The sequence below is a fragment of the Liolophura sinensis genome, chromosome 1 (genome assembly GCF_032854445.1).
Source record: "Liolophura sinensis isolate JHLJ2023 chromosome 1, CUHK_Ljap_v2, whole genome shotgun sequence".
Classification (NCBI taxonomy): domain Eukaryota; kingdom Metazoa; phylum Mollusca; class Polyplacophora; order Chitonida; family Chitonidae; genus Liolophura; species Liolophura sinensis.
Genome location: NC_088295.1, coordinates 70,563,538 through 70,672,719, shown reverse-complemented (window position 1 = coordinate 70,672,719; position 109,182 = coordinate 70,563,538). Strand labels below are relative to the sequence as shown.

The 109,182-nt window shown below is 38.6% G+C and overlaps 5 protein-coding genes and 1 long non-coding RNA gene across 8 annotated transcripts in view; 2 read left to right on the top strand and 4 right to left on the bottom strand.

Moving 5' to 3' along the window:
- Positions 1-8,128: 8,128 nt before the first annotated feature.
- Positions 8,129-8,907, bottom strand: LOC135462207 (uncharacterized). Its single transcript, XR_010443445.1, has 3 exons — positions 8,806-8,907; positions 8,365-8,496; positions 8,129-8,244 (listed from the first exon to the last, which is right to left on the bottom strand). It is a non-coding gene; the product is annotated as an uncharacterized LOC135462207 (long non-coding RNA).
- Positions 8,908-36,205: 27,298 nt separating this feature from the next.
- LOC135463659 (G patch domain-containing protein 8-like) lies at positions 36,206-71,784 on the bottom strand. Its single transcript, XM_064741030.1, is given in 11 exon segments — positions 36,206-38,609; positions 38,823-40,733; positions 40,736-41,241; positions 41,301-41,334; positions 41,336-41,708; positions 49,100-49,173; positions 50,980-51,078; positions 52,069-52,145; positions 62,272-62,373; positions 63,464-63,575; positions 71,733-71,784. Coding segments are annotated over 9 exon segments (4,104 nt in total). The 5' UTR covers positions 62,339-62,373; positions 63,464-63,575; positions 71,733-71,784; the 3' UTR covers positions 36,206-37,646.
- A 984-nt stretch (positions 71,785-72,768) lies between these two features.
- LOC135461777 (uncharacterized) lies at positions 72,769-80,155 on the top strand. Its single transcript, XM_064739006.1, has 11 exons — positions 72,769-72,906; positions 73,060-73,340; positions 73,845-74,038; positions 76,146-76,567; positions 76,751-76,984; positions 77,145-77,312; positions 77,583-77,703; positions 78,020-78,100; positions 78,293-78,420; positions 78,709-78,933; positions 79,622-80,155. Exons 5-11 carry the CDS (start codon positions 76,757-76,759, stop codon positions 80,027-80,029), a joined length of 1,359 nt encoding a protein of 452 aa, XP_064595076.1. The 5' UTR covers positions 72,769-72,906; positions 73,060-73,340; positions 73,845-74,038; positions 76,146-76,567; positions 76,751-76,756; the 3' UTR covers positions 80,030-80,155.
- Positions 80,156-83,623: 3,468 nt separating this feature from the next.
- On the bottom strand, positions 83,624-92,568 carry LOC135463650 (asparagine--oxo-acid transaminase-like). Its single transcript, XM_064741018.1, is given in 14 exon segments — positions 83,624-84,297; positions 84,531-84,707; positions 85,148-85,301; positions 85,519-85,601; positions 86,230-86,343; positions 86,975-87,040; positions 88,292-88,382; positions 88,835-88,874; positions 89,145-89,208; positions 89,360-89,487; positions 89,945-90,079; positions 92,234-92,267; positions 92,299-92,369; positions 92,372-92,568. Coding segments are annotated over 14 exon segments (1,278 nt in total). The 5' UTR covers positions 92,454-92,568; the 3' UTR covers positions 83,624-84,258.
- Positions 92,569-93,320: 752 nt separating this feature from the next.
- On the top strand, positions 93,321-102,425 carry LOC135470222 (GTP-binding protein Rheb homolog). The gene is made up of 8 exons (XM_064749041.1): positions 93,321-93,567; positions 95,462-95,533; positions 96,459-96,526; positions 96,946-97,028; positions 97,541-97,597; positions 97,853-97,900; positions 98,177-98,258; positions 98,659-102,425. Exons 1-8 carry the CDS (start codon positions 93,507-93,509, stop codon positions 98,746-98,748), a joined length of 561 nt encoding a protein of 186 aa, XP_064605111.1. The 5' UTR covers positions 93,321-93,506; the 3' UTR covers positions 98,749-102,425.
- A 4,368-nt stretch (positions 102,426-106,793) lies between these two features.
- The window catches only part of LOC135482377 (transcription factor CP2-like), a 21,363-nt gene continuing 18,974 nt past the window's right edge, over positions 106,794-109,182 (bottom strand). For all 3 annotated transcript variants that reach the window (XM_064762329.1, XM_064762328.1, XM_064762330.1), the window contains 2 exons: positions 108,778-108,829; positions 106,794-108,578 (listed from right to left, as the gene is read on the bottom strand). In XM_064762329.1, coding sequence (XP_064618399.1) covers positions 108,532-108,578; positions 108,778-108,829 — 99 coding nt within the window. In that variant the 3' untranslated portion in view covers positions 106,794-108,531. The remainder of the gene's footprint in view (positions 108,579-108,777; positions 108,830-109,182) is intronic.

Genomic DNA, 109,182 nt, shown 5'->3' with positions numbered 1-109,182 from the left:
AATATTTTGCCCAAACTTCAAATTACGTTGGCTAAATGAATGTAGATACAACCATTAAAACTGTTAAACAAAATTGCATCATGCGCACAGAATAGATAATATATATATATATATATATATATATATATATATATATATATATATATATATATATATATATATATATTTATAACATCTGTAATATCTATGTATTTAACACTGCCTTTGAATATTTCAAGAAGGGTTTATTTGTCTTACTTTCTGATATGGAAGGCTATGAGGCTGGCCACTCCTGACAGTATAAGAACGCCGACCAGAACACCCATACTCAAACCAACATAGGCTGCTTCTGTACAAAAAAAGGGTATTGGGATAATGATAGTCCCATTATTTGTTTGTTCATTTAAATCCCTACAAGATCCAAACGAGAACATGTAAATTTTACTACTTCCATGTTACATAAAAGCCACAACAATCCATCGGGAAAGGAATAAACCAGAGATTACAGTCAAAAAAATTAATCTCTCAATTTTAACAGAAAGTCTGTTGTCTGGGTGATGCTAGAATATATTCTGTTATTGCAGCAGATTGTTCTGTTAAATATAACACACATGTTCTCTTAACTCAACATAAAGATCCTATTAATATTCTTGAGTACGGCGTAAAACACCAATCAAATAAAAAAAAATTAATAAATAAATAAATAAATAAAGATTCTATTAGGCTAACAGGATATGTTGAATATGACAGAATATTGTGTTATAATTACAGTATACATTCTAGCATCACTAAAACAACAGATTTTCTGTTAACATTTAAAGATTACTCTTTTGAATGTACTAAGTCTTGCTTTGTTTGCTTTGCATGGGTCTAACAGTGTTTCGCTCATAAACACGACGGTGTTCTCAGCAAAATTGTCCCACTGATGACATACATGTACATATACAGCTTGTCTCAGTGGAACAAGTCAAAATATGCCGAAACCGGTCGGACCAGTACCTGATCTCGTACTAAGTGCCAAAATTGGGGCTGCGCCTAGGCAAATATACTAAGTTTAAAGCCTTCAGTATTTTCTGTCAAAGAATATCTCTATAATTAATGTACAGTCATCTTTGAGAAGGTTATGGGTTGATATAGTTGCTCATTTACAAGAATGGTACATTTTCATCAAGCATGTTAACTGTGAGTAGTATACATCAGATTATGATGAGGACTTACTAATGCCGAGGTCTTCCGCGGACAGTGGATTTCTTTTTTCTGGAAGTGAAGAAATTATTCCTATGTATATCATTGTCTAAAAACCTACAAAATTCAGTATTGCGTCGATTGGTATATTCTCTATGTTGATTTGATAACGACATTATAATTCTGAAAATTTTGCATATGTATGGGTTGATCTATTCACACTTTTTCAGGAGGCCAGAAAATCCTTGATTAAAATTAATCCGCATATGAAGTAATGACGAATTTTGTCTCATTTTCTTTCTGTTTTCAGACAGCCGTTGGATGAAATACTTTTATTTCAATTTCCAACATAATGCTTTGAAATTCTACACATAGGTAGCAGAATACTAACAAAATGGCGCCACTAAAGCTTTATCCCTTTTCTAGTTAAGATATTAGTAAAATAATATTTAATGTTTCAAAATTTTTTAAATATTTGAAAATTTAACTTTAAATGATCTCTCCAAAAATATAAGATATGGGACCTTCTTTTTAGTTTAAATAGTAAATAATACACTTGGACAATAAAACTTAATATAAAGAATATAAAAGAAAGAATATATGTATAGATATGACTATGTGGCCAATAGTATGAGCTACACAAGGTAAAATGTGAAAATTGCTTAAGCAGGGTTATAATATACTCAAGGCTTTCTCCCTAGACACTAAATTACGCATTGATGGGCGTTTTGGTCTTGGGGCCCAGTGTCACTAAACTTCTCCAATTTTTTTGCTTAAGTAACCCAGTACTTCACTTATGTAGTCTTTCGTAAAAAAAAAAAATGTTTGCCAACTAAGCAATTTACTGAACGTCACAAACTTCATGAAACTGGATCCAGATTAATGTAATCTTTTAAAAATATATTTTATACGAAAAGTCTATTAAAATGTTGCAGATTTTAAATCTGGCGAAGGACAAGGCATGGTTCCATTGATGTGATGATCGTATATGACGGGGTACATGCAGCAGATGTGTGATGACCGTATATGGCAGGGTACATGCAGCTGATGTGATGATCGTATATTGCAGATTGCCGCTGATGACTGTACATAGCAGAGTTTGTGCAGATGATGTGTGATGATCATCCATGGCAGGGTATATGCACTTTTTGTGATGATCGTATGTGGCAGGGTACACGCAGCTGATGTAATGATCGTTTATAACAGGGACATGCAACTGTGATGATCGTATATGGCAGGCTGCCGTTGATGTGTGATGACCATATATAGCAGGGTGCGTGCTGCTGATGTTTGATGATCATGTATTGTAGGGTACATGCACCTTGTGTGATGATCGTATATGGCAGAGTGTCGGTAATGGGTGATGATCGTGAATGCCAGAGTGTCAGTGATGTTTCATGATGGTACAACGAGGGCATGCATCTGATGTGTGATGATCATACATGCATATATCATAGCGCAACCGATATGATCGTATATAACGCGGTGCCTGTAATATGAGACGTTTCTTAGGGCATGGTGCAGATAATGTATGATGATTGCTTGGAACCGATGTGTAGCGATCGTGCATGTATACAAAATGTCGGGGATGTTTGATGATCGTACATGAATACAGAATGTTGGTGATTTGTGATGAACGTACATGTATAAACAATGTCGGGGATGTGAGGTGATAGTTTATGTATACAGAATGTCCCGGATGTGTTATGATCGTACATGTATACACAATGTCAGTGATGTGTGATGATAACACATGTATACACAGTGTCGTTGAAGTGTGATAATCTTATATGTATACAGAATGTCGGTGATGTGTGACAATCGTACATGTATACAGAATGTCGGTGATATGTGACGATCGTACATATACAAACAATGTCGAGAATGTGTGATGATCGTACATTTATACAGAATGTCGGTGATATGGGACGATCGTACATGTTGACAGAATGTCGATGATGTGGGGCGATCGTACATGTAGACAAAATGTCGGTGATGTGGGACGATTGTAAGTGTATAAACAATGTCGAGGATGTGTGATGATCGTACATGTACACAGAATGTCAGTGATGTGTGATGATTGTACATGTTTACAGAATGTCAGTGACGTGTGATGATCGTACATGTATAAACAATGTCGATGGTGTAGAGTGATCGTACATGTCTAAACAATGTCGATGATGTGTGATGATGGTACATGTGTACAGGATGTCGTTGATGTATGATGATCGTTTATGTATACAGAATGTCGGTGATGTGTGATGATCATACATGTATACAGAATGTCGGTGATTTCGGGTGATCGTACATGTATGCAGAATGTCGGTGATGTGTGGCGATCGCACATGTATACGGAATGTCCGGGATGTGGGGTGATCGTACATGTGTACAGAATGTCGGTGATGTGTGATGATCGTACATGTATAAACAATGTCGGTGATGTGGAGTGATCGTACATGTATACAAAATGTTGGTGATGTGGGACGATCGTACATGTATACAGAATGTCGGTGATGTGTGATGATCATACATGTACACAGAATGTCGACGATGTGGGACGATCGTACATGTAGACAGAATGTCGGTGATGTGGGACGATCGTACATGTATAGAGAATGTCGGTGATGTGGGACAATTGTAAGTGTATAAACAATGTCGAGGATGTGTGATGATCGTACATGTACACAGAATGTCAGTGACGTGTGATGATCGTACATGTAGAGAGAATGTCGGCGATGTGGGACGATCGTACATGTAGACAGAATGTCGGTGATGTGGGACGATCGTACATATATAGAGAATGTCGGTAATGTGGGACAATTGTAAGTGTATAAACAATGTCGAGGATGTGTGATGATCGTACATGTACACAGAATGTCAGTGACGTGTGATGATCGTACATGTAGAGAGAATGTCGGTGATGTGGGACGATCTTACATGTATACAGAATGTCGGTGATGTGGGAACATCGTACATGCATACAGCGTATCCAAAATAGGCCTACTTGGTATTGTTTTTTTCAATTAGTACATTCTATTGTATTACGAAAACCTAACAGCGTATACCAGCCCATACAGCAAGATCATTTCAACAACGTTTAACATCCGGATACAATTATGTAAATGCCAACAAGACGAATTCTGTTCATGTCTCATCTAACAGTTGACAAGAAGATTCTCCTTACTCTTCAACTTTGGCCGAGTTTCCAGTTCGATGAGAACAATCTCTGAATTATCTGCAACGTGAGACATATATAGCCAAATAATCACTTGTCAGAGGCATACAGCTGTTATTTTCGTAGATGTTGATAATCGACTTTCAAGCTATATTTCACCAAATGTTTATTTCATCTTACTGTAACCACGATGTAAGACATTAGTTGTATCTGAGACCAAAACACAAACACCGGTGCATGCGGGCTCATATGCAAGGCCAAAGCCAAATTCATTCAGTCCAATCTCCCGATGCTGCCGCTTCAAAAAGGTGAAAATATGCCATTTAAAGTCATTTTTGGATAAAATTTGACCTATTTACAGCTCAAAAAGAAAATGTGTACCTTCCTTTTAGATCTCCATTGAGCATGTATATACATATTATTTATTTATTCTAGAATCCTGCTTATATGTGACTTACTGATCTTAAGTGTAGGGAGCTCTGGATATGTGATGTTCAGTGGGGATACTTTACAGTAGTAAGATCCTGGAGTGTTGACACACGCAGCCTTGGACACACAGCCATGTCCACTAGAGCATTCATTCACATCTGAAACATACACGGCTCAATAAAGCTTCTGATTTCTAGATCACAGCTGTCTTGTCCAATGCATATGGTAGATGAATTCCGATATTGTCCTACAGGAAGGACGCAACAAGGATAATGTTATAAACCATAAACATATACATCATTTTTCTGTATGTGAGAGAATAGCTTTCTATATACTACTTCAGTGATATAATGTTATAAAGGGGAATTTTGCAAGGTGAAGTCACGCGTGATATAATAATATATTTATAAACCTTACCTATGATGATAGCCTGCCTATAATTAACAGGGCCTACAGAGCGATTTGGTTATGCAGGAACTTCTCATTATCCACGATGTCCTATCTTTAAGCACAATGTATCTGTTTTATTTTTGTCAAGTAACTTTTCAAACACAGGCTCTCACCTTGACATTCCATGCCATTACCATGGTAACCATTTTGACATGTGCAATTGAAACCACCGTTGAAATTAGAACACATGGCGTTTTGGTGACAAAGACCAGAGACGCTGCATTCGTCCATATCTGTTGGAAATGATAATGAAAAATGACGCAACCAGAATTAAACTCTAAATCTACATGGGAGAATGCATCACAATGTAAATGCTACTAGACGGAGGACACGCAAGCACATTTCTCACCGAAGAATCAAAATGTGAAATAAATTCTTCTCTTAGGGGTTCTAATATCCTTAACATGCACAACCAGGCTCATTCGCACAAATGTTCATGAATCTATTGCAGAGGAAAATATCTTGTACATTGACTCCCGTGACCACAAACTAATAAAAAGAATTACGCCTTTCTGCTTTAGCAGTGAGAAAGGTTTTTTTTTACTTGGAAGCATCCCTTTAAGGCTTAGCTAGTGGTTTGGAGATAGCTGTGGTATTTGTGGACCACTGCAACACTGTAAGTATGTCCATAGCGTTAAACGCTTACCTTCACACACATCGGTGTCCGCTGTATCCAGGTATCCCGGCTTGCACTGGCACTCATAAGAGCCAGGCTTGTTAAAACAGATGGCTCTCTCTCCACATACATCAGGGGTGGTGCTACACTCGTTTATGTCTGATAAAAAAAAAATAAACGTTAGTAATGATTCAGTATGGAACAGCAACCGTATTAGAAATGCGTTCATGTACAGTTAGACTCTAAAGAAACGCATCCGGGAAATTTTATACATACCTGTGCAGTTTCCGCCGTCTGTGGCGTTCCCCTGATATCCGTGTTGACAGCGACAATCATAACTCCCAGGTCGGTTAACACACACGGTATTCTCTCCACATATGGTTTGATTATTTGTGCATTCATCTATATCTGTGTTAATAAAAACAGTATTGAGAATTACTGGACCCATTAATCACACTGGTTCGTATATAAAAAGAGGGTTAACAGCCAAGTAACAGTTTGCACATCTCCAGTAGATTTGCGAGTTATTCTTTAAGAAATTATTTCCACCGCCAAATGAACAAAGCCTACTGGCTGAATGAAGTTCATCTGGCACTGAAGCCTTATACCCAATAGGCTGCTTATGTAATAATTGCAGAGTATAATTGCACGCGGTCAACCGCTCGGGTATTCAATATTTCCGGAGGGTGGAGACAATTTCCTGCAAAAGATTGTATAGAGTGTGACTAATTTTTCACTTTTTTACCTGTGCAATTGCCTCCATCTGTAGCGTTTCCAAGGTAGCCCTCCTGACATCGACACTCGTGACCTTCAGGTAAGGTCACACACGCTGTGTTCTCTCCGCACAATGGATGGAAGCTGACACAATTGTCCGTTTCTATGAAAACTGAAATAATATTTTCATAAATATAAACACAAAGATACTCCGGGCGACTTAAATTTCCGAATATTTGAAATTTTGGGAGTTTCTTTCTAATTTATTTATTTATTTATTTGATTGGTGTTTTACGCTGTACTCAAGAATATTTCACTTATACGACGGCGGTCAGCATAATGGTGGGTGGAAACCGGGCACAGCCCGGGGGAAGCCCACGACCATCCGCAGGTTGCTGCAAGACCTTCCCACGTACGGCTGGAGAGAAAGCCAGTATGAGCTGGACTTGAACTCACAGCGACCGCATTACTTTTCTTTCAGAGTATAACTGTGTCATAATTCCACGTATATTAAGCACAGTTAATAACACATCATATCTGGGAGACATAATATTCAACCTGTGCAGTTCCCACCGTCGGTAACATTCCCCTGGTATCCCTCGGGACATCGACACTCGTAACCCCCAGGGAAGTTGACACATTCAGTATTATTACCACAAACAAAGGGCACCATTGCGCATTCATCGACATCTGAAAGAAAAGACACTTCCAGATTTTGCATATATATATATATATATATATATATATATATATATATATATATATATATATATATATATATATATATATATATATATATATATATATATATATATATATATGTACGCATTACGTGCCTACGCTGAAGAAAACAGCAAATACTAGTATAGCTTTTCTTACATCTGATCAGATGAGGAACACAGAGCTTTTAAAACAAGTCAGTCCAAGCGGTTTACCCATTTTCTTTTCTGTAACACGTCATTGTTAGTTGTTACTATATGGTTGTGGTAAAGAAGTAGTTCAAAAGCACTGGTACGTGGGAAGGTCTGACAGCAGCCTGCGGATGGTCGTGGGGTTCCCCGGGCTCTGCCCGGTTTCCTCGCACCATAATGCTGACCGCCGTCGTATAAGTGAAATATTCTTGAGTACGTCGTAAAACACCAATCAAATAAATAAATAAATCAAAAGCACTGTAGAGATTACAGCAGAGAATGAATATGCTTGCTTGTATGGGCGAGAAATGTCTGACGACCACGACTACTGCTCCTTAGAGACAGGACCCATGCATATGCACATATCTGCTTTCACTGAGGTATATAGCAGTGGAACGCAACTGTAATGTTATACCTAGGTTATGCGAACGTGAAAGAATTTCTTACATTTGCTTGCTTTTGTTCAGGTTCAATTACCGGGTGTGCTCAGAGCACAATCGGAATAAACCTCTGAAGGTTCCGAAACGTTTAACATGTCCTACTTCGCGAACCCTGTATGGCACAGTACATAACAGTACTTTGCTTCATCTATCACTGTTCGTCTTTGTGTTACACGGAAACATATTAAGTCAAAGGTTAATTTCGTAAAGTACCTGTGCAGTTATTATTGTTGGTAAGGTTTCCATGGTATCCCTCTCGACACCGACATTCGTATCCCCCCAGCAAGTTGACACACTCCGTGTTATCACCACATGTCGTCCGACCCGTTGTACATTCGTCAGTATCTGCAAAAGTTTGAATTCTCTCTCGTTTGACATACAAAATGAATATTTTTCATCACTAATAACAACGACTAGGAAAAAATATTTTGACGGTCTTAAAGGTAATTAGGAAAAATTTCCTACCTATACAGTCTCCACGCTCGGAATTGTTTCGCTGGTATCCTTCCTGACAACGACAGTCGTAACTACCCGGTAAGTTGAAACAAACTGTGTTGTTAGCACAAACTGACTTCCCATCAGTACACTCGTCTATGTCTGCATAACAAGAATTGAAATGCATCATTGTTTTGAGAAAACCACGAAACAATATGTGCAAATACCATGGCGATATTGCAAAGTATGAAGCACACCCGAGTGAGTAGCTGGAGGCGGATACTATGATGCTCGCCAAACAACAGCCGTGTGACACGTTGGCTTCATATGAATAACTTTAGTGCCTGTTACTATATTGTATTTTAAATCGCTTCATCATCGGTGAGACCGCCATTTTGACAAGTCACAGGCTTGGGTTCGGGTTAACGTGACATAAGCCAGACAAAACGCCCGTGTATCCACTACACGCACCTGAGCAATTCCCACCATCCGTGGCGTTCCCTTGATATCCCTCCTCACATCGACACTGATAACCTCCAGAAATGTTGAAACACAGCGTATTTTCACCACACACAGAAGGATTGTTGGCACATGTGTCCATTTCTGTGTGAATCAAAATACATTTCCTTACAACAACGTTTTGGATTTTCGTATAGAATTAGGGCATATACAATCCCAGATCGATAAAACAATCAGAAATGTTGATAGGAAAGTCTATAGTATATTTAATTTGTTTCCAGAGCCGAAAGCTCAGTAGGGGATCTCTTCAACAATAAAACCAACATAAATACACAGATTAATACCGAAAATGAATGAAATATATTATTACATATTATTAAACGAGGTGCAGTTTTTCCGCAAATTGATCCTAAGAATTAGTCACTCATACCACAGAGGTGAGGAAATGTGTGTCAGACAGGCACAGTGCAATCGACATTCTATTTCTCATGGTATCTACTTAAGTCTACATATATTAGTGGAATTCAGGTGACTTACTGATCTTTGGTGTAAGAACTTCTGGGTGTGTGATGTTACAGTAATATGATCCTTGGGTGTTGACACACGCAGCGTCGGACGCACAATCATGTCCACCAGAACATTCATTCACATCTGAAACATAAACAGCTGAATCATGGCTCTGACCCACAAGTGTTTTGTCTCATGGCAGGTGATTTCAGACATTGTCCCAGAAAAGTTAAGGTACCACCCAGAGACAACAAAGATTACTCTGTAAACTATAAATAGATATTATATAATAATAGTACTGATGTACGCAATATTTGGTGCTTTTGTATATTGCTTCATCCTTATTATGGTGCTTATTAGGCCTTTGTTTGGTGAAAGTGATATACATTTACATACCTGTGATAATATACACAGTGTTTCCTTACGCTGGGATCGCTGATTATCCAGATTTTCTTGTTTTCTAAATATAGTCTGGTTACTTTTCGCACACAAATTCTCATCCTGAATATCTTTGCCAACTACGCGTCTCAGTTTTAGTATATATTCAAGAAAATATCACTTGTAAATATCATAAGATTTATTCTAGGATTGCTAAAGAATGTGCCGGAACTGTAATGGTTTTCTGTACCTGTACAGTTCCCACCCCCGGTGGCGTTCCCTTGGTACCCCTCCAGACATCGGCACTCGTGACTTCCTGGTAAGTTGAAACACATGGTTTTCTCTCCACACAACAAAGGATTTTCTGCACACTCGTCAATGTCTGAAAACATAATGTATACAAAAACGTAATGCTATTATGCCTCACACGCGATTTGTATGCATGCATGCATGTATGTATGTATGTATGTATGTATGTATGTATGTATGTATGTATGTATGTATGTATGTATGTATGTATGTATGTATGTATGTATGTATGTATGTATGTATGTATGTATGTATGTATGTATGTATGTATGTATGTATGTATGTATGTATGTATGTGTGTATGTTTTTATGTATGTGTGTATGTTTGTATGTGTTTGGTGTTTTACGTCGTACGCAACAATTTTTCATCCATAGGGCAACGAGGAACAATTAGATGTGTGTACATATAGGCCTACTGTGTCTCCTTGTAGCTGAGCGATCCAATGCCGCCAAAGTGCTGCCAGACTTTATTTATTTATTAATAAAACACGGTTGAACTCTTCTTGTTTATATTGACAGTCCCAGGGTTACCTAGGTTTCTCCCCTGACGCCGACACTTGTAATATCCGGATAAATTGACCCAAGGTAATCTTACCACACAATGGTGAGTTTGTTGAACATTTGCAGTATTAATAGACATGATTAAACCAAAACAAACAAAAAATGGCAGACGGCAGGTTGTAGATTTTCAATTTGACCTCTACATGTTTGTCATGATAACCTAATTATATGAGGTGCATGTGTCTCATATGTCTTACATTTCATATGTCTATAAAATGGTGATAACACCAACAGCATATAGGTACATCATTAATTTGTGGAAATTCAATACACATGCTACATTTTGATGATGCCATACATATGTTTATACCGTTCACTCCAAACATTTCCTTCACTGAAGAATTTCACCCCATCATATATTGTTCTCTTGATAGCAGATCTAATCTGTACCTGTACAATTTCCCCCGTCCGTTACGTTCTCCTTGTATCCACCTGGACATTGACAGGTGTAACCACCAGGTAAATTGATACAAACCCTATTCTCTCCACACTGGGACAGTCCAGCATTACATTCGTCAATATCTGATAAAAAAAAGTCGTTAAGCAAAAGCTCTATAACATTCTGACCTCATTCTAAAACACGGATTAATTTCAAGAGTTGTGAAAAGTGGTCTCAGTAGTAGGATAACGGTCAGCAACATGCATTTCAGATGCTTGAATGTAAATGCCTATAGAGGTATTTATGCTCTAAACACCGGCTGCTGTATAGAGACAAATAATTTAATATTTATAATTTTACCAGTTCATATTTTAAAGTAATATACGTTTAATACATAAGTATGTCTACCTGTACAGTTCCCGCTGTTGTTGACGTTCTGGTATCCATCCAAACACCGACATTCGTGACCTCCAGGTAAGTTGACACACACCATGTCCACTCCACATTCAGCTATTCTCAAAGAGCACTCATCAATATCTGCGTGTGGAATAAAAACTATTTTTAAGCCAAGCTTTACCCCTTTGTATCCCAACAGTAAAAACTTTTTTTCATCAAGATTTTAGATTTTTTACGGTATTTAATTAATGTGATTGATGTAAATATCTTTCTTTTTTTGTACCTGTACAACTTCCGCCATCTGTAACGTTTCCCTGGTATCCCTCCTGGCACTGACACTGGTGACCTCCCAGCAAGTTGACACATATTGTATTTTCGTTACACAGGGAGAGTGTTGATGTGCACTCATTAATATCTGTCAACACAATTTTAAAAAAGTCTTTCTATATACTTAATAAACTATATATACGATGAGCTGAAATAAGGCTATAAGCTCATTGTGATAAATAGAATATATATTTAGTTTGCAAGTACCTGTACAATTCCCACCATCTGTAGCGTTCCTTTGGTATCCCTCTCTACACAGACATTCGGGACCTCCAATGAAGTTGACACACACTTCGTTCTCACCACACAACGGTGGATGCGATGTGCAGTGGTTTATCTCTGGAGAGAAAACCCCACAAATACACACTCGTGAAAACAACGCTTCCTTCAGAAATGAAACAAGTGAATGTAAAAAGAAGTAATTTTAAACACTTGGTTCATTATTAAAGCCAAATTATAAATTCTTTTCATCTGTACAGTTCTCTTGGTATCTCTTGGCTCCTTCCACTTTTATAATGTAATATTTATTTATAGCAAATTGTCACACGTAACCGTTGAAGTTCGACCCGTGTCAGTTTACCTCAGTTACGGTTTTATTCTAACTGTTCATGTCATTGCTTAAACAGTACCAACTTACACGCACTCTACCCCCCTCCCCGCCCCTACTCCAATACATGGGTTAAGCAGCATAAGGTAAAACAACATACACTGATTAATAACAGTTTATTCTATTTCTGGTCTACAATTACTCAATATGCTGTGCTCTCGTCGCATTTAATAAACAATCAAATGAAGGCAATGCCAGCGTCAAAATACTACACGATAAAGATAAGAGAAATGAATAAGATTTCGACGGCCGACGATAATTTACCGATGACTGCGTGTCATTTAATATGTAGGGTATCAAAATGTTTCTACCTGTACAGTTAACACCTGCTGTTATATTCCTCTCGTATCCCTTGTGACATCGACACTCGAACATTCCTGGCAAGTTGATACACTCCTGGTTCTCACCGCACGCCATCGGGATATCAGCACATTCATCAAAATCTATGTTTCATGACAATAATGGATGACACGAAACGCTTCATGAAACATTCAGTTCTACACGAATACTGTACGTAAATAAGACATTTTAGTATTTCTTTTGCAACTTATTATCGTATTTATCTCAACACATAACATCCTTGAGTAAAACTGTAAATGTATAACAGACGAGAACATAACATTACAGTGTTTAAATATACGTAAGGAAAATACAGTTTATCGTTTATAGATTTAATGACATATCAATGTTTCGGAATATATGCATTTTATTTAGTTCCGGGTTCTGGAATAAAAAAAATTTTCTTGATGTTTCTACATCACACATTGTTTTCTTAGTTAGCTGATCTAATTTCTACCTGTACAGTTCCCTCCGTCGGTGACGTTCCACTTGTATCCCTCCAAACATCGACACTCATAACCTCCGGGTAAGTTGACACAAACTGAGTTCTCCCCACAGAATGGAACTCCAACTGCACACTCGTCAATGTCTGTAGTGAATGATTATTTTATTTTTAAAATACAAATATACTCCCGCGAATCTGTTACTTTCACGCTCAGCACTGAGAGGTTAGAGCAAGGAAACATGATTGGTTGGCTCGCTGTGAGTATAACGTGACTGGGTGGGGTGTCATGTTAAATCCCCAGTATACATACATACATACCCGTATTTTCAGTGTCTTTGCAATTTAACATGAGTCTGTTATATTCTCTTTATCCAATACTTCATTTACTGCACGATTTCCCCATATCATATATTGCTTTCTTGATATTAACTGAAGTAATTAGTACCTGTACAGTTCCCACCGTCGGTAGTGTTCCCCTCGTATCCCACGAGACATCGACACTCGTGACTGCCAGGTAAATTGACACAAACAGAGTTCTCCCCACAGAATGGCACGCCGACTGCACACTCGTCAATGTCTGCAGCAAATGGTTATATCAGTGCGAGAATGGATGTAGAAACTCATTTATATACACTTTCTTGACAACGCCAAAAGTAGTAATGATAAGGTTATTTACCTGTACAGTTCCACCCGTTCGTGACGTTTCCCTGGTATCCCTTCAGACATCGACAAGCGTGACTTCCAGGTAAGTTGACACAAACTGAGTTCTCGCCACACAACGGTACTCCATCGACACACTCGTCAATATCTGAACCGAATATTTTTTTAATGAGAGAATGGAAACAAATACTTTTAAATCCATTTGAATACACTGACTTCAAAATTTGACATGAAAACAATGATAAACATATTTTGAACCTTGGCATCTCTATTTTCTTATCATAAAAAAATTTTTCAACACCACACATTGTTTTCGTTCTAATTGAGCTATTCCTACCTGTACAGTTCCCACTACCGGTAGCGTTCCCCTGGTATCCCTCCTGACATCGACACTCGTGACCTCCAGGTAGGTTGACACAAACCGAGTTATCACCACACAATGAAATTTCACTTGCACACTCGTCAATGTCTGCAGAGAATGATTATATCAGTGTGAGGGTGGAAATAAAAAACGTCTATTAACCCGGACTTGACAATTTGCTAACGCCAAAAGCAGTGATGAAAATGTTATATACCTGTACAATTTCCACTGTCGGTGACGTTTCCCTGGTAGCCCCCTTGACATCGACACTCATGACTACCTGGTAAGTTGACACACTCAGCGTTTTCACCACACACGGACGGTTCACTGGAACATTCGTCTATGTCTAAAAGAAATAGAAAGAAAGTATAAATATTTACATCGATTGTTTGGTTATGTCAATAATAAAAACTGTCTGAAAAGGAATCTAGTTCTTAAATTATTTCCCGACCTAGGATATACACTAATTCGTACCTGTACAGTTCCCACCGTCGGTGGCATTCCCCTCATATCCCGCCTGACATCGACACTCGTGACCACCAGGTACGTTGACACAAATGGTGTTCAGACCACATGGGAACAGTTCTCGGTCGCATTCATTAATGTCTATAATAAATAAAAAATACTATATGAGTGTCCTGTTGGTGGGGGATTACACATTTAGCTGATGTAATTCTAAACGAAAGCAGCAACGCTTTACCTGTGCAGTTTCCACCATCGGTTGCGTTCCCTTGGTAACCGTCCTGACAACGACACTCGTAACCTCCAGGTAAGTTAACACAAATGGTGTTCTCTCGACACGGAAACAGTTCTTGGCTGCACTCATTGATGTCTACAATCAATAAAAAAAAATTCATTGTCCACTGTATAAATGAAAGTCCTGTCGATACAGAAATAACACTTTTTGTTAATGTAATTCGAAACGAAAAACAACAACATTTTACCAGTACAGTTCTCCACGCCCGTGACATTCGCTTGATAACCGTCTCTACATCGACATTCGTGCCCTCCAGGTAAGTTTATGCACACTGTGTTCTCACCACACGGTGAAGGTAACTGTCCACACTCGTCTATGTCTGAAAATAATGAACGAAGTTAAAGGACGTTAAAACGAACTGGCATTAATCTATTATTGCGTGATCAGAAGAAGTTTTACTGAGAATTTTATATGCCGAAAATATTCGTTTATTAGAAGTAAAGATTTGTAAGGCTGTAAAATTTTCAGCACCTGTGCAGTCGCCATCATCTGTAGCATTCCCACAGTATCCCTGGCATCGACAATCATGACCTCCAGGTGAGTTGACACAAATTGTGTTCCCGCCAAATACAGAATTTCTCCCCATACACTCGTCAATGTCTACATGTAATGCATACACATACGGGCAGTAGAATATATTCCAGTACTATTTATAAATGGTATGAGGAATAGCGATCACCATCTATTTTACTATTCGATCGAAGTTGTGTGATGATCTTGTCCTATTCTTCACTTTAAGAAAAAGGATAAACAGTATTACAAATTCCGTACACAGGAAGAAAACTTGGCCTTACTATTTCAATTATGTCTGATGAAGCCTCCAACCATCACCAGAGATTGCTTTATTTCACACTTCTGCTACGTGGTATATACATGCCGAGAGAAATTTACAGGAAAACACCGTTGGATGAACTATATAGCGTAAAGAAGATCATTAGTGTTTGAGATGGCCTTCAGTATAATAAAGCATTTGGCGTACAAATGACAGATCACGAATATGACAAATGACATTATTACTTTGTAGATGAAAAAGCTATTATTTCTGTACCACAAAGAACACACGCAAAGTAAAATGTGTCCAGTATACAAATCAAAATATGACTGGGAAGGGCCGATATATCAAGACAACAAACCTGGACATCTAATAAACACGCGCAATTGATAACAGCTACACCGATTAAGTGGAGACATAAGCTCACCGTGCGCTCGGAATGTAAGGAATGTTAGCGCGGTGCAGACGTGAAGTGGCCGTGGCGACATGTTCAATCCAACAATCTACATGGACCAAGCGAGTTTAATTACATATAATTATAAATATCTCAGCAGCCGTCGTAAACCATTTTTTTCGTCGCAGAAATATAATCTCATGAAGTCAACGATTTATTTATTCTAAGTTAATGTGTTTTGAATAGTTCAGTATAGGATGAGGACGTCTGTCAGCGTTGACAGCTTAATCTAATGAGGCTTTGAAAAACCAAAATCGCACGACACATGCCCTGCTTGTCATATGGCTGAATTTGCCTACAGAGCATTTATATCAGTAAAATCCAGATATAAACCAGCCTTGCGTTCTTGTCGTAAATACAATACAATTTAAAGTGATGTCGAATAATACTTTATGGAAATTGAAAACGAACAGATACAAATTGTCCTAAAGTTTGAAGTCTACCTACCTGAACAGGTGTACAAGTCATTAATCAGACGTATAGAGTGATAGCCCATCTGACAGGAGCAGTTATAACTGCCAGATACATTGTGACACTCGGTGCCTGTTCCACACTGAGTGCTCATGCTATCCACACATTCATCGATGTCTGCAACAAATGCTATAGCATGTCAGAAAAGTATCTCACATATCAGACAAGACTTTCCACGAGGTCACTAGTTCGTATATAAAAATAGGCATGTATTTGTTTACTTGATGAGTGTAAACTGATGAAGCTTTGCACTAAAGAATTGCTCACAATATACGAAAGCGGTTAGATTTATCGATGAAGTGCAAGCCTTACTCAGCAAAAACATATGAACTTCCATATACCGTAATAATGAAAATAATATCCATAACACTTATACTTTCCGCGGTGGCGTTACGAGATGCTGCCACGACCTCGTGCCATCGCTGCCTAATCTCGTGCCATAGCCGCATAACCTCGTGCCATCGCTGCCTAATCTCGTGCCATAGCCGCATAACCTCGTGCCAATCTGCTACCTATTGTATGATTACAGACATCGCCACTTTCCCATGCATTGTGCAACTGGGCTGAAAATGGCAGCGTATTAAATCAAGTATTCTACTGGGAACTAAAGAAGATTTATCAGGTGAAAATTCTTTCTTGTCATCCTATATATATATATATCTGTCCCTACTATCCCTTTTTGTATATACAATTGTAATGGAGACACACGCATACTTACGATGCACATGAAGTAAAATGTACCGAAGCAACTGTGTCAAAGTTACAAGGTATACATTGCCTTACGTTGTGTTAGATGAACTAAGAAGTATTACATTTATTTATTTGATAGGTGTTTTACGCCGTACTCAAGAACATTTCACTTATACGACGGCGGCCACCACTATGGTGGGTGGAAACCGGGCACAGCCCGGGGGGAAACCCACAACCATCCGCAGGTTGCTAGAAGACCTTCCCACTTACGGCCGGAGAGGAAGCCAGCGTGAGCTGGACTTGAACTCACAGTGACCGCATCGGTGAGAGACTTCCTGGGTCATTACGCTGCGCTAGCGCGTTAACCAACTGAGCCACGGAGGGCCCTAAGAAGCATTACAACTACAACATAAATGATGTCTATCGAGAACTAAGTAAAAAAAGAACACAAGATCACAACAACAGAGCAGACGATATGATTGGGTGAATGGTGCTCATGGATCTGATTTACTAGCATGATCGAATACATCTCAGATCGTCTTGTTGGGTATTGTGGGTTATGACCGATTTCTTTCGTCTTTTCATCCTGACGTTTGGAAAATCTTTGGATGCCTATTACTGTTACGGCGAAAAACAAAAATCTGGAGGAAATTATTGAAATTTAAACTTTCCCTACAACAGGCAGCAATAAAAGTGAAACACCAGAGAGATAATGCGTAAGTAAAATATATAGGTTAGTTCAATGAATAATTACCAGTGCAGACATATTTCCCCGTCAACGGATGTTTATACAGGCTGCTAAAACCAGGACGACACTGACACATGCGCACCCCGGCCCGCCACACACAGAGGGTTCCCACCCCACATAGGGACGACTGACAACCTGAGGAAACACAACTCATATCTGTCCTCATAGATGTCATTTAAGACGTAACAATTCTTGAGATCGACTACAGAAAGCCTGTTTTGGCCGAAGTAATAATATAAAACATCGATGTAGGCGTACTGTGAGGTCCCAGAAGTTCGATAATTGTGACAGATTTGTCTTAACATTAATGATGCTTTTTCAGTCTTAACTCCTAGAGACAGAAGATAAGTGTAATAAATTCAATTTCAAATTTTCAAAAGTCTCAGACTTGACGAGATTCATAGTGGTTCAAGTATGTTAAAGCCAGTGTTATATGGGATGTTGTAAACTAAGCCCTCAACTCCGTTTTTATTTATGTCATTTTGTTTTTCGATTTACCTTCATGGGATATGTCTCTCCTTTGAGGGCGCTGAAGTATACAAATCTATCACATGGGAAATCGGAGGAAACCAGGATGAAGCTACCACACATTGTCAAGTATAATATCAGTCAAAGGTCCTGGAAAGCCAGAGTTGGATTTGAAAGCCCACTAGTTTAGAAGAAATGGCCTGCACTGGCATTTAAATTAGGTCCATGATAAGGCGATTGTCTTTCATTCGTTAGGACACAAGAATTATGTGTTCAACACCAGCCTTGGACAGGTTTGTAGACTTTTTGCTGTCGCTGTCGGCGGGGGCGTTCATGACAATAAACGGTCAACGTCTCTCATGCGGCCGTTTTCGAAGTCTAATGCTCGTGTGATACTTCTTTTCGCATATCTATACGTCACAATTGGGGAAAGTTCGTCAATAACATGCCAACGGTCGGTGATTTGCACTGTGCACGTTAGTCACCTCCGCTCATATCACTGACTGACATCGTATTAGCAAAATATTCTTGTGTATGCTGGTAAATAACAATCTAATAAATAAACAAATAAATAAGTAAATAAATATTACCGATGGTTACTCTTCCAGGAGTGAAGCTTACATATCACTATTTGTACTATAGAACTGAAGGTACTGTTGTAATACAACCTGCAAGGTTGAGCTTACGGAGAATAGTGCGTATGTACCTGTGCAAACATGTTTCTTAGCAACAGAATCCCAGTTGTGGTTCAGAAACCCACGTCTACATAGACAGGCGTATGTCTTGGTGAAGGTGTCCCATAAACATTTTGTCCCGAATCCGCACAAGTTGTTACAGTCTGTAAGTCAGAAATGGAGAGGTATGTAAACAAAGAACTTTTCAAAATCATTTTCAAAGAACTGTGTCTTTATTCTGAAGTATAATAGAGAGTCAACTATTTTATTTTGGGAATCATAAGTATTAACTTGTGTTGTGATGAAAAGAAATCTAGACCAGTGAGACGAGACTGGTGACAAGATTTTGACGTATTATACTTAGGCCTGCTGTCAAAATGCATGAGTGAATGAAACACGGGGATACCTGAGTTGGGCATGCAATTTAAACCTAGACATTAGACTGGCAGAAGATGTCAAGTTCATATTAGCCACGGCCAACACTTTACTTATTCCTCCTATAAAGCTAAAATAAATTAAATCTTAAGTCAAGTTCCTTCATGTATTATACTGATTTTTATAATCAAGATATAAATATTATAAAATCTGCTAAAATGAACATGTAAACAGAGGCTTGTGGTTTAATAGCACAGCATCAATAACATAATTGGCGTTAAGCCATAATCATTCATTCATTCAATAACATATTAATAACGATAACCCGCTATAACAATAAATCAGGAGGGGGGGGGGGACCCTGACAATACACTGTAGTCAGTGAAGCGAGGAGACCTGACGTATCAAAGTCGCAGTTGAACATGGTGTTGTCACGGTTGACTGAACTCACTATTTCCCAGCCTTCAAACGGCAGTGAGGAATGAGTGCACATCTAATGGTCAGACGTCTTCAATCGCAAATCATAGCCTTTATTGTTTACTGATTTTATGGTCTATGAACTGCGGTATTCTGACTTCACCTCAGACAAAACGGGTTGTGAGCATACCACATGACACAACACAAAACATGGAAAAACAAGCCTTTTCCCCTCTTAGTTTAACACTACAAAGTATATTTCTCCATATGATTTACCTGAGATATGTTTCTATGGGTCGAAACAGACATTCGCAAACCAGCCGTCAACCAAAAAGGACGTTCCAGGTCAATAATGGCAAGGGCAATTCCCAAACCGACGTATAACACAAACCACCAAAGAATTAAGAAAGTATATAAAGTAAGAAAATTGGACGGAATCATGCAAAGAGAAGCAGTCACCAATTTTCAATGATGTTGGAAAGACGCATGTACTTTCCAGGCGACTGAGTGAAATCAGTGTTCAAAGCGTGTACCATGCGAGAATATCAGTTGTCTATAACAAAATATAGATCTCAGTTGCACTTTGATAGCCAAAGTTCAGATATCCAAGGTGGCCGTCGAATTTAACACGATGAATATACAGCCCCTAGCCCCAGGTTAAGTGGAATTAGACACAACCATTAAGCAGAGCGATCGTGATTTATTTATTGATTTGCTGTTTTGCGAAATAATCAAGAATATTTCACTTCTGCGACAGAGGTGAGCGTTATAGTGAGAGAAAACCAGGTCCACATCCATATGCTAGAGCCTAACAAATAGCAAGGGTAAATGTTGTTCCAAAGCATGTGGTCCAGGAGCTATATATAAAGTATTCAATGTAAAGATAGAATTGCCTTTGTTAACCGTTCTCGCGGATGAAATGACTTGGTTAGGTAAAGAATGGCTGAGTCAACTGTTACACATTAGAGAGTCATGAGTATATTGTCCATATCAGTTGATCAGATTGTTGTACGTGTCTTAAGTGTTGTTGCTTTAATTGTGTGACAGTTGACCATGTTGTCAAAGGTATTGTACTATACGGGTAACCGTATTGGTATGTTCTGACCAACATGTTACTGTTGTGAAAAATAAATGTCCACGTACTACTTATGGTCAAGGTGTCGAAGATCAGTGCATAAAGGTTTTTTTGTTTGAGAAGTATTGCTACAAAAATTGCCGATACGTTACGTACAAGTACCCATCTCAAAAGTTACTATTATAAATTTCGTTACGGCGCGAAACGCGCATATCCGAAGCCTGAGGTGGTAAATATGTGAAGGGAGAGAAATGTTCTCAGAAGTAAAGGTTAGAACGGTACATCAAGCATATCTATAGCTATTGCGGAATATGGCTAGTGTTAAACAGTACTTATTTGCCATGGCTTTGTTGTTAGTATATTATATCTGTAAGTTTCTAAGTTGCTCGTTTACAGTTTACCTACGGAAGCTATATATATATATATATATATATATATATATATATATATATATATATATATATATAGCACAAGCAACATAAAAAAAGATGTTTTCGGACTTCAGGTGGAAAACAACCCCATCTTAGTCATTGTCACAAAGTGACGTAACTCGTTTTTCAAGGTTGCTTCTACATTTGCTAACTTACACAGACAAGTTGTAGTCTATACGTAATGGGCTTTGATATGAAGTTATCTTTATGCTTGGACGGAGATCATCTTGTCGCACACAATCAGCCCCATACAAGCCGATTACTAAATTGGTGTACATACTTTTGCGTGTTGTGCAAAACAGAAAATGGTGTAGGTTATACAACAAGAAAGGTTTTTTAAACTTACCGGATATCTGTATCAGAAATACAGAATGTACATAAAATTACATACTTTAGGTACGGCAACTATGTGTTTTGAGGATTTTAATCTCAAAAGCTGACAAGCATGTCTGCATCCTATAGCCTCCGTTGTTACTGACTGATATACCCTTTAACTATAATATATAAGTTATTTTATGATAAACTTCAAAATAAGTTTGCTACATCTGTGTACGGTACTTACACTGTGCCGTGACACCCCCGGTAAGCCCCAGGGTGAGGATAATGGCGGCTTGGAGGTAGAGCTTCTCTGACATAACTCCTCACAATCTCACGCAGTCTCCACAACCATGTGAGTTACATAGGCTTAGATGATCAGGTCGTGATTTCTGATAGGTTCGTTTCCGAAAATAGCCGAAGTTAAGTGGCATGTCGAATTGGGCTGACTTGCTCATCAACATCAGGGCTGTGCTGACTGCATGGGAACAAGCGCCTGGACAAGCCGGACAGGAGCTCGGAGTTATTTTAGTCGATCCGCAGAGAAAAGAATTAATTACAAGTCAGATAAAAAATACAAGAACAATAGAATGATGTTTGACTATATCAGCACAAGACGAGTGGAATTAAGAGTTAAATTGTGACCTGTCACCCAGACTGACTTTTGGGCAGAGAACAAGAGAGCGGTGGATATTTAAACCCTGCACAGAATCTACCCGGCATCGACACAGATTGATTCTTTATATGTTTATTATTAATTAGAACGATTTATTTGGAAGAGTTAATTTAACCAAAGCTCTAAACTAATGCGTTCATATTTTTGCCGAGAAGGCATAGATCTACATATAATAACAATAATAATAATAATAATAATGAAAAAACAAACACAAGTCTATCTCACATAATTAAAAGGATATCGGAAAATACTCCGAACTGATTTACACCTATCTACCTATCTATCTATCCATCTATCTATCTATCTATCTATCTATCTATCTATCTATCTATCTATCTATCTATCTATCTATCTATCTATCTATCTATCTATCTATCTACCTACCTATCTATCTATCTATCTATCTATCTATCTATCTATCTATCTTTTTTTTTTTTTTTTTTTTTTTTTTTTTTTTGTACGCCACAGCAATCTAGGCTGTGGGAAAACAGAACCAAATCTGTCCGCAGTATGTAAAACATACCTACATCCTTACTGACAGGACCAGCCCATCATTATATGACTAAAACGTCACAACCGGCAGACAGATAGAGCCAGGACAGACACAAGAAACAAATATCCATTAAAATTTACAGTAAAACTTCCGCCTCAGAATAGGCGGAATTGCTGAAAACCTGAAGTTACGACACCAGGTCACGAACAATTGCCAGATTAAAATTGGACAACGGGCCTGTCGTTCCGCAGAACGCAAAGAATAGAATTTCGACACCAGGTCGTATTGAATGTCGCCAACTTTCCCAGCCTGCGATGCCGTTCAAAAACAGTCAGCAAGTGGTACTGCAGGTCTCTGTGGAAAAGGCTGGGCACCACCTTAAGATGGTCGATCACGTGATTGTGTGCTACCACGTAGCACCGATGCCTCCAGATTGACCAGATACAAAGAAACACCTGATCTCTGACGACCGGTTTCAATGAAGAAGGCACTTGTCTCAAGTCGCCCCACAACACATCTTCCAGGCTGAACGAGAACCCTCGTCCGAGGAGGCGCCCAATTGTCCGTTCCAATATCTGCCACATGCTGGACGCAACCGGGCAATGCAACACAAGGTGTTCTACGGTCTCGTCTTGAGACGAGCACAAAGGACAGTCGGCAGATGCAGACAGTCCTGCTCGGACTAACTTATGCCCGACCCACCACTGTCTGTGCCACAGCAGCCAAACAGCCTCCTTAGCTCGGTTGTCTACCCCAGACTTCCAGAGCGATAAAAACAAGTTCCTCCAGGACGATGGCACCCAACCCAACTGTTGCCACTTCTGGACTCCGGCAGGGGTTACGTCGTTGTCCACCAGAAGGATCTGATACCATCTCCTGGAGGAGAGCTGAGAAAGGTCCTGTTGGTTAACCTGATACCTCGTCCGGCTGGGATTCGTGACAGTATCCGGCAGACTGAACCATGCCTTCGGTATTGCCCTTCGCACAGCTGCTAGGTGACGCCAATTGGCCGACTCTAAGACCAGCCACACTCTGGTGCCTCCATCCACAATATCCGACAATCGCCGGAAACTGGGCGTGGCCGTCTTACCAGGCATCAAGGGTCTTCCACCCTCTCCCAAAATTAGGGGATTTCCATACAAAGGCTGATCCAGAGCTTCCTGCCACGAAACCGGATCAGCCTCAGTCCGTTTCAGCTTAAAGAAGGTCTTCAGATGGTCGAAGTACCACCGAGGAAGAGAACTGAAACGCGTTGGAGCTTTAAGCAACCGGAAAAAATCAACCACAGCGTGGGGTTCACTTTTCGACGCCACAAGCCTCCGGCCTACCTGAGCCCACCGAGACGAACTCAACATAAGCCGCTCCAAAAAAGCCAGCTTTAAGGACTGAACCTTCTTGGGGATATCTACGAGGCCTAGACCTCCACTTGCCTTGGGGAGTGTACAAACTTTGGAAGAGACCAGAGGCTTTTTACTCTTCCACAAAAAATCCCGACACATCCCAACTAATGTGTGCTCCTTATCCGCCGGCAAGTCAAAAACTGAGGCAACATACCACAATTTCGACATCGCCAGCAAGTTTAACACAAGGACTCGCCCAACAATACTTAGGCCTCTCTTGCTCCACCCCTTGAGGGTGCTGCCGACCTTCTGGATGCGGTCATTCCAGTTAACAGAAGCCGCGTTTTTTGCACCTTGTTTTACCCCCAAGAGTTTGACGTGATCCTGTGACCATTCAATACCCAAAGGAGTATCAGCACGACCCTTCCAAGCACCCAAGAATAACCCTTTTGACTTGGATCTGTTGACTTTGCAGCCAGACGCTTTCTGGTACTTATTCAAGATTGTTTCAGCAATGTGGAAGTCTTCATCATCTCCCACGAAGAGAGATGCGTCGTCGGCATATTGGGAGATTTTGATCGGTTCTTCGACATCAGGGACTCTCACTCCCTTCATGTCAGAAGACCTCACAACCACCCCAAGAACCTCTGCGGCCAGAACGTAAAGCAGAGGAGACAGAGGACAGCCCTGGCGAACTCCACGCTCGAGGAGAACAGGGTCACCAATAAAACCATTCACCATTACACGACTTACAGGAGACTTGTAAAGAAGCCGGATCCATTTACAAAAAACAGGCCCGAACCCCATCCGCTCCAACACTTTGTGCATAAAAGCCCATTCCAAACGATCAAAAGCCTTCTCGTTATCAAGGCTTATGATTGCCGCCTCGATATCCTCGTCTTCGACCAGCTCTATAAGGTCCCGAACAAGGAAGCTATTGGTGAGGATTGACCTCCCTGGCACAGAACAGGTCTGATCACTGTGAACAACATGGCCCATCACGGATCCAAGTCTGCGGGTTAGCGCCTTCGTAATGATCTTATAATCGGCACACAAGAGTGAAATCGGCCTCCAATTCCGCAGGTCCTCTTTTGGCCCCCGCTTGTGAACGAGCCTGACAAGAGCCTGCTGCATTGAATTGGTTAACTCACCCTGCTCAAAAGCCTCGTTGGCAACGTCCAGCAGGATAGGGCCTAGCACATCCCAGAAAGCCAAATACAGTTCGACAGGAAGACCATCGATACCGGGGGACTTGTTCAGCGTCATGGATTTTGCTGCAGAGTGCAGCTCATCCAAATTGAACGGCTGTTCACAGATCGCGGCCTCCTGAGGAGGCAAGATCTGGGAGATCTGGGAGATCATCTCCTCCATGCAATTTCTCTCAACTCCCTCTGAGGTGAAGAGGCTCTGGTAGAAATCGCATGTGGCCTGCAATAACTCCTCGTTGGACCGGACTGAACGGCCATCAGGAGTTGCTACTTCGCGGATAAGCTTTTCAGTAGCACGCGACTTCTCTAAAGAACAGAAATAGCGAGTGGGGTTCTCGCCTTCCACCTGCCACTTGACTCTGGCACGAACGGCGGCTGCTTTATAAGCCTGTTGCTCACCAGACCGCACTTTACGTTTCAGACCTTCCAACAAGTCAACTAGATGGGTCTCCCCATCACTAACTCTTTTAGAGACCTTGTTGTAATCTTTTAGCAATTTACGTTGAGCCCGTTTACGGCGACGTGCCCTAGCCCTACTGTAGGACAGTGCTACCCGCTTAAGCCCAGATTTGCCCTCCTCCCAGAATTCAGCAGCAGACCTAAAAAAAATCCCTCTCTGACATCCAAGCGGCAAAATAATCTCGCATGTTCTTGTGAAACTCTTCGTCATTCAACAGGCTGACGTTGAGCTTCCAGAACCCCGGACCTTTCTCTACCCAGTCCCCTGAATCAAATTTGGCTGTGACCATAGTATGATCAGACATGGCAGTGGGTTCATGACCCGCATGAACCAGATGTCCAAGGAGATCCTTGCTACAATACACTCTATCCAGACGCGAAGAGTGCGCACCAGTTGGCGAGGTCCAAGTGTATTCATGGGCATCAGGATGAAGGAACCTGAAAGTATCCGACAGAGAATATGCTTTTATCAAAGTTGCCAAAGGAGCAGTAGACGAATCAGAAGCTACCGCGGCCGTGCTTCGCCTATCTATTAGGGGATCTAAGACGCAATTGAAATCGCCTGCCAGGAAGACGTTGGTGTTTGAATCACCCAGAACACTTTCTAGACCTTGGAAAAACCGACGACGGTCAGGAACATATGTTGGTGCATGTACGGCGACAAACGTAAAATCAAAGCCTGAATACTCCGCCTCAACCTTGACCCAACGACCACCGGGATCAGTGACAGATGACACTATGGTCCCCGAGGCGAGGAAAGAAGCAAGAAACACAATAGCCGTGCCCGCTCTATGATTCGAGCCGGAAGAGGAAAAGACTTTCCCTTTCACAGCTGTTTCAAACCGGGTTACGTCATTGACGTCAGTAAAATGCGTCTCTTGTAGAAATGCAACATCTGCTTTTAATAACCTGAAGGTATGGCCAAGGGAAAATTGCTTCCAGTCCGAAAGCAAACCCTGACAATTTAGTGAGACAACTTTCAGAGCCATTATGGATCTATTTAAGTTTTGTTTTTCTCGACTTCTTGTACAGGGCAGCCTTGCGTGCAGCAAAGTCCTCCTGGGACAGGTAAATGACTTTCCTCTGTTTCCTGACTTTCTCGATTTTTGAGTCGCGGCGCATGGTGCGATAATGGACTCCTAAAGAAGTGGAAACAGGGACTAAAACCTCGCCTTGATCGTTAGCGTATGCCGGCATTGACTCGTCTAGGTCTTCTCCCGGAACGGAATCCTCCATTTCCGACGTCGTGTCGTCCATGGGGATAACCGATCCAGAGGCTTCAATGCCGCTAACTTGGTCTTTTGGGGTGTCTACAAAAATGGCCTCTGAAGCGGTGCTCCATAAGGACTCATTTATATCTTGTTTTGCAATTGGCTGGGAAAAGGTAAATGATTGACTCCACAAGTCTTGTGAAGAGTCTTGCTCGGGAGACTGACCGGTCGAGCTGTACGGAACCAACGGTTCAGTGAAACGCAACGATACTTCCTCCTCTTTGACCTGGCTAGAAACTGATGAAATACCATCATCTGCATTTTTGTTCACATCATTTTCCTCCTCTTTACCCTCTTCATTGCTACCACCCTCCAGCCCATCCTTACCATTATCCATAGCATCTTCATCATTCCCGTCCTCTGCCTCATTCACCTCATTTTTATCATCATTACCCACTACATCATTGCTACTCTCCTGTCCACCATTCGTATCCCCATTCACCATTTCACAATCATCCTCAGCCTCATTACTATCATCCATGTCATTATCATTGTCATCCTTTCTGTCATTATCTCCCTGCTCATTGTCATGATCATCATTATTCATATCCTCGTCGTCCTTATTACCACTATTATCCATCGCAAATGCGATGTCATCTTCATCTCCACTACTTGTCCCATTGTCGCTACTCTCAGTGTCCAGATCTTGAGGACAATTCTTTTGAAAATGACCTTCCTGCTTGCAAATCAAACATTTGTTTTTCAGCGGGCAGTCATTTTTGAGGTGGTCTGTCGCCTGGCACAGGTGACAAGCTCGCACCTGCCCTCTGTACCAGACTGGTAACCGAAAAGATGCTCCCACCCATATGGCTTCAGGAATGGTGGACGAAATGTTGCTCATCCATATTCTCCTAACCCCATTTTGCAAGGTTCTGTCGAACAGGTAGCATTCTCGTTCGACAGAATGCACCGTTCCAAACTGTTTGAGCGCAGCCCCTATCCGTTCATCCGGAATCTCATAGGGGCTCTTCACCTTAACCAAAGTTCTGGATTGCTCAACTTCATAAACCGGACAGTTTACCCCATTAAGCACCAGATCTTCATTAAGCAGTTTTTGCTTGACCTCCTCATTGGCAACAGTGACATTCCACAGATCGCCAGTAACGTGGACCAAACCCCTCAACACTTTGGGTCCGCTGCCGATGCGTTCCTGCAACCCATGGAAAACTTCAATGGCTTTTATATTGCCTTTAATCCGCAATTTAAGGCTAAGAGGCCTTTTAATCCGGAAAGCCATTCTGGTGGTGGTTGAAAAAAAAAAAAAAAAAAAAAAAAAAAAAAAACCCGCCCAAAGGCGCTACCCGGCTGACACGTCCAACTGTGTGGACGGCCAGTCAGGTACTGCACTGTGTGCTCAACCCCTTCACTGATCAATGAACAGTGGCCAATGAACTTCGTGCAAGGGTGCACGAATTTGCTGCCTGTTATTCACAAAAGCCTTTGTGTGCCCTGCTAGCCCGAGATGAATGGAGCTCTACCGGGCAAGCTGACCTTGTTCACTGTCCTATGCTGTACCTGTATAGGCCTCCAACACAGGCCACGACAACTGGTGCCTGAGCCAAGCCGCGCGGGCTGGCCCACCGGCCACGCTGGCCAAACACCAAAACGTCAAAAAATTAGTCAAAAATATAGAATTTCTGACTACAAACTATATCAATGGATAGCTCTTGACAAGAGAAATCTGTGAGTATCAGAAACACACAAGAAATCACTGGAAATCCAGAGAAATGAAGTCTGACAGATGGAGCGATCTGACAACACGTCCGACCTCTAAAGCTCTATCTATCTATCTATCCATCTATCTATCTATCTATCTATCTATCTATCTATCTACCTATCTATCTATCTATCTATCTATCTATCTATCTATCTATCTATGTCTGCATGAGTTTCCCATTTACCGTCAAGAAACAAACAGCCATTAATGTGTCACGACGTTTATTACCTTGTTAGAAAGAGAGTTGTGGAAACACTGGCTGATTTTCACACATGAAGACTTTTTTTTCATTCTTCATGAAAGTGTAAATTCTTTTCGTCTTTTTTCTCAACCTGTAAGCCATTCTGTGTTATCCAGATCTGTTAAACTGCATACACCGGTGGTTATATGTCGGTACTTAAATAGTTTTCTCTTCGCATTTCACTTTTCCCACAGTGTTACCAATTAAATGAAATAAATCAAGTTCAGGGGATATAGTCAGCATATCAGAATAAATAGTACCTTTAATCTCATCAAGGAAAGCGTGTCTTGAAAACATACCCTTTATACCATAAGAATAACAACATCAACAACAACAACAACAATAATAATAAAGGTGTTTTATTCTCCTAACCCTAATCAATACGATCTCTTCGGTAGTTTCTTTAACCAAGGTGTCACTCTCGCCGCAGCCTATAACCATTGACCAGCAAGGTCGCGTGCTCGAATCTTGCTTCCAATCGTTCAGACGGGCTGTTATAGGTACGTGACGAAGAGGAATATTTAAGAGTACGGTGTATAAATCTAACCACATATTCACTCACCCAACCAATCAGTCATGTTTGAAGTCATGTGAAGGAAGAATTGCCATGTGAGGTCGAAGACAATACAGAAGTACTAACAGCAACTGTGCTGTATTCATTCGGAGATTCCACATGCACCAAGCACCCTTGCTTGTTTGCACTACTATCACTTAATTTGTGTCTAATATTGAGAATTAAAGGTTTCTCCTTCATACAATAAATATAATCCTTCGATCTGAAGGCGTCGGTTGAGATACATGTATTGCATGTCCCACCGACCTTTACACCCACAGCTCTCTTTCCTAGTATATTTGTTTGCACACTAACTTATTATATAACGATGTGAAGCGGAACACAGGTGAAAAAAAAAAACGAAATCCACAGATAAAAGTGTATTCATTCATGATACAAGTTAAAAATAGAAGACATGGTTTTGATCGTTTGAAAGACATAGCACAACAATTCGAGCGCACAATGTCGCAACAAAGACCACTGTTATAGCACTGATCACGACGTGGTAAAAAAGATAGACCGACAGAGTACGTAATGGAAAAACAGAAAGGAAGAGGGCTACAAACATCGAGAAAAAAATTCTTTCAAAACGTGAAAAGAGTGTATATTGGGAGATTATAGAGGCTGATTCTTTGACACGTGGATAAACTAGGGCTATATGAAAAGGTTATTGTGGATATATTTTGCAACAGGTCTTAAAACGCAATGTTAAATTGTCAGCATTTTCGAATCCAGAAAATGTTAAATGCTAAGTAAACGTTACGCCGCGCATGCAATTACTGTTTGCAAGTTGTAACAGGATTTATTTATTTGGTTGGGTGTTTTACTCCGTACTCAAGAATATTTCACTTATACGATGGCGGCCAGCAGTATGGTGGGAGGAAACCAGGCAGAGTCCGGCTGAAGCCCACGACCACGTGGGTTGTAACGATGTTACATAACAACATGTATCATGCCAAACACACCACCTCATAGTGTTAACTCGAGATGTGTTAGGTAAGCATTTTGTAAAGTGTAAAGAATTTCATCCACTTTAGGAAGTGCTAACCTACCAATAAGAGCCATCACTGCCAAAGTGTTAGATTTAACATTATTATATATAACATTTAGGAAACATATGTTTTGACGGCGTTTTGAATACTTTGCTGTACTAGAGAGCACTAAGGTATGCAGGTGGGTGGATCCTATGCACAGACCAATAACATGACAGCATGATGCATAAAAATAAGGACTAACGTGTCAGTGAAATCCACCCGACAACTCAACCCGTAAGTTCTTTAACCTTTGAATTAAAATATACGCCACCTCTCACCCACCTCTGATAATATACGCCACCTCTCACCCACCTCTTATAATATACGCCACCTCTCACCCACCTCTAATAATATAAGTCAATTGTTTTCTAAAACAACCTAAACGCTGCAAAGGTTGGTTTTGGCACAATCTATTCCCACTGGTCATATGTTATGCGTACAAGAAGAGGTTGACCATTTTCTTAGGTCGAAGTAAAGGGTACAAACCGACAGTCCAGTATCAGTAAACTCCTGAAAATCCGGTTACAATAAGTCTCAGACAGTTAACTTTCTGCTATAATTCACCCTTTGAATTATGGGTTGTTGTGGTTTGCTATAAGCACATTTGTCATGGGCGACGGGTGTTTTTGGCGCTTCAAGCAGACACGTATTAAATAAAACTAGTCCGTTTTGGCTGCTTATCTTGCTAAGATGCAGAGTTACGTCCTCCAGGAGTATACGGTAGTCTGCAACGACAGCTCAAAGAACTCTATTTCATTTTAAACCACCAGTAAAATCTGACTTTGTTTATTTATTTATTTGCTTTCTTGTTGTTTGACGAGCTCAATATTTTTTCTTGTCATATAAAGACTTGAGGAATTGGAGTGTCCGGACTGCGGTCAGCATTATGGTCCCGCGGTCATCCGCAGGTTTATGACAGCCCTTCCATCGTAGTTGTGTACCAGTCGACATGATCACAGATCTGCTCACCAGTCGACTTGATCACAGATCTGGTCACCAGTCGGCTTGATCACAGATCTGGTCACCAGTCGGCTTGATCACAGATCCGGTCACCAGTCGACCTGATCACATATCTGGTCATCAGTTGACCTGATCACAGATCTGGTTCCCAGTCGACCTGATCACAGATCTGGTCACAAGTAGGCCTGATCATAGATCTGGTCACTGATCCACCTGATCACAGGCCTGTCCACCAATCGATCTGATCACAGACTTATCCACCAGACGACAGGCCAAAGTATCAAACACAACACAGATATTTCCAGCAATCAAACATATTACAGATCTGTTCACAAATCGAACTGTTCACAAATCTATGCACGAACAAACCTGATCACTGAGTTATCCACCAAATAATTCTTTAACCTGATCAGATTTGTCCACCAAACGACCTGATTACAGATTTGCCAATCAATCGGCCAAACTTCATATCTCTCCCCCCCCCCCCGCACCAGTCACCAATCAGCGACAACAGGAATACAGATCTGTCCACCAATAAACCACAACAGGCATGTAGATCTGTCCACCAATCAACCACAAGCGTACAGATCTGTCCACCAATTATCTTGTCTACCAATTGACCAGACCTTAGATCTTCCCACTGATTACAGATATATCCACGAATCGACCTGCTCACAGATCTGTCCACAAATCGACTTGATCACGCATTTGTCCATCAATCCACCACATCAATCTAACCATCGTGGACAACTGTATATCAATCAACCATAGTGAACACCTGTCAATCAATCAACCACATCTGCCCATCATTCCAGCATAGTACATACATGTACCTGTCCACCAACCGACCTGATCACTAATCTGTAAATCAATCGTTTACAGTACACATCTGTGAACCAATCGACCACAGTACACTTCCGTGAACCAGTTAAACACAGTACCGGTTCACATATATCCACCATAGTTCAAAACCGTTCACCAGTCGACCTGTTCACTGATCTGTGAACCAATCGACCACAGTACACATATGTCCACCAGTCTACCATTGCACACATCTGTCCACCAATGGACCAGGGTACACATTGCTCTCCTGTCCGCCTATCCATAATAGTACACTAGTCAACTTGTTAACCATTCAGCCCGGCCACACCAGAAGTGTTCGATAGTTTGTGGAAGTGCTCCCCATTGCAGGTCAGTATGGAGACAGGACCATGTGGTAAATCGGACACGGGCCAAGCCTTAAATGTACGCTTTGGAAATTTGCACATATCATATAAAAATGCACCATCATTGTGGTTGAAGCACTTGTAATCTAGCGGGTTGTTAAAGGGAAAAAATCAATGTTCTCATTGTTTTAGAATGAGTCACTTTATGGGTATGAAATTGTCAGAAAACGTCAACAAGATCTTAAGGCCTTCATTGTCAGTTGGGACACTTGAAATACTTCTCCGTGGTTATTCACATTAAATTGGTGTTCATTTCTTTATATCGCGTGTATATAAATTGTGTGCAGCGGATATCACATGGTTAAATGCTTTTTTTGTTCGTCGTGAGTGCATGTATTTTTAACATAATAATACGTTTCTTCTATACGGTGCTATTACTTGTGTGTTGAACATAAAACAAAAAGTAAATCTGGGCAAATAATTAAGGCTCAAAGTAGCCAATAAAAACACTTCTTTAACAGAGACTAAAGAAATGAAAGGTTTATCGTCATATACTTTATAATTGTAAGAATCAGTGATGCCAATCTAATACAGATTACGTAATTCTATAGATGAATACAGTTAACACACTTAAAACAGGGGTCTATACTTCACCACACGGTCACCCAATCTATCTGCCGATAAATATTAAAATGGAAGTAATTTCACTCCCTTAAGATAAAAATAAAAAAATTTCCTTTCGACCCAACAAACTCCAATCCCTTCGATAATCCAACTTCCATAGGACTTTCTTCACTTTTGTCTTCTTTTAGGCCTAGTTTTTGCAATGTATATTAAATTTCAGTTCAGTTTGGCCTTCCATATTTTAACATTTTATAGACATTTAAAACTCATTGTTCCCTACAGCCGTCTACCCTAGCCTTACATGTGCCACCGGTAGATACATGACTGGTTAACACAAGGGGCAGAATTTCTTTACTTGGAGCATGTATAAGCTTACCGGTAGATACATGACTGGTGGTTGACACAGGAGGCAGAATTTCGTTACTTGGAGCCCATATAAGCTTACCGGTAGATTCATGACTGGTGGTTGACACAGGAGGCAGAATTTCTTTACTTGGAGCCATATAAGCTTACCGGTAGATACATGACTGGTGGTTGACACAGGAGGCAGAATTTCGTTACTTGGAGCCATATAAGCTTACCGGTAGATACATGACTGGTGGTTGACACAGGAGGCAGAATTTCTTTACTTGGAGCCATATAAGCTTACCGGTAGATACATGACTGGTGGTTGACACAGGAGGCAGAATTACGTTACTTGGAGCATGTATAAGCTTACCGGTAGATACATGACTGGTGGTTGACACAGGAGGCAGAATTTCTTTACTTGGAGCCATATAAGCTTACCGGTAGATACATGACTGGTGGTTGACACAGGAGGCAGAATTACGTTACTTGGAGCATGTATAAGCTTACCGGTAGATACATGACTGGTGGTTGACACAGGAGGCAGAATTACGTTACTTGGAGCATGTATAAGCTTACCGGTAGATACATGACTGGTGGTTGACACAGGAGGCAGAATTACGTTACTTGGAGCCATATAAGCTTACCGGTAGATTCCTGACTGGTGGTTGACACAGGAGGCAGAATTTCGTTACTTGGAGCTTTGGGATCGGTGGGCCATGTTCCTATAGTTCATCTTCCAGATTAATTGCTCTAATTCGCTGCATTCACTAACCTGTCCTCAAAGCGCCAAAGTCGTACACGGCGAATACTGGTTTCTCGTGACCAAGTAATTCTGAATTCATATCACTTTAACAGACGGAAATAATAAATAACATTATGTCGCAATTAAAAAAATGTAACCGACACACGTACTACACAACTATGCAAACTGTCATTTTCAATCACGTGAGTCTCTAGGGTAGACATGGGTTGATGATAGTAGTAATTATTTATACATTGTAGTTCCTTATCTTCAGTATTAAAATACTGTAGAAATTATACAATGAGTGAATGCTTGAGGTTTAACGTCGTACTTAACAACTTTTCAGTCATATGACAAAGAGGAGTTATTAGGTGTGTGTACATACATTGTCTTCTTGTGGCAGGGTAAGTCCATGCCGCCAAAGTGGTGCCTTCACTGAAGTATCATGCCGTAGACACCAGACATGACACCCCACCCAGTCACGTTAAACTGACACAAGGCCAACCAGTCTTGTTTTCTTGCTCTAATCTCTCTGTGCTGAGTGCCAAGCGAGGCAGCGGCAAGTGCCATTTTCAAAGTCTTTGGTGTAACCTGATCAGGGTCTCCCGATACGAGGCAGACGCTCTCACCACTGGTCACCCAAGAGATCGTAGAAATTAGGAGTTCAGACTCCCAAACTAATTGCCATTAGCATTTTAAATGGTGTACGTCTTTGATGTCGATGCGTCAGGTACATCGGAGATCTCTTGTATTCTTTCCATCTTGGCATTCAGAAATACTACCTGTACTCTTCCATCCACTAACCTTGAACTAGGTCTCGGAGTGTGCTGTCCCAAACAGGTCAAAGTTGTACGCTACAAGAACAGCTGTCCTTTAATCCTACAGTAATTCAGAGTGCATATCACTTAGTCTAGTCAGCTGTGAATAATAAATACCATATCGCCACAGTTAACACAACTATAGACCTACCGGGCGTGCTTGAAATTCTCTCCTATAATGAAGAGGCGAAAACCTGCTTTTCGGAGATGTTGTCATGGTTGTGTTGCCCTCCGTGTTTACGTTACATCTGTCAACTCTAGAAGGGATTCCCTCACGTTAAAACGAGTTGCATTCACAATTTTGAATTTATTGCCTGTCTCGAGAATAATTCTGCCAATGAAGCAGCGGCAAATTGAGCAATGGCTGTAACTTGCACTGGGGCTTCTTCTACAAAGCGATCGTAGTTTAAGTTGACTGCAACTATCAAGGCAACATGTCGCCAAGGTAGTTACAATCAGCTAACGCTTTGTGCAAGCTGCCACGGGATCCCATGTGGTAAGAGCAGTCGAGGCACATTTCCTGGAGTAGATGTAACGATATGTCAAAATGAACGTAAGCCAAACATGGCGGTGAAAGGAAAACGTCGAGCCGAGCTTTGATGTTCCTTCCGAACAAGGTAGGACAAGGACCAAACAATTTGTGGGTTTTAGGAAGAATACATCCGGGCACAGTGAAATCAAGTGTTTCAAATTATAAAGAATAAACTATGATTTAGTATGGTCACGCTGTGATGGATAGCCGCAGAATTATGCTAACACAAACCAGTACCAACCTCCTGGAGAGGTAGAATAAACCTATGATGTGAAATACAGCCTGTGCTGCCCAAGAAGAAATGAACACAAGTGTTTCGTTTCACAATGTTTTAATGAACAGGCTGGAAAGTCATAGGGTTATTACAAAGTACGATATGGTATCACAGACGAAAACCGTCAATGTTTTTTTTTTCTTTTCTTTTCTGTGGGACTACAAGCATACATTTACTCTACCAGAGCCCATGAGACCATCCTTCCCAATATGAACATACGGAGGTATCGGTTACGTCTGAAAAGCTTATCATATTAAAACTGAACTTGAAAGCACTTTTAATGTTGTCTGGTAAGGTTTCAGCAACAGTAAGGCAACAAATCAAAGAGCACGAAAGCGAATACCAAACTTCTTGCATCTAATGAATTATCACACAGGCACATAAGCTAATTTTTCGAAGAAAATAAACATATCTTGAACTATTGTACATGGCCCCCATTTACAGCCCAAGTAATATACATGTATCATTAAAACCGACGGCAGAAAAAAAACCTTGGTTTTATCAGAGCATATACACATATTACACATTCCTGCAAATGTGGCATAAAGGACATGTTTACACAATGACAATATCACAATGGATAATCCATGTTCATCGGAGATCTTTTTCTATCAGAAAATTAGGTAAAATGGCATACTTAAAAACACCAAGTTCACATTTCGGAGGAGTCTTATATTTTCAAAATAAAAATACAAAAAATGGCACTATCATTTATACAAGTCTATACAACTAAGAGGAACTGTTACAGTCTGGCTAAAATAAGTCTTCCACAAAGGACTTCATCACATAGCGATATTGAAAAACTCTCCTGGAAGTTGTATTCCGATGTTTTCTACATATATAAATAAATGAAATCCGTTGCATAAAAATGGTACATTCCAGGAATTGTCAGAGGAGCGTGTATCATTTGATCAAAGCAAAATACTAATCAATGATTTACATAAACAAGAGTCAAAGAACAATGTAGATATTTACAATTTATCAGTAACAGATTTAAAAACACGCCTTAAATTATCGCCTCTTTTAACAATCCATGATTGAAAAAAAATTAAATAAAAGAAAAACGGAACAAAATTCTAATAAATACATTGCATTTACACGCTGGGCAAGAGGAATAGATGAAATAGACTTTTTTAAACATGGTTCCCCCTTTGTACTAGTTAAACAACTTTCAATGATCTTTACAACGAATGGCTAATACATGTACTATAATGCTGGTCGAATGATTCGTGGTATTAGCAATTGATTTCCAATCATAATAGGCTGTGGGTGTCCTGCCTGAGCCAGGAGAGGATGTGTAAATTGTGAGGCTAACTGTAGGCCAGCAGGAGCAATGGCATGATGGCCTCCTGCCCCTGCTATCAACTGACTAGGTATGTGCCCGGGAAGAGCGCCACTCAACCCTGCTATTTGAAGACCAGGGGTAGTTTGCAATCCTGGAATATGTAAACCTGTAGCAGAAACGGGTAAGGCTCCCGTGCTCATACCTGGAATTTGTATACCTGCAGCTGCAGCTGCACTTGCTGAAAATCCGCCTGGAATTGCAATACGAGTGGGCACATGAACCAAGTGTCCCCCGGCATGCCAGGTAGCGCCATGACTGGTGCCCCAGCCTGAAGGGGTACCCCAGACTGAGAATAGAGACTTGATGCTGGAATCAATATCTGCGGCTGACTTGTCAGAATTTGCGGAACAAGCGGACTTGCAGCTGCTTGTCCCTGTGACATTAACAACGCCGGGTGTGGCTGTAGAGTCGGATTCTGGCTATTGGGTATGGCTATCAAAGTCGGTTGTAGTAGGCTTACGGCTTGGGATTGGGCATCTGCATCTTGTTCCATTTCTGCAGCTTCCTCCATTTCCATTGTCTGCGCCTCGCTGTCGTCGCTATCAGTGCTATCAATTGGTTGCCCAGACATCTCTTGCATCTGCTTACGTTGCTGTTTTTTGGCATGTTTTTGTGCTTGCGCTTGTAGCTGACGATATTGCTCCTCTTGTTCTGGGGGAATTATTATTGGAGGTGGCATTGGGGTAGGTTCCGGCTTGGCCTCTTCTTTTTTCGGAGGTGGAGGAGGCTGAGGTGACGGAGATTTGGGTGGAGGCAGGGGTGGAGGGGCATCCTTGTTTGTGTTTTCATCATCTGCCGTGGTTTCAGGATGGTGGTTGAACCAAGGTCTTGGAGCCCTTGGGTCGTTAGGCATCATACCCGAACCATGTTGACCAAACCCAGGTGGCGGCATCCTCGGTGGAGGACCGCGTTGGTTAAAACATGGGGGTGGCATCCTGCACATGTCTGGTCTGAAGTCTCCACGTGGGGGAAATCGCCCTGGAAAAGGTTGTCGATCACCAGGAAATGGTGGTCTACCACCTGGAAATTGTGGCCTGTCACCATGCGGAAAAGGTGGTCGGTCACCACGGTGAAATGGCATTCTATCGGATATGGAGGCCTATCATTCCCAAAAAATGGAGGTCTGTCACCTGGGAATGGAGGTCGTTCATTCCCCTGGAAAGAGCGTCGATCATTTCCCATAAAAGGGCGCATTTCGCCCCTAGGAAAAGGTGGTCGGTCACCCCCAAGGAACCTTGGCCTATCTCCTCCAGGAAATCTAGGTCGATCCATCATAGGATATGGTGGTCTGTCACAAAAAGGCATGCGATCAGCTCCTGGAAATGGGGGGTCTCTGATTTGTTGGAAATGGTGGTCTTTGGTATCCAGCAGGATATCTATGGGCACCGGGTGGGGGAGGTGGTGGCGGTGCTAATAATGGCATTTGTTGGTTTGAGGACGAGTTTGACTGTGAAGCGTTTGGTGTGATTGGGGTGGCGATTTTAGAGAGGTCACCATCAGCAGGTTTTACGGCTGAGGACTCTCCACACTGATCGGCATCAACAGTCTTTTCGGGTAAGGGTATGTCAATTAGAGTCTTATCGCTTGGAGAATCCTTCTGGCCATCAGCTTTATTCTTCTGCTTCGATGCTTCAATCTTGTCCACAACAGTTTCCGCAGCACCTTGGTTCAGTATCTTGGCCTTCTCTGGGTCATTTAACATTTGCTTTTTCTCCTTGAGTTTTTGTAAAACTCTCTGAGTTTGAGGGGTGACATCATCTTTACCGAATATCGGCGCTTCAGGCAATGGGATATCAACGACATCTCCCTTACCTAAATCCTTAGATTTGCTTGTCTCGGATTTTTCATCCTCTGACGAAGAGTCTCTCGCCTTGTGAACAACAGTTTTTTTCTTGCTGTATCGTTTCTTGCCAGACCTGTACCTTGACCGCGATCGTGATGAACTTGAAAACGACGACGACCGCGACCTTCCTCGTCTTGATGACCATGATCTGGATCTTGACCATGAACTTGAGCGAGACCTAGAATATGAGCGAGATCTGCTGGAGTAACTACTGCTGCTATATGAACGACTCCGGCTTCTTGTGTAAGACCTTTTTCTACGAGAACGTCCTCTTGATCGTGTACGACTCCTTGATCTAGAATACGACCTACTACTATGTGAATAACTTCTATGTTTATGCCTCCTTCCTGAGTAGGACCTTGACCGCGTGTACGAGCGTGAACTAGAGCGAGAAAATGATCTTGACCGAGAATCGTAGCTATCTGAAGAATATCTTGAATACGAGGACCTGCTACTCGAGGAGTAACTCCGACGATGGCGGGATCCTTCTGACGCGCTTGGTTTGGGATGCTCCGCGCTAGATAGTTTTCCACCAGTTTCCTTAGAAGTCAATCCATGGGAGGCATTCTGGTTTTTACTTTTTACATTATGCTTGCTTCTTTTAATGGACGCCTTTTCTCTGAGATCAAGAGAATTTTCCAGTTCACTGTCACTTGTGTCCCAAGACGGCTTTACTTCAACCTCGTCACCTTTCTCCTCAATCATGTCTTCTATGTCTTTCCAACTATTTTCAGGCTTCTCCGTAACTTGATGCTCTGATGCAACTTTCCCACTTTCATCGGTTATACTTTTACTATCGTTTGAACAGGTTTCCTTGAAGACAGGCTTTGCTTTCTGGGTCATTTCAATCTTAACTTGATGACGGATATCATGCTGTTTGGCTTGCTTTCCTTTTATTATGTCGCCTAGCTCTTGCTTAACGATTGGACTTTTTCCTTTCTTTACTTTAGCCTCACTACAAACATCAATATCCTTCATATCTGAAGATCCAGAAATCTTCCGTTTTCTTTCACTTGCTTCAATGTTACCTGTTTTACTTTTTACCTGTTTCGCATCTGCATCAGTATCTGGTTTAGCCATTGGTTTGGAGTTGATGTCCACTGTGCTTGGCGCCACAAGAATCTTAGCACCTTCCTCATTTATGACATCGTTGTTGTTCTGTGTATCACATTCAGTAGGGTCAGTTTCCTTCTTCTCTGATTTTTTAGCTTTCTTGACCTTCCTTCTCTTAGAGCGATGTCTGGAATGCTTCTCCCTACCATGGTTTCCTTCAGTAGTTGATTCCTTTTCTCCTGTTTTTACTAGCTCTGCTTCAACATTTTCGACATCAGCTTCCGTGTCACGCTTCCGTTTGCTTGATTTCTTTGACTTCTTGTGTTTAGATTTTACTTTGTCACCTTTAACACCGACATCAATACTGGTAACTCCATCCCCTCCCTCCGCAGACACTTCAACTTTATCTTTACTGCTCTTTTTCTTCTTGCGCTTTTATCCACTTTTTCAGCTGGGTTACCATCAGGATTATTTTCAGCATTATCATGATGCTTGTGCTTATGTCTTTTTTTCTTTTTCTTCTTCTTCACTTCTTTTACATCTTCATCACCAGGCTGTTCGACTTTATCCATCTCTCTCTTAATTTTCCTTTTCTTTCTTTTCTTTTTTGACCTATGCTTTTTTCTATGTTTTGAATGTTTATGAGTAAGTAGTTTATCACTGACAGCCTGATCACCACCAGCCAATATATCTACTCCTTCAGACTTATCTAAAACTTCTTTAGCACATTCAATCTGTTCAGGGACATTATTAGTGCTGGGACCATCACTCCCTTCTGTTAATAATACTGGGGTTTCAGTTTTCACATTGCCTGTGCAATGTCTGTTTTCAAAAGTGAATCATTCTCAGTTGTTTCTCTACTATCACTGATCTTGTCGGTTAATGAATGTTTACCTTTCAAAAGAGTGGCAAAATCAAAGTACAAGGGGATTGCAACAAAATGAAATACTAGGTTCTATTTTTGTATACTGAACCATTTCCATGGGCCAATCCAGTTCAATAGTCTCATCCTTACTCTTGACTTTCATGAAGGAACTTAGGTTCAGATTCTGTTGAGTAGTCCCAAACCCACTTTGCTCATTCTGTGTTTTGTTGATTTCATCTAGCTCTTCACCCTCAGTCTCCTTAGGTACTTCTGAACCAGATGCCTCAGAAGGGTCAACTCCCTCTGGGTCATCCTTCTGAAATGGAGCCAAAGAGACTAGCTTGGACTTCTGTCTCTTGGAGATTGAGAAACTGATGCAAGCCTTTGTCCCTTCTTGGTCCAAGGGACTGTCATCGTTCTCCACCATTACATCTCCCCTAAAACATTAAAGAAAGAACACTATTAGAATTAGACCAAATACACTAGGAGCAAGCAGATGGTCACCTTCATTTAAATGTATCCTATACACAGAACAAAATGTTTAATCTAGGATTACTGAAAAATCACCAAACGAAAAAAGGAATTGACAAAGAATTTCCCCAAAACTATTGGTAAAAAATATACCTTGTGTTATTCCCAAAACTGAATCTTGAAACGACTCTGGTATTTTGCATGCAAACAGTACACAACAGAATAACAGTTAAACAAGACTCACTAAACTATTACATGTAATTTCGGACTTTTACAATAGCCTAACAAGACAGGGAAAGGGAGAATTAACTTTCAGCACTACTAGAACAAGGAAAATGTTAAACATCACTAGAGAGCCAGATTCAGTCAAAAACAAAACATACACTGATGAATTATTAAATGATAATACACAACTGCTAGAAGGAGAAAAGAGTTAGAGCACAGATTGGCACATGACATCAGGTGACCTCAATGATGAAGAATGACAAGGATATTTAAAATGTGGTCTACATCATTTCTTCACTGATCCAACAAAATGACAAAAATATCACTTGTTTTGAATTTGTCAAAACTGTACATCAAGTCATCAAATGACAAATACCAGGACATAAGCAAGTTTACAGTCAGGTTAACAAAGCCTCTTCTCTATCTACTTGAATAATTAATATACAAACAATCCACACATGCTATGAACCATGCTATTAGCAGAGATATAGGTGTGAAGGCTACAACACACTGAACTGAATTACAGGTATCCCACATCATTAAAACCAAAGGCCCTCACAGGGTACAGGCAGGCTCTTTAAAAACAGTATACAAGGTGAAAGAAATAAAATATATTCACATACCCCTTAGTCACAGAAGTAATCTAAATGTATATATGTAAGAACAAAATAACAAATATCACTATATTTCACTACCAGAGAGCTAATTCCAAGCAATCAAGAAAATATATCCGTATATAGCAGAAAAATTTCATTATTGGGCCATTATAAAGAAAGCAATACATCTCTTTTTTTGTAATATTCAAATGCTACATGTAGGCTCTGCTGTTAGCTGGGGCTAAACTTAGGGAAGTCAGATATGCAGAATTTCTACAATAAGTAATCTAGATCTATGTAACTGGACCAAATACACCAGAAAGATTTTCAATTACTTGCAAGCTAGAGTAGGCAACTGACTAAATGCTGACATAATAACAAAAACAACCTAAACCAGTCACAACAGTTACAAATTTCTACCCAAATCTTTATGTCAAAACAATGAATTATTGTTGGATTAGCGTTAGTTTATGGTAATTTATAATTGCTAATTTATGGCATATTATATTTCAACTGTATAATTTTGGTCAACAGTATAACACAAAACTGGACACAAGTTTTACAGCAGCCATTGAAATTTCTATACTGTTTTTGATTCTGTAAAAGTCATGGAGGTGAAATAAGATCAAATAACATGACTACTGGAATACTGGGTATTTAGCTTGTTAGTGTATTCTCACATTCAATCTAGCAGATCGCATTCATGTAAACACAGTTACAATAATTAACGTACATATTTGAAAGAGAATATGACTTTATCTTTTCCTTCTGCTCGGCAAATTGTAAATATTAACACCATGACCTCGCCTAGACTGACTAGATGTATAAACGATTCCAACCAGAGCATGCACATCTCAGCAGCCACTACAGCTTATTAGGTGAAGCACACAACCAGAAACAACCAGACATCCCTAATGCAGACAGTTAAGTAATACCTGCATCCCCACAATACTTATGGTACACCAAAAGTGAACATTGTTACCTCTGTGTGCCATTACTTGTAATCCTGACAAGGCAATAAGGTCTCAATGACCTATCATACTTTTTGTGTTTCAAAGCAAACAATAAATACAAAGGTAATGTATTTAAAAAGGGAAAGCAAGTTTGAACAGATGTGTTCCTAAGACTTGCCAGTAAAGAAAAATGGCTTTAAATGAAGCTGTTACTTCTGTAAGGTGACAAATCATGTGCTTTGGCAAGGCAAGGTTAGAGGTGACTGGAATTATAACATGGTGATATGACAAGCTACCAACCAAACACGCAAAGTCACGCAAGATGGTGTTGTTGTACAAGACCATATGTGTAAACCACAACATGATTACATATTGCCCAAAGTGGTGCCAAGCATCATCCATTCACTGGACAATAATATTGAACAGTATTAAACCTTTAACACAACACTCTTTGGAGTTTACTTTTTTAGAAAAACCAAAGATCAAATGCAATGTAAGACTCCCTTAAGGTTTCTATTTGTCTTTTCTACTATCTCTGCATCAAGATATATACTTAGTGCTCATAAGAAATGCTGATTGGCTTATGTGCAAGAAGGGCAAGGTATGCTGTATTTCAGGCACTACAGATTGTTAGCTATCCAGAAGATTAACCTCAGGATCCCCCTCTTCTATCAGCCAATACACATATAATTTGATAAAACTAATGTCAGAATATCATTATTTTTACAATATTTCACACCCATAATTCAGAAGATTGATCTAATGACCTTTAATTAATTTTCTATATTGTATATACCACCAATGCTACAATTGGCAGACTGACCACACCAAACAAAGGCAAGTCATCCTATTGTGGTAACGCCATATCTAAAAACGTATGAATTAATGTTGATTCTATTTGCTTTTTTCCACTGTGAAGTATATAGTTTTGTGCTATTTATTTTCAGTCATAGGACAACACCATATTAGTGACACTAATAATTAATACCATATCAGCCAGATCAATGAAAAGAAAAAAAAAATGAAACAGAAAAAAAAATATGTGTAGATGCATATATAAATACAATTCAACACACTTTAATAACCACTTCATACAAATTATAAGTTCTCAGACACCCTTTCTACCAGACTGCAACAACACATTCAACATAGCTGCAGGAGTTCCAAAAAGCAGCTTGTTGTAATTTTGGATTCCTTTTACATAGAATGACTACAATATTGAAAAGGAAGATGAACTGCAAATCACTTTATGCAGCAAGGCTTTAAACCACTTAGTGTTAAAGCAATATGTGACAAAATATTGAGACATCCCATCAAGAATATTGGAGCAAGCTAATATTCAAAAGAAATGCCACAACCATGAAAATAATTTATCCCAGTAGATCCACTGCAGTGAAGCATATACTATGAGCATGCCAACACTCACCCAGATATCATTGCCCCCGAGAGAATAAGGCAAAATATACTGTAGAAGTTAGCCAGAAAGCAAAAGACTAAACCGTGTGATGTACAATGTACAATGCACGCTTGAAAACCTATATTTACATGTATGTATATAAGAAGCATTGTGAATGGGCACGGGATCAAGGAGTACAAGTGATTATATAGGTAGGGAGGGGTAAGTAGTGCTCTGCCAATTAATACTTCACCACATCCAGAAAACAATACATCAGAAATAACTAACTTGAGAGAGAGAAAGAGGGAGAATAACAACATGTACATCATGAATACCATTTTACTGTGTGTTATGGTCAATTATGTCTCATAAGGCTTAAAATGTCAAACCTCAAAAGAATACAATACAAAGAACAGTTGTCAACATTTAAAACTCAATTTCATAAGTTGATGCTGACATGTTTGCAACAGGAAGCAAATTACTTCAGATGAATTCATAACAAGAATCTCTCAAAGTATGAAATGGTCATTATTACCAAGATACTTATAGGAAAAAAAGTTAATTAGATCTATGGGGTATTGTAATATTCAGATCATTTATCGACTAACACAATCCAAAGATGTACCCGACATAAATAATACCACAGAGTACATGATGAACATCCATTTCCAAACGCCATGCATTGACCCCATTCAGTACTTTGTATCTTCATAAAGAGCTGGCTCATGTAGTGAAGTAATAACTGAAGTTTCCAGAATATTGTAATCTTGCCTGGTCATTCATATATCTCCAGGTTACAGAACCAGTATCTTAGAGACCCTTGCACATGTAACAATGCAACATCCACAATGTAGAAAAAAGGTTGCTTCCAAATGTTTATGGTAACTTTTTGCTTGTTAAACCAATTTAATAAATCAACCAATTTAATCGCATTGAAATCACATTAGGATAGACATGCATACAGTGTATATGCATGGAAGCGTATATTAATTAAACATGGAACACATACATGTGCATGTTAATGTAGGGAACCTATGATGTGGTTTTATAACTGGGCAAATGTTGACTTACAGAAGCATCTTATTTAGGTTACAACTTGTATAAAACATTTAAGTAAAAATCTGGACCAAATTAAAACAATGTCAAAGTGGAGACATTTTCCATGAAAAATACAAATATATTATTTAAATTTTAAATTTTGGGTATTTCAATTAATACTTTTAGATTTCAAATCACAAATACTTTATTTCACAAGCAAGGGGTGGAGTACAAGCTGTTTTTATAATTGGAAATTGGCAGAAAAATGTCAGTACATGCTTCAACAATTATTATAAATTCAAAAAGGTCAAAGTGCAGCAGAATTTGGAGGTCTTTAGGACACGCACGCTTTCAAACGAATACTGTTAATGATAAAAAAAATATAAAAAAATAAATTAAAAAAAAAATGCCTAGAAGGAACATACAAACAAGTAGCTAAAGCAATTTAAATGCTACAAACAACATGCATGCAACTTTAAAGCCTAAACGAGCTGGTGAAGAGGTGCAGACTGTTACATAATGGACTGTTATCATAACTGTAATGCATGTAGACAGGGGTGACAACCTTGTGCAGCCAAGGTAGAAATAGCAGCTGTATTGTGATTCTCATCTGCTGTCCAGATGCACCATGGAAATGATTATTTCTAGGAGCAGCCACGCACCAATTTTGAAAATTTCAAGTACTTATTCTTAGTGTTACTATCCAATATCTTTCCACACTTTCACAATCACATGTGTTTTTTTCTCCAGAACCTACAGTTAGCAATCTGAGCAAATTTTGTAACCCTAGTGTAAGAGAGACAAGCAGCATTCTCACTGGATTGATGGATGTTACATAAATGGGGTTAAAGTAGAAGTCTTATCAATATTGGGGATTTAAACATTCTGGAACATACAGAATAAGAATCACAGTTTTGCTGGTAAGAACAAATGGTCAAATTAATTGTTACAGTTAAAGTAATGCAACTATGTCTAATATTATACACCAGTCACACAGAAGTTTGTAGAAACAAAATTACAATTGATGGTGTAGTGGATATACTGAGGACTGGATGTTGTTCAGATATAATAGATAATAATGTTGATAACGACCACAGACAGCACATATTACACAAGTGCATTGAGAGAATGCAAGAGTTTTAATCCCACCTAAAGTCAACTCAATTTAAATATGGATCTAGAGATGTTTGGAGGGTGTTTTCCTTACTCACTGGTCACTGGGTCAAACATAACAAAGTTACTCACTGTCAAGTATCCAGTTGACTTTCCTACATTTAAACCCACAATAATTTATTAAAATGGTATTCAAAACAATTCAACTCCGATAATAATAAAAAAAAATGCATACAAGACTATTTTCAAATAACACTAATATGACCTGTATGCTTTGAAAATGAAGCTGCTGTTAACTTCAACACAAAGCACATGTGTGTGATATACTAGTAGACAATCATGGTTGTAAGCAGAGGAGTAATAGATATTCACTGATAATGGCTTCCAATGATGGTCATTTTTCAGAATATTTAAATCTGATGTCTTGTCTGGAGAGGTCTGTCCTGGGAATATGTGTGAATCTTGAACATTTCTTTATTTAAATGCGTTTTCTTGTTGAAAAACTTAGCTTTATTACAAGAGTAATTTACAATTTCAATGTTTTCACAGAGATTTTGTGGAATTAGTGCTGGAGGCATGGCTCCAATGTTTCTTCTGGAGAGGTGTTATGTATTTCCATGAAATAATCCCCCCTTCACACAGGCAAAGTTAAGCTGGTATAACTTGCAAAAGTGGCTCTGAGCCAGTTTGACACCGCCTACGTGAATGCAAATTGGGGGCATTTAATCCAGTTTATTTGGCGACGTGGCTTTAAACCGGTTTCAGGGCTTGAGTGGGGTTATCCGTGCTGAGTAAACGGTAACTGGATTAAATGTCCCCGATACATGGAGGTCAGGATGATCTTGTAATTACTAAACCGGCTTACATGTGACTGTCTGAACGGGAAAATCCCTGAACTGGCTTAAAACCGGCTTTGTCACATGTTCGTGTGAACGCTCACATTTTTACAACTGGCTTCAATTTAAACCAGTTCCAATCTGATCAGGTTTAAATTTTGGCTGTGTGAACAGGGTATTATTTACATTCTTACAAGAAGTTTTTCTCTTCATTAAAACAAAAAAATGTTTTGGGATATTAAATTTCACTCTTCAATAAACTAAACCTAAATAAATACTTATAAAATTCAAAAATTTAATCAGGGTAATTACTGTTGACAATATAGGTGAAGTACATAGAAAGTTTGCTTTACCTACATAATCAGGTAATTAAGATGCATGAAATTCTACAAATAAACATGAGCATTGTAACACCCACTTTTTATTTGCCTCAAGACTTAATATTGTGTATATAATAATATGACTTATTGGAAGTGTGTACTTTTGGCAATGTTTTTTTTTGGCCCTCAAACGGCACGCGTCTAGGCATATCACCACCTTGTGATAGTAAAATACTCTTTTTGATGAAATCAATCAGTTGAAAAATAAAACCAGTGCCTTCAGATGCAGAAGTTTCATTAATACTGCCTATTCAATATGATGGTCTCTCAACTAACACAACTTATTATCATAATGTGGGTCATAAATATTGAAGCTCCACGTCATGGATCAACCAATAGCTTATTTTATTAATATAAAAATAAGAAAAAGATCAACACGTCTTCAGGGCATTTCCAGACAAGAACAGATAGATGTGAAGAGTAGAGTCGAAATTTTCAAATGCAATCCAAGCAATGCTCATTTCACACAGAAGGGTTTCTCACCCTATGAGCGAATTCAGCAGTTTTCAAATATCAGACGACGTGCACTCCAACTTGTGTTTAATACTAAGTCAACAGCACACACAAATTCAGTTCCTTAATAAAAAAAAAATCTGATCTAATGTCTAGATCATTGCCTTGAAATCGAAACATTTGCTCGAAAAGAAAACATTTTTCTGGAAAAAAAAGAGCACTTTCATCGCTTGAAATCCAGCAGTTTCTTTCAAACCTGTCCTTGTGCTTTGAAATTAAAAGCAGCCTCTTAGTATCTAAAATGTGTATTGATGATTCAAGTGTAATATCTTGATTGGTTAACTGAAATCTGGACAAAGATACATACTCAGATTTGTGATCTTTCAGTGAAGTAATGGTTTTCTCCTTTCCACCGTCGGTAGGTGTTCGTGGACTGTTTTCCTGTCAATCACAGAAACACTTGAATGACAATCAACACTCTACAGAGTTTATTCTGTTCAACTACATAATTAAAACACATCACCAGAGATTCTCAAAGCTTGCCTAGTCCAAGCCATAAGATAACTGTACATGCAAGCCAAATAGTACTTACTTATGGAACTAAGAAGCCATCAAGTGTTTTATGTAATTCAGCCTTACAGTTGTTCCTCTTTTATTTTGTCTAATGACCATCATTAGATGTATTCTCTTGTGCAGGTGAACAGCCATACATCTGAACTAACTATGCCAGCCCAAAACATTAACAACACAAAAAAAGAACATGTAGCTTCTACAACTAGGGCATTTGTTTTCTGGGCAAATTAAATTCAAATCTATGATCCTTGAGAGTACAATGGTGAACAATGGATTATACATGTATCATGTCTTCCAGCACAGGCCATGAAATTTGGTGCAAATAAAATGATAGTTCCCTGTCGATTACATAGAGTAATTATGCAGACCGATACAACGGTTGCACCAATCTGTAAACCCGAACGTTCCCACAAATGCAGCCCTTGAAATGAATAGCCGGTTATATTAGATTTACCAAGCATGTAGCTGAGCAGACGATACTAGACTAATACATTTTAAAGGAGGGACAGACAATGTATTTCCGATGAATACCGTACATAGGCCAATGTCAGAGATATGGACTTTTGTTGTTTTTGCAATTATTGTAGGTTTGACATACATGCAAGCGTCTTTGACTGAGTATTATATTATTTGTGTATATATATTAAGAGATTGAAACTCAAATGTTAAAATTGCCGTAGCAGCAATTTGCGGATGGTTTCGCTCCAAAATGTTTACCTGACAGGACATGCCCAATGTTTGTGAGACAAAAGGGGAATAACACACAGAAGCGCTATGAGGTGATTGTCCTTAAATAAAGGCATGTTGGTGTGGTCCTTGGATCCAGAAAAAGGATATTGACTGGCAATAATATCCATTCAGTTTGGATAAACCTACCATGGATTGACCTTGGGGGTTTCCTCTCACTATAATTCTAGTCGCAGTTGTTATAAGTGAAATATTCTTGAGTACGGTGCAAACCACCAATAAAATAAATAAATAAACTGGCCTTTGGAAGCACGACTGTTGACTAACATAACATCAGAATGCCACTAGACAAGAGCTTTTTATCTCTAGTTTTGCAGAGAGTTTCCGTTGAATGCTGACGGTTGGCATGTCTTTCACACAGATTATCATCTGACATCGTCATTAATGGTGAGCCCCACTAGCTATTCTTCGTTTGACAGAGTCAATCTGAGCAAATTGATAGCTGACTGTACTGTAGCTGACTTTATTAGCAACAACTTCACGTATCCAATTTGCACAAACAACAGATCTGTTTTCGTGTCATGGCAAAACCGAACAATCAGTCATTCAAGGATTAAACCTGCTCACCAATTTTTGGGTTACATCAACCACCCAAATTTTATGGCCTGCATCACTGGTAATACTTATTTACAGAAACATTAAGCCAATCAAGTAAAAGGTTAAGGTTGCCATCTCAAGAACAGACTGCAGGGTCGATCTTACTTTTGGATGGAACTAAAAATTGAACAGCCAAGGGAAGATAACTACTTGACATCACAACAAATAAAATATCACATTAAAAACATCAACAGCTGATATGTTTCAACCGCCTGTTGTGAAGACAGGGCATTACATAACCATCAATGTTGCTTAGCTGCGTGACAAAGCTGACAAAATAACTATCTGCACTGTCTTAAGAGGTTTATTGAGAAAGTTAAGTAGGTTTACCTTCATCAGGTTATTCCCCTGGGCAGCACTTGACATGGAAATCTTTTGAATTCCTGTTTTACCATTCTTATCTGGAGGGCCAGCTTTCCTGTCTCCTTCCTTCAAAGTGGAAATAAAAACATACAACATACTTTAACAGTATATAGTATAACAAAAACTTGATTTTAAAATCCTGCTGAGTCACCCTTATAACAAACTGCACAGTCGTGTACACACAGACACAATGCAGCAGGTTGACTCTGGTATTCTACATGATCATCATGCTTCCACATAGCAAGTGTTTGAACCCTTGGCAATGGTGAAATACCTTTATTTCAAAAGTGGAACATTGTCGTCACCTTTGTGAGAGACACCATCTAATAAACGTTTTTCATAAGATGATTATATCATGCTAAAAAATATTCGGTAATCACAGTATATTTATACATGTTGTTGCCATAAAACACATTGTAGTACACAATTTTCAAGTAGAAATAAGGAGAATTCCAGAAATACACAAATATATATATATATATATAGAGGCCTACATTTAATTATGAGGGTCATTCAGTGACATAGTAATGAATATAATGAATTAATAGTGAGGGGCTATATGCCTCAAAAAAATTCTTCATCAATATTTAAAAGAGTATCAGACTGGTTTTGAAACACAAGATTGCTTTACAACAGAACTGATTATTTCTTGAAATACTTTGAGACAATAAATTATGTGCTTTCAGTCCCATGTATAACTGTTTACTGGTCTAAATGAGCATTATCAGTGTACACCAACATACTGGCTCAAATTTCCTGTAATACCTGAAATACTGGCGACACACCGATGCTCTCTTGTTAGTGGAGAGGGCTTCCTAACACACGTAACTATGTGTCACAGGGCACTGCTATCATCAGGTAACAATGTGACAGCTCCGTGCCAGTAGGAGATATGTATTTATTTGATTGGTGTTTCATGCTGTACTAAGGCAAGTAGGATATAAGAAGTTTGTTTGCCATGAGCTTCACATACATGTAGGTTATGTACATGTATCAATGACAAGTGGCGAGTTAGAGTTTTATGAGTGGATAGAGTACTGTAAAAAGTGGTCTAACCTGGTCTGTCTTGTCAGGGGTATCGTTTTCCTCACACTTGATACCTCCTCCTGACATAAAGGCCACTTTGCCAGGACCTACAACAACAGAAAGCTCTGATTAACTAAAACCACATAAACCCAAAATCCAGTTCTTAAAGTGCATTGCATCTATTTCTGTAACAAGCAGCATTTCACCTTTCAGTTGTTACACCGCCTAAAGATGAACTGTATACTTGACACCAGTAAGTTAAATGTGACTTATGTATGTTGGGTGTTGATTTGCTGTATACACTTGTGGTATACCAACTAAAGGCGAACTATGTAACAAAATAAGGAATCAAATGAGATTTGTTCTTCTGTAATACAAACAGCAAAACAGGACTCGGCATCAAGTGTATATAGGAACACACACCAAATAAATGGGTCTTGAAAATAAGCAGGGTTAGTTCCAAAAGCAGAGAAACAGATCAAACCCTGCACTCTATTAAAAGTAAACGTGGAATGATCAGATTTTATTCAGTACTAAATTCAGTACACAAAGTAACACTGAAACAAATCATATTTGTATGTTAATGTATGAATATTTTTTGCCTTTTACATTCTGAGGACTTAGCAATCATGCCACAGGTCAGTAGCCTGTCCTACAAAGCAGTCAGAATTTGTTTCCTGCAACTTAACTACAATAAATCCTCACCCTCAGTTTGGAATAAACAGGCTTAGACTGCTTTGTAAGACTGAGGTGGATCTGAACACAGGTTTATGTATTCCAGGGTAACTTGTGCAGGATTTCTATGGATACCAGTACTCCAACAGCCATAACAAATGCCATACTATGTGAATGAGTTGTACCATTTGATGATAGAGAACAAAGATACGCCAAGTTTGACACAGACGGACATGTGTACTAAAACATGCAGTACTCAAACTTCAGGAGGTAAAGCAAGGAGATTAAATAAAGACTGAATGTTAGATGAGCAGGTACTTTGATGAGATAGGAAGAGAATATAGGGAAAGGCTGGCTGCAGCATGCCACAGTATATTGGTTCATTCTTCAACAAGAGCAACAGAACCCGGCAAAACAAACTACAAAACATGTATAGTAACTACAAAGGCATCTCGGTGGACAGGTCAAATTTAAATTTGATTAACACATACAGATTAAAGATTATGGTGTTTACCCGGTGGGACAGCTCCATGGAGGATTTAATCTGCTGATAGGAAAAAGTCGAGTAAAGTAACAAATCAGGATTAGGTTAACACAATAAAATCTAAGAGATTTACAAAAATGCCCTTCTAATACTTCATCTCATGTTGCTAAGGTTGGGGGAAAGGTTACTCATCAAATTCTGATGTCATCAGAAAATTTCTTTTTCTATCTTTTTTTTTTGTTGTGTTTGTTTTTTTCCCCATTGTTTTGGTTTTCTTCTCAATTAGATATTAGACTTTAATATGGAAGTCTGCCATATGTACATGTATATCTTATTTCCTCTAAAGTCATGCCATTAAGGACAATGATTCATATAAGCAGATACTGGTAAGTTAAAGATGTGTGTTACTATCTGTCACCAAGTTAGACAGAAAACCATCCCACTTTACAAGACAAACGTTAAAAAACAAACATTACACAACCCCAAACAAACAGTGCAGAGTTTCTGAAGCTTGAAAACAAACAAAACAGGAATGTCATGCAATAAATATTTTCTTACAGGCCAGAGAATGTTCCTGGCAAAAAACAAAACAAGAAAATATAACAATGAAACAGTGATTTGGCTAGGGGGAAGAACACTGATGAACTGGGTGCCTTACATTTATATGTAAAAAGCCTGGATCTTACTATTTACTTGTTATATATACAGTGTATGTAGAGTTATGCACACAAGGTTGTTAAATAAGAGGACGAATACCCATGGTCTAAAGTCATGGCTGGTTAATGGCCACGCCATGACATACATGTACACTAGGTGCATGTGAACATCTCAATCATGCATCGGATCACTTGAGATACATGAAAACAGAGGGGGATAGGAGTTGTGTTGGGAAGGGGGATAACTTGCTTAACATACAGCCTATACATAAGCCATGTCAGAGTCTCAGGTTGTACTGTGGTACAGCAGAAATAACAATCATTAGTCAGACATGGCAAAGTGTACTTTTTTAAAATTAAGATATAGTTTGTTTTCCAATTGGACATGGAATTCAACTCAGCCAATACATGTACATACTTTGAAACATGTTCAACATAGCTGACATACTCTGACCTGGCTTGCAAGTACTGGCAACACAGCAGAAAACATCATTTCTGTCAAAATATCAATTCAAAGGTTAAAATGAAGAGTAAATCTCCTGCTATACAGAGAACAGTTGAGGCAAATAAAGCAAGCTTTAAAAAAAAGTATCATTTACACGTAGTTCATTTTAATCATATAAACTTTCATATAAACTTAAAATGGTCTGGCCGTCTGAATTTTCAAAATTATTTTTTTTTCTCTTCAAAATAACTACACTGGAAGAGACCTTAACAAGAAGTGCAAACAGCCATATATATATATATATATATATATATATATATATATATATATATATATATATGCACTGTATATTAATGTGAATGGTATATGGTAATTTAATGTTCCATGCAAAACAATGCTAGCATCAGTGTCATTGATAGCTGGGCACATGTGTTACAGAATATATAAATACAGTGTACTAACCACTACCAACACACTTCAGGTAGAGGTGGTTAAGGCACATTCAAAAGTTACCTTTACCAATTAAGTTTGATTAATTTATTTTAATAAGGCAAAGTTCCTGCCAATGTCATATTATGTGTGATACTTATTTCATTATACCATCAGCCAAATTTATCCACATTATGCTTTAAGTTTACACAATATGAAAAACAACCTCAGATCTTGATTTGTGCCATTATTAGAGGATTATATGCATTATCAAATATTTGTCAAACTAACTACACATAAGCATGTGTATGATAGTACATATAAATGTAATAAAACTGAGAGTTTAACATGCATCTAATTTTTTCAACACTATGTAATGAAACTGTTACAAACCACAAATGAACACATGTAAGGCGCTAAAGTAAACCTTAGGCCAAATTTATCGATTATGATGAGCAAAGCTATCAGTCAATTTCTCTGAAAGAAAAACTGAGCACTTGTTAGGACACAAAACATGTGCAGTATTTGTTCAAAATGCCACTTAAGAACAGTCAAAATACCAGAGATCACACATGCAGGCTGCAATTTAAAGTAAGCTTTTGTGAACAAATCTGTCTTATGATAACATATATAGGTACATGTACTACATGCACATATACTTAATACCTTCCAAACATAAACTTTAGTGGCAGACAAAAGTGACGCTTTTTCCCTGCACAAATTCAGCTGGGCTTTGTTCTGCATTAATAAGCTAGAGGTTAACCCTAAAATTTAGCCCAGTTGAACATATGTGGAGAGCTGTTCAGAAAGCTCAATGAATGTTACAAAAAAATACAGATGTTCATGTAAACATTACCGAATGAATCCTCCACATACATGAACAATCCTTCAAAAATAACACCCTGCACACAGAAGTATGAATGGAAGGTAAACAATTAACTTGCATAACTAGGGATGGTGCATTCATTATGGTTACTGTTCAGGTATTCTTACATAGGGGTTCTTGTTACATTTTCAAATACCAAACTGTCATACTGAGGGAATTTATAACATGTTGATACACGTTGACTGTTAGGGGGGAAAGTGTGTATATGATGTGAAATTAGGTGAACAGTGTTCCTTGTATGCACTCACTAGGGATGCGGTGTACCTAAAAGGTAAAATAGAAAACATATGTGCAGTATGTGATACAAAGAACTAGAAATATTATGAAAGTCATGCCGTAAGTTAATGGACATTCATACACACAGTGATTTCTTGAAATGAAACATTCAAATTAGACAAAGAACACAGAAAATCACAACAGAAATGAAAATAGGCACAAGAAAATGCGAAATTACAAAGTTAAATGAAATGCAGTAGACAACAATTACCTATAAGCGATTTCATTAGTTACAAAAGAACATTAACAAACCTTACAACAAGAAATACTTCTGAAATATGCAAAAGACTTACAGCTTGTTTAGCATAAGATGTCTAGAGCTGAGATAGAACTAAAACGAACAGTTTGAACAAGTACAAAAAGTTGACCAAAAAATCAGAACTCAATGCGTTATGTTTGAAAGATACCACCGACCAGTTAGTAAAGCTATGTGAACTAGCTACAATGTACATGACATATGCTGCATGAACTATGTACAGGACATACACATGTACACATCTGCAAGGCTATTAAACAGCTAACTCACCGTGTAAAGATAGGCGGTTATTGCTTTACAGCCTGGACACAACTCTATTAGTAACCCTAATTGTTGACCTAAATGTACACGTATATATACGTATACACACTAGTTTCTCATACTGAAAACAAACCACACCTATTAAGTTTATCAGATCCACTCATAAAATAGATCACACAGGCTATGTATTTACCACACAAAGTGTTGACAGAGACAGTATTGTGGCTACCTGGAACATCTCCTCACCTCTCTCAATAGACATGCATCAGTAATGAAGCTACAGCTGAGGCCTGGTCCCACCTGAGCCAGAGCAGCAGTTTACAGGTTTAGCTGTACAGATATTTATAAGCTGATATCACATCACCATGCTCTGACATCCACACTGGTACATCTGTACAACCCATCTCCCCCACACTCACATACACTATCAGTCTGATGCTGCTATGTTAATCCATGCTGATGCCAGAAAAAAATTTCACCCAAACTACCTACTAAAATAATAGGGGTATAAAATTCAAAAGTATTATACACATGTTAAATATAGCTGTAATGACATAATATGCATAATTTCACTTCCGCACTGCACCTTCACGTACTTGTATGAGCTCTGTTACTTAACGAGAAACACCCCTGCATACAAACTTGTTAATCTGTATGTAAAATATATGGGCAAATAAAACATGAAGTGACACACTGTACCCATTTTGCGTTTACTCTAAAGTGTTATCAAATCGTTTTTATGATCTGGGTGACCCAAAACAAGCTGGTCAGGTCAGATATATGGTTAACATCTGACCATATTTCACATACCTATCCAAAACTTCAGTCCAAGGCGAATGTCTAATGAGCTGACAGCTTACAGTATTACTGACACTATATGTACATGGACAACCACCACCAAGAACTGCATGGAAACATCCCATCTCAGCCTATTCAGATAAAGCTGTGCACTGATCAACAAGCCAGCGAGATGCCACCAAAGCGGGAGGTTAGTCCACTATATAACCACACCACAACACAGCTCGATGTACAGTCGCACAAAACTTGTTGTAACTAAGGCAACACCAAGATCAATTCCCAGACCCTGCCCACGAATCTATTTGCCAGCAGTTCCATGTGGATACAAAGGTCTAGCACACTGGCCAGAAAAGCAATTTCTGGTCAGCGTGCTTGTCAACACAAAAATCCATTCACTTCCTTACAAAGCAATGAATTCCAGATTTAGATCTTCACAGATTTACTGATCAACTCTCAGCTCACACGAACCAATGAAAGTCCATGATTGATTATTAATAAAAAATGCTTTGCAGACATGTAAAATTGATTTAGAGACTTGATATTACTGTCTAGAGATGAACAAAAATCTTTTTGGAATTCCAAGAACATCCAAAACATGAATACATGAACATGTATTGAGTTAAAATTTAACAGCAGTTATGTTATTGGCCTTCTATATTACCACAAGAACATCACTAATATTCCACAGTCCACTCCCACATGCATATCCATCATACATTAACATATCCACTACCAATTACCAGTAATAAAGATCCAAAATTTGATCACCACAATAGCTTGTGCCAAAAAACCAAAAAAAAAACCCTTTTTACTGTCTCATATGCTGGCAAAAATATTTATCATGTTCCTCACCACAGATTTTGAAATCGTTACATTTATGTGTCTCCAAACAACTTCAAACCTCTCAAACTGGCATGGTTTGTACCCACACCTGCATTTGAAACATAGTTTAATATGAACTACATGTACACATTAATCTAAATTTAAGTTGCCATTTGCACATACCATTTAATGGTTTCATGTAGGATAATAAGAGAAAGACAAAATTTATGTTCACATCTGAATTTCTATTTCCATGAAAAAAAAAATGCATCAAGCTTACTTGATAACTATGGATGAAAGAATGGAAGAATTTGGAAAAATTCTACTGAGAAGTATAAAAACAGAAACTGGGCTTAGTTGGCTTAGTTAATTGGTAATCAACAACCTATACATGTTGTAAATGCACATTTATAAATCATATTAGTGTCGCACGACAGATATAGTATGAGAAAGTGAAGTACAATACATACCATATATATGAAAATACATGTAAAAACACTTCACAGGCAATTAACAAGTTAAACAATTTTTTTAAACATCATACTGTACACTGCATTCAAAACAGACAAGATACTTTTTCCCAGCATCTCCTTGGACATTCCTTCATGTACATGTGTGCTTTAACATGCGAGTTGGAGTGGTACGTAAAGATAAAAACTCTTGTTGCCTATTATAAAAGTAAATGAAATTTGGCTTCTAATCTAGTGTCAAGTCTGGTAAAAACCCGCAGTTGAATTGAGATTACCAGGCAAGAAGTTGGACATATTGAATTCATTAAAATCAGACTGGAGGTATCCAGGAAGTAAAAAATAGATGTAAATGTATAGCACCCAGATGTTCCATTTAAAATGCCTATGGAAACCATTACCCCAGGTGGGCCGAAGTATTCACATACTGGTAACAGCTTTAATAGGCTGTGGGTTACAGCTCAGAACAAATCTGTGGACTGAACATGTATACATACATATGCATGTATGTACTTTAATATAGCATTCTGTTTATATGTAGCTCGAATCTTGTTACATTACGCACTAACTATGTGCTCAAAAACCAGCTCACTCAGATGTATTTCTGTAGTCTTAAAATTTGTGTAATCCAGAAAATGTTTTTTTCTTCTGTAAAATGGTCTTTTTCTATATAAAAAAAATCTAAACTTCCTTTGCAGTGTATTGAGGGCTCTTGCTAAAGTATCTATGTGAAAGTAAATACATGTGAGAAGTACACATGTACATAGGCAAAGAAAGAATACCCCATACACCATCCCACATCCACTTCAACAATATCTCATGCACACATACATGAAGCCATCATTTATTTACTCTTCATCATTAAAATTTTACACAGATGTATGAATCAAACCATAAAATGGGTAAATTAAGATCACACAGAGAACTAATTGGTAGTAAAGAGGGCGTAACAACACATATACACAGGCAGAGATGTTTGTATGGGAAGGCAGTTATAATAAAACACATATTGTGGTATATTATTTATACATGTAGGTCAATGATTAACTCATATATATATATATATATATATATATATATATGCTTACAAATGCCTATTCAGATACTGAAGTCTGAGACTATTACACAAGTTTGAAGGTAAAGCAGGGTTAAAGATTTACATCCTTCAGAATTTCCTTTTACTTACTCATACATCACAAAGACTGCAGTCCCATGACTACACTTACAAGGAACTGTTCTGCTTTAATAGTACTCAATAAGTGTGGGAAAAAAACACTCTACTGAATGGTTTATTATGTATGCTTATTTCACTGACAACATAGTGACAGATTTAGCACATGTATGAAAGCAAATGCAATTCACAGGGAAATCCACCATGAAAGACCAAACCACTAATATCAACATACACATACAAATATTGCCTCTTTATTACTTTCCACACTGGGCAATGGCTATCACTTTTACTTAGATTTCTGCTGAAGGTAAAATATATGTGAGACTGATGGTGCTTGTTACTGTCTGCCTCGACCCTCAGGTTAATCAACAAAATACTTACCATTTAGTGAAACTTAAGGTGGCTTTCTGGAAGGAGTATATTGCAAGGAGATGATATGGGGTGAGTAATACAAATAAAATATGTATATGTCTACATATCAAAAGGAGAGAGTGTGGCTTACTAGTTAGCAATGTTAGCAAACTTACAATCACATTAAGAGAATGCCAAATCGTCCACAAAGGAAATGGAATTATATTACTCTAAATAGCCTTTCTATTCAGGGGAATAAAGGGTACTTAAACTTCTCTTCTGACTGGCAAAGATGATGTAGAATGAAAATGTTCACTCTTGGTTACCATACACCATCACATGGCTTCCTGCCAAGTCTAGTTTAAAGGCATACATAGCTGTATCGTGCATGCTTGATTATGGTTGCCAGAAGGCATGTGCCACACAAGGATTTATTTTGTAGATGTTTTATGAACAAAAAAACATATAACAATTTTAGATTGAAGATCATATAGAACTCATCATAAAGAACACCTTACTGCAAACGGAGGAATGTCTCAAACTTTGGTTAGCTTTAGTATAAAGTAATATCTATATATATAGTCTCTTCTTTCAGACAAATAGTGTAAATCTCTGTGATGGAAAGTACCAAAGCCATACTGTAAACCTTAAATGTTTAAGCACGAAAGTTCTCATTGAAACAACAATATTGTAGTGCTTTAACCTGCAAAGTTTCTAACAGAGAAAGCATTATCTCCAGAGAACCACAGAATTCCATCTATGTCAGTTTTTAATACATGCTGGGTATTTTAGAGCTACCATGACTACAGGACAAGTTGACATTGATAAATGTTTGAACACCACTATGGATATCTATGTACAAATATATAATAATAACTGTTCACACTGAAGTCTACAGGAGACAATGGTTAAAACATAACCAGTAGTACACGTCCAGTGTAGTATACAGACTGCCTGTATAACAATGTATGGCTGAATGACTTTCACTGGTACTGGCTGAATTTTAAACAGCAAAGCCCAACTGTACTGCACTCTTGCCAGACAATTCATGAACAAAATGGCAGAAATGGTAGTGCAAAGAGCTTAAACAGCCAGTTCCAAAAGCTGTCAAGTTCCAAGATTAAGAAAGAAGTCAGAATCAATACATCAATTAGCCAGAAGTGGATCAATATATGGAATGTGGTTAGCTGGTCACACAGTATGTACATATGAAGACAGGAACTCAGGCAGTCTGCCACTGGGCCAAATCACTACGCATTGATCATGGAATCTCAGTTCAATCTGGCTCACCCAAGCTATAGAAACTCCCACAGCACAGCCCTCTCAGCTGTAAAGATGCCAATAGCTGAGCAGACCAAGGTTTCAGATATCAGGAATGCTCTCCACATATGCTAACACATATCCACGTACATCTGACAAACTTACTGTTTCACAAAGTTTGTTGGTGACTAGAGTTTCCACATCATTTGATAAGCCAGACAGTACTCACATTACCACCACCACCACACTACTGCACACAAATCCATCACCATCATACCACAGCCCAAACAATCAATCTGCCCAGAACACAACAGCAACACTTGCAACAGTCACTTTCATATGTAAAAATACAGCATAAAGAAATTATGCTGCTCTCAAGCAGCATTATTGAGAAAAAATGACATAAGTTGATAAGTCTATTCCAAGTAATGTAGTCTTACACAGTTTAGTATGACTGTTCCAAATACTTCAGTTCAGGGCAAATATTGGTAGAAATATAAAAGTCAAAACTGTGGCAACATAAAATTCTGACATGCAACTATCAACAAGTATTAAATAAAAAAATATCAACTCTATTATAATAACAAGTTACTTAAATATAACACAAGAAGAAGTAATGAGTATCTTGTCTTTTTCTACTGAAGCAACACTGTAACGTAATACATGTACAATGCACACCCAAAAATGGTTTCTAAACTATGTTTCCTGCAATCCCATATGTGCATGATGAAGAATAACATTTAGATACATGATGTTGTAACCTCTGATCTCCGCTCAGATCACACTTGTGTACAGTTCATACCTGAATACAAAACTATTATGGTGACAATGGAAATTTCACAGTTGACCTAATCTAAAGATAAAAAGAAATTCAATGTGTTCCATTGTTCTTCACACAGAAACATCTCCGTGAGAAAGCATCAAGATGCTTACAAACATTTTTGCATGATGTGCTATGTTGATTTACATGTATGTCTTCCAGGCAGACATTACCTGCGCTTTTTCCTTGGTTTTTTGCCACACTGCTGGCCTGAGGGACACGAGACTTCCCTTTCTCCATCTCCGTTAACCCGTAAAGTGAACTCCAGCTGTCTCCTACAATACCAAATTAATCATATAACCCTGCTAGTCTATGCTAAATGAAACACTAATTGAATGAATTGCACAACCTGAGGCATCTACATGTACGTGGCATAAGTATCATTAATAACACTATCATTTACCCTACATGTAACTATCAGCATTTTTGACATTCAAAAACTTCAGTGGCACACCAATCCGAATACTACCCTACAGAATTCATGGTGTATGAATAGTAGTGGACTACCTACCTGCATAGTTCAAAAAATGGAACTGTATAAAGTTAAAACATGACAGTAAGCAAGGTTAAGACCAGGGCCACTAAGAGCAGAGCCGCAGACTGGCGAAGAACACAGTCTTCCATGGACTGCTATACAGCAGCTGGCCATTAATCAATCACATGTCCCTTGATATAAATGTCGAGTGTACAAAACACATTTCTGTTCCACAGCGACAGAGTGCAGCCTAATTTCACAATGAGTGCCTCATATTACAGATATGGAACACAGCAGATCAATAAAGTTGTTCAGATACATGTTGGGCCACTCATTATGCTTCAAGCTCCATTTATATGAATATGGAAATGTGATTAGGCAGAAATCTATGTAGGTATCTTTGCGACCTGGCAGTGGCAGACAACTCCATCTCAATTCTAGTCTGGATCATTGGTTGGATAACACTCCTAATAAATACTATATGCCACTGCCTTTGGTAAATGTATGGCTGGTTTCACACAATACACCATGCACACGGTCATGTAGGTTGTCCTAATTTTGCACAATAAACATCTATAATAAAGACAGAGTTGCCCAGCATTTGTATACAACCACATGTAGCAGAAATTTACAAGTTAAAGAGAACATGCTGATACCAAACTAAATGAAAAAAACTTTTCTGACAAGGCTTATTCACATACATCAAGTTTTCAATAGCGGCGGATGGCTCTACGTGTACATACTGCAAGGCCCTAATCATGATATGTCTGATGCCATCTGTCGGCAAATTCATCTAGTACAAAATCAGGAAGTCAATAAATACCACACCAACAGGGACATGGGGCCATTAAATGAAGCAGTTTGGAGGGGATCAATATGATAATACTCACAACTGGTTGTCTGGCAGTTGACTCTGAGATGTGCTGTGGTTCTGTCCAGCCTACCATCAGACTGCAGCTCTCACCAAGTACAGGCTGCCTGACAACCTGACTATAAATACACCTGTAACAGAAACAATGACACCACATCACAAATTTCCCTTTCACACATCCCTGCCTTTATCATAAAGCCCTGCCCATCACTATTAAGTTTGTGGTGCAAAAGGGCGAATTCTCAGGATGTTTATCCATCTACGCTCTCCAGATGTACATGTATGTACCTTGACAGATTATGCCGTTACAGCCAAGTCCTATCTTCATCAGAGCAGTCACAGCCGTGATCACCTAGATGTATATGTATGGCTATGCACACATGCCTCGACAGAACTGCCACCACATGATTTCATTCTGACTGCCAGGGGCAACAACTTCCCTGCCAGCAGCAGTAATATTTAACTGCTTAACTAAGAAAACCAACCCGGAATAACAAAAGACAAGTGATCAACTCAAACGCTATTATGCATTCCCTAAACTTCTCTGCAAAACTCAGTTCAAATGTAACTGCCTAAAAACACAGACCTTATCTAAACAAATGAATATTAATGTATGTGTATGGTACACTATCAAAACCTAATGGGTCTTTGGCATATGCATATTTAAAAACTTCCTTCTCACTAAGAGTCACCATGATCCATCACATGATGAGCTTCAGTGCTTAATTATCCACCAGCAGAACACGGTGTTATATCAGGCTATAATCTACCAACATGTACCTTTCCTGGCACAAGAGCTGTAACTTGCCTTTCATTTTTTTGAGAGCAAAATGAAGCAATTTAGGGACCACATGTACTCGTTGAGTAGTAGCTGCAAAGCAGAGTTCAGGGCTGTGTCAGCACTATCAGGGTGGCTATCATCCATTTCCATCGGCTGTATAAATAGTAACTCAATTCACTGAAAAGCACAATGCATTTGGGGCTTGGTGCTCTGCCCAGAATATGTTCATATGGAATGATCCACATACACTTGTACCAGAAGTGCGTGTACAATGTATGCCCTCAAACCCCACCTCCACCACTGCCCAAGTCAGAGTACATTTACTTTCAATGGCAACATATGTACATATGTAGAATTATGTACATGTACTTCTAGTTCTGTTTCCTGTTATATCGAAATTCCTTGCAACACTAAAAGGCCTTCATGCATGTACTTAAAGCGCAAGGCTTAATAGCATGACTGCAAAGTACCAGTCACACCATAGTGAGAATGTATTTGAACCAGGAACCTTTAACCATATTGGATAACTAAAACTTCTACAAACTGGAATATAGGACTTCACATTCTTATTATAAAGAAAAGAATTTATATCTGAAGCACCACATAATGAATCTGCACAACAAATTTAACAAATGAGGACTATCTTTTGAACAGTTAATATACAGAAACCAACAACCAAGGAGAATCATGTAATCTGTTACACACATGTATAGACCTACGCAACATAACTAGATCGGCCTAGTTTTCAAACTTAATTTAAGGTTCCACTAAATGAACTGTTCACAAAATTTTCATCAAAACTGGACAATATTTGGAGGAGTTTTATTGGACACAACATCCAAAACAGACAGATAGGGGAATGCATGAATGGACAGACCCAAATTAAGTTTTTCATTAAAGCTTTGGTTAAAAAAACATTCATTTAGTATATGTACAGTGTATGTGTAAGAGCAAGGGCAAATGTGATTGCGTGGTATTCCCATGCCTTGTGAATGCTGAGTGAATAAAGTTCACCATCACATATAATGTATATGTACCGGGCCTATTACTACATATTTACATGTATGTAAATATTTCATTGTTTCCCTCACTTTCTCTCAATGGAAATAAACAAGTGTTCAAATATTACAGTATATAAAGCACTAGCGAGGCAAGGACATGTTTAAACACCATATACTATTTCAGAAAGAAGTTCATGACATCACGTGAGCTCAAAACTGGTTTACATCTACATGTACATGAATAACCTTTTTGTTGGCTGGAACATCAAATACAAAAGATCATGTATTGAGCATACTTCTATCAACAGTACATATACATGTACTTTGAGTTCGTATTTCATAGAGGCAAAACAAGTTCATAAAACACAAAATCAATACAGAACCTTGGATCAGCCACTGTAGGGTAAACAACTAATGGAGTTGAGATAAATAATTAAAATGCTGGGCCTTTGGTCCCACTTATCCAGTGACTATGGCTAAGTATATCCTAGATCACCCCTTGTGAGTCTGCCTAGGGCCACACTGTGTGGCAGGGGTATGGTTAGGGCTGGCCTGTGTATATTGGAGTGTTAACACATCACTGACCCACATGCCAGCCTCACTGATTCCAGGATGAAATGGCAAGGCCTCCAACCTGATCAGCTAGCCAATGTAAACAAAGTCTGTACCTGCCTCCTTTAGGCACTGAAAGGTACAGGTCATACAGAAAAAATACATGTACATGTAAATGTACTTGTGTGACATGCAGTTAAGTAAATTGGAATGGAATATTTAAGTTTAATGAGCTAAATTCCCCTAGGCACTACACATGTGGCACTTGCATTCCCCTCCACCTCTGATTTCTGTACTCTATGTACATGTACTTTAATGATTAACATTAGCATTAACATATCAATATTACTGCCTGGCCAACACAATTAAAAAATATCACCACTTTCTAGGCGCAAGGGTTAAATCTTGAAATTTGTATCTGAGCCTGTGTCCTTACTTTAAACTTATACTTTGTAGCAAGACTACCAAAGAGCTTGCCTATAGGAGACACATGATTGCAGAACTTCAGCTCAACACAAAGTACTGAAATTGTTAATTTGGTAATTTACGGTAATTAATATAGACACAGAGCATCAGCAGTGGAAGATTCCCCTTATGTCATTGTGTTTTATGTGCATGTAAAACTTCAGGAAAATACTTTTTGAGATACCATACGTAACATTTTGTTTATGTTTGATACTAATACCAATACACAAAGGTACATATAAAGTACAGGCGAGCTACAAATGTAGCTGGCAATCAGCCTCTGTCACATTTTTTAAAATTTATTTAGAAAATAATAATAATAAAATAAAAAAAAAATTTAAAGTTCATGAAAACAAGACTCATTTGATTGTACAGCCATGTCTTTTCACAGGCACTGTCAGACCCTAGATACCAAACCAACTCTTCTCAACCATGGAGGTGTTGCAAACCGCCATGATCCAATCCATTATTGGATTTTTAAACGTCTCCAAAATTTCAAATTTTTAATGAGCCTGTCTTCTCAATTAAACCAGGAAGTGCTAGAAACCAGCTTAAAAGGCAAGCCTGGATACTGATTCATTGCATGAATGTGATAAAAAATTTGCAAATCACAGTGTGCTTCTTCAGAGCAACAGATCAATGTGAAAATTCTAAAAAATATGAAACACACAGAACCCATGTATATGTACACACAATGTAACAGCCCTCATATATTATCATTATCAGCAATATAAAAAAAACCTGTTAAAGCTGTATCCGTTGGCTTCCACATGGAATGAAATGGCTATACAAGTTTACTCAACTGTAACCTGGTCTAGCATCTTCGTGGTACATGTACATGGGACCTGCCCTGTTATCATAATGCCAGGCATGCTGAAGTCAGTTGGCGCCTGTGGTCTATGGGGCAGAAACACAAAACACAAAATATAACACAAAATTTAAAGCATCAATTTGAGCGGCTTTCTGAAACTCAGGTATACTACCTTGACACACACAGCAAACAACTGTCCTTCCAAGTACTGATCAGAGAGAATTATTGATCACCTGCTGCTCACCTCTTCAGCCATACCATTTCATCACTATAGCCCGAGTGGAGAACCTACGTGTACACACAGTCCCTAATGTGGAACATGATTACAAAGAATGGCAGAATGCTGGGCACTAGAGCTGCTCTGATGCTGTGGAGTGTAACAGAATACAGTGTACTGAGCCATCAGTAATCTTGTACACTGTACTCTGAATTTCATTCCTGTAGAGTTCAGCCACCAAAAAGCTTTAGCTGACTTGATGCCAATGGCAAAACCACCTGACTTGAATTGCATTTACAAACATCTCTATATGTACTTTTGAAGGTTTATGTAAAAGACAGTATCAGACAAACTATCCATCAATGACTGCAATGACGTACCAAGCAGTACTGAACAGCACCAATTTGTGTCTCTGAACGACAGGTCCAAAAGGTCTGTGACTATCAGCAACAGAACATTACGTTTCAAACAATGTTTTTCAGTTCCAACCTGATTATAAATGATTCCTATGAACACACAACTGAACACATTAAGAGTGCTTCAAAACAAACATGCACTGACATGTGCATGTTTCTAGTGTAAACAAGGGGGAAGTGCAGCCTGCAGACTGTGATTATCTGTTCAGTGATGCATACATCTGCCAGGTCAGGTTAACAATTTAGATCTATGATGGTAAAGTCTCCGTGTAACACAACAGAATTTTGTGTTACACTATAATACAGTTGATATTAAAAATGAAAGAAATTGTTCTCATCAGTGGTATGTCTCATACTAAATGGAAATTATAAAAATACTGAAGTTTACAAAAACCACATTAATTTTTGCATAATGACAATAAACTTTTAATTAATCAAATCACTGCATGCCTTTATCAGTGAGAATTTATACAATTTCCACAAGGTTCGCACAAGTGATCTTACATGTACGCTTGGTTGGTATGTACCAGTACATGTATATGGAAACAAAAACTTTTATTATGTGTGGTCACAAGGTGAAAGGGAAGTTTTTTTACAATGGGATGTATAACAGAAATACAAGTAGAGCTCTACATGAATTAACAAGGTTAAGCATCAATGGAGAAGGCTAAAGTAAACACTCTCTTCCTCAATGAAGGCACAAGATGCTGCCAAGATATCTCCAAGCTGGCACATACTTCTTACAGCGCAATTTTTGCTCCATATGCTCGTGTTACATCACTAACGCCACTAGACAAGCTTGACCTTGGATCTTGTGTGATACAATTGGGCTTGTTTAGGCTTAGCCTCATCACTAATGTCCTCTCAACCACCTTTACACTGCATTCCTCAATAAAATTGTTTCAGATGTCGGTCAGAATCATGTTGTGCATGCTTAGATAAAGAAAATGCATGTGTATCGAGTATAAACAGAGAAAAGGTTGTCAAAGAGTGTTTGTGTTTTCTGACATCCTCTCCTGTCTCATTACTGTGACTCCACTGAACTTGGCATTCAAGATTTTTGTATAAAATTTGATAGTGGTGGCAGTGATATAAAGTGAACACGAAGAGCGCTCCATGTGCTGTAAGGAGCATGAAGCTGGTAATGGCATAAAAACTTTCTGAAAATGTAATTCACCGGTACACCTTATAATCTTTTTAAATGCAAGCCGCTCTTCACGAGAACAAGCCAAGCTCACATCATTGTATCACATATTAGTTGTAAATAGGCAACTGATTTAAATAGTGAAACAAGTTTAAATGTGTCACAGGATACACCCAACCTCGTATGTGATGCAGCTGTTGAGAGACTACAACCATCTCTTTTGCTGTTGCTGTGCAGAAGTGTCTCCTGATTGGATTATAAAAAGAACATGGAAACAGCAGAAAAAAAGAAGATAATGATAAAATTCATGCTCTAAAACTGTATTCATCCGTTTAGATACCTGGCGCCCATTTTGAAAACACGTTACCACACAGTCTGGATGTTCAATCCTTAGAAATAACACCTTATTGGATAACCATAACAAAAATTGTGTGCAGCGACCGGAAAGGAAGATGTTACGAAATGGATTTCACCAGCTAGAAGTAAGTGGTTCAATGTGCCATCTGTTCTCTACCATTTAGCCAAGGATGCTGGTCTCTGACTGCAGGTTGAGCAGCTGTGAATATGATGTATCCACAGGCCCTTGTATCACATCAGTAGATCACCCATGCATGCCTACACCACATGCTACACATATACTCTAGGTCTTAAAAAAAAAAGAAAGGGTGGAAAAGTTGTATTCCCTTACCCCACCTCAACTATTCTGAATGGACTCAAAGCATTCTGCAGCCAGTTTTGCCACAAATCTCCTCCGCGGATTCTATCTAGCACATTCTGCCTTTTACATGTCAGGCTTTTACCATAAAAAGACACATTTCAGATTAGATCACTTCTCTTGGAAATCAGGGCAATTACTATCCCAGTATGCACCTTGACTGACAACTGCATATATGATTTTCCTTCTATACATGGGTCAAGTTAAGTAGGTCGTGAAACACCATATATGGAATCGCACTTTTTCATCCTCAGGTTATCATCTCCAAATATGGAAAATTATGGGATAGTAATCGCTGCGATTTACAAGAGAAGTGGTCTAAACTCAAATCAGGCAGAAATGTGTCTTTTCCGGGTAAAAATATGTGTTGACTGGGCGCATAAATGGCCTAATGTATTAGATAGTATCAGAAGAGGAGATCGGAGTCAAAATCGGCTGCAGAATGTTTATTTAAGTCCATTCAGCTAAGTTGAAGTGGGGTTAGATGTGACGGTGTTCCCAACCTTTCTTTTTCATAAGGCTTAGGGTATACAGTAGGTACAGGGTGATTTGCTGAAACAAGGGCTAGTTCCCTTGTTTCTGATAATCTGGCTATTCTGGCAATTCCTGATATTTATCTGCCTCAATGTTTAATCGTTGAATTAAAAAACCTGGTAGGTCCATTCCAAAAGGCACTTTGTGGAACAAAGTGGGCCATTAAATCCACTCTAAAATGGCGGCACACACCGACTTCTAGAGTGGACTGAGAAGAGATGGGTCTTTTTCATCACTCCTGCACATTTCAATCAATTTCAGACTAGTTATATGCAGAAAACCTGATAAAGTGTTGACTGCCCTTTTTAAAATCGACTGATCGGGTGCACACAAAATCCAGATTGAATCTGAGGTCACGGGCAGAAAACACAGACAACGAAGCAGATGTGCACATGATAGCCACAAACCTAGACTGGAGCATTTAGAATTAATTTTTTTGATTTGACTAACTGGGCAAATTTTTCTTTCTGTCATCCATGATGGCTGATGAAATTATCGCTAAAGTAGTCATTTTAGACTGGTTACATGGTCTTGTCTTGTTAGGCTGATTTCCGTATCTTCAGGCGCACTGTTAAAAAATTTAAGTACACCCGACTCGCCATGACAGCACAAAGTTATTTTGACAAGCGAGAAGGAAATGTTTCCGTGGATTTCGACAACATTTCGACTCGGGAATGGATTTACACTCACACAAGCCGTAATGAAGGTCATACTCTCTTTAATAAGCACCAGAAATTGACGTGTACTGCTGTTTGAGAGTGGTTGTTTCTATGCCAAATGAAGAAAATTACGCGCAGAATTTCTGTTTAAAAAAATTTCATTTCGGGGTTGTTTTAAACCTGTTAATTACCCCTATATATTATGCATATTCTTCGTTGGAATTTTCCAGAAATTACGTCATGGTTGATCTTGCTCGGAACCCGGTCAACACCCTGATGTGCCCCGAGCCCCGTCAACCCTGTCACTACAGTGTGGGCAGGTTGACATATACATAGATACTGCATGGCTTCTTCAGGCCAGCTTAGCGCCCTCTAAGACCTGCCCCCATTCGCCCAGACCCGTTCGGTCTGTCTCCAACAGTTCTTTTTAAACATGGATCATCGTTGACGTCACTGTTGCAAGCTACTTAATTTCTAGAGTGACTGTTTGGGCATTAACAAAACGGTACTTTGAAGCCATTTTTACCTCCAAAGTGAAAGTTGATGATAATCTTGATAATCATGATATTCTGCATATTAAGAAATAAAACCAAAGCGTTTCATGTATCCTTTAAGCCAAGAAAGACCGGAGTGACATTGTTCCGACATACCGAGATCGAAATTTTATATTCACATGTATCTAAATTCACTTATCTCTCAAGTAACTATGAATTTCAACGAATTCACTCTTTGAATAGGACTGCACTTACTAATAAATAAATTAAAACAGGACAAAAATTCGCTACGAGCACGTTAAATTTCATGTTTCTGTTTTGTTAGTCTTGTAAGCATAACAACAACAACGGCAGTACATTCAAAAACGGCTATTTAACATTAGCTTTAATTTTCCAGTTAGCACAACCAAGTTGTTAGTGAAACAAAACATTGTTGTTGTTTGACAGCGCATTCACGACATAAAGTAAAAAACCAGTGCAAGAGAAAATGTCAATATACCTGAATCTGGTTTCCCAAGAATTTCTCCGAGTCGGCCATTGCGGCTGTCCCTGGCCAAGTTTTTTTCTTCAAGCTGATTGGAGGATAGTCACAGAGGCCAGGGGCGGTTAACTCTCGCACCAGCTGTCACTGTAGGGTTGCCAGTGTAGAAGGCAAGTGAACGCGTCTTTCGTGCAGACCATGCTTTATGTTTCAGGTCAGCATATTGCATGCATGATAAAAGTATAAAAAAAATTATGCCGTAGAGCCCTAAATGGTGTCATTTGAACTTATGTTCACATAAAATTAGGATAAACCAGGTATAAATATATTTTTCTCACTTGAATATTTTTCTCAATTGAATATTTTAGGGATATTGTTCACAACAGTACAGGTTTACCTTTACTTATACACTGTTGCAAATGCATGGTTCCATATTTAACAGGTTTGGCTGTTCACATTTTTTAAAATATATGGGTATGTCAAACCTATTTGACCCTAGTGCATTGATATTATAATTTAACTATACTGAAATTCACAATACCCGAGGCTACCCGGTAGGGCCTAATGTTCCTTCCGGCTTCTCCCACCTATGTAATTCATGCGTCATTGATTCCGCTACATGCAGGAAAAAAAAGAATACCTCGAAATATTTTTACTTATATTATAAGAAACAAAAAAGGACGTCCTTTTCAAAATGGAATATCTGAGTATGGCACTAAATGAGGACTAAATACAAGACCCTAATTAAGGGGGCCTATAGGCGTACGCCTACATATAGTCCTGCACAAACACCGCCAGAAGCTGAGTCTGCGACTGGGTCTGATGTTAGGTTTGGCAAAATGTTGTTCTGCCAAGGTTTACCCTAGCCATCCTTGACTGAAAAGAATGTTTGTCAAACCTAACGTCAGAGCAATCTCGGATCACGTCGAAGTGAACGTTACGACGTCGTTTAATTGACCTTTAAACTCTTCTACAAAAAGTGACGTCACAATCATATGGTTTGCCCAGTGACGGCACCAAACGAAGTAGTGGTAAGCCTGTTGGAACTGTTCGGAGTGAGTGTGTGAGTGAGATAGACGGGCTACATCCCAGTGAGAGTAGCACAGGCTAGATTCCGGTGAACTGGACGACTGGGGACACAGTGTTGGCACTGATCTGTTAACTGTACCACAGTTTGGAAAATTCGCGTAAGGTAAGCGGACACAATATTTGTAAAAACAGGAAGGCTCGATACATTATAAAATTATTAATCCATTGACAAAGGGCAAACTGTTTGTAAATATATATATAGTTTAGTTTAATGCTTAATGCACATGTGTATTTGTAAATTGTTTTATTGTGGAAGCCATGGCATCTCAGAAATCATCCAGTGACCCTGAAATGGAAAACATCAACCCTGGCTTGGATTTGGTGAGCTTTGAGGGCGTGACACCGTGCTACTCTCCCGAGGAAGATATTGTAGTGAGATACAGGCTTGGAGCTGAGGTTACCCCCACCCCTCAGGACTGGGTGGGGTTATTCCCATCAGGCTGGGGCACCACTGAGGACTACCTCACCTACGTCTGGGCCCCACCTACAACCCAAGAAGACAAGTGTGTGGTAACATTTCCAGCCAATCAACTGCAGGTAAAGTTATTTTTTTTTATTACTCACCACTTATTGTGTAATCTGGGCTCGCAGTTTTCACATTTACTTGTGAGATGAAGATAAGGTGCAATTATATGCGTATATACGTACATGTATGTATAAATAAATGATATACTGGTACATATAGCATTAGTGCAGTAACCTTTGTATTGAGATGTTCCAGCCAAATTCTTAGCTTGCGGGGCCTCCGTGGCAGAGTGGTTAGCGTGCTTTTGTAGCAGATTTACCGAGCAGCCTATCACAATGCAGTCGCTGTGAGTCCAGCTCAAGCTGCTTTCCTCTCCGACCATACGTTGAAGCCCTGTCACTAACTTGCGGATGCTCTTGGGTTTTACCAGAGCTCTGCCCGGTTCCTGCCACCATAATACTGGCCACCGTTGCAAAGTGAATATTCTTGAGTACCAATACGTAAATAAATAAATCAGCCAACATCCTCGCTCTCAGCATGTTGTTATGTAGGTTTACATTTTCTTCCTTTCTCAGGCGTTGCCAGCCAACAGACGCCACTATCAGTTCCTGTTCGTATGTCGCGGTAATTACGTGGCAGGGGTTAGCCAGAAGTTTCCTTGTCCCTTGTTGGGACGTCAGATAGACCCCCAATAACAACTCTTGTCTCTCGCTCTCAGACAACAGCTCCTTCACGATTGTCAGCTCGAATGACTCCCTGGACACCCAAGGTAACGCTTCACCTGAATTCGGAATTACTGTATATGCTACAGAACGTATTTGGCAATAACTTGGTTGTGATTAATAAAAACCAATACTGTTGTTCAATAAATACCTCGTTTCCACAAAGAGATCGAGTGCGATCGATAACCTGCCTGTATACAGAAGAATATAGACGCATCTATATAAGACAACAGCATTTACAATAAAGACTGAAGATTGTTTTTACTTTTCATCTCATTTCATTTATTTACACTTCAACCATTGGGGTACAACATCACACAATATGGCGACTGTGCACAGGCGCAGGTATGCAGAAGCCATACCGAATCATATAAAAATTCCCTTCCTTAACATATATGATAAAATTGATGGAGCATAGGATATGACGGTATCTTGTGCGAATGGATTACATCTACCTCTACTTGGCCTAATGTTGTAAGTATGCATGCACATGGGAATGCATAAATAGATATTTTATTCTTGTTCGATCACATCGCAGAACTGTAACTTTTATTATTCACAGCTCCGTCTCCAACACTTACAGTCCCTATCGAAATGTGTGTGCCAACAATCATAATATGTCCTTGGGGTGAATATACAAAACAATGGCAGTACGTACATGTATGTATGTGGCACAAGAGTGACCTTGGTTTTCATTAGTAACGAGTTCACTTGACATGTTTTCTGCCACTATTATTGATACATGCAGTAGTAGCCATGACAGATGGTTTTTCGGGCCACAAATTAACAATTACAACCAAAGCCCCAGTTTACAACGAGATGCACGAAAAGTTCAGCAGAAAACAACATCCTTTATATTACCATAAATACTTATTTATTGATTGACTGATTGTCTGGAGTTAAACCCGTCATGAATTTGTCACAGATACGATAGGAGTCAGCTTGTTGACGATCGATGTGTAACCAAAGTTATGAGTATAATTCTTATAGATAAAACGCAACTGAAGAACTCGCCATTCGACGCTACCTACAACCACAGAGTCAGCGAGAAACCCGCGTACACACCTGGTTTGTCCACAACTGGACAGTGGAGTAACAGGAACAGTGGTCACAACTGCTTAGCTTGCATTTGGCATTGCATAGGATAGGATATCACATAGATAGGATGCGATGCACTTGTAACCATGTACCACTTAACAGTTTTCATGGCAACCATGTAAGAACGGTCCCGACGGCTCAGTTGGTATAGAGCGTCCGGTTCGGGAGCGTCACCTAAGATCTTAAAAGAGGAAGTTGTAGCTTCCTCGCTTGGCGCTCAACATTAAGGGGATAGTGCGACGACTGATTGAAACGTATAAATATAAAGGCTCAGTTGGGGCTGCTTACATGCCCTCGGTAAGTCGTCTCAGTGAAGCAGCACGAGATAAAAGAGCGGTGGAGTGAGTGAGTGAGTGTTTGGGGTTTAACGTCGTACTCCACAATTTTTCAGTCATATGACGACGAAGGAATCATTAGGGTGCATGTACGTGTAATGTGCCTCCTTGTTGCAGGACGGATTTCCACCGCTCTTTTATTTAGTGCTGCTTCACTGAGACGACTTACCGAAGGCAAGTAAGCTGCCCCGCCCGAGCCCGAGCCATTATACTGATACGGGTCAACCAGTCGTTGCACTATCCCCTACATGCTGAACGCCAAGCGAGGAAGTTACAACTGCCTCTTTTAAAGTCTTAGGTGTGACTCGATCAAGGATTGATCCTGGATCTACCGTTCCCGAAGCGGACGCTCTACCAACTGTGCTATCCGGGCCGGTAAAGAGCGGTGGAAATCTGTCCTGCAACAAGGAGACACATTACACTTACATGCACTCTGAGGACTCCTTCTTTATCATGAGATTGTTAATTGTTAAAATTGTTAATTACGGCGTTAATTCCTAAGCACTCACTCACTCACTCACTCACTCAACCACATAGTCGGCCTTTTGACGCCTTTCGCCTAAACCACACTAACTTGAGCCTAGTTGTTCGAATGTAGGAAAGGCATAGACATTATATAATTGCTTTCTGTAAATATTAGATCTTTCTGTGTACAGAAGTGTATAACTTCTGTAGTCCATGTATATCTGTATAACAACAGTTGTGTGTTTTTCATCTTCAGGTTTCGAGGATGTTGCGGAACTAGTTGAGAATACGCCCTCGATAAGCGAATCTTTTGAGCTTGATTGTCAATCGAGCTCATCACTTCTTCTCTCTCAACTGTTTGCCTTACCTTGTGACCGTGGAACAGATTCTGAACCAGGGGTCATCATCCCAACCAGCAACAACGCCTGTGCACCAGTGACCGAGGAGGTTGACAGCAAGCAAAGTTCCATTCTCAGGACACAGAAGCTCCCTGCAAGAGTTACTCACGATACCCGCACCTTAGCTGGCACGTTTAAAGAGACAGAAGGATTCAAAGAACAGCTTTGCTTTGTACAACATCCGATTGTCCAAGAATACATTGAGAACCAAGAAAAATCCTTGGTACCCTATATCCCTATCTACAGTCTTCAGTTTTCCGACAGCCAACCAGTCCTGAAGGTAAGTTATCCGTTGGGAAAATGGTTTACATGAAAATTATTGAGTACAGCCTAAGACACAGATCAAATAAATAAATATCTAAGACAAATATAAGTAAGAAATAAATCCTAATTTGACAAACAAACCATTTATTTCTTTGCAGAATCATATATTGCAGTCCACGATATACTTTCATTTTTACAGACATCGATGAAAGATAAAGATCCAAAGCTAGATCTTTCCCTGGTTCCATTCGTGAACTCTCTAAGACGCTCTCGTTCTTGGATACGAATGGAAATGATGCCTATGTGTTGTGCCTTGTGCACCAGTGCCCGCTCGCTGATGGAAGTATACCGTCGGCAAATGGCCATATGCACCACAGAGATCAAGCAACTGAAACTGGACGTGGTCTGCCTCAGAAAGGCCCTAGACCTGAAGGTAACAAGATTCATGCTGTTTTGTCAAGTCTTTCGTCAGGTGTACGTGTTTTGACAAAAGAAAAGTTTACAAACACGTAATTTCATGGTATATGTGTATGTATAGGCATACTCAAAGTAAAACTGAACGTTTTTTTTTTTTAATTTTCACGGCATGTCAGGAGAACCAAATTGCGATACACAAAAGGAGGGAGTTGAAGCACCAGAAAACTGAGGAAACAATCGAGGAAGTGATCGTTCAAGTGTCTTGTCTGAAAAACGACATCAATAATCTCCTACTGCAGAATAGCCTCTTAGAAAACGAGCGAGATCAGCTTCAGGCTGAGCTGGTAAGTGATGTGAAAGATTTTCACTGTGTGGTGTCATACAGACACGCTATCCCGCCTCATTGTCATTCATACTGGTAACAATTTTGTCTTGTTTTGTTAATATGCAAAGGGGGATGGTTATTATGGATATCGTGTTTAGGCACGATAAACCGAATGTTGTTGTGTTCCCCGAGCACATCCACAAACTCTAAGAATAAATAGAGTCACCAAGTCTGTTTGTACCACTTGTCAAGTCTGTCTTTTCCATGGTCTAACCCTGTTTGTTCACAGCAAAACTGTCGAAAAGATCTCGCTGAATGTCAGAAAAAATTTTCCACGGCCGAGACCCAGCTAGATGACGTGTTGTTCAGCTTGTCACTGAAGGGCTATGGCAGTCTGATAGACTTCACGGGTAAATAAAATACCCTGTTTTACCACTTCAGTGGTGTACTACATCGTAACTGTTTAAGTTCAGCGTTTAACAGCAGCTTAACACTAAAATGATTTCACCATGGCTAATATATGTTTTTGTATTGATGCATCGTTATGAGGATGTTTCGTTATCTCCAGAAACTTTAAGGTATATATGCATTTTCCTATACATATGTGTATATAAAACTATGTATATATATCTTTTTAGCTCGTGCCATAATTTTATATGTGCTAGAAAGTTTTGTATATATCGACGGCACCATTATACTTTATAGGACAAGTTTTTTTTTTTACAGGGAACGAGATTAACTTGTTAAAAATTGATGGAAAGCCCATGGACTTGGATGGATGGCAATTGTACAAAAATAAAAGATGTGGTAAGTACATATAAGGATGTTTGTAGAACAATCAAAATAATTTTAATTCTGCTGCATTAAAGGGGTTACGACTTCTACACAACTTCTAATCATGGCCAAATAAAAAGAAATATTCGTGAGACATTTTACTTCATTAAAATTTCCATCTGCCACACTGAGTGTGAATCATCCTGCACTATCTGTATCATGTAGGTCGCCTCCTTGCTATGATCAACCATCAAGGGAAGACCATAAAGAAACTGCGAACCAGCCTAGCGGAGAAGGAAGAGAATGAGAACAGGCTACAGGCCGATGTGGACAACAAACAACAGCTCTTAGAGGTAATCAATAGGAATTCTTACAGACAGAACATGACAGGATGAAACAGTTTTCACAAATGGACATGCATACCTTTTCCCCTTTTTGTTGAAGTGGAACATTTGTGGTGTTTAATTATATTGCCATAAATGTACGTTTGCACTAGAGTTAATATATATAATTAAGTTTATTTAAAATGTAACCTATTTAGATTCGAAACAGACTCCATATAGTCAACAATGATGGGCGATCCTCGGTGTTAGATTCCTTAAACACCGTCGTTAAACAATGTTTCTATATCGCCTGTCCAGATGGCGAAAACGCAGGTGGGCTCTTTGATGGATGAAGTTATTGAGTTGAAAGGCAGTCTGTCCTCTTCCGTAAAGCGAGAAGAGGGTCATCTGAGGCTTCTGGCCAATATCGAAGTGGAGAGAAGTCAGGCTAAGTACGAGGCGGAGACAAGGGAGCACCACCTCTTCACTCAGATACAGGAACTCAAGGACGCTCTGGCAAAGAAGCCCGAAAACAGCGTCATGGTAAATATGTAACGATTGTCATATGTTACAAGATAACAAAGCAGGGACATATTTAATCAGAGAATGAATACCAGTGGAACAGTCACACGTAAATTTAAACGAACGCATACATGCATTCTGTGGCTTAATTCAGTTTATTTGTTGCACTTTTTAAGAAGCAGGCAGTGTTCATTTACACGACCTCTAATTTGTACAATATTCATTCCAGAGCTAAGGCAAGTATGTTTGTCAAAAAAGATGATTTAAATATGACGTCATCACTGCCTAATCTACATGCGCAATACGCAATCTTTCGAATGCTGAACACAATATACATTTCCTTGTGTCTTGATCAGTAAGTGTGAAGTCGATCGGATGAAAGGGGACAATCCGTACATGCATATATATATATATATATATATATATATATATATATATATATATATATATATATATATATATATATATATATATATATATATATATATATATATATATATATATATACACACACATACATACATAGCCTACATACACAATATATACATACATACATAGCCCACATACATATACACATACATAAGTTCCTTCTAGTTAGATATATATGTATTTACTTTGTGTATAGTCAAGAACTAATTCATGTAATTTCATAGTCTTCGTCAAAAGTCAAGACTAAACTGGATGAAAAAGCTTGCTGTTCAACTTGTAGGCGTCAACCCATCGCCTGGTTTCTTCTGGACTTGCCATAGTTTCCGACGTGTGTCGACCCTCCTGGTGCGCGAGTTTGTGCCCTACCGTTGGGAAACAGCAGCACACCACCACCTCCACTATTCCTCAACCTCCGGGCGACCAACCCAAGATTCGAAGCGACTCTATTTGCTGGGAGAATGAAGAGCCAGTTGCTAAACAACCAAGAGTCTCCAGTTCCAAAAAAGCCACCAAGCGATCTCATAAACAACTCGAACTCGGCGAAAAACCTCAGGCCAAAGGTGTGCATCATAGAAAGCGAACCAATTTCCCGGCCAACTGTCCCGTGTGTGGGATATCTTTCAGCTCTGCTATAGACAATAGAGTGATCGATGAGCACCTGGCATTCCATGATGTGTACAGAGTATAAGTATGATAACATTACCGTTCCTAGGTCTCCAAGATTAGATGATACACTGTCAACTCTTATATTCGGCACAAATCTATGTGAAATTCATCTTAATGCAGCTATAACAGTTATATTTTAAGCCATGCACAGATCTAAAGCTACACTAAGTTGTCTGTTTAATAAATCATTTGCTGCGAATGAAACTGTTGCCTTGATGTTTCATTGAACTATATAGGCCTATAACTTTCTCATCACGAATTTTAATCAATACTCCATTGATTGCTGCATGTCGAAATGTTGGTGTCAGATGGTATATACTTACTCGTTGAGAAGAAGAGTAGATTAAATGGACATATATCCTCTTTCAGATGGAATTAAAGTGACAGGATATATGTAGTTCAAATCGAACACATTGCTTGAAACTATACATATTTGCCCAATTATGATAATACATAGTCTCTTACAAACCATAATGATTGATAGCGTCCATTTTTGACCGCAATGTTAGCCACCCCGCTGCGATAGCTGTACAAGAAGTGCAATCATTGAGCACTAAGTAATTGTTAATTTCTAATAACATACATCAGATGGATATTTATAACCACTATCAACGTCTCGTGTGGAGACCAAACGCACGTATAACAGAAAGGGTACTAACTTAACATTCTCTGTCTATAGGCTACCATTTCTTATAAAGATTTAATTGATTCGAGATCTTTTTTCCTTTGATTTTCTCGTTGATAGGTCATCGCATCGTTCAGTCTCAATAGTGAATGTTTATGAAATTCATTACCATAGGTATTACATTGGCTACAGATAGTGATTATTCTTGAGTACAGCTTAAAACACCAATCAAATAAATAAATAAATAGTGCACCCCTTTTGCCAAATCTAACTGGGGCCCTCGTAGCCTATGGTGGTTAGCTTGCAGCACAACGATCCACAGGCATCCCAACAATGCAATCGCTCAAGTTCAAGTCCACCTCATGATGATAGTTTCAGCTCCAGTCGAATAGTTCGGGTTTCCGAGGCTGGTTTCCTCTCACCATATAATGCTGGCCGCCGTCGTATATAAGTGAAATACTCTTGAGTACGGCATTAAACACCAATCAAATAAAATAAATAAACTCCTATCAAATAAATAAAATAATTCAAATCTAGGTAATCTCACAAGAATACTTATATTTGTGGACAGTTAAAAAAAAAAGTAGTCTTCTTCAAGCCCAATCCTTTTCATTTAGCAGACGGTATCTGTAAGCAATATGTGAGGTAAACAACCTGTTCATAGTAGAGAAGGTAAAAGAAATACACCCACCTTTGCGGCGCGCAGTAAAACTACAAATTATCTTGTTTGAATCGATCTTGCACGTACAAAGACAGTATTCAACCTATAATATCCGTTGAAAACAATTTCTATCTGTCACAGGATGTGAAAGGCATAAATCTATTTTGGATAGAATTCATTACACCATTAACCAAAGTATGCATGTAGAAGCTTTGTGATATTCTCAGTGTATAATTTGTATACGCAACACGAAATTGTCGAATATTCGACACAGCATTTCCGTGAGTCCTCAGCAAAATACCCAGCAAGTGTGAAGACGATCAGGTGATACCTTGGTGGAGAAAATCAGACACTGATATATGAATATAGAGATCCTAGTCTGACTAGTTATATTAGTGCAGTGCTTGATGAAAATAATTCATATAAACCACACAATGTAAATGGCGTGCCTCAGCTGGGTTTAGTATTTGTGAGGTTATAATTGGTTAATTTGCCCACGTATACGCGTAACAATTTGAATACTCGACACTCGACACTACACTACCCTGGTACCCAGAATAAGTTAGATGAACCTATGTGGAGAAAAACATAGATGTGTACATACATACATACATACATACATACATTCATCCATGGTCAGATTATTCTTACTTGGTTTGTACTGTGCCGAAACTTCCTGCATATATGGCTTATTGTCCTGTAAAATATTACGCTACATATTAAGTGATGATTTCATAAAATTCTCAAAAATATTCAACAACATGCTGTACGAAGGAATGAGAAATCGTACTATTCGAAGAAACCATTGAAGAAATAATCAGTTTTCACTTTTTAGGAAATTGTAAAATGAAATTAAAACTGGGGTTCTAGATTGATTTGTCGTTTAAAATGACATATCAGCGTAGAATAACATTAAAGAGATGCTACTCAGTCGAACTTCCATAGTGTGGTACCGAGCTGGGCCTTTCATTGTAGAAACAACTGGTTACAGCTTGTTACTGCTCAGATATATAGCCTGATACATGCCTGTTGATAACCAATCGTTTTTTTTTTTTCGGTAATGAATTCTCACGTACCAACTGGTTACTCAGCAGTTCCACATTAGATGATACCAATCTATTCCAGTTGGTAAATGATTTGTTAAAATTGGTGACAGCTTGGTTACAGCTTTGTTTTCAACGTGTTGATAAATCATGGTTGCTTGATGAACTGATTGGAAATGCGCGATGACCTTCATCTTCAGTACCACTCGTTCAGAGCCAATGGGTAACCAACCTGCTACAAAATGGTAAGGGTTTGATAGAAATTGCCCGTGTAGTTTCCATTCCATCTGTTCTCTTGTTACGGCAGTATGACATTGCCATGCTATATTCCAAGGCTAAAAACATTCTTTTTCCATGTCAGACATGCATGCATATGACAAGCCTGCATTCCAGGGGTACTTATGTTAGTTTGGTATCACAAAGAAAGAGGTATAGTTCGTAAAGCTGGCAGATTTAAGAAGCGTATCGATCTACCCTCTTCGGGTATTATACTACAATATTTGATGCCTTTTCCCATAAAGATTTTATGACAATAAAACACAGCACTTTTATTAAAAATCTGGAGGGGTTGTAGGAGTTATTCAGTGTTTTCTGAGATGAGTGTACAGTGACAATTGAAGCTCATTTGCATGAGAAACATGTACATGCATAATTTTGGGGGGTCCAAGAATGTCAAGACATCAAGAATCTTTCGCCTGATATTAAGTTCCTTAAACTTTACAAGCAATATATAGACAGGGCTGCTCCAGCAATCCTACTGTGTTGTATATTTGATTCTTCTGAACACCCAGTCATTTAATCTATATGACACTGTGTTTCTACATGAATCGCGGAAAGATGACCATTTGACGCATTTTTATGTGCATGATTCGGCTAGACGGCGATCCTGGTGTATGAGTTTCAACGTTGACATGGTTTTCACATCTGTGCAATATCGATTGTCTCCCTGATATTATTGAAGCCTGATGACTAGTGAACAGCGACCATGAAGTTCTTTACGTTGTATTCAGCATCCAGATTTTCTCTAATTCATGCCAACACCTATACAGTACAAATTAGATTAATACTGATTTTAGGCATATAAATAGGTTGTCAGTTCTAACTGTTTCTCATTGAACATATTTTGTCGTTGGCCATGCACTGTACGACACTAGTGAGGGATGACATGGTATTAGTGAGAGGTGGGGTGGTTTCCTCACAAAATGTCATTATTTAACTGAAATATTCACCATTACGCACCAACACCGTGCAAAACAAAAATAAACAAATACATGCAAAGGAGGTATTGCAAACCAATATATTTAATGGAATGAACAAAATATGAAAATCAGCAAGTCTGCGATGCATTCACAAAAGGACATGTCATGCAAAAGCGGAGAACACTTTGGATATTGTAGGCTGTACGGACCAATGAGCTGTTAATGTATTCCACCTCGTGGTGACAGAGGTTTTTAATTAAGGCTACTGCTCCTGACAATTTCTGAAGACACACTCGATGCTAAAAGTGGAGCTGTGCTATCGGCTTCTGTTACTACTTTTGGCACATGTACAGATTGAAAAGGCGAGTTGGTAACCAAGCAGAGCAGTAAGCTATAAGATACGTCAAATACACCATGTAAAGAAAATAGCCCGCATCCTGCATTGTCACGAAACCATTTGTTCACTGTAAGATGCAGGGGGAATGCGTTTTTATTTTGAGGAATGAAAAATCTGTATTTGGTTGAAATGTATATTTGAAGACTATTTAGTTACTGGTAGTTACGGTCCATAGAATGTGGAAGCTTCTTTGGTCATACTTCAAATAGTGCAACGTTTGATAACTGATATACATAGTTAGTTTCTTCTTTTTTGGACCACTGCCCAACAAGTATGAAGAAAAGAATATCTCTCGGCAGTCGCTTCCATTTGTGATCTTCTGTAGTTCACCCATCCAACTGTTTTTTTACCCAACTCGTTAAAGCCTAAAATATAAATGGAATACCGATGGAACAACAGTACAGTTAACAGGTAGTGGTCACCAAGGAACTGAAGATACAAAGGAAGTTTTTGAGCCATAGTAATTGTATCTCTTTGAAACGGCCGTTTCTTGGGCTCAATCTATGCACACGTGTCCTCAACACCCGTTTGATCTTAAACAACTGTCAGCGTAAATTACAAGCAATACTAATGCCGATGAATGGGATATATGCCATACCTGAATTCCTGTGTATAACTTCGAGCAGTGATTTTCTACGAAATCTGCCGGAAGTTGTTTGTCTAGCCCGATTGCACGACTCTGATCTAAGGCGCTTGCTCCATCGAAGTCGACATAGCACAGTCTGACGGTAAGCTCATGTACAGGGCGTAGATACGCGGGTCCTCCAGCCATTACCTGTGAGTAGAGAAAATAAATCTGAGGAAACGTCCAAAACCACAGAAGATTCATTAACTGCAATAATTATGCTTATCTTCTAAATTTTCAGTTATTGGCCACTTCTATTGTGAAGTGTCGGCAGATTACTCATATCGCAAGAGTACATGGCCGGTAACTACCATGTTCGCTTTGTTGTCTGAAATAGTTTAACCTTTCCTTTCATCAGAATAGCCTGAATTAACTTATCACATGGTATTTTTCTTCATGCTCGTATAATTGTATCAGTTTGAAAGTCATCAGAGTAGGCCTAATCAGAAGACTACTATACCAGTTAAATAAACAATGACTGACAATTGGGAGAATCTGTTTATATTTCCTTTTCGATACTTTCCAAAGTAGTTAATTATATGACGGATCCTAGCCCATATATTAATTCACAAACTTATACGAGTCCTTACAGCAACGGAAGCCTCTTGAAGTAACGCTGTACACATTTCTTCACAAAGAGTTATCCCCCTTCTTAGCAAAGGGTCTCTCAGGATTTCAAAATTCGGGAACATATAATAACCGGCCGTGGGTAAAACTGTTGTTACACCAAGCATTGCCAGCTCTCTGGAAACAGAATTTACGTCCAAAAACATACACTCAAGGACAAACTGTTATCCATTATCATAAGGTTTGCTGCCATTGGTTAACATTTAGAGCAGGTTAACAGATTATAAAGAACTCTCAAAACATTTTTCAATATATGTAAATTGATTTAAACTTTTGCTAGAAAGGCTAAACAAAAGGTTTTTCAGCAATACGTGTATAGTACAGAGTGACTAACCTATGACAATGATTAGCAGCGGCTGCCAGGACACGTGACGTGTGTTGGATATAATCATCACACGCTTTATTGTCTCGGAACATCTGAAGATTCGTGGAAACAGAAGAAACGCAACTGAGTTTTATACCTATATTTCTTCTCCTTATAGTGTATTACTATACCAGTTTACCAAAGTATGAAACAGGCCATTGCCGGGCTTTCATCTACAGGAAATGTCTAGGTCAACTGATACTCAATAACACTTAAGTTTGCTAAGCCAAACACAGCTCCGACTATTTTTGTTTGTTCTTGTATTCCCAAACACAAAGTACCGCCACACAAAACAGCTCGACTTTGACTGGAAGCTTACATAGACCTCACTGCACAAGGAAAAGTATCAAAAGTGCAACACGCTATATACAAACATTGAAAGGAAAGTCAAGATTCCTCGGCTGGGAAAGACCGTTATTTCAGATGTTATCTGTGTACATGTAGGGTCAAAATGGTTTTAGATATTTTACTAACATTACAACGTGAATTATGTCAAACATAAACAACACCATTAGTAAATCCCTGACCTAAGCGCAATGTGAAAAGATTATAGGCCTATGTCAATCCTGTGTACCAGTTATCATCAATTATACTGTCACTGCAGTTTAATTAATATTGCTTTGCCAGTGCATTTTTCTTTTGTTTGTGAGTTGATGCGTTGTGAGGGGTAGCGCGACTAACCTCTATGGCAGCGTACTGTATTGGCGCAGGTGCGCATGAATAAGTGTGGCTTCCGGCGCTCTTGACTGCGTCTCTCAACGAACGTAACTCTGGTGGGAAGATGTGGTAACCGAGCTGGGGTGACAAATAAACGATGTATCTTCAATGTCTGACAACAGGGTAGTTTGGAAAGTTAGATAATTCGATCACTTTCGACATATGATGATGGAAAGGTTACCGTCGAAATAATTCACGAAATACGACCAATTAATTCCGGGTGAAAAATGGAATATAGAGGATAAGGAAAACTGAGTGAAGAGACACTGGATAATGCATGAGAAACTCTAGATAATGTATATATAAAAATAATGATATTTCGGTCAAATTGTCCAGTCTTATTATGATTTTTTATGGGTGTTTAAAGGTGTTATAAAAACTTTTTAGGCTGGACTTTCCAACAGAAACGTGCTCATATTGTCCTACATAAATGCACTGTCGTCCAGCAACGAAAAAGCAAAGATGATGTTGATAACGAGTATATACGAAGAGCTGCGACGAACCATGCAAAGTGATATAGTCTGAAATGTGCAAGTTTCATACAGATCAGACTGGGCGGAAAAATGTCGAACAGCAGTTTAATTGCCAGATAATAAGAAGGCCCACATGATAACAAAAGCATCTGATCAACTAGTAATTGGTTGCGTAAATGACTTACTACAAATCTAATAATGCTTGTATGTCAACGCATACAATCCATAAAGCTTACCCGCCACCCTCCAGCACTTGCCCACTTGGATAACCCCGTGGATAAGATGGTGCCTTCCGGATAAAACTGGAGGAAGAAAATTGTAATGATTTACTAAAACACGAATTCTTCTGACCATCACGAATAGCAGTTTCCAAAAAAAGGCGTATCTTCAGTGTGCATATCAGCATACAGAGTTCGATCATTACCATTTATGTGATACTTGACTAACAACTCGTTGACGTAAATTTCCCGACATCAATCCTCACACGCCAAGAGGCTATAAAATTAAAATCCAAAAACTGTAGATCTCTGTGTGTGTTATCACGAATCATCAGGGTAAATCTTCAGTAATGTGTTCAACATTGGTAAACAAATTGTGCCACTCACATGTAAACGTCATGCAACGTATTACAAACCCCATAATCACAAATTACGTAAATAATTAATCTACTAAAATAATCTAGCCTAGACGAAACATTTTAAAGAGAAGAACATTTAAATATCAAACAAATGCCATTGAAAAGAGTGCATTTCCTCGCAGGTGAATGCCATAAAAATTCTAATGTGTACCCCAAGTTGATAAATTATAAATAAAGTCAGCGCCAAAATCCGCTGTGGGCGACTCCATTTTGTCTAAGAACTAGTCCTGAAAGTCTTTTGTGTTAGGCAGAGAATTGCCGTCGGAAACCGCCAAAGTGCAGTTGGTACATTTCCGGTAAAACTCTTCTTCCCAGAAGGTAGCGAACACACAACAGTACAGTTCGTTTTCCGCTTGACGATCGGATAACCGGAATGTTGGACGTAGGTTCCAAGTTTACACGAACAAGCCGGTAGTTTTAATGACTCTCACTGGCTGAGAGGCAACACACCCCCAGCATAAATTACATGATGTTAAAGATGGAGGGCGCGATGAACTCAGAGATTTATGTCAGTTTTGCCGTTTTCAGACTTAACGTGTATGGCGGGGAAAAATCGCAAAATTATGCAATAGGCACCACTAGATAGAAAAAATATGCTCTTTTCAGCCTATAGTGTCATTGTTTTAAGTTTTCTTCTCCTTTAACTTGAAGCAAAGTATATAATGTAAGCAATATACCCCATGTGCTTTGAATGAAATGCTTTGTGTCCCATATTACGCCAAGCCTATGATGGGGTCACGTGTTCGCATTTATTTGCTTGTTCTGGATCCGCAGTAGATTTGTATCATAGTTGCAGTTCCCCCTACATATCCCTTCCTTTTTATCCCCATGAGCGCCTATCGCCACTGGAAGGCATTACAGGTCATACAAATAATAATACTTTAGGCAGCATTGCACAACACAAAATTCTGGTTACCTGAGTTAACGACCTGTGTTTACCATCATAACGCAGTCTTCCATAGATCTCATCAGACAGGACGATAATCTTGTGCCGACGAAATGCTTCACTACAAACAGACGAGACAAACTTCCATGAACTGATGTAGGACAATGTATGTTAAACATTGGTGGGTGGCAATGATATAAGTTCATCCGGATGAAAATGATCCCTGAACAGTTATAGCCAACAGCTAGTTATGCTATGTGAAGCAGACAACAAGTCCGCCACCTAAACAAAATCACAATGGTATATGTCGTCCACAAAAATTAGTCAGTTTTCAGACAGCATTTGTCAATGTATTTATTGATGGATGACGGAACTGATCCCCTTTTATCCAGATCCCTAAACCTGTCCCTTTTTCAATCAGAGAGACTCTGCGTTCCCCGTAATGATGATCAATCTACTCCTGGCTTGGACGACCTTTGATTTGATCAAATGATCATGTCCATCTGTTTCATACAATAATCAGACTGAGCACAGTCGAAAGGAAATGTTTCTCAAAGACTGAAAAGAACATACCTTAAACTTTCCAAATGCGCATCGCTATACGATGTTCCCGCTGGAAAAGAACACATTGAAAAATTTGTAATATAAAACAAATCAGTTTTAAAAGTAAATCAGAATGATCATAAAATGTACTCCGTATACATGACATTTACTCTGTATACATAATGTAACGCATACAGTGTTGTTCTGGCGCCTCTACATAGTTCGTAGACTACACTACAATACACTCGTGTGACTTCACTAGGTTTAGAGAAAACATCAACTCGATATGTAAGCGTCTTTGTTGTGAAACTACATTGTAATGTAAATAAAGTTAACTTACTTGGATTATCAGGATTACAAAATATCATCAGTTTAGGATCTGAGCCTGGAATTTCAGAAAGAGCCTGCAATTAAGAAAAGAAAGAGAATGTATAAACGGAAGAACAAGAATTGTGACAGCATAAATGATCGTGTATATATTATAACATTCACCCATCCTCCAGAAACTATAACCACAATGCACAAATAGCATTATCACGCAGTTTATCACTATACCGTTTCCAGTACTTCCGATGTAAGCCGCCATTCATCTACCATCTTGGTCTCTATAATAAAGCATCGACGGCCGGACAGTTTGGCCTGTGGCATATACGTGGTCCACGTCGGGGAAGTAAGCAGGACGTCTACAAAAACAAAATTACCTGTAAATTTAACATCAACAAGACTGAAAACAATGAAATTATTAAGTTCTGCATGTGCATATTTGCATATTTATTTATATACATGCGTATTTTACCGCATGAATGCAGTTCATATAATGTGACGTCATGGCAGAATGATCAGAAGAAGATGCTATACAAAAAGTAGTAATACAGGTGTCATTACGTCATTGAAAAGGATTTACAGTGTAATAAATCAAAGCAATTACTAGTAATTTCCGTTGAAGTCATTCGCTGAAAATAAGTCTCTTGGTTGCTCCGTCTCCGCACACCTTGCGGTTTGGAGTACTACACTGGCCAGGTTAGTCGGTGAGGCCTGTCCATCCAATTGTTAAAAGAACGAGGTTGGTTACTTTCGACATTCTGTACACCTTTATTTCCGTTTTAGACAACATGATTTGGATAGCATGAAGACATTTACCTCCACCAAATACTGTCATAAGCAAGTAGATGAGCTGCTTACTGCCCGCACCGACCACAATATCCTCCGAGTCGATTGTAAGTCCATCATATCGGAGGTGGAAATGAGATATTTGCAGGCGTAATTCCAGTAATCCTTGATAAAACCGAAGAAATATTTAAACTGTGAATAATCTATATACGAGTAGAAACTATTATCATTCTACCTATCTCCACGATATGGCTGTAATATTGGCGCAGTGAACTTAAGCCATAGTCTTGCATTCCATTAAATACCTGACGAATAGGGCATTACAACACAAAAATAGTCCCAGACATGGGTAACACATATGAAATGCAACAAATACATATCGTACAAATGTACAAATACATTTTCCATTTACATTTTGTCTGTACTGTTGTATAGTATTGTATAGTATACTGGAAAATTTGGGCAAAAGTCAAGGTGCAAAGTTGCAAAGATATATAATAGCTTAGCCTTTGTTTGCTGTATATATTTTAGCTGTGTGGACGTCATTAAGTGTCAGACTATTTCTATCTCAGGTTAGGTGGAAGTTTATTTGATCTTCCATGATTTAGTTATCAGTACCAGGAGTGCCCGCAAGACAGAATAGTCTGCTATTGTTTGACGTTATGACACAAAAAAATGAAAATCAATCCCTTCAGATGGATTGAGTTTTATGAAGTGCTGTATATAAAGTAACTGGAAAAAGGCCCGATAGTATCTTAGTGCAAGCCTACATTTAAAATTTCCACAGATATTCACGAGGGCAACAGCAGAATGCGCCATATTGTGAATAAAAACATAAAGGTTTTTAATTATTCCATATGGGTGTTTGTACCCATTGTGTACTGCAATGGATGTCCACTTTGTATGTACTTGTTTGTCTTTTTTTTTCCTTTTTCAGATCTCTGTGACAGCATTTTTCGAACACTCTTCCATGCATACTTTTCAGAGCCTTTTCGATTTTTAATCACCAACTGTTTACACATGTGCCAAACAATTGTACATTTGTCGTTTGTACATTTGTACATTTTTTATACATGTACATATGTATTTTTATTTTTCCACGTATAAAGCTTCTCTTCACTTATACATATGTTGAGAACGTTTGTACATATGTAACGCCCATTGGGCCCACTTGCACGAAGCCCTCTTAACGTTAGGAGAACGTAACTACCATGTGGCAACCAGCACTGTAGGCATTACGTCGCCAAAGTAGTTACGTGCTCTTAACGTTAAGAGGGCTTCGGGCATAAGAATATGCATGAGCATAAAATGCAGAACAAGATCCGCTTGACGTCAGTGGAAACAGATGCGTTCTTCGATTACAGAAATAACTAAGTTGTGCCTGGTTGGTTAATATTGGGGAGATAGCGGCTTTTTGATTTTCTCAGTGTGTAGTATTTTACTTACTTTCATCTGCAATATCTCAACAATGCAACATTACAAAAATAAAAAGGTAGGCTTTTTAATGTGGTGTACTTACATTTGGTTGTCTTTTCTGGTTAAGATTATACTTTCACCTTAGAATTTACATTTAGCTTTTACTTTTATACACGTAGAGATGATTTTGCATGTACGTCGCGTTGGTCCACAGTCAAGGTGTATAACTATTCACCTCATTTTTTCATTTTGCTGTATACTGTATCTAGGCTTATAGAACCTAGGCCAAATCAGTGCATGTATAGGCTACCAGTCTTCACATGTAGGTCAGTAAATGTCAGCATATGCTCCATGTATATACCTACATTTCACATGGCATGGTCATTGAGTACGGGCACAATGAAGAGTGAAGCCTGGAATTAAAAGATAATGCTCGAGTTTACGACAGGTAGCAGGCTATTGTGACCAGCTATATGCTGGTCATCCTAATAATTCATGTACATTAACACTGACAGTTAGGTAGATTAAGTATGCAGAGTTAAGTAAATTAACTTTCCACATGTATTTGACTGATCAGTCAGTGTTTGTTATTAAAGAACAAGTTTATACCTCAAACCAGCAACTGTTACTAATAGTTAGGTACACAAACTATTGTATGTATAAATATGGTTGTTTCTCTAAGAGAAGAGGTGAGGGAGTTGACCTGTAAGGACCTCAGAGTCTGGTCACTCCCATGTTGTTATGTGTAATAAATGCCTGTTGTTACTGAGAACGCCTTGGAGAGTTTTCCTATCCACGTTAGACACGGAATAAAGATAAATGACGGTGACCATCCCGCTCACAATTTTACTTAAGGCCCTAACCCCGGTCTTACTATCAAGACAAGAGTCAAGATCAACCTACCGTTGACCGGCAGATAATCGTTGACCCCTGCAAACCGTTTCGTTGACCCCTGCAAACCGTTTCAGAGCTTCCGTAGCACAGAAAATCGTGGGGAAGGGGGACTGGCCGAAAGCCAGGTGGTGGATAGTCCTGCCTCGGAGATCTGCTCACGAATGGTCTCATTCAACTGCAAGTTGCTTGCCGGTTTATACTCGCACAAATCTGAACGAAGCATATCCATCGCTGGTGAATTTCCGGAGATGTTCCAGCAGTGAGGGATGCATCAACAATCCACCTGGACACGTACATGTACCCGGTTGCAAACGCTGTAGCTTATCTTTCAGCTATGGACGACCTTCACCATCCACTCGACCTATAGCAGGGAATCACTTTTCAACTCCCTACTAGGTCGCCCACACCTACAGCTTACACATCGCGGAAAGCTGCAGCTGAATGATTTTTCAAAGAATAAGACGCTGTTTACTACTTCGCATTTCGCCGAGATACTAGAGCTGACTGCAGCATTAATGAGAAGACACGGCGCTTCTGAGCATTGATAAGGGCAATAAAGACTCTGTAAGCACTGATGAAAAGCTACAGAAGCCTTTGATAAAAGATTTCAGCACATTTGTCAGCTATAGGCCTAGATGACCTAAAATATATCGGTACCTGACCTGATTTAAAGTGGTGGTTTACTCTAGGAACTCCGGAGTTTGAGTAAAAAATTCTGGAGGAAGGCGTTAAACATCAATCAAATAACTAATCCGGTACAACTACCTGTACCTCGATCATTCAGCCTCCACGAAATAATAATACGCCTTATCGGTGGCATACTTGTAAAGAGCTGCATGTACACTGCAAAAGGTAAAACAGACTTGTCTGGTTTGTTCGTGTTAAATTATGTTTTGAGCTGAGGTTCGTATATGTAGGTCACGAGTGACGTTTGACCGACATATTTTGTCGCCTGTACGGTTGAGTGTATCTGTAGGTAAAACTTAGCTTTGTCCAGTCTCTGTGGATGGAAAAAGGGGAGGTGACTCTGCAAGACATGTGGAAATTTATTGTCGTGCATGACTGATCGGTTCCAACTTTCGGCACAGCTAAATTTGTGTGCGTTTACTTTTTGTTTGCAAAGGTTTCTCGGCCACGAGTGAAAGTTTTCGTAGAAATTTGATTTGGTCGTAGATTGGACTCAAGGAGCGACACGTAAAACATGTAAAGATTTCTGGAGGATCGTATATTTCAAACGGTTGTATAGTTTATACCGCGGTAGATTGTAATCGAAGTTCTCAAAATGCCACCAAAAGCCTTGTCGAAACAGAGGAGGATCGCTCTGATGGGATTCCGTAGTGTTGGTAAGCACGTTATACGACCTTAGCTCTAGCAGGTGGCGTATAGCTGACCATTTTATATGTTTGGGCCTCTTACGGTCTTAGGCCAATTCTCTGTTAAAGTAAGCCTGGTAAATTGAGTCATTACAGTCAAAACTGGTCAAATTTAGACGTAGTATCCATATGGGCAGTCATCATCATTCTCGATTGGGTAGGCCCCCCCTATTGGTGTTCAAGTTGACCTATCAGAAGTGTGTAACACCTCAAGCCACTTAGGACGACTGAGGTTAGAGGTTGTTTTTCAGTTTGATTTATCAGATTGTTTAAATGACATGTCGGTAACACCTAAAGAACGTTTTAAATATATCGTATATCTCACTGTTCATTCATTTCCCGTTAAAATTTACTTCAAGGCTGAGTGGTTAGATTGCCAGCCATGTACTAAACCTGAAAAACGTGTGTTACAGAGTAACATTGACCTGCCTGTTTACACATGTATCTCAGTTCACAAAAGTCAAAACCAAAACCAATATTCATGAGCTATGATGTATGATGGCAGCGTAATGCTTTGTCATGAATCATGTTGCATTTTCACAACTCGGCAACAGTGAACATAGCGAAGTTGATATCTGCCTCTCTAGGTTAACAAACATTGCCCGACTTTACTTTTAAACATACATGATAAATCAAATGATTTGATAATCCCTGTCAAGCCAATATATTATTATTTGGGGGTGGGGGGGGTGCCATTTAAAACTGGATATCTTAAAAACCTATCTGAAACCGGATAAGCCTTCGCTCAACAAAGACCGCAACAACCTTGACTCAGAAATACATGTATATGATTCATTTTATATTGTAGAGTGATGCATAAACAGTCACAGACAGTGTACAGAAAACTGTTACAAACATAATGAAGCATTCAGCAGTAGCACTTGTACTTGAAAATATAATTACTGTGTGTCCTGTTTTATAAGCCCAATATTCTTATTAACAATTGAAATACCTAAACACGGCATTCACTTTTTCGGCCACAGTGAACTGTGACTTAAAGCTGTAACTAACATGTTTGTTAGTTGATGTCTTCTGCATTACATTCCAGCACTTTAAGTACATGAAGTACAGCGTTGAATCCATTCTGTTTTGTAATAATACAACTGTTCTTGTGCATCAGATTTTAAATCACTGCAATTAGTTATATAATGCACATTTACATTTCATGGTTTGTAATTGAGACAGATATGTAAGGACTTAGTCATACATTATCCATCTTTCTCTTTGGAACAAAACAGCACGTAAACTCGCCCAAGGATAAAGGCTCATTTATGGATGCTAAAGTTGAAGAAGAAGGGTATATACATAACTTATGCTCATGGCCATGTTGGATATTTTAGAAAGAATTTCATTATCTCATTGATGTACCTTGGACATTGAACTTTTGTTTGAGATCTAATGTGGTCACTAGTGCAAGTCATCTGTTCTTCAAAAATATTAATCATCATCAGCACTATCTATTCACCCGTGACCAAGATAGTCATATATTCAGAATGAACGAGTAATAATGGCTAAATGCCACCTCAGCAATATTCCAGCCATATTGTGGCGAGTCCCCATGTCCAGAGGTTCAGCTGAGTTTTCAGCGTAAAGGTTTTTACAAGTGTTAGTTGTGGTATGTGGCCAGGCCAAATTTCCTCAAATAAATAATTCTGATCACCATTATATTCATGAATGAATTAATGTTGTGGTAAGTAAGATATGCGACTCCCAACCATGAGGACAAGAAGGTGCAGATTCAACCCCGGCCTTTAGAAAGAAATTTGTATTCCTGGGTGAAAATAAGTGGTATAAGCACTGGTAGATTCTTGTATGCATTCCAAAGAATTTACTTTGAAGGCTTGTTTGTTGGTGTTTTTTGTAGGCAAATCTTCACTGACCATCCAGTTTGTTGAGAACCAGTTTGTGGACTCCTACGACCCAACGATAGAGAACAGTGAGTACATGTAGAGGGGTTGCAGGTGACGTCATCACCTTGGCAGCACAATAGCCAGGTGGCCATATTGGAGTCCTGTTACCATGGGCTGCTATAGCCACAGCACTCTGCTATAGCTACCAGAAGTGGGTCATAGAACACCTCAGGGAGTTAAATTTGTTTTAGATTTATATATCTAAGTAGTTAAAGATTATGTACGTATTCAGTCATGTACAGTTGTATTGATAGCTGATGTGGTAGTCCGAGATTACTTTGACCTTAGGTTTGGCAAAATTTTGTCCAGCCATAGCGCCCTTGCCCCCCCCCCCCCCCAAAAAAATCGGAGCACGCTCCATTTAAAAACCTGATGCAGTTAAATGCCCATGTCAGATATGTCACGGCTGTTCAGCCGTTCAGTACGGCTGTTCAGTACGGCCGTTCATTTTGAGCATCACCAAGGAATCTCTGGCCCACACAACCTAGGAAATAACTGATCAACGTTGGGCTTGTGATAAATCAACAGAAAAGATATGGAACATACATATGTGTGTCTGCAAATTTAAGTCTGTGGAGATGTATTTAACATTAATTTTATTTCTCAAACGCCATGACAACTTGCCTTGGCAACTGCATCAGCTTTTTAAATGGAGTGTGCTCTGACGTTGGTTTGGGGCCATCCGTGGCGGGACAAAACTTTTGCCAAATCTAACGTCAGAGCAATCTCGGACTAAGCTGATGGTAAAGTATAGCTATACTGTGGGAAAGTGTCAGATAAGGGTATATCAGCAGGAATCTTCAAAGTACAGGACACTTAGTTACTTCTGAGACATAGCAGTATGTGAAGGACTGGATCGTGTAACATTGTGCGTTATCATTATTAATGAAAGCAATTTATGTGGTATTAGGTTTGCTTAATTTTTTTAATATTCTGTTATATTGGTTTCAGCTTTCAACAAAACAATGAAGATGAAAGGTCAAGAATACTCCCTTCAGCTGGTTGACACAGCTGGTCAGGTAACTACATTGATTAATATTATGCTTACATAATTACTTATCATTTGACAGAAGCATTGATTTTGCCAAAGCCAATTGTCATTTAACCAGTGAAGTGACAGACTCAAAATGCTTAATCCAGCTTTTGCTAGTTTGGCTGTACATAGCTTTAATAATGTCTGGATGTTTCACAAACACAAAGTGGTGATTTATTCTGGGCTCTCCCATTTCCTCCCATTACACCCATAAATGTATAAATGAAAAATCCTTGAATACATTGAAAACACCAATTAAATAAATACATATGCAATATATACTGCGCCTTGATCATTTCTTGTTTCCATGAAATTAAAGGGAGCACAGTAAATTTAGATAATCAGTGTTTACACAATAAATGTAATTGATAAAGATAGATATTTATCCTCTTTTGTCTGTTTTAGGATGAATATTCCTTGTTACCTCAGTCCTATTTTATGAACATAGATGGTTATGTTTTAGTCTACTCTGTCAACTCACAAAAGAGGTAAGATCTATTTTCTTTAATACTATAGGGCAAGAAAAGACTCCTCCAATAACTGTTCTCATATCTAGCTAATTTTCTAAAATTAAAATCTGGTCATCATTTCCTTATAATATACCATACACTGTGTTGTCCTTCAGATGTGTCCAGCATTTCTCTGAATTTGCATGATGAGATATCTCTCCTTCAATAAAGGGCTGTTTTAGTGAGACATAATCAGCCAACTGTGTTAGTGGTGAGCATTGTATGAGGTCATTGGCATGTGATATATATGTAACATAATGTACAGCAGTGGTGGTTATTCTATGTGCTGACAAGCTAGAAAATTTCAAATTTACACTGAAATGTTTTTTATTGCAGTGTATATGTAAATGTGTGCAACAACAACTTGTTATAAAAACATATTTACCACTGGCCTGAATTGAATAGCATCTTGTAATTTGGGAGAGATGTACTTTCTTTCCATCTACTGATTATTGTAGTTAAAGTTATTGTGTGGGTATATTTTATTTCAGTTTTGATGTAGTTCACGCTATTTATGACAAGATAGTGGACATGAAAGGAAACACACAGTGAGTTTTTTTTCCCTTTCTTGATAATATGCACAGTTTGCACTCTATTCTTTGGCCAGCTGTGTTGTGAGAAAGAATGTGGTAAATCTGTAAGCACCAGTGTAACAACAGGTAATTGATCTTTTTCAAAGTCCTAAGGTATTGATAAAATCCCCAATAACACTGATTAAAGTCTTTATAGATGTTTCAGGGATCTTGAAAGCATCATACATTGCATATCAAGTAGGTGATATTTTGCTTTGAATTATTCTTCAGAGTTCCACTTGTGCTCGTAGGCAACAAGACAGACCTCAGGATGGAAAGGTAAGACGATTGTCTTTGGCTATATACTACCTGTTACAGAGTTTCTGTGAGAATCTGTCATTGACTGTACTTGGGAAACTACATAACAACTAACTTCATGTATGCATCCTTGAATTGTTTTTTTTTTTTTTTTTTTTTTTTTTTGTCTTGTTTAAGTCTCAATAATTTAGGAAATGATATATACATTTCTTTTGAAGATTCACGGTTTTATAAATTGCCTCGGTTACATTGGTATTTAGTGCATAAGCAGTCATGAATTTATGTATTGCTTTGCAGGGTTGTAAGTATCGAGGATGGCAAGAAGCTAGCAGACACGTGGAAGGCATCTTTTCTTGAAGCTTCTGCTAAAGAAAATCATGTAAGTGGTTAATATGTGTGTGGTAGGCAGAAGATTTTTTGATTTACCAGCTAAAAACAGTGATCAACAACATAAACACCATAATTGTGAACTACATGTCTGTGTTACTTCTTCGTAAATCAGATCTCCTTGCAAAACAAATTCCTTAAATACCATCTTTAATACCCTGTAGTCCTCTTCACAAAATTTAGCACATTTAAATGTTTGTCTGTTGTGGGTACCAGTTTTCAAGCTGTGTTTTTGTTAGTGTGATCATAACTGATTTAATACTTGTACCTGAATGTCAGTATAACTGAACTCTTTTATCTACAAAACACCTGCATGCATATTGTTGCAAATCTGTGGATTCCATGGAATAAAGGCTCAGTTTTCATTTTGTTTCATTTCCATATCTTTACAGAGTGTTACAGAAATCTTTCACCAGATTTTGCTGGCTATAGAAAAATCAGAGGGCACTGTACCAGAGAAGAGTGGCTGTGTGTTGTCTTGAATAGTGGAGCTGTCGTCAAGGTGTCCTCAGAACTCCTGCACCATACACATATATCTGTTACCCTGACCCAGTGCATTGACAGTACTGAAGTCTGTTCACCACTCACTGTACATCCACGTACATTGACGATCGCAACTTTTTACATGAACTCCATATCCATATCACTGATATCGTACAGTGACCCTGGAAAAGTGTTTTGAGGCGATGACTGCTGCAGATTTCACAGCTAATTAGAGGTGCTACGAAACTGATGTTCTCTGGAACGTGATCAGTCATCATTATATATTCGTGTGTGAGGAACGCTTGTGAGCTGGTTGGTGGATATAGTGCTGCCTTTCTGCCAGCAGCATTGTTAGCAATCATGTATGTTTGTCCTATAGACATGACAAATATCCAGATGTTCTTGTCTTCATCCTTCATCAGTCGTCTCAAATCATGGATATGGGCTTATAAGATCTGTTTGTTAGGCACAGTTTTTAGTTAGTTGTGGTTATGTGCTGTTAGATTCGCTTAAGGTTGTTGTGGAAGAGGTCTCCCATCTTGGGTTACATGAGTTACATATACCTTCAAGTCGAATGATAACTGGGTGGTGGTTGACCTGATGATTTTAGATCTGTGGTTAATGTGTTTATTGATTTGTTTCACACTGTTGTGAAAAGTTAAATCCATTAATTGTACTAAGATTCCTGGAAAACTATTTAAGAAAGCTACAGAAGGGTGTATTTGCAAGATTTTCTTACATGGCATCAGAATTCATCAAATTTTAAGCGTTTTTTTTTTTTAAGTATGTTTTGCCATGCCAATATTTTTGTGGGCCTTATGGCATCAAATGCTATACACATGTATATATTTTGCAATGACCAATGCAGAGATTAAGTTGTAAGACTATAGCTCTACTTAATCTTGTCATGTCAGCCACTGGGCTTTACGCATCGGTATGTTACATGTACATGCCAGATAAGACCATTGTACATGTGGTGAGTCAGAAATCGACATGTGTGTTTAATTCACAAAATGTAACATGCGAGAAGCTAGAATAAATAACCCAGGTTTTAACTCACCATCTATCACATTTGGATTTTGAGATTGTCAGTGTGTCTTTTTCTTTGTGGGGTTGGGGTGGGGGGTCAATTTGATGAATAAATTTGTAACCTGTGTACAAAATGCAAGAACTGATTAACCATTGCAACAACCATGTTGAGTGTCGGCCTTTGCTTATAGTGTTTGTTGTGGTATATATTCTCCTCAGCTGTGAATATATAATCAGCCTAGACTAACTGAACAGTGTACTGTAGTACTGCTTCAACAGTGTAACTACCCATCCTTGATGGCTTGGCTATAGGGCTTCATGTACAACACATATCTTACTGTGTAATATACATTGTCATAGCTTCTGTCATAGACTGCACATTTCGTTAAAATACAATGCAGATCATTTCAAGAAAACTGGCTTCTACTCCTTCCATCATTCCTTTTGATCAGTGCTTCAATAAATATATATCTTAGCAATCTTTATTATTACATTTGTGTAATTGTTAATCCTTATTCATTATATCTTTATCTTCACATGTAGAATTTTAATATGTTAAAATGTTCCATTGGCACCTATGAAATTGCTGTTGGTATTTTACATTATTTGTTGTGAACGTCTGCAGTCAGCCTGACTTTAATGTGTGGACCTTGTCGTAGGCTGTCAAATCCTGACTAATGCGTCCGTTTTTTCAAATCTAGCTCATGCTGGTTCAGCTGTAGTTTTAAGGTGGGAGTTATATCCTGGCAAGGTGCAGTGTTTTTTTCTGCTTAGTTTCATCCTCTTGAAAACCTGACAGCCATTGTGTAATTTTTTTTATTTTTGTGTATGGTGTTCAATCCTAATCAGGGAAATAAATTGTGACATTTAAAGAGCTCTTTTCGGGTTTCTGACCTCCATTAATGGAGCAATGGAATATTGTTCTATTGGGAAAGTACGCCAAGATGTTCAAAATGTGGCTTAAATTTCTTATTTGAAATGCATGTTATATGCTTTCAACAAGCTTGTGTGAAAAGGGTTCTGTTCTAGAAATATTGTAGTCACCTATAATTTCTGTGGAAAACAATTTGCATAGTTCGAGAGTCTTACGAATACACTTGTACATGTATATTGAAGCTCCATGAAGTGATCGTTAAAGGAAAGCATGCTTTTACAATATTATGTGATCAGGAAAGAAAGAGCTTTTGTTCTGGTATGAACATCTCCATGCACCCATTTCATACATGTGACTGTCGAAATTTAACTGTCAGCTGAATTTTATTGTGTTGCAGTTCACAAAAAGTTTAAAAATTACTAATGAAAAGCATAATAGTCTGTTATTACTAGATGCAGCATGTAAGCTTTGAACTGGACCAATAACTGTATGAGGTTAGCAAGAAATGACTAAGTGTGACAGTGTTATGTCTGTGTTCTCAGTTTATCAGGGAATTTGATCAGTTTGGGCAAATTTCAAGCATGTATACACAATGTGCAAGGATTAGAATTTTGGTAAAATGAATACAGCCAGAGAGAATACCCCTGTACTTCTGCTGTATTAAAGTAGAACGTTATCTAAGGAGATATGCTCTCAGATGGAGTCTGGAAATTTTGCTTCATAAATGACTACTCCAGTGATTGGTGACATAGACGTTACCAAATACAAACATAAACTCACTTTATGTGTACCTTATTCTGATCTTGATAAAATTTGCCACGTTTCGTTATGTTTACGATTTTTGGAAAATAAAGCAGGCTAGACCCTAAGCTATATAGAAGTTTGATTACTATAAATAATATACATTGTGAAAGTTTACATTTGTATTGTATGGTTATAGGGCATACAATTACTAAAATAGCTTGTGTACTAGTACTGCTTATATGTAGGCCACAAGCATCAAGTGGAGAAAATATTTCAGCCAGAGTCGGGACAAAAAAATGTTTTGCTTTGAAGTATCAAACATGCTGAAGATTAGAACTTGAGATCTCAAAAAAAGGCTAAATTCATCTTGCAGTGCATTAACATTGACCTGTTTTAATGGACAACTAAGTTATACACCACAGTCAATTATTCCATGATGTACCATCATGTAAGACATAGTCTTTACCCTGTTAAGATAAGCCATTACTTTACCTAAATTTTCATCCATGGCTCATCATGCCCAGTACTGTACACTGAGAGTTCTGTTGATGGTGGAAAGGTGTTTTACAGTTTGTTTGGATGGTAGGGCGATATTCTATGGGAAAAAAGAATGTTTCTGTACCCAAAGAAATATAATATTGTTTAACTTTCTTTCCCTCCAAAATGTAGTAGGTTGGAAATTGATCATGACAATTGTCACCTTAGTTTTGAGTGTATTTGAACATGCACACGAGAATAACGGAATGGTGACACTAGATGATGTATTACATTGGGCCCACTCATGGTATACAATTATTCTGATTAACTGTGAAGAATAAAAGTGTTCTGGGGTTGTCAGGGTTATTTAGTAGCTATCTATGTAGAAATGGTAAACATTGTTATTAACTTGTGCTTCTTTCTGTGTACATAGGATGCATATCTTGGTTAGGTTTGGCATATGTATATCATGTATCACAAACTGAATTGCTAGATTTAGATATCCCTTATTTAAACAGGCCACTTGGTGTGAAATAAAACTTCTTGTCATTATCCATTAAAGTTCTGTTTCATTCTTTCTCGGGTCAAGAAGCAAATCAGAATGATGAATTCATTTATTATTAGGTCTGAGTGAAAGCTGTTGGAAAAAAGTAAATGTGGAATTCCAATCTTATGTGAGATTATCAACTGAACGAAGTTGGTCAGGTTTTTCAAACTGGAATACAAGCAGTACAGAAAGTTACACAAGCTGAATCTTACTGATGCTCTCCTTTGGTGCAGATTTCATGATGCACTGGTCATTAATATATAAACTTTCACATGATTTTGCTTTTAACAGTACATGGTGGATACTTTGGTTTTTTTTTTTTTCAAACCTGGCAAAGTTAAATGGTTGACATTCTTAATACGTAACACAGATCCCATAAAGAAGTATGGTTTCTTTTCTTATTTATTAAAATTTCACACTGCCAGTCATAAGCTAAATAAGTGGGTGATACTTGTAAATGTACCCAATGGTATACATGTATTTATTTGAGTGGGTGTTAACATGAACTCATGGGTACCAGAGATTAGGTGAAAGATTCACTTAACTGCACTCCGGCTTGGGCCACATACATCTGTCAGGATTCTTAAAACTGCTCCTGCTTTTCCACGAGGACAATAGCATCAAGAACACATTTGCAAAAATATTACGTATAGTACCAACAATAGATGTGATAGCATCTTGGGTGGTGTTGGATCTGACAGAATGTTTGGGGTTGGTAATATAACAAAGTGTCTGAAAACAGCCCTTGTGGTTTTAAAATGCTACAATATCTCTAAGCCTATCAAAGTCAACAAGCCAAAGCTCCATTACGGGTACAGCCACAAAAACAGAGCATTCAATCTGATTAGTTAGATAAGCTCCAGTCTATTATGTGAACTGTAAAATCAAAATGACAAACTCAACCAGCCAAATGAAAACGGGTCAATTAGCCTAAGCTCTATTTCATAAGACGTACTCACATATATAAGATATTATTCTACAAATTACATGAAATAACGTCGCCTATTTTCATTTGACTTGCCAAATTTGACAGGTGGATACTACATATCACACCGTGTGAATGGCTTTCGGACAAAACAGACATTGCACAAATTCATTTTTTATTCAACTGTCTCCATTTATTAATTCATTATATGTGATGTAATTGCGTTGATAAAATGATTAACTATACAGTGCTGACGTAATTAAATGCACTCTGTTTTGAGTAGTAACGGTTGATGACGTGAAACCAATGACATCCTGAGTTAAGTTCCTGTAATTACACAAGTTGTTGCTCCTAAATACACATAGTACATAATGAAGGACAAGTCCATTTATGTCTTCACCAGTTTCTCTGTAATTCATCTCCTTATCCACAGACATATTGCCCCCTTCCTCCCAACTCCCATTTCCAGCTGGCAAGACAAGGGTTAAAACTTTGCACAGCTTCAAAGAACTCCTGGCATTCCCAACATTCACAGGTAGCAATGATTAATAACTAAAACAGGTCTGTGGTTCATGAAGGCCAGCGTCCCATCTTGTATACACCGGTACAGTGCCAACACAATTACTCTGTAGTGAGGAGACGACATGAGTGTGCTGGGTGAGAAATGTTCTCCATTAAGTTAAGGAACAATCTACATGAACAAATAATATTGTCCAGGGTCCTTATTTATCAAGCAACTTAAGACGCAAGTCAAAAATTGCAAGTCCTTCAAAAGCCAAACTCAGAACAGGAAAGGACTAAAATTGTGAGTAGTACATTGTCCTGATGTAAGGAATCTGTGGACAAATTCTAAACTTTGTAGAGTGAAACATTTCAGTAGTAGCTGTGTTTGAATTTCTGACTTAAGTCTTAAGGCTTTATATAACGGGCCCAGAGCAATAGTCATGATATATCAGTCAGCTTAATAGTCACAATTGAGAACCATGCAGAATGAATATAAATGATGATAATCTGAAATTATGATACACTGTTTACCAGAACAATTATTGATACACAACCCCTTAGGAGAGAAAATATACACAATCTCTTCCATATCTTTTACATATTTCATAAGATATCTTTATAATTTGCACAGAATTTATCATTTTGAGCAGACTAATTCTACCTTCACCTTTGTGAGACATCAAAGCAAAGTTCAAGACATTTCTGTAGCTTAGTTGTGATAGAGTATGTGTTCTTCATTCAAACAGAAAGCATATGTGCCTGTGAGCGATACATTGAGGCTCTGAACCTTCTGACACATCCAAGCATGGATATGTCATCTATTTGCCAATTTAGCACCAGAATATTAACATACATGTACACGTATAAACATCCATACATGCCTATCCAAAACAAAAAAAAATAATAAAAAGAAAAAATAAACATAACAAAGAGTTGAAATGAAAACCAGTCAACTCTAAAATAGATACTGTCACAGAGCTATTAGAAGACAAGATGTTAAGCATCAGTCTAATATATTCAGGGTTAACGTCACATATCACATAACCACCAGACCCGTCTGGCAGTTTCACATAAAATAGCCTCTGTTAACACCCTTTTTGAATTAAAAGCACTAGTCAGAAATATTGTTTGCAATACTGTTTTTGCCAATTAATCCATCATATACATGTAAAAGCAAGCACATACATGTACACCAAGACTCTGACCTAAAACATGTTACAGTCTTCAGACACATTAAGGTTTGACGTTTGATAGAAATCTGAGCCGATTTGTCAATTTGCCAGTCCCAAAGTTTTATAATTGTAGAACATTCAAATTTAAGGTGAAGGTACATGCTCCAATGGTCATTTAGACACTGCTGACAAAAACGAACAAAACAGGCAGACACAGGTAAGGCAAAGGAATGAAGAGTAAGAAACTACTTATACATATCTACATGCATACACCCAACTCTCCAGCCATTACACTTATAACACGGCAATTTTTAACCTCATACAGGGCCTTGGACACGATCTTTCATTATGAAAATCCAGATCTGGGCTTCTTCCATTTCCAAGATTACAACTTGCATTGGCAATGCTGTCATATGATGTGGTTTAAATGTTGGTCAAATACTGCATTCTGTTTTGTGTCATACTTGTTGTTTTCAAAGTGAAGGTGTCATATTACATATCACATGTACCTGCCAATGCATGAACATATACGCATTCTCCACTATACACATCTGCTTCTCCATTAAAAATACATTTCATACACAGAGTCCTGCTGAAAACAGCTTATTAAAACCATTGGGACTTGAGTGATTACAAAAGCATCAATGCTGTTCAACTACTAAGACAAATTGAGTTGAAAAAAACAAGAGAGATACATGTCTGAAAGTTGGGCATACCTGGTAATGAACATAAACATTGAGGAATGTAAAATATGCAGGACTTGCATAATCCAAAGAGCAAGTACATATAAATGCTTTAAAGCATATAATAATCTAAAGAAAAAAATATCCCTACTGCAGTGTATTCAGCAAAAAAGTTTACGCTTGATTTAAGGAAACTAAATAAGAGGACACATATTACAAATGCATTCTCATTTGAACATTCACAGAGCTGTGAGAATTCTTGACAGCATCTAGAGAACCTATAAATAGCCATCGACATATAGTTTGTCACTTAACCATGCCAAACCACATAAGGAAAATTTTGAAGATATCAATGTCAACCCTTTAAGAAAAATGTTCTCACCAATTTCGACTTTGATACCTTTATATCTTAGCAGCAAAACAGACGAAGTTCCGTTTAAACCCTGAGAGATACAACTGGCCAAACATCAAGAGATCATGACAGTTGCTGCCCATACTTCTGCCCATACATGTACTTGGTCAACTAAGCACATCATCACATACACATACACGCATGTACATTTAGGTACTTGGTCAACTATTAAAGCATGTCACATGGTTCCCACAGAGAAATATGAATGGAATTTCAGCAGATTTCAAAGAGTTTTCCAGGCCCAAATTGCAATTTTCAAGGCAAGATTTTATGTAGTTTTTAAAGAGGTTATACAAGAGATTTTCTACAAAAAATTGATCAGTGCACATCCAGTCAAATTTTCGCAAAGCTCAAATAATAAGCTAACACAAAATGACAGTAATTGTCTGAGCAAATGTCCCTCTTCAAAATCACGAATGTGCTTCCTACAATTTATTAAGCTCGTGTTATAACTTTTTCAAATTTTAGAACCATTTCAATACTATAATATTAATAGTTCAGGCACGAGTCCGACATTTACTGAAAGGCAACAATTTGAGTCATTCTTGATAAATACAGAAAAGTTGATTTGAATTTATGTCAAACATCTCAGGTATAGAATGTTTAAATTTTTTTAATGAAGATTTATATTTTTATTTTAGTGGTTTCCTTTGTATCTTTAAATACTGTTATACATGTACATGACACAGCCAAATCTTGCCACTGACTGACCAAGCATGCATAATGTGGGGATAACTACACACTGCCCCCTCTAGGATATCACCTCCACATACTTAGATTAACTCTGTGTTGACCTGGTTTTGTTTTAAGTCAATAAGAAAAACACTACATGCTACTAGGATAATGATGCAAGCCTAGGCACCATCTCTGTTTGTATACATAATAACCGAGTTAATTGTTAAGATCCCAAATAACACGTATGGATGTGCAGTGGCTAGGTAACGGAAATTGGGCCATGTGTAATGTTGCAGCAAAGTTTTTAATTTGTTTTAGAAAAATTAGCTTTAGGTATTCAGTTTTCTCACGTTTTGATGAAGAATGATGTATATGACAGACGTTTCAATCCACCCAAAATCGGAATTTTCCAAGAGTTTCATTTTTCCAGGAAATTCAATGAGTTTCAAGGACTGTGCGAAAGCTGCATCATCACATACACATACATACATACATATACTTGGTCAACTAAGCACATCACACGTAAACGCATGTAGTTATTACAATAGCCTAACAAAAACAATCAAAGTACAACAATATAACTTCCTGAAAACCTAAATCAATGTAACTATTCCGTTCACATTGAGTACATGCGCTTATTTATAACCCTTAAACCAAGGAATAAATTACCAAATGTAAGGTTTGTTTATAGTTGAAATTCTCTAAAAGATTTGTGTTCAGTGTATCAAAACCACATGTCATTGTCAGTAGTTCAAAGTATTTGGACCAGGGTGCATAGAATCAATCACTGACTAACAGCAGTAACGAATGCTCTGTATCAAAACAATGTGAAGCTAATCAAGCTAACTACTAACTACTATGGCACACCTTATAATCTAGTAACTCATCAAAGAAACAACAGAAAAAATAAGGTGTCAATGCACCATGCAAAGCTTACATGAATGCACTGTGACTTCGTATGATACAACTTCTTAAACTTCATAAAGTTAAAATCTTACGGCCATTTAGTGTTTGATGCTGGATGGCATCATGGTACACATTCTAATAAAGAATCCACACTGATCTACCCTTGTCATACTGGATGCTACAGTTTTAATAATAGAGCCGTTATGGCATAGAACAACTTGACCATTTTCCATGATGTGTAAGACTTCTCAGTCTATCCATCTTAACTCACAACGAGTTCAATAATCAAGATTATCTAAGCCAAAGGAAAGTATAGGCTCAACAATAGTTGCCTCTAAATGCCTCATGACTGCAAGTTTTGAGAAAAACTTTAGGAAAAAAGACTGATACCTCGTCGACAATGTGAGCAATGTGGCCCATTCACGCTTAAAACATGAAATAAGTTCCCAGAGCTCTTCTTCTGATTCAGAAAATTGATAATTAACAAAATCTGATTGCCCTATAGTAAGACATAAGAAAACAAGATGGCTGAAAATGACCTCTAACATTTACACAGGGAGGTTCTTTCATAAAATAATTATTGGTCTTGTTGAGACCAACGTTTTCAACACACAGTAAACAGAGTGTTGCTTTGAATATAGAGGAAATTTCACTATTTCACATGTTACATTGCATGTAAGTCCATGATTCACATTTTCACCAACCCCATGACTAAAATCACCTGTGAGTGTACACAGTACACAATTATAGCACACAAATATAGCATGTTTGGTGCAGTACACCATGTTTATGTTCCCCCATGGGTACCTCGGCCGAATGCTACATTCCATGCTGCTATTCAACTGCTTTCAACAGAAGGCGGTAATGGTCATTTGATTCATCTAAAAAGAAAAACAAGGTAAAAATCAGTACATTTTCACAAAATTGTTGTTCAATAAATAGTATAATTAAAAAAAAAAAATGTTATCAAGCCTGTAGATCTTTATTTTTCTTCTATATTTTTCATACTAAAAATGTTAGATACACATACCATTCATCTTTTATAACGTAGATTGTAAAAACAATAATTTTCATGCTCACCTTTCAAACCTTCAACTACCAGTCTGGATTCATCCTGAATATTTACAACAACCTGTGACAAAAAAATTTTAAAAAGTCAAATACATTTATTAGTTTAAGAATTCATTATAAATGTAGTAAACACAAAAATGTCAGAATTTTATCATGTTCTGAGGCCAAATACACAGATGATTTCATACCCTTTAGAGGTGCCCAAATCACAGCATACCCTATAACAGCCCAAACAATGAAGAATACTGCCTAATAAATTTAACTTCAATGTTCAGAAAACTTCCCTAAAATCATGTAAATTTTGACACTGTAATTTGACAAAACATTAATTTCTGTTTTTTTAATACTTGGTGCCTGACAATAATATAGCCCCAAATCAGACAGCTGCATTTGTCCTCTTAGTTGTTCAGCTGC

What these genes read in the sequence shown, in the direction of transcription:
- LOC135470222 (XM_064749041.1), top strand. Translation starts at nt 93,507, where the DNA reads ATGCCACCAAAAGCCTTGTCGAAACAGAGGAGGATCGCTCTGATGGGA. An exon ending in GATGGGATTCCGTAGTGTTG is followed by an intron (nt 93,568 to 95,461) that starts GTAAGCACGTTA and finishes TGTTTTTTGTAG; the next exon opens with GCAAATCTTCACTGACCATC. An exon ending in CTTCTGCTAAAGAAAATCAT is followed by an intron (nt 98,259 to 98,658) that starts GTAAGTGGTTAA and finishes ATATCTTTACAG; the next exon opens with AGTGTTACAGAAATCTTTCA.
- LOC135461777 (XM_064739006.1), top strand. Translation starts at nt 76,757, where the DNA reads ATGAAAGATAAAGATCCAAAGCTAGATCTTTCCCTGGTTCCATTCGTG. An exon ending in ATCAGCTTCAGGCTGAGCTG is followed by an intron (nt 77,313 to 77,582) that starts GTAAGTGATGTG and finishes GTTTGTTCACAG; the next exon opens with CAAAACTGTCGAAAAGATCT. An exon ending in AGCCCGAAAACAGCGTCATG is followed by an intron (nt 78,934 to 79,621) that starts GTAAATATGTAA and finishes TTCAACTTGTAG; the next exon opens with GCGTCAACCCATCGCCTGGT.